The 144179-nt window shown below is 36.1% G+C and overlaps 5 protein-coding genes and 1 long non-coding RNA gene across 12 annotated transcripts; 2 read left to right on the forward strand and 4 right to left on the reverse strand.

Moving 5' to 3' along the window:
- The first annotated feature begins 10554 nt into the window (after positions 1-10554).
- LOC146735067 (cytochrome P450 2U1-like) lies at positions 10555-13689 on the forward strand. The gene is made up of 4 exons (XM_085506752.1): positions 10555-10821; positions 10979-11166; positions 11432-11550; positions 13010-13689. Exons 1-4 carry the CDS (start codon positions 10702-10704, stop codon positions 13192-13194), a joined length of 612 nt encoding a protein of 203 aa, XP_085362878.1. The 5' UTR covers positions 10555-10701; the 3' UTR covers positions 13195-13689.
- A 7420-nt stretch (positions 13690-21109) lies between these two features.
- Positions 21110-22848, reverse strand: LOC146735068 (cytochrome P450 2B11-like). Its single transcript, XM_085506753.1, has 3 exons — positions 22203-22848; positions 21862-22049; positions 21110-21242 (listed from the first exon to the last, which is right to left on the reverse strand). Exons 1-3 carry the CDS (start codon positions 22554-22556, stop codon positions 21224-21226), a joined length of 561 nt encoding a protein of 186 aa, XP_085362879.1. The 5' UTR covers positions 22557-22848; the 3' UTR covers positions 21110-21223.
- An 8154-nt stretch (positions 22849-31002) lies between these two features.
- LOC146735069 (cytochrome P450 2U1-like) lies at positions 31003-32233 on the reverse strand. Its single transcript, XM_085506817.1, has 4 exons — positions 32169-32233; positions 31828-32015; positions 31490-31608; positions 31003-31202 (listed from the first exon to the last, which is right to left on the reverse strand). Exons 1-4 carry the CDS (start codon positions 32217-32219, stop codon positions 31003-31005), a joined length of 558 nt encoding a protein of 185 aa, XP_085362943.1. The 5' UTR covers positions 32220-32233.
- A 10365-nt stretch (positions 32234-42598) lies between these two features.
- On the forward strand, positions 42599-50232 carry LOC100370645 (cytochrome P450 2U1-like). Its single transcript, XM_085506754.1, has 7 exons — positions 42599-42687; positions 45644-46018; positions 46116-46258; positions 46542-47045; positions 47203-47390; positions 47653-47771; positions 49556-50232. The coding sequence occupies exons 2-7, from the start codon at positions 45670-45672 to the stop codon at positions 49738-49740; spliced, it is 1488 nt and encodes a 495-aa protein (XP_085362880.1). The 5' UTR covers positions 42599-42687; positions 45644-45669; the 3' UTR covers positions 49741-50232.
- A 2971-nt stretch (positions 50233-53203) lies between these two features.
- On the reverse strand, positions 53204-53935 carry LOC144359606 (uncharacterized). The gene is made up of 2 exons (XR_013422049.2): positions 53893-53935; positions 53204-53396 (listed from the first exon to the last, which is right to left on the reverse strand). It is a non-coding gene; the product is annotated as an uncharacterized LOC144359606 (long non-coding RNA).
- Positions 53936-77077: 23142 nt separating this feature from the next.
- Positions 77078-113418, reverse strand: LOC100366695 (zinc finger protein 608-like). Of its 7 annotated transcripts, none has more exons than XM_085507042.1 (8): positions 113247-113418; positions 111742-111851; positions 94385-95152; positions 88273-88402; positions 85219-85306; positions 80746-84629; positions 79770-79823; positions 77078-78892 (listed from the first exon to the last, which is right to left on the reverse strand). In XM_085507042.1, exons 2-8 carry the CDS (start codon positions 111775-111777, stop codon positions 78840-78842), a joined length of 5013 nt encoding a protein of 1670 aa, XP_085363168.1. In that variant the 5' UTR covers positions 111778-111851; positions 113247-113418; the 3' UTR covers positions 77078-78839. The 7 variants fall into 7 exon arrangements, with proteins under 7 accessions (XP_085363168.1, XP_085363166.1, XP_085363167.1 ...); XM_085507040.1 differs by having other exon boundaries at positions 113196-113411; XM_085507041.1 differs by lacking the exon at positions 113247-113418 and adding an exon at positions 112755-113084.
- Between the last annotated feature and the right edge of the window lie 30761 nt (positions 113419-144179).

Here is a 144179-nt window from a genome sequence, read left to right on the forward strand (position 1 = left end):
ACATGGATTCCTCTTTGGATCACCCTTCCCATTTCCTCTAAAGCCTGTAGTGAACTTGTGAAGTGTCGTTGCAAAAGCCAGCGCGGTTGCAGTGGCAGGTGTGGATGCAAAAAGGCAAACTGGATGTGCACAAAACTTTGTCATTATAACTGCGAGATAAAGTACCTGATTACATAATACTGTCCAACATGCCATTAATAGGTCCCAGGTGAGATTCGACTATTTACTTTTCCACACAAAGAATGGTTGTACAATACAAACATCTGTATCTACATGACTAGCAAGAACATTAATTCACCTTTGAGTCACAGTACAAAATGGAATGTTAACATTTTGAAAGTAATATTTTAAGATATATATGGGTTACACAAATTGTGTAACTTGCTTGAGCGACCATTTTGTGAATAGAACTTCCTTTATAAGTACATAATATTGATCATTATTACGCCATTGACATGTTCATGCCATCAGAAGTATATTACCACCCTATAACACCCATCAATTATCATAAAATGACCTTTAGCTGTAATTTTAGTATTTTGGCGCGGTCACTAATTTTTGCTTGATAGGTGAATATTGATACAATATGTTTCTCATCACACTGACCACATATTGTTACATATACAGCACTAAAGTATCCATTTCAGACCAATTGTACGACTTTTTGATGTGTCGTAATGTATCAAGGGAGGTGATAGCCAGTGTCTGTGTGTCCGAATACATCTTTAGTACAGCTGGATATAATAATACACTGCACTAATGTGAATATATTACAGTAAACATATATGTGAAGTAATTTTCAACTGTTTTTAATTCATGTTTAGATTTATCCAGCTGTGGTTATTATGATGTAGGAGACATGTTATCCAAATACATGCCTTATTATGGTGATCATTTAGCAACTATTAAAGGGTGGTGGTTTTCTTGCAGCGCATGCTTGAATTCAATATAAATAAACAATGTATTTTAAGCTCGTTATGTATGTCGCCATGCGATCGATATCGAACAGGACGAAAGATGGTTGGCTTTGCAGCAGATGGGGCTAACGTTATGGCTTCAGATATGAATGGGGTAAGTGTTTTAATTCATCAGGACAACCCTTATTCTGTATGCATACATTGTGTATGTCATCGTTTACATCTAGCAGTCAGTCAAGCATGCCAAAATATCCCTGAAATGGTGCTACCTTATGGTACCTTATCTACACTGTATGTCTATCCAGGTTCTAGCCAGAATATAAAAAAAATCTGTAAAACAAAATTATGAAGTCCTACCGACGCCCGAACAAATTTCTGACACTTCCCAATGCCAACAATCCACCCTCAAAGCCTTTAGAAATTTCAGAACTGCTATTTTGCAAATAATAAATCTTTTGTCAATTGACGAATGACAACAATTAAAAAAATCAAATCAGTATATAAATGTATTTTATTGTTAAATTTGGACACTGTTAGTAATAGTAAAATTCAAAGAACTGAGCTGAATGGCATATCATATTTATATTCTTCTGACAACTTACCTGTTTATAGCACTCCTATAACACATTTTACACATTTCTTTTTATTTATTTTTGAAAATAGGCATGTTCAACCTGATGTTGCTGGTCTTGTGAATATTGGTTGGGAATGCAGAGGCAGAAAGGGTGTTTGGATCAGCTCATTCGTTTAAGCTATGAGGCAATACTTATTGAGGAATTCCCCTTTCAAAGGGCACTATTGTTGTTTGATGCCTAGCTTGATAACTAGGGGAGTGTCAGAAATTTGTTCGGTCCAAAAATTGCATAAAAAAACATCTGCAGCAGTGTTATATTCCCAAAGTGCCCATACCAAAAGAGGGGGACACTACTCTCCCTAGACCCACTTCCTTTGGCCTCGGGCGATGGGCGACGCATTTTGTCAACAACCAATCACAAGACTGGTTACGAACCAGTTGAGCAAGGCTAACTGAGCCGTGGCCTCTGATGAACAGGCCACGCCTCCAACTGTGCCGTGCGTTCGGGCAAACCGTTAGGAATTCGTAAATGGAGTCAATTTGTGTAGTTTTCTTGATTTATTCCGCAGATATCGGTAAAATGTAGCCAAGGCTTTGGCGAAATTTGAAGGAGCAACTAATATTATTCAACCTGGTATTTTTTTAGATTTTATTTTTCATTCTTTTCGTCTGTTTTTCCGAGTTTAAAAAATATGAGCTAGCTAAAGCCTTCATCCCTTGTCTATTTATTACACTAGATACCAGCCGATAAATCCCCCCCCCCCGCTGACAGGGAGTGCGTACAGTTGATCATAGTTCCTGGGCTCTCGTGCTTCAGTGCTTGGAAGTGTTGAGTGATATAATATTAACGGTTGACCCGAACGCACGGCACACTGGCCTATTCAGAATTTGTCAAGAACCAATCTCAAAACTGGTTACGAACCAGTTGAGCAAGGCTAACTGAGCCGTGGCCTCTGATGAACAGGCCACGCCTCCAACTGTGCCGTGCGTTCGGGCAAACCGTTAGGAATTCGTAAATGGAGTCAATTTGTGTAGTTTTCTTGATTTATTCCGCAGATATCGGTAAAATGTAGCCAAGGCTTTGGCGAAATTTGAAGGAGCAACTAATATTATTCAACCTGGTATTTTTTTAGATTTTATTTTTCATTCTTTTCGTCTGTTTTTCCGAGTTTAAAAAATATGAGCTAGCTAAAGCCTTCATCCCTTGTCTATTTATTACACTAGATACCAGCCGATAAATCCCCCCCCCCCGCTGACAGGGAGTGCGTACAGTTGATCATAGTTCCTGGGCTCTCGTGCTTCAGTGCTTGGAAGTGTTGAGTGATATAATATTAACGGTTGACCCGAACGCACGGCACACTGGCCTATTCAGAATTTGTCAAGAACCAATCTCAAAACTGGTTACGAACCAGTTGAGCGAGGCTAACCGAGTCGTAACCTCGGCGTGGTTCGTAACCAGTCTTATGATTGGGTGTTGACAAAGTCTGAACTGGCCACGCCTCCAACTGTGTCGTGCGTTCGGACCAACCGTTAATTATTCATAAATGGAGTCAATTTGTGTAGTTTTCTTGATTTATTCTGCAGACAAAGGTAAAATATAGGTAAGACTTTGGCGGAATTTGAAAGAGCAACTAATATTCTTCAACCTGGTATTTTTTATAGATTTTATTTTCATTCTGTTCGTTTTTCCAGTTTAAAAATATGAGCTGGCTGAAGCCTTCATCACTTGTCTATTTTTTACACTAGATACCAACCGATAGCCCCCCCCCCCCCCCCCGCTCATAGAAACCGTGTACATTTGATTAGGCCGGTCGGTCGGATTTTTTTTTTAACTTAATTTCAAATTTAATAGTTGATCCAGGTTTGGCACACAGCAAACGTGTTCGCCATGTTCGCTACCGCTGTACACATGGACGTACACACGATGACAAACCCGGAAGTGAGATTACAATTCCAGGCACTGATTTGACGCTGAAGTAGTGCTAGATGTTGATAACTTACTACAATAGGTTTCACACTTTGTTTTCAAATTTACAGAAGTTGTAACTAGAAATATAAACATCGGCTGCAAAACAGAGGAATGATTGACAGATATTGCCCACAATGTTTTCTATTTTTGATAAAAAGTTCGATGCCTTGTATTTTCGTGGACTGTCATTTCAAAGCAGACAGCTTATAATATCGTCAAACGGTTTGTTACCACCGAGAGTATCCTGCCAGGAAAGCGTAAGAGCGACAAATCCGCGACTAAAAAACTAAATGACAACGTTATAGACTACATGTATGTCGAATATTATAAAACATTGAGACCGCGCATTTACGGACGGGAATTTCGACAAAAAATACTTGAAAACGGTGTATGTACGGCGGCAACCCTCCCCGGACGTGTGACCGTGTGTTGCCATTGATAAGCTTTTTAAATTCCTCCTTATATAACATCCCATCATTCTATTTACTTACTTCTAATCGAAAAACAACCAAGGGAGGGAGGAGTATGTGGCACTGTATTTTCACAGCTATATGTTCACAGCCTTCTGCCTTTTACCACCATTAAAACAATTAATATTATGCACTGTGAATCGATCTTTGTGGAGACACTCATTAATAACAAAATTATTGCAGGCGTCATTTACCGTAAACCAACTACCCCTTCCAATGAATTCCTTGACAGTTTGGAGGAATGTCTTCACCTGTTGTCGGTCAAGGGCACCGAGTGTATTATTGTTGGCGACGTAAACATTGACACAACACAGAATATCCCCTCCCCCTTCGACACAGTACCAGCCCCGATTTAACACGTATGATTTTCTTCAAATAATCAACACTCCCACTGACGTTTATTGAGTCAGAAATCATCGAGCATTTTCCTGTATTTTGCACAATCAAAGGCCTTAAGCATATTTTATCGCCAAATAATATAAATAGAATTTACGACTTTAGTAAATATGATCTATGCGACATGGTCAATGAGTCATGGCAGTCGGTTTATGACTGCTCAGACCCAAATGAAGCTTATTCGGCATTCTACGACAAATATTACAAAATCCAAATTTCAATTCCACTCGTATTAAGTTTAAATTAAACGGAAAACCCTGGCTCACTAACGGTATATAAACTAAAAATTTACAAAACTACTCAAGTCGGCAAAGAAACGCTCATGAATTGTGATCAGTCCAAGGTAAAACTTGGAAAGTAATTAATGAAAATTTGAATAAAACATCTACTAACATAGACCTTTCCAGGCTTGACAGTATATTCCCTAACAAGTATAACTAGTGGATATATAGCTACCGAGTTTAACGAATCCTTTACTAGAATTGGTCCAAACTGGCATCAACAATTAAATCGAATCACAATGTTCATAAGTACCTACGTGATAGTTACAGTAACTCATTTTTTCTTCGTCCTGTGAGTGAACAGGATGTATTCATTGAAATCAAACACTTAGATATAAGCAAATCGTTTGAGCACGATAATATTCACCCTAAACTGGTTATACATTCGGCAAACATAATTAACATTCATAACATTTCTCGTCGTTTTGCCCACATTGTCAATTGTTCACTTAGTAAGGGTACTTTTTCCGCTTCACTTAAAATTACAAAAGTCCTCCTAATTTAAAAGGCTGTTGATACATTAAATCGTGACATATTATTATGTAAATTAAACCATTACGGTATCTGTGGGACTCAAAGGCTTTGGTTCAAAAAACTGTTTATCAAATCGCCAACGACATAGCCAACTCTTCTACTGCATTTGACTTTAGTCTTTTTTTGCAGACGTTACAAATTTGTTTAAATACTATAACACAAATTGTATTAATCTTCCCCTAATTAATAATAAACTTCATAGAGTCCGTGAATGGTGCAGTGCCAACAAAGCACCATAAATATGACAAAACAAACTATATGCTTATTACCACACCCCATAACTCATTGCGTATTCAGGGCAGGCTATGCATGGATGGTAAACAAATAGAGGTCGTACGTTCGTCTACTCACGTGGGAGTATCCATTGATCGTCATATGAACTGGAAGTCGCACATTGAAAAGGTTAAAAATCAGGTTGCCCCGAAAGTAGGTCTTATTTCGTCATTATGTCCCCCAGTATAATTATCCTTCTTCTATTGTACAATTCGTTATTATTACCACAAATTATCTATTGTATTGAAATCTGAGGACAATCACATTTTACTTCATTGAAACCTATCCTTTTATTGCAGAAAAAAGTTGTTCGCCTTGTCACTTTCTCTGACCACCATGCTCATTCTGCCCCTCTATTTAAACAACTCAGTCAATGATAATTTTAACATCCCACAACTTAACCTCTCATTATCCAAACACAGTTTCAAGTATGCTGCAACTAAACACTGGAATGCTCTTCCAATTGTATAAAAACTGTTAAAACTATCAAGGCTAATTTAAAGAAATACCTTCTTCAAAACTAATTATAATTTTATTTAGATTAGAATCTAATATTCTGAATTAACTTTTAATTTGAAATATTTATACATTTACTTCAGTTATTTATTTTGCATGTAAATCAATTACTCATTAGTTAATGCAATGCATTATGATGAAATACAGCTGTTATTATCTGTTATGCAGGTCATGCAAATTTATTCATTGTGGGGTCACAGACTCGATTAGTCCAACATGACTACAACTGTGATCCTCACCAAATTATTTTTTGAGAGTTTTTGCTTTCACTTTTTTTTCATTTTCTGTTTACTATTTTATTGTCATTTGAATTGTCTGTAGACATTTGTATTATTTGGTGAAATAAACAAACAAATTACAGACTCTGGCTAAAAGTATGACGCTATATTCAACAACTCATATTCTCTCGTTGTGTTCTATTAATAAACGTGCAGACAGAACGTCAGACAGAGTTTGTTGGTAAGAGGGCACTCGTGCGACAGAGCGCCGGCACACACTGTGACACAAACTAATCATTGCGTGCTGCAGCGATTGAGTGCAGTATAGGGTAGGTTGTTGTTTTATATTCTCTACATATTCTATGTTTTAGACATCAATAGACAAGTTTCCATTGAATTCTGAGTTAAATCCTGAAACATATAATATGTGGCATTCCATTTGTCTTGACATTAGAAAGCCTATTGCCACACTGGAATTGTTGCAGTAGTTTAGCTTACAATTGCATATGTAATTATGTACATGGTGGCTCACAATTAATAATAACAATACTAAATGTACATCGATATTGAATAGTGTTCACTGTATGTATATATCAACTAAATTCATGCGGGCAGGTTATGAACTATTTTTATACCACTAATGGCCAGATGGCCTATTGTTCTGTCAGGCACGTGTATTAATGAAACACAACAAGAAAGTGTTGGATGTCGGATATAACGTCATAATTTGAGTCAGAGTCTATAAACCGCACATTTCAACGTTGAGTAGTGTGCATTGAACTATTCATGAGAGAATTACAAAACGGGCATTGCATATTTTGTTTTGTATATACATTTTTATACGTTCAGCGCTGAGCACTGGTATTGCAACTGATTACTGAATCTTTCAATTTTATATTTTCACTCGCCTTACAGCATGAGTAAAATTGATTTGCAAAATAATTTTACGATAATTCGTTGTATAAATGTTTTATAGGTATACAATTTTTAACATTCGTTGTGTGTCTGGAATTTGTACTAATAATAGGCCAGCTTCTGTAGAATTTTGCGGGTATTTCTACGTTTCATAATGTGCTATACACATTTCATGATGGTCGCACTTCCCTCTGACAGCTCGGCATTTGGATATTGAACTCACAGTCAGCTGGCGCACACGTGATAATAAAATAAATACAATATTTACTACATGGGGCCGCCATCTTGAATGACGCATAAAACTAAATAAGAGACAAGTTGTGAAACGCGTTTTTCAGATTCCTACAAATCAGAACAAAAATACCAATCTTTCACAAAAATATGGTCCGTTGGGGTTATATTAGGCCAACCGAGAACAAAATTCGACCTAATTCGTCGTTTTTGTGTAGAAAAATCCCTTGCATACGAACACCTAATTACGCGAAGAACCTAGAACACTAAGCCGGGGTATTTGAAACCGAAATTGTCATCTAAGCGTTAGGCCGTCGCTGATTGGATGCTGAGCTGGAATGCAATTTTTTAGTTTTAAATACCCCAGGATTGAACTATAAAAATAGAAGTTTAAAATCAAATCATGCACCAGACGTTCGATCCGCGCCTTTCACACATCATGCCAGATCGCGCACCTATTCATTGTTGCATTCCAACGTTTAGTGTGTGCATTTCTCTTTTGAATTATAGTTTCGAGAATTATTTTATTTCGAGAATAGTTTGAATCTTAATTTTTTAAATCTGTTTATAATTTCCAATACTAAATTGTTCACCATATGTGTTATATTAACCAAATAATCATTGTGCTTCTCATCGGAGAACAATACTCGACACAATTTGACACTTATGCTGACAACAATAATATTACATGTGACATATTTGTTCGTACATACAATAATGTGGTCATAAACGTTCTTCCAGTTGCAATTATACACATGTGATATATTTGTACATGCATATAAGTAACTTATTAAACACCAAATCACATGGGTTGAATTGTAAAACAAACTTAAGTTGTATAGCAATTGTTTCTGTTATGTTATGTTTCTGTTTCAGTGGAGTTAATAATACTAATAACAACTTATTTACTGATATTGCGAATGTGACAGACACGCCCGATGCATGACAGAAGAATAGAATATTACAAAAACAGAAAATAATAATATACAGAAACAAGCACTAATACATTTTCAAAAATGAACAAATGGTTATTGAAATGGTTAAAATAGTTCGATACTGTTTTTGATAGCGTGTGGTAAGCCGTTCAATAAAACTAAACCAGTAACAGGAAACGCCCTACCACCACAAGCTACTAAATTAGATTTTGGTACAACACACTGGTTAGAGAAGCGTAACCAAGATGCCAGTGGCATGTATCATATCATCATGTCGCTTATATAGACTGAGGCCTTGTATCTTGAACTCTAATTTTAACCAATGTAGTTTAATAATGGTTAGAGTGATATGATCATATATTTCACTGCAAACGATAAGCCGAGAAGCAGATTCTGAGTCCTCTGCAATTTAGAAATCAGAACACTGAATAAATCAGGAAATTACAGTAGTCTATTCATGAACTGACAAGACCGTGTACAAACATTTCGATAGTTTTAATGGATAAACATTTCATAATTTGTGATATTCTTTGAATGTGATAAAATGATGTTTTACAGCTGTATACAATATGTATGGTTAGCACCATCTACCTGTTAAACATAACACCATGTGTCCGTACACTATTCGTCACGGAAACCAATGTACCATCAATGTCTACATAATCTATACTGTTTTTTGCTGTGGCTGTCCAATTAATACAAGTTGACAGCTTTTAATTTTGACATAAGTATGTATATACGGGACTTAATATCGTAAATTATCCTGGCCATTCATGGAATTGAGCTCAAACTTTATGTACCCAAAACGATTTTTCAAATCAAATCCAGCAAGTTTTGCGCTCACCCAAAATTTCTACAGGAACACTTTCAGTACTATAGAACCTCTTATTGGCTGACTATTGAATTCTTGCTAATATGAAAAAATGATATCCAGCCAAATCTATATTGCCTTATTCCTAATGTAAAAACAGTGGAGATAACATGATACAACTTTGACGACTGGTCCAGTTACTCAATAGCACCTGGCTCTAAAACCAAACCAAACCTGTGCAACTATTTGACGGGTCGTATATTATCCCCACGAACCACATCATCACTCAGTTCTAAGCATTTGTTTTCACGCCACACTCATACATAATCAATTGGACAATGATTGTGCAATTAAATTCACCGCCGTTTATCATCATCGTTTAATCTATATTGAGTATATATTTACAGACTATTCCGCATCAAGTTGTACCAAAATGATTTTTGTGCCAACTGATCTTGTATCACTACTGGTGTTGTTGATGACAATGCTCTTAGCATGGATAACTACCCAACACTACCTGGCACCTTGCAAGAACTTCCCACCCGGACCTTGGGGCTTACCTATCATTGTTAGCTTTATGTACTTCGGATCTGACATACACACAGACATGATGAAACTCTCAAAGAAATATGGTGATGTTTATAGTCTGAAGATGGGATCTCATACAGCCATTGTTGTCAGTGGAGTGAAGGCCATACAAGAATGTCTCGTGCAGAAAGGAAATGATTTCGCTGATAGACCTGATACGTGGACGATCGACCTCTTTAACCCAAGATGTGAAGGTACACATTTCTAGCAGTGGATTGTCAGTCGTTTCTCCAAATTTCAAATGATACAATGTTATGTAGTGTTATGGTATAAATGTATATCCTTCAACAGGTATTGTTCGTGGTCATTTCGACAATAAATGGCAACACCGTCGGCAATTCGCCCATGCAACGCTTAGAAGCTTCGGATTTGGTAAAACATGTATGGAGAGTAAAATATGTGAGGAGATCTTGTTTTTGTTAGACGAATTTCGGGTAAGACTATACTATAAACCCAAAATCTGATATAATTCACTCTATTTAATAACAAATTGCTATTATCGCTGACAAGCTTTCAGTTCATGTCAATGGAAGGTTATCATATATCCCATGATTTGATTTGCATGTTTCTGCATGGCTATTCTGTGGCTAGACTATTCACTTAGCATGTATAATACGTAGTACAATACCCTTTGTATAAACAATTTCTCCAAAATAAATTCAGTTCACGCAAAAACAAAAATATCCACTGTGTGATAATAATTTTATCTTATTTTAGGATATTCAAAATCAACCTATCAACGCAGGCAATATCATTAACAGGAGTGTTTCCAACATAATTTGTTCAATAACGTTTGGTAAACGATTCAAATATTCTGATCCAAATTTTATTTTCATTGTTGATATCTTGTGTATGTCTTGGATTTTCTACCATTTCTGAGACCATTTAACCAGTCAAATATAAAAACTTTCATTGCAACTCGTAAAGATGTTGAGAAGTTCTGCAAACAGCAGATTGATGAGCATCGTGAAGTATTTGATCCAAACCACATTGGAGACTACATCGATGCATGCTTGGCTGAGCGGACCAAACACAATAGCAAAGTAGATTTCACTGATGATCAGTTAAAATTTATGTTAGTGGATATCTTTGGCGCCGGCACTGAAACTGTAGTGACTACACTTATATGGGGATTACTGTTTATGGTTCTACATCCAGAGATACAGGAGAGAGTGTATAATGAATTAGATCAGGTATGTGAGGCATATATTTATATATCTATATGATTATATATGATTTTCGAATGATCTGCTCAAATTCAACAGCATTCATGTAAATGATTCTAGCAATTGTACGAATTGGATAAAGTCCCAACTGATGTAATCTTGGTTTTTTAAATCTTGAACAAAGGTTGTTGGAGCAAATCGCCTTCCGAGACTCGATGATCGTAAACACTTGCCTTATACGGAAGCCACTCTTTTGGAGATACAACGAAGTGGAAGTATTCTACCATTCGCACTACCACATCGTGCCTTGAGAGATACTACTCTTGGTGGATACAATATTCCCAGTGGAACTGCAGTCACTATATTACTTTGGTGAGTGATATCTGTACGTATTCAGTGAGCAGCTGGCCTAATTATATGCGTATTGTCGCCTGTGTACTATACATAATCACTATATATGAGCATAATATAATTAGAATAATTGGAAGAAATTGATCAACTGCATACAATGTACATTCAGGAATACTTGGTTAATAAATTAGTGTACAGTCGTACTCGAGATGTTATGAGGTGTATTATCTTTAAAAACATGGTGCCAATTTGCACTAATTCTTTTTTATAATAACCCTTGCAACAGGTCGATTCATAGAGATCCAAATACGTGGCCAGATCCAGACAAATTTGACCCTATGAGGTTTTACGATGAAAAGAACAATACAGTCAAGAAGTCGGAAAATTTCATGCCTTTTTCTGCAGGTGAATATGTTTTATTGTGAATGTTTTCTTGATTTGTGTTTACGTTAGGAGTTTTGTAATACGTAATGTCACAATCCGATGGGGGTATAAGGCTCCAATTCATTTTTTCTATATTTTATTGTAATTTTTGAATAGTTTTTGATTTACTTGACGTTGTTTTGTTTTGTATATGTCGTACCTCGGTCGCCTTAACTACATCTGACTCAATGCAATATCGTGCAAATCTAGCTTAAGAGTCAACCAATCAGAGCAGGGGTTACCAACTTCTGAAAATATAAAGAGGAGAAAAACAAAATACCACGTGTTTCTAAAATCCAACTAGTTTAAAATAGTTTTATTATTTTTATCTATGGTGAATACACCATGTAAAATAAATCTGTAAACTAAATCTTGCTAGGGAAGTAAATATTTATTCCATGTGATGAAAGATGTTCTGTATCTGTAACTTGTTCCCGAATAGTTGAAATAGGTCATTTTGCACTTGTGCATGTCTTTACCATGAAATATTAGATCAAAATACCAGTCCAATAAATGAATTGAAGATGATAAAGTATCACAAGTTCTGAACTGCAGAATTTCTCACTATAGCACCAGATTCCAAGCTTGTCCATTAAAAACAACCAGCTCAATTGCTCTGATACTTGGTATCAAATTGCGCTGGCAGTTTTCAAGAAGAATTCATTGCTCGACTTTGCTACCACAATGTTCTCATTGTAGTACAAATCACAGAAATCGACTCATGGCCTGATATGATCGACAGTTTGCCAAATATAACCAGAGATATGGGTGAATGCAAGTGTTGATGAAAACACAAGACCTGTGACACAACCCCACCGCCGTATTCTTTTCCATGTGAGAAAACAAGTTGAAGAAAACCTAAATTAGCTTGAAAAAGAGGACACCATCGAGTGCGCACAAGGTCACCTTGAGTTCACCCAATTCTAGTATCAGAACCCAACAGGCCCAACAAGATTAGAATATGCTCGTAGTTTAAAATTGTTTTAAACCACTAGAAATATGTGTGACGATATCTACATTGGTGGCATCGATAAAACAGATCACGACAAGCACCTAGAGCAAGTTTGCAGACAACTGCACGACAATGACTTCACAATCAACCAACATTTTTACATACAAATGGGTAAACTCGATACATTCCTCTACAAGCTAGCACCATAATTTGTCTGCTTTAAGCATGAACATGCTATTTACCGGACAACTGTTGAAGGAATGGAGGAATTAATCTGCCAGCAAGAAGCACAATGTGTTTCCATTGGAATGCCGATACTTTGTTAAAAATATATAATACTATATAGGTCACGTTTCACGATTTAACTGCACTTCTAATTAACGTTCGGAGAAGGTTGGAGGAAAATGCAATAGCCAGCTGGATTTAAGTCTCACGTCTTGATTGTGTTATGCATTTGTAGTTTTGTATTTCAATGTTGTATTTTTGTAGGTCGACGTGTCTGTATGGGTGAACAGTTGGCAAAACATGAATTATTTCTATACTTCTCAGCCATGATGCATCAGTTCAAGTTCACCTTGCCAGTCGGAACCAAGAAACCCTGCACTGAGGGTGTTCTGGGTATAACATTGGTCCCCAAACAATATGACGTTGTCATCAAAGAAAGACACACTTGATGTGTTTGTGTGATGTCATTATTTGTATTATATGGAACATGCACACACATGTGGATTTTGAATATTTTTACTAACATTAGTGTTGGATTTCAATAGAACATTGACATACAAAAGTATATATATATAACGTACATAACAAGGTAAAGACGTGTCATGTTTCAATGGGCACACATTAAAAACCATATAAAATAGTTTAGAACATTTTGGGATAATATAGGTTGGGAATTGCCATTGTACTATTATACAGTTAAGATGAATATTGTTTTAATCAAAAGGCGCCATTGCTGGCTATCACAAAATGCGTCAATATCGAAATAGGTTGGTTGTTTACTATATTATTTTATAGGAATTATATAATTTGAATATTTTTAGAAGCATAATATAAAGGCGCAAATATTCGAGACGACATTTCAAATACCCCCAAACTGAATTATTGGAACAAATATAATTTACTACACTATGTAATAAAGTAATAAATTTGATATTGTAGAGACACTCGTGAAATGTTTTCTATCTGTAACTCAAATTGGTTCCAACTGTCATTATTTTTATGTTTAGACTACATTTATGTTATGTAAATATCACTATATTGAAATAATGTATGCAGGAATAATAAAGGAAGTTGATATATTTATTGTGTGTTGTAAGACATGTGAAATGTTCTTATATGGAGGGGAAAATATACCTGTATGAAATATTCTGTATATAGTGATTTATTATAGAAAATAGCAAAAGCGCAGAGATAATATAAATTAACAATTATTTCAACTAATGGTATATATTTATCATGTCATGTTCTTTTCAGTACGTTGTTCGTGAAATTGTGTGGAACTGCTTTTTCCTATTGAGTTTGAATGAGTGTGAAAATCATGTGACGTTGTGCTATTTTAGCAATCAGGGTACCGCTCTTTACTGAGCATATAGTATTTGAAGTAATAACCATGCTCATTCAGGAATCCAAAGTTGTATTAATATGTTTATTTACAAAACGTGTAACGTACATAACAAAAACTATTATACATTTCAAAAGTTAAGATCAATAATACCTAGTTTCTGTTGCAATTAGGGGAAATGTTAGTCCTGCTAAAGATAAAGTAATGTGACCACAAAAGCAAGATTGTTGCATATCTGTTGTCTTTTATCTGATCACAAATTTCTACATATTAATATGCAATCAAATTGGATATTAACATCATTGGTCATGTGACCATGTAAATTGTTTCTGAATAAATTTGTAGTGTCTGGTCAGTAATTGGGAGTGAATAATATGTTAATATAATGTCAATACAAATCAGATTTTCAAAATTTGCAATCTAATATATGGTCACAAACTTATTTGCTATTTTTTGTATCCAAACTCAAGTAAGGTGCATGTCTTTAGTATCGTAATCGTGTGTTATGGTATTACACAATTAAACAAACACAAATTAAAACACTTTACAAATTTATGAGTACGAAGAATAAAACCAACACGAACGTGTAACAAGTGACTAACATACAATGTATGTTTGGGATTATACAACTTTGTGTCAGTTAAAGTTTACTCATCAGATCTATATTTGTGATCTGTTGTATAAGTTGATATGCATGTAGGGGGTAATCGAACCATTCATAAATATATTTGCAACCAGAAACGCACATATCATTAATCAAATCACTAACTGGACATGTATCAATTTGTTTTAAATATCAATGAAGAGGGTAAATGTGTGAAAAGATATAATAATATAGCAAAATATTAAGGAAATTGCTGTCAGTCGATCATATTTGATGCAATTGTGAAACTAGATGCCTTGACACATTTAATTGAAGAAAAAACATGTTACCGATACATTTTCTAAAAAAAAAGATGGCTGCCAGTCATCATGTATTATGTATGTACCAAATTTGAATGAGAACTGACAAAGCATTCCACATTTTCAAAAAAAAAATGTCTGCCAGTCGGCCACATTCGATTTGATTATGAAACCAACTGACGTAATTGTAATGTTGTTATCTGATATGTAAACATCGTATCTGTTCCTGCCATCTGGCGCATGAGTCATGGTCATTGCTATAAATAAATCACTTGTACTTTAGCATTGAAACGGGTTGTATCTAGTCTTACTTGCTCCCTATTACCCAGGCATTGATATACGGGGTTGTCAATACGTTACATTGGCGACGACGGATTCAGGAACTCATGGCGTCCGAAAGCATCCCTCACTATGAACCATTCCAAGTCCACGAGGAACCTAGCACCTCTGGAAAAAGGTGGGAGGAATGGTTGGAAGGATTTCAAATCCTGATGATCGCGTGTGACATCACGAGCACTAAGAGACAACGAGCTCTACTTATCCACTATGCGGAGAAAGAAGTACGACGTGAAATCAAAGCACTCCCAGACACCGGCGAAGAAGACGATGTCAAGAAACTCATCGAAGCTCTCAACAAACGTTTTGCTCCAAAACGAACGAAAGCGTACGAAAAACACGTGTTTCGTCAAGCAAAGCAAAAAGATGGTGAGTCGACGGTACCACGCCCGGTTACAACTTTGTGGCAAACTGCAATTATGCCAACCCTGACGAGGAAGTTTGCACACAAATCATTGAACACTGTACGTCGCAAAGACTAAGATGGCGAGCATTGAGGGAAGACATGAAGCTAGAAGACTTGTTAAACTTTGCCAGAACGATGGAAGTCTCTGAGTCTCAGGCTGCGGACATCGAGGGCAACCTGCATGCGTCAACAGTCAATGCAGTTAGCCGAGGCTTCAAGTCTAAACATAATAAACGTGGAAAACCAAAACGGGTAGCCGTCAATGAATCGCGATCAACCTCTCGATTATGCTACTTTTGTGGGGGCGATTATCCTCATGACGGACCGTGCCCGGCAAAAGGCAAGAAATGTAAATCATGCGGGAAAGATGGACATTTTGCCAAAGTTTGCAGATCCAAACCAAACAAGGAAAGAGACCGCAAACCAAAACGATCTATAAGGCGAGTGGACGCTGACACAGATTCGAGTAGTGAGTCCAGCCGAGACACCGACCAAGCGACATACGTATTCGGTATACGCACGGAAACTATTCCCGCAACCAAGGCAAAGTTTCCAACAGCTGACATCACAATTCACGGTAAGAAAATTAAATTCTTGATTGATACTGGTGCATCGATCAACATAATGGATGAAAGTGACTTTGAAAAACGGGAAAGTCAAGTTGAGACAGACTTATACAAAAGTATTTCCATACAAGAGTCAATATCCAATCGAAACCCTAGGCGAATTCCGGACAGACATCAAATGTAAAACGAATACTGGAAGAAAACCGCTATCGAATATATTAATTCATGTCGTCAAGCGCAACGGTAATTTCGGGGAATCGCTACTAAGTTTTCAGACAGCAGAAGATTTGGGACTCATACAAATAATTAAACAAGTCGGGAGACAGACCGCAACAGACAAACTAGTGAGCGAATACAATGATTTATTCACAGGCCTAGGCCGACGACTGATGAAATCATTCAAGATCTGAACAACTCCACAGTGTTTTCCAAACTTGATCTGAATCAAGGCTATCATCAACTCGAGCTAACACCGGCATCGAGGTACATTACTACATTTAGTACACACGTTGGTCTACGTCGTTATAAGCGACTCAATTTTGGAATATCATCGGCATCCGAAATATTCCAAAACGCTATTAGACAAGCAATCGAGGGTATACCAGGCGCAAAGAACATTAGCGATGATATACTCATACACGGCAAAATGCAGGAAGACCATCAAAACAGTCTGAAAGCTGTATTCCAACGACTATGCAAAAGAAAACTTACTCTAAACAAACGAAAATGTGAATTCAACAAATCAAATCTCATATTCTACTGTCATCGATTTTCAGCGGAAGGTATGTCACCAGACCCAGATAAAGTCGCGGCTGTCAAGAATGCTGAAGCCCCAACAAACGCAACTGAGGTGAGAAGTTTACTCGGTATGGTAACATATTTCTCACGATTTATACCCGACCTAGCGACTATTACGCAACCCCTTCGATTATTAACCGTAAAAGACACGGTATGGGAATGGTCGAGTACTCATCGTAATGCGCTCAACACGATCAAAGATCGATTAACATGCAATTCATTCATGGCATACTTTGATCTGAATAAAGAGACTGAAATTGTAGTAGACGCAAGCCCTGTTGGTCTAGGAGCAATGCTCACTCAGAAAAATGGTGATGAAGACGCACCACGAGTTCTGAGTTACGCGAGCAGATCACTTACTCCAGTCGAACAAAGATATTCTCAGACAGAACGCCAGGCGTTAGCTGTTGTATGGGCGTGTGAGCATTATCATTTATACGTATATGGCAAACCTGTAACCATAGTAACCGATCACAAACCGCTAGAGCGTCTCTACAACAACCCAAATGCTAAACCGCCAGCCAGAATCGAGAGATGGGCTCTACGGCTACAAGACTATTTATTCAAGATCGTGTATAGGCCGGGAAAAGACAATCCAGCTGATTAGATGTCGAGACACCCGAACACGAAAAGCACGCCAAACAGGAGACAAGAGAAAGTCACTAAAGAATATATCAACTTTATCGCTGGTCATGCAGCACCCACAGCGCTAACCTTGGATGAAATCAAAGAAGAAACAAAATCTGATCCCACACTGCAAGCCGTAAACATGGCGATTAAAACTGGTAGATGGTACGACCACACGAATTCTTCAGACATCGATTCTACAGACATCGACCGAATTTCTTTCGAAATGGTGCGAAAAGAAAGGGAATCTCTAACACTGGTGTCAACTCAAGATCTAATTTTACGCGGATCACGAATTATCATTCCGAAATCGTTACAAGAGCGGACAGTTAGTCTTGCCCACGAAGGACACCAGGGTGTAGTCAAAACGAAAAGATTACTGAGAGAAAAAGTTTATTTTCCCAACATTGACAAGCTGGTGGAAAATAAAATCAAAACCTGCTTAGCCTGTCAAGCCGCCACACCACAAAATAGGCGCGAACCGTTACAAATGACGTCACTTCCTGACTACGCATGGCAACACGTGTCGATGGACTTCTGTGGGCCGTTCCCCAGCGGAGATTATTTACTCGTGATAATAGATAACTATTCCAGATTTGTTGTTGTTGAAATAATACGATCTACTTCATCGCGAATCGTAATTCTGATACTCGACAAAGTATTCTCGGAATATGGTATCCCTGAAATCGCAACATCAGACAATGGGCCGCCGTTCCAGGGCCACGAGTTTAGAGACTTTGCAAGACATCTTGGTTTTAAACACCGTAAAGTTACTCCCCTATGGCCACAGGCAAACGGAGAGGCGGAACAAATGATGAGAACACTAGGAAAAGCCATCCGCACAGCGCAAGTTGAAGGGAAGTCGTGGAAACACGAAATGTACACATTTCTGAGAAATTATCGTGCGACACCACACAGCACTACTGGTCAGTCAAAATGTGGGTCTACGGGGTCGATAAGGCATCCCTGAGTCAGCAGTGTTATGTATGTTGGGAGCTCCACAGCTGATAACAGCTGGGACTGACAACACAGCTAGGACTGACAGTGATGGGGAACGCGTCCCCCTCCTTGTAGGAGACCATCACTGTGTTGTCTGTGTGGAGCAGAACTCTGTGGTCTCGAACTACAGGTAGAAAGTGTGGTAGTGCTAAGTGCACTGCTTTCAGTTCAAGCCAGTTGATATGGCAGTCCCAAAACTAATGCAGGGGCCATATACAATTTTCTTGATCGTCCAATTGATGCGCTCCCAACCCAAGGGAGGCATCTGTTACCAGAGTCATAGCTGTGGTGAGTGGGTCCAAGGGGACCTCCTGTCCGATGCTGGCAAGTGACGACAACCAGGGCAGGGCTTCCTTCGCTTGGTCCGAGATCAATACCCACCTGTCTAGTTCCCATAGGTGAGCTCGGTGTTGTAGCAATAAGCATTGTCCCCTTTCAGCCGCATTAGTTCTTGGAGGGACACTGAGGGAATGCTGACCAGGTGTTCGGCTAGGCTGCTTAGCACCAAGCAACATGCTTGAAATAGATATACCAAGCCTACCTATGTGTCAAACTCAATGCCCAGGAGCACCAACTGTTGCATTGGGTAGGAATGGAACTTGTCTGATTTACTAAAGAGCCCAACTGGTGAAGTCAATTCTGTGTAAGCCTTACTTGCTTGGCTAATAATCGCTTGTTTGAGTTATGTAATAACCAGTCGTCTAGGTACGGATTGATGTGTACCGACGTTTGGTGAAGCAGCAGCACCACCTGTCCCATCCATTCTGGTGAAACGAAGCGGGCTGTGCATAACCTGAAGGGGGCACCCGAGATTAAAATATATGGCCCAACTGGCCAACTCGAAGGAGATGGCAACTCGCCGGGTACATTGATATGTGCAGGTAGGCCCCGCTCAACTCTAGTGAGGCTAGCCAGTTGAAATGGTGGATGGAGAGAACGCTGAATGGCGTCTCCATGCAGAACCGATCGAGGAGCACATACTGATTCAGTCTGCATAGGTCCAGAACTGGATGCCCACCACCTGTAGATTTGGAACTACAAACACATTTGAGTAGAAGCCTTCACTCAATGCCGGCTGATCTACCTTGTGTATGGCGCTCTTTTCCAGCAAACAGTCTACTTCCTGTCTGATTGCCTCCACCTTGCGAGAGTCCCCTGGCAGTGCCCTCAATGGGGGAGACATTGACCGGGGAGATGGATAATTCAGCGGGATCCTGTAACCATATGTCACCACCTGTAAAATCCAGGGATCAGTCACCCGCCGCCTCCAAACTGGACTACACTGGTGAAATCTATGTGCGACAGGGATATGTGTCCATGGGTTCAGCAGTTGCGAGGTGTGGGTGCTCTCTTCTCCAAAGAGGTGGATTTCCCCAAGGCCTGCAGTAGTCACTAAGTTGTGACCTGGCTATTCGCCGAACACATGCCCCCTGTTGCAGAGGTAAGTGTAAAACATGCTTCCCTCGTTGCTGGAATGGACGATCGCCCATCAAGGATGATGAGCCACCACCTGGTTCCTTCTTCTCTGGGGGTGCACCTTTACTCTTCCCTCCCGCTGAAGGGTATGAGCCCTTGCCTCCTGGCTGACTCTGGCTAGCTGATGTTGCCTTAGGGCGTTGTGTTTTCTGTGCTTGGGGCGCCCTCCGTTTACCCTTGTCAGTGACAAACTGGCTAGCAGATTTGATCTGAACCATCTGGTTTGTTGCACTCTGAAGCTCTGAGACTGCACCCGCCATCTCCCCATCAAAGAGGGTGGAAGATGTCCAGTCTGTGTAACTGAGGTGGTGACGTACTCCCTGACTCAGTTCGCAAGACAAAAACTCACGCGTCTAAGACAGCATCTCCTGACCCGAAAGTCCTGCCCCAAAATCGGAGGCTTGGCTGCCAGTATTCCCATTGATATTCAGTGCCGGAGGTTCCAGAAGCGACCCAGTGCAACTAGCCTGAGCTTTTGCCTCACCCAAATCAGTGGACGAGTTACAGCTGAGAATGGGAGGTTCACCGGAAGAGACATGTTTTGAATGCGAGCAATGCTTTTGTGTTTCTTCCTGCTTGTCGGCCGAAGGGCCGCAGTGGAGACAGCTCACTCCGACTGCATCTGATCTACCCAGCCTGCCAGGGACGATTTTTCATGGCTCTGGAAAACATCCCAGGCTTCAGAACTCCAGTGAAAAACACACGCCTTCAAGGCAAAAATCCTGAACGCTGCATGCAGTCATGGCAAAAATAGCATTTCAAATGCGGGTTCTATGCTGGTAAATTCTGATTATAACCACTGCACAGTCGCCTCGAAAAACGAGGAGACAAAACTGCATAAAATGAACACGACATGCATGAGGGAAGTGAAATACAGTTGGAAAATACGCAGAAAAAAACTTACAACGTGGTTAACCTGTGTCGCCGGGTTTTAAATTCTTGTAAAAAATTATACACAAAAAACGACACGGTGGTAAAAAATAAGGTAGCAACTCAAGCCAGAAACCTGGACAGAAAACGGCAGCCTAGACTTCATCCCCATTGCTGTGGAGAAAAGAAAACAGTGAATGTCAAGGTGAGGTGGCGTAGCCACATTAACTCGGTCACGTGGTTCGTGACGTAAGGAAAAAATCTTAGGGTCATGGGGCTTCCCCTGACCTATATTGTATCTCTCCGTCATTTGCAGAATCGCTGATTAATGCCTACAGTTCAAAATAGTCATTTTGACTGACCGGTGTCTATGGTGGGTAATTAAACGTAGTGAATTATCGTGCTGAGCGAAGACAAGGAAATCACCGATTTCATCTTGATACCACAAAAGGCTGACTAGAAAGACCATGACATTTGCTGCCGGTAACTCATACACACATTCGTATTAGTGTAGGGAATTCCAGAGGCTGTAGTAGTATTAATTGTTATTATTATCGATTGTATTGTTTGGAGATAATTATTTATTGTACGTGGTAATTTTACCAATATTGTGTTTTCATTACATGCGAGTGCCGTTATAGTCTGCATCTGGTTATTTATCGAAAGTTAATTGACCGTTTTAATATTATCTAACTAAACATGTATATAGATTTATTTATTTATACAGACTACACAATTGTATATGTCCGTACAGCTACGGAAGTTCAGAGGAATACATATAGATGAAACCTACCATAGTAAAATAATTAGTTCCGTCCCCTTGGGAATAGTATATCCACCAAGTGAAGTGTCTTTCAACGCACAATGAGGTAGTGATAATGGTGCAATACTACCAAATCGCTGTATTTCCAAAAGCGTGGCTTCAGTATAAGACAAGTTTTTACGATCGTCAAGTCTCGGGAGACGGTTTGCACCAACAGCCTGGAATCATGAGAAACCGAATAGTGGTCGGGATTACAAACAATGTTCAACATAAGGACACTCAATAGTTTGAAGCAGATGTGGCTATTTCACAATTATGCGATTTAAGATACACCCTGCTTAATTTGCACATGCATGTTGTATAGTACGTACCTGATCAATTTCATTAAACACTCTGTCCTGTATTTCTGGATGAAGAACCATTAATAGTAACCCCCATTTAAGTGTTGTCGCTGTTGTTTCAGTTCCAGCAGCAAAAAGATCAGCTAATGTGTGTTTTAACTGGTCGTCTGTAAGATCTTTATTGCCGTCTTGTTTCATTGTCTCAGCTAAGCATGCATCGATGAAATCACCTATGTTGTCTGGGTCGAATACTTCACGGTGTTCATCAATTTGCTGCTTGCAGAATTTCCTCAGATCATCACCAAGTGTATTGTAGTTATGTATATTTGATTGATTAAATGGCCTTCGAAACGGTAGAAAATCAAGTTCATACATAGTGCCCATAGAATTTTTTAGAATTAGTGGTCTCAATCGTTGGTTGTTTTAATTAGTTAATTATTTTATTGATTACAGTTTAATTATTACCTTCATATCTTGGATTATATTGTTCAACTGTCCAAGAATGTGGTCTATCAGCAAAATCGGTTCCTTTTTTTACCAGACATTCTTTGATGGCATTCACTCCATTTACAACAACGGCTGTATGAGATCCCATCTTCAGACTATAAACATCACCATATTTCTTTGAGAGTTTCATCATGTCTTTGTGTATATCAGATCCGAAGTACATAAAGCTGCCAATAATAGGTAAGCCCCCAAGGTCCGGGTGGGAAGTTCTTACAAGGTACCAGGTAGTGTTGGGTGGTTATTCATGCTAACAACATTATCATCAACAACACCAGTAGTGATAACGGATCAGTTGGCACAGACACCATAACGTTACAACTGCATGAAAAACAGTCTGTAAACATATATTCAAATACGTAACGGAGATTAATCGATGATGACAGCCAATTTAATGGCACCATCATTGTTCAGTTATGTGGCACAAGTTTAGAACTAATACTTCAACGATGGTTATGACCATTCAAAAATATATGTGTATAGTAGGAATGATATACGACCTGTCAAATAGCTCCACGGGGTGGATTTTGGTTTCGGGCCAGGTGCTATCACAACATCAGGGAGAAAGTCATATAAATTTGGCCGCACTTCGTTGACTGGGACAGCAATAATGTCCACTTTGCGCTATAATAAAACTTAACGCACTGTACAAACAATTTTGTTTTGACTTTGGTGTGCCAGAAAGGTGTGCCAGAAATTGATCACAAATATTACAAATAAAATAAGTTGAGTAAATCGTGTCAAATGTAGCAGGACACGCTTTTCCTAAAAGGTTGGAAACCAAATGTAAAGTAAACTTACGGAGCAACAGAAGTAGATATATGGAATACCTAAATTATATTGAATACCTTAATTATCAATCTGATTTATACAACGAATCATTGTTAATAGTACTATAAAATATCATGCAAATACATTTTAGCCATGCTGTAAGGCAACTGAAAAATACAATGGAACGATTCAGTGATGAACGTATGCTATTTTATTTAAATACAGATATGTAATGTCTGCTTTGTAATTTGCCTGTGAATAATTCAATGCATACTACGACTATTCTAATACCTTTTCGCTTGTGTGATTTACTGGCTTAAATAATGACGTTATATTCGACAACCATCACTTTTTCGTTGTGTTCCATTATTGAACGTGCAGATAAAGCAATGGGTCATGTGACTAAAGGTGGTATAAAAATAGTATAAAACCAACCCGCCATTGGTTTATATATACATACAGTTAACACAATTCAACATTTATGTACAGATTTCATTAAATAACATCAGTATTATTATTATTAATTGAGAATCATTATTTCAATTTACATAATTACATAGGTTAAAATATTGTTGTAATTTACATATTCGACACTGTAGATTTTTGCCATTTTTAGATTTTTTTAAATTTGCTAATAGTGTTACACTGGTTCGTGACAATGGACTCTCTGTTGTCCAGAGAGATCAAATGCCACATATTACATTTTTCAGGAATAAACTCAATGAATTCAATGGAAACTCGTCTCTCAATGGGTAAAACAGGGAATATGTAGAAAATACTAAAAATCAACCTACCCTATGCTTTAATGATGGCTGAAATCACTCACTGCAGTCCACACAATGTTTAGTTTGTGCCACTGTGTGTGTTGGCGCTCTCTTGCATGACGCCCTCATACCAACAAGCTATCGTGATCCAGATAGGTTTTTAACACGTGTTACACATGTCGCATGGGACCCGTATCGAACTTGATGTAACGTGACGACCATCGTCTTTTAGACGTTTGCAAAGCGCTTATTTTTAGTAAATTCATATTTAGACTCAGCTGTCATGACTACATCCATCATTTAAACAGATTTATTCCAATGTACGCTATAATAATCAATATAATATTCCCAAGTGTGGTTTGAACTAGATAATTATCGCAATTTTTGTCAGTTACTGTGGAGCTCGACCACATGCTGTAAATACAGGATATTGTTTCTAAAGGAACTTGATGGAGGACGAGTCCCACTGAAATACTAGATGTGAACCAGGATTTATACTTTACATCGCGTATCAATATCAAATTTGTGACAACTGTCACAAAGCAAATACGATAAACAAAAAAGATAAACAGATAAATATTAAACATAAGTTTCTTCTGATAAATCTTTTCTTGAACATACGAATCATACTTTATTTTCACTGTACGAGCGAATATATTGTAGCTTAACTAAAAATGCGACAATGGAATTTATTGTTAATAATGATTTAATCTAGTTATATGAACAATGAGATTTATGTATTATTAGCAAAAACATGATAATGAAAATTGTCAATGTATATAACCATGTCCACAATGCACTAAACCATTATATTTAGCTGATTTTAATATGGAACTCACTGAACACATCATTATTTAAGTTGATAGACTATTGGTCTGTCAGCAAAATCATTTTCCTCTTCACTAGGCATGTGTATTGCATTCACTTCATTGACAACAAATATTTGAGAACCCATCACTATATTTATAGTTTCATCATGTCAGATAAACAAATAAATAACTAAAACTGCCAATGACTGATATAATATGGAATCAACAAAATCAATAAGTAGAATTACATCACTTTGTAACCATTTATAATATGAACACATATATATATAAATCAACATGCATTTGACACACAGAACAGAATGGCCATCGCAAATAAGTTTTCACCACCAAGTGATATAATTGTTTATACTAGATCTACAACACACTAAATCATGAAATGATGAGTGTTAATGTGTCTAGGTACACATTACTGCAGTTCTAAACCGTCACATTATGCACAAACAAACGCAATAACTCCACTTTTTCTTTCAACAAAGTTGATAACATTGTGTACGATGAGATATTAGTTAATAGTTAGTTGCCATATCACGAACATGGCAGTTTATATGGTTGTTGCCATGGCCGATTGCAAATGTTACAAAACTCACGTAGGTCTACTAAACATTTCTTTATTTCCATTTTTTAGCAAAAGTGGATGTAGGTGCAGACGAAGAATAAATGCATCCGCGGCAGCAATCACCTTTTTTAGCTCCGATCTTCAATGACAACAAAGCTAAATAAATAGATAATCCCATTTCAGTTGTATCACAGTTATATCTTCGACCTCAATAACACGAGCTACGTCTTTATAGACGGTATGTATGTGAGGAATATTGTGCATGTTGTAGATTCAACTCTGCTTGATATACATCTATGCTTCAAATATATTTCTCTTACAAAGATTTGATTGTTCAAATTGCGAGGTTGTCACCCTATTTTAACAGACCAAAACGTATAATACTCCATAAGTGGATCGATCTGTTTTTAGAAATAACACCTGGTATTTGAAACAAAATAAATATAATCAATATTATTCAAAATTTTTAATTTTTACTTTGAGTTATGTGGGAAAATCTGCTCTTTAAGTGCAAAAAGTGTAAGTAAATTTGAAAGTAACACCATTATTGCAGTGAGTCAAAGAGGTCACGAACTTATAACAATATAATGCCACGCTGACCTCTGGATGAGTGTGCATACATTCACAGTTGACATTCCGATTGATAAGTCCCACGTTTAAACCCTGAAAGACTTACAAAATCATTGAAAAATGACCCTTTCATGTTCAAATACACAAGCCACTGAGATAACGTAATGCGTCTTGGACGTCATATTAATTCCTGTGATTAATAAACAGTGACAATGCGTTATATGTTGACATGGTTATTGGATATGTATAATAAATTGAATCAAAGTAACGAAATCTATTTAGTCGCTGTGGCCTAATTATATCATGGCATTGTCGATATGTGTAGAATGTTATATAATATTGCTATTTCAGACGATATATATTAATAATTTGTTTCGGAAAATTTCGTCGGCTATTTTGGCAAATAAAAAAATGATTTAACATGTCAGGTATTCCGCGATCGTGGTGTAAGAATAAGACCACAATATTCTAAAAAAACACTTCACATGTAAATTACAGTAAATGCATCAATAACGAGATTTCGACTATAGGAGCTTTCTGGTAGTTTTAAATTAAAAAAAATATATTACGACTTCTATTTAAAGGCGTTATTCTCTTTCTCAAAACTGAACGGTTGGCGGTTTAGGTGAAATATACTTGTATACAATTTATACTGATGGGTAATCAGCGTGATCGAAATCACAATCGAGCGTTATAATATCCCGAATATGACTACAAATCACAAACCCGCATGAACTTTGAAGGCCGCCTACATTAAAAATACTTATGGGGTCTGAAGAGATCAGGGGGTACCTGATATTTATTTCAGTTGAGAGGGGGGATTGAAATAAACTGTACTGTTCAGAGGGACTTAAAGTTTGTGTAATATCATCTATGTACTTAAAATAATGTTAGTATCAACAACAAACTGCAGAAACTAACAATACTTTATTATTAAAGTATTACACCATATCTTAATACATGGCCTACATGGGTTGTATTTAGATGTTCACATTTTACAATGGGTAAAACAATACTTAACATGCCAAAACTGTAACATAAGTAATATACTGTGTTCGTCACAAACACCTGAGTAATAAATCAGATACTTGGAACAAAGAAATTCTGTATATAAAATGATTAATTTGAGCAAAAGTAACTTATTAAAACAATTAATAACAAACAAAAGTTGATCAAAAGCATTTTGGAATAATTTTGACCTTTTTTCTATTTAGTTAAAGTCCCACAATCTGCAACAATTTTCTTCAATTTTTGTTTTCACTGTATAATTGTTGCAACTGAGTATCAATTAATTACCAACACATATTTTATTTTTAACCAGTTATGGCTGAAAATATATTAAAACGGCTCACCCCCAAAAAGATGGTGGACAACAAAAGTTCATTGAACTAACATGTTCAATAACATAAATAAATTTGTTATAAAATTGGCTTTGGTTGCATAAACATGTTCAGTGAATTAATACAATGAAGGGAAGGGGTTTTTGTGATTTACCTGTGATCATTCTTAAGGAAATATCATATAAATATCAATTTACCAGTTTTAATATGTCAGTCATGGATTTCTGTTTTCATTGAAAATTTTACCAATTTGGCATTGTCATAAATCAGGCTAGGTTGCCGAAGCACGTCTTTTTGTTTCGCTATTTAATTCAATGTTGGTGACTAGCGGACATTTACTCGTTTTTCTGATACATTTTAAAAATTAGTTACATGAGTGAATGATAACCATGTTGGTTTAAACAAATCAAGTTTTAAAAAGCTTTAGATACTGGAGCTACTATATTCGGAACATGAATGAATCAAACAAAGCTAGATTGTCCATACACAAATCTGACATGTTAACCAAAATGACATGTCTAGTTTATGAAATTTTTGTGAACACAAGCGTTGTGTTCAGGGATCGGGGAACTTCGTCTCGCTTGGCTGATGTCACTTACACGTAGAGGTACCAGATTCGACCCTAATGAATACACATAAGTTCATTACAGGTAGTCCAGCTTTATTCACACAAGCAGTCAGCCGAGGTAACCCCTCGCTGCACCGTTCTCTCGTTCTCTCTCTCTCTCTCTTAACAAAGTTTACAAATTTTATATTATAAGTAAAATCTCTAAGGCGTGGCAAAGTAACTGTGCGACTAGCCAATCGCTGCAGTCGTTGGCACGATCACGTGATTACCATGGATGTGCCTCACGGTTAAAGACTTGCAAATTTGCCACTACTAAATACAATAAGTAAACAATCTATTAATAAAATTCCTGTAATATATGTTTAAATTCTCAACCCTAAACATGCAAGTTGTTTATTCTAAAAAATAGCCTAACGGCGTGTGAACCGTATGTGCAAACGTGAAGTCGCTATCATAACAAAATAAAAGGTACAATTGTGTTGATATTGTTACGAACGGGAATACGAGATAGTCTCCCGCGAACCTGGCCGCCAATATCTCGCACTCCAGAACGCAACACTAAAGGGTCAAACAAAGGCACACAGTCAGGATATGTCCAATAATACTAATTTAATAATACAATAAGCATAAACCAATAACAGGAGTGATATAAATCACAAACCGGTCAACAATATACATCACAATAAATATAACATTAATGATAATAGCCCAGCTCGGAATTGCCTACCCTACCTAAGTGCAGAACTCGTACTGCGTAGCTTCAGCGATAGTACAGTTAATCACAGCAACGTCGACGGCGATATCAGTTATACAGCTCCAAACTACGAGGTCTCGGGGAATGCAAATTACACGACACTGACCGTAATGTTACACGACCTCTATACCGTCCGTGCAGAGAAAAGACCAAGATCAGCAAACCACGCTTTCTGGCGAAAAACAGGTCTTTGAATAAGGCTGGTTTTACAGTGCAGAACCACAGAAGACTGTTTTGCATCTATTAGTCCCTCATGCCGAATTGGTCATGCATTATCTTGAGACATACGTTGGCTGCCACGTTGACACTGCACCGGAGTTGAGCTGAACTGCCCTGCACTGGTCGGGAGCTGGGTGACAACTTGACCAACTCGTGTTCACGTTCGTCTTGCACAAGCACGAACAAAAAAATATTAATTAGCAATGACAATACATGCTGTCTATTCTAATTCCGCAGCTGGGCAGGCCTCACTAGCTAACTGGGCATTATCAAAATACATTCATTTTACAGCAAAAATAGAATATCATAACAATAAGTAGAATTAACAATATATCAACAAATTAATTATTGATTTATGCTTTAATACACAATTATTATGCCCAACTATTTGACTTATATCACGTATCCACACTCTGACAAATTTATTCAGTTCAGAAGCAGTCAACTAATCGTGTAAATAGCCAGGGGCCGACGGGTAAATATAGGCTTGCTGGCGGTATATTTTTTCGCATTTGGAATGGTAGTTTTATTGCTCTGTACATAGTTGAGTGGATAAAATAAATGTTGGTGACATGGCGGTGAGATTTTTTTCTCGTTTGGGTTGGTATTTTTATTTTTATTCATGTAGTAGGCAGTTTACAATGAGCCACTAAACAACTCCCGAAGTTCATTTGGGCATATGTATTTTTATTTGTCAATATTTACGTGCGGTACAATACATACTCTTAGACCCCTCAGCGGGTAGGACATCCGTTCTTTTTACCATCGAACCGACCATTGTATCACTTCCCTTGATTGCAGAAGCTGTTTGACTAAAACGTTCAGTAGTAGGAGGGGGATGTATGTACCTCATGTTTTCTGAATGGAGTAGAGGGGAGGAACAACCGAGCAGCTTTTGGGGTATCATAACGTTCGTCAATAATATTCCAAATTGATAGAAATAATTACATAAGCATTACCAAATAATTTGAATAATCAACACAAGGAACCATTACCTAATGTATGTAGTTAACAATGGAAGTAATCTATTAGTTCATTTCACCCAGTGCTCGTATTGTGACAGTGACTATCATACGACCTCTTGATACGCCGCCAAAAATTGACAATCACGTACATTTGGTCAATTAGCGTCCTAACAAACGGCTCAAAGAATGACAAATGATAAGCCGGACTTATAAGTATGTATGTATATAATAAGGAAGCCCATGGTTGGCCAGTTGGAACATAACTTAGGAATGGATGTTCACTAAATATTTTCTTGTCCGATCTCCTTCATATTTGCAACAAAGCAATGATCATTATTATAAATGAGCATTAATAAACGGATTACACGTGAATTCCTTTACATAGATTAGAAAATCTTTAACACTACAAACTACACATGACAAATTATTCCGTTTTAACTGTACGATTTTGATCAGAGACACATAATACATATAGTTTTATAGATAATTTTCCGTTCACTCCGAGATCTCGCGTAATGCATACTATGAACTTGTTAGGCATGAAATAACCAACAGTTTTGCGTTTGTCGAATCCCACGTTGAAGTCACTGCGACACTATGACCTTTGTTTGTTCTGTTTTACGTTCGGTTTGTATATAACATACAAATCAATTTGAAAGCTATTCTGCAAATTAATGGACATATATCCTCATTTTCCTAACACGAAGACTCAAGTCAGTTACTATTTAAAAGATCTTTATGTATCATCAACAATATATAAAGATAGTAAGATAGACATTATGAAGTAATTACGAGAATAACTTTAAGTAAATACAGCAGGGCGTGTTCATATCACACAATCGTTTTATATTTGGAATTTACGCTTCCTAAAAGAGTAGGATATAAAAACCACAACATTACGATACTCACAAGTATAGAGATACTCTGATTGATGTATACTCCTATCATATATAGTAAGCAAGGTTTTTAGATTCTGGCATTTTGAATTGTTATACACAAACATCAAGTGCTTCTCTCTCTCTGATCACAACTTGATATGGTTCAGGAACCAATGTTAGCCCTAAAACACCATCAGTGCTGGGTTTCTTGGTTCCAACTGGCAAGCTGAACCTGAATTGGTTTATCATGGCTGAGAAGTATAGAAACAATTCATGTTTTGCCAACTGTTCACCCATACAGACACGTCGACCTATAAAAAGCAAAGCAATGAGTGGTACACACAGAAATTACTTACAAATATATTATAAGCAAGTTACTGGTTTTCAGTAAAGTGGTTACAGTGGTATAAGTAACAGTATCAAATACCTATGTATGCATGTATCAAATTGAAATCCCCTATGGCTAAATACTATCGAATAATAATTATCAACTGTATTCAATGTGGTTTGAAATACGCTTTATATCAGTATCTTGGAGATAGATTTGCTACAGTTTCTGAGTTAAGATTTGTAAACATAATAACATGCACTTAAACACCTGCAGAAAATGGCATGAAATTCTCAGACTTCTTGACTGCATTGTTCTTTTCATCATAAAATCTCATAGGGTCAAATTTGTCTGGATCTGGCCAAATAGTTGGCTCTTTGTGAATTGACCTGCGTTAAAATTGTAAAATAACGTTGGTGTTAGGAATAGTAAACTCTCAGATGTCGAATATTTTCTTATCAATATCGGAACACGTCTTGGAGTTCTATACTGTTTTACCGTATAAATATGTTGACAAAACATCAAAAATATATTTTTTCGCCAATTGACCGTTTTAACATTATCTAATTAAACATGTATATAGATGAATACGCATAGATGAAACCTACCACAGTAAAATAATTACTTCCGTTCCCTTAGGAATATTATATCCTCCAAGTGAAGTGTCTTTCAACGCACAATGAGGAAGTGTGAATGGTGCAATACTACCAAATCGCTGTATTTCCAAAAGCGTAGCTTCAGTATAAGACAAGTTTTTACGATCGTCAAGTCTCGGGAGACGGTTTGCACCAACAGCCTGGAATCATGAGAAACCGAATAGTGGTCGGGATTACAAACAACGTTCAACATAAGGACACTCAATAGTTTGAAGCAGATGTGGCTATTTCACAATTATGCGATTCAAGATACACCTGGCTTAATTTGCAAATGCATTTTGTATTGTACGTACCTGATCAATTTCATTACACACTCTGTCCTGTATTTCTGGATGAAGAACCATTAATAGTAACCCCCATTTAAGTGTTGTCGCTGTTGTTTCAGTTCCAGCACCAAAAAGGTCAACTAATGTATATTTTAACTAGTCGTCTGTAAGATCTTTATTGCCGTCTTGTTTCATTGTCTCAGCTAAGTATGCATCGATGAAATCACCTATGTTGTCTGGGTCGAATACTTCACGGTGTTCATCAATTTGCTGTTTGCAGAATTTCCTCAGATCATCACCAAGTGTATTGTAATTATTTATAATTGATTGATTTAACGGCCTTCGAAACGGTAGAAAACCAAGTTCATACATAGTGCCCATAAGCTCAAACAATTTGCCTATAGTGTCAATAATGAAACTAAATTTTGGGTCCGAATAGTTGAATCGTTTACCAAACATTATCGAGCAAATTACGTTGGAAACACTCCTGTTAAGGATGGCGCCTGTATCGATAGATTTATCTTGAATATCCTTGAAATATAACATAATATAATGGTTTCACATGTAATATCGAGCAATTTCAGAGACGATGTTCTAGCTAAGGATAAATCCATAATGTTGCTGACCATGTACAATGACTTTGCTACATAAACTTTTCTTCACAAATTAGATCAAGTCTTAGCTAATGCATGTAACAGGAGTTGTATGTAATGAATGGGCCTGTGTCGATCGAATTTTAATAGTGGTCCTTACCCTAAATTCATCCAGCAAGAAAGAGATGTCCTCACATATTTTACTTTCCATGCTGGTTTTACCAAATCCAAAGCTTCTAAGCGTTGTGTGGGCAAATTGTCGGCGACGTTGCCATTTCTCATCGAAGTGGGCATCAGTAATACCTGGTGATAGACTGGCAGTTATTACATGAAAAGAAACTATAGAGAATAAATGACGCTAATCTACCTTTTTTTAGAATTAGTGGTCCCAATCGTTGGCTGTTTTAATTAGTTAATTATTTTATTGATTACAGTTTAATTATTACCTTCATATCTTGGATTATCTAGTTCAACTATCCAAGAATATGGTCTATCAGCAAAATCGGTTCCTTTTTTTACCAGGCATTCTTTGATGGCATTCACTCCATTTACAACAACGGCTGTATGACATCCCATCTTCACCATATTTCTTTGAGAGTTTCATCATGCCTTTGTGTATATCAGATCCGAAGTACATAAAGCTGCCAATGATAGGTAATCCCCAAGGTCCGGGTGGGAAGTTCTTGCAAGGTGCCAGGTAGTGTTGGGTGGTTATCCATGCTAACAGCATTATCATCAACAACACCAGTAGTGATAACGGATCAGTTGGCACTGAGACCATAACGTTAGACCTGCGTGCAAAACAGTCTGTAAAGATACAGTCAAATACGTAACGGAGATTAAACGATGTTGATAGCTAGCGAATTTAATTCCACCATCATTGTCCAGTTATGTGGCACAAGTTTCGAACTCATACTTCAATGATGATTATGACCATTCAAAAATATACGTGCGTAGTAGGGATGATATACGACCTGTAAAATAGTTCCACGGGTTTGATTTTGGTTTTGGGTCAGGTGCTATCAGGAAGAAAGCCATATAGATTTGGCCACACTTCGTTGACTGGGACAACAATAATTTCAAATTTGCGCTATAATAAAACTTAACGCACTGTACAAACAATTTTGTTTTGACTCACAATTATTACCAATACAATAAGTTGAGTAAATCGTGTCAAATGTAGCAGGATACGCTTTTCCTAACAGGTTGGAAACCAAATGGGAAGTAAACCTACCGAACAACAGCAGTAGATATATGGAATACCTAAATTATATGGAATACCTAAATTATCTGATTTATACAACGAATCATTGTTAATAGTACTATAAAATATCATGCAAATACATTTTAGCCATGCTGTAAGGCAACTGAAAAAATAAAATGGAGTGATTCAGTGCTGAACATGTGCTAATTTATATAAATACAAATATGTAATGTCCGCTTTATAATTTGCCCGTGATTAATTCAATGCATACTACGACTATTCTAATACCTTTTCGCTTGTGTGATTTACAGACTCTGACTCAAATTATGACGTTATTTCCGACAACCATCACTTTTTTGTTGTGTTCCATTAATGAACGTGCAGATAAAGCAATGCGTCATGTGACCAAAGGTGGTATAAAAATAGTATAAAACCAACCTGCCATTGGTTTATCTATGCATACAGTTAACACAATTCAACATTTATGTACAGATTTTATTAAATAACATTCATTATTATTATTATTATTATTATTATTATTATTTCAATTTACATAATTATAAATATTGTGGTAATCTACATATTCGACACTGTAGATTTTTGCCATTTTTTTTTTTAATTTTCTATTAGTGTTACACTGGTTCGTGACAATATACTCTCCAGAGAAATCAAATGCCACATATTACATCTTTCAGGAATAAACTCAATGAATTCAATGGAAACTCGTCTCTCAATGGGTAAAACAGGGAATATGTAGAAAATACTAAAAAACAACCTACCCTTTAATGCTTTAATGATGGCTGAAATCACTCACTGCAGTCCACACAATGTTTAGTTTTGTCGCTGTGTGTTTGTTGGCGCTCTATTGCATGACGCCCTCATACCAACAAGCTATCATGATGCAGATAAATAACAAAAATTGTTAACACGTGTTATACATGTCGCATGCGACCCGCATCCTACTTGATGTAGCGTGACGACCATCGTCCTTTAGACGTTTTTCAAGCGCGGGCTGCGGCTATCTTGAATTCACAAATAGTCCCTCTAGAATTTCTGTGCTATGAGTATATTATTGCATGGTATGCTAGGTTGAAATACCGGCATCTCCGCTGTTCGTAATGTACCGATTTTGTCGTATATCCTTGCCGAGGTTGTTGTGGTTGTCGGCAAATAAAGACTCGATTGATGCAGAAAACTGATTCTGATTAAGTGCTCTAATTTAAAGTAATGCGATTAACAACTTGGTATATTACCGAGCATCATTCACTCCCCAGTTTTACTGTAACTAGCCCACTTATTTTTAGTAAATTCATACTTAGATCCAGCTTTCACAACTACATACATCGTTTAAACAGATTCGATCCAACGTACGCTATGATAATCAATATAATATTCCCAAGTATGTTTTGAACTAGATAATTACTGCAACTTTTGTCAGTTACTGTGGAGCTCAACCACATGCTGTAAATAAAGGATATTGTTTCTAAAGGAACTTGATGGAGGACGAGTCCCACTGAAATACTAGATGTGAACCAGGATTTATACTTTACATCGCGTATCAATATCAAATTTGTGACAACTGTCACAAAGCAAATACGACAAACAAAAAAGATAAACAGATAAATATTAAACACAAGTTTCTTCTGATATATCATTTCGTGAACATACCAATCTTACTTTATTTTCATTGTACGAGCAAATACATTGTAGCTTAACTGAACATGCCACAATGTAACTTATTGTTAATAATGATTTAATCTAGTTATATGAACAACGAGATTTTAAAGTATTATTCAGCAAAAACATGAACATATGTCGCCCTTTTTCCGTCTAACCTTATATTATAATGGAAATTGTCAATGCATATAATCATCTCCACAATGCACTAAACCATTATATCTAGCTGATTTTAATATACAACTCACTGAAACACATCATTATTTAAGTTGGTGTATTGCATTCACTTCATTGACAACAACAAATATTTGGAAACCCTCGCTATATTTATAGTTCGACCATGTCAGATAAATTAAACTGCCAATGATTAATAGACCAATATGGACTCATATAATATGAACACATATATACAAATCAACATGCAATTGACAGTATGGCCATGTCGCATACAACTTGTTTACCACTTCCGTGTGACTGAGAATGTTCTAGAACCGTACTGTGTCTGGGTGGAATGTTTAGTTGGTTGAATTGGTAATAGGACACTGTAGAAGGCAATAGAAGGTAATGGAACATTCTAGAAATTTGTAGTAAGTTCCAGACTCATTATGTATGCTGATGTAATGGTGTGGGTATATATAGGGGAGTTGTTCAGCACTGAGATGAGATCGGGGATCTCGTTGAATTGTATTGGAGTTTAAGTATCTAGTTATTGGAGTAGTGGAGTTTTACCGCGTTATTGTACTTGATGTTTGCAGAGTATAATAATACCAGTACCAGTTGAAACCTCATCTGTTGGCTCTGTGTTCGTATTTTATCATCGCCGCCAGGGAAGTCTTTTTGTTACTGTTGCCATTTTGGTATTTGAACCATCACACCTGTACTATACCAATTACAGTAACATTACGTTGCGTGTGACAGGCCATCACGAATACGTTTTTACCACCAAGTGATATAATTGTTTCCACCAGCTCCGCAACACACCACATTTTGAAATGATGGGAATTTGTCGAGGTGTGATATTTAGACAACCAGCGAATTGCACATGAAACACGTTCTTTTACCAGAGGGATGGGATAGACACACATGGATTCCTCTTTGGATTACCCTTTCCATTTCCTCTAAAGCCTGTAGTGAACTTGTGAAGTGTCGTTGCAAAAGCCAGCGTGGTTGCAGTGGCAGGTGTGGATGCAAAAGGGCAAACTGGATGTGCACAAAACTTTGTCATTATAACTGCGAGATAAAGTACCTGATTACATAATACTGTCCAACATGCCATTAATAGGTCCCAGGTGAGATTCGACTATTTACTTTTCCACACAAAGAATGGTTGTACAATACAAACATCTGTATCTACATGACTAGCAAGAACATTAATTCACCTTTGAGTCACAGTACAAAATGGAACGTTAACATTTTGAAAGTAATATTTCAAGATATGTATGGGTTACACAAATTGTGTAACTTGCTTGAGCGACCATTTTGTGAATAGAACTTCCTTTATAAGTACATAATATTGATCATTATTACGCCATTGACATGTTCATGCCATCAGAAGTATATTACCACCCTATAACACCCATCAATTATCATAAAATGACCTTTAGCTGTAATTTTAGTATTTTGGCGGTCACTAATTTTTGCTTGATAGGTGAATATTGATACAATATGTTTCTCATCACACTGACCACATATTGTTACATATACAGCACTAAAGTATCCATTTCAGACCAATTGTACGACTTTTTGATGTGTCGTAATGTATCAAGGGAGGTGATAGCCAGTGTCTGTGTGTCCGAATACATCTTTAGTACAGCTGGATATAATAATACACTGCACTAATGTGAATATATTACAGTAAACATATATGTGAAGTAATTTTCAACTGTTTTTAATTCATGTTTAGATTTATCCAGCTGTGGTTATTATGATGTAGGAGACATGTTATCCAAATACATGCCTTATTATGGTGATCATTTAGCAACTATTAAAGGGTGGTGGTTTTCTTGCAGCGCATGCTTGAATTCAATATAAATAAACAATGTATTTTAAGCTCGTTATGTATGTCGCCATGCGATCGATATCGAACAGGACGAAAGATGGTTGGCTTTGCAGCAGATGGGGCTAACGTTATGGCTTCAGATATGAATAGGGTAAGTGTTTTAATTCATCAGGACAACCCTTATTCTGTATGCATACATTGTGTATGTCATCGTTTACATCTAGCAGTCAGTCAAGCATGCCAAAATATCCCTGAAATGGTGCTACCTTATGGTACCTTATCTACACTGTATGTCTATCCAGGTTCTAGCCAGAATATAAAAAAATCTGTAAAAAAAAATTATGAAGTCCTACCGACGCCCGAACAAATTTCTGACACTTCCCAATGCCAACAATCCACCCTCAAAGCCTTTGAAAAATTCAGAACTGCTATTTTGCAAATAATAAATCTTTTGTCAATTGACGAATGACAACAATTAAAAAAAATCAAATCAGTATATAAATGTATTTTATTGTTAAATTTGTACACTGTTAGTAATAGTAAAATTCAAAGAACTGAGCTGAATGGCATATCATATTTATATTCTTCTGACAACTTACCTGTTTATAGCACTCCTATAACACATTTTACACATTTCTTTTTATTTATTTTTGAAAATAGGCATGTTCAACCTGATGTTGCTGGTCTTGTGAATATTGGTTGGGAATGCAGAGGCAGAAAGAGTGTTTGGATCAGCTCATTCGTTTAAGCTATGAGGCAATACTTATTGAGGAATTCCCCTTTCAAAGGGCACTATTGTTGTTTGATGCCTAGCTTGATAACTAGGGGAGTGTCAGAAATTTGTTCGGTCCAAAAATTGCATAAAAAAACATCTGCAGCAGTGTTATATTCCCAAAGTGCCCATACCAAAAGAGGGGGACACTACTCTCCCTAGACCCACTTCCTTTGGCCTCGGGCGATTGGCGACGCATTTTGTCAACAACCAATCACAAGACTGGTTACGAACCAGTTGAGCAAGGCTAACTGAGCCGTGGCCTCTGATGAACAGGCCACGCCTCCAACTGTGCCGTGCGTTCGGGCAAACCGTTAGGAATTCCTAAATGGAGTCAATTTGTGTAGTTTTCTTGATTTATTCCGCAGATATCGGTAAAATGTAGGCAAGGCTTTGGCGAAATTTGGAGGAGCAACTAATATTATTCAACCTGGTATTTTTTTAGATTTTATTTTTCATTCTTTTCGTCTGTTTTTCCGAGTTTAAAAAATATGAGCTAGCTAAAGCCTTCATCCCTTGTCTATTTATTACACTAGATACCAGCCGATACCCCCCCCCCCCCCGCTGACAGGGAGTGCGTGCAGTTGATCATAGTTCCTGGGCTCTCGTGCTTCAGTGCTTGGAAGTGTTGAGTGATATAATATTAACGGTTGACCCGAACGCATGGCACACTGGCCTATTCAGAATTTGTCAAGAACCAATCTCAAAACTGGTTACGAACCAGTTGAGCGAGGCTAACCGAGTCGTAACCTCGGCGTGGTTCGTAACCAGTCTTATGATTGGGTGTTGACAAAGTCTGAACTGGCCACGCCTCCAACTGTGTCGTGCGTTCGGACCAACCGTTAATTATTCATAAATGGAGTCAATTTGTGTAGTTTTCTTGATTTATTCTGCAGACAAAGGTAAAATATAGGTAAGACTTTGGCGGAATTTGAAAGAGCAACTAATATTCTTCAACCTGGTATTTTTTATAGATTTTATTTTCATTCTGTTCGTTTTTCCAGTTTAAAAATATGAGCTGGCTGAAGCCTTCATCACTTGTCTATTTTTTACACTAGATACCAACCGATAGCCCCCCCCCCCCCCCCCCCGCTCATAGAAACCGTGTACATTTGATTAGGCCGGTCGGTCGGATTTTTTTTTTTAACTTAATTTCAAATTTAATAGTTGATCCAGGTTTGGCACACAGCAAACGTGTTCGCCATGTTCGCTACCGCTGTACACATGGACGTACACACGATGACAAACCCGGAAGTGAGATTACAATTCCAGGCACTGATTTGACGCTGAAGTAGTGCTAGATGTTGATAACTTACTACAATAGGTTTCACACTTTGTTTTCAAATTTACAGAAGTTGTAACTAGAAATATAAACATCGGCTGCAAAACAGAGGAATGATTGACAGATATTGCCCACAATGTTTTCTATTTTTGATAAAAAGTTCGATGCCTTGTATTTTCGTGGACTGTCATTTCAAAGCAGACAGCTTATAATATCGTCAAACGGTTTGTTACCACCGAGAGTATCCTGCCAGGAAAGCGTAAGAGCGACAAATCCGCGACTAAAAAACTAAATGACAACGTTATAGACTACATGTATGTCGAATATTATAAAACATTGAGACCGCGCATTTACGGACGGGAATTTCGACAAAAAATACTTGAAAACGGTGTATGTACGGCGGCAACCCTCCCCGGACGTGTGACCGTGTGTTGCCATTGATAAGCTTTTTAAATTCCTCCTTATATAACATCCCATCATTCTATTTACTTACTTCTAATCGAAAAACAACCAAGGGAGGGAGGAGTATGTGGCACTGTATTTTCACAGCTATATGTTCACAGCCTTCTGCCTTTTACCACCATTAAAACAATTAATATTATGCACTGTGAATCGATCTTTGTGGAGACACTCATTAATAACAAAATTATTGCAGGCGTCATTTACCGTAAACCAACTACCCCTTCCAATGAATTCCTTGACAGTTTGGAGGAATGTCTTCACCTGTTGTCGGTCAAGGGCACCGAGTGTATTATTGTTGGCGACGTAAACATTGACACAACACAGAATATCCCCTCCCCCTTCGACACAGTACCAGCCCCGATTTAACACGTATGATTTTCTTCAAATAATCAACACTCCCACTGACGTTTATTGAGTCAGAAATCATCGAGCATTTTCCTGTATTTTGCACAATCAAAGGCCTTAAGCATATTTTATCGCCAAATAATATAAATAGAATTTACGACTTTAGTAAATATGATCTATGCGACATGGTCAATGAGTCATGGCAGTCGGTTTATGACTGCTCAGACCCAAATGAAGCTTATTCGGCATTCTACGACAAATATTACAAAATCCAAATTTCAATTCCACTCGTATTAAGTTTAAATTAAACGGAAAACCCTGGCTCACTAACGGTATATAAACTAAAAATTTACAAAACTACTCAAGTCGGCAAAGAAACGCTCATGAATTGTGATCAGTCCAAGGTAAAACTTGGAAAGTAATTAATGAAAATTTGAATAAAACATCTACTAACATAGACCTTTCCAGGCTTGACAGTATATTCCCTAACAAGTATAACTAGTGGATATATAGCTACCGAGTTTAACGAATCCTTTACTAGAATTGGTCCAAACTGGCATCAACAATTAAATCGAATCACAATGTTCATAAGTACCTACGTGGTAGTTACAGTAACTCATTTTTTCTTCGTCCTGTGAGTGAACAGGATGTATTCATTGAAATCAAACACTTGGATATAAGCAAATCGTTTGAGCACGATAATATTCACCCTAAACTGGTTATACATTCGGCAAACATAATTAACATTCATAACATTTCTCGTCGTTTTGCCCACATTGTCAATTGTTCACTTAGTAAGGGTACTTTTTCCGCTTCACTTAAAATTACAAAAGTCCTCCTAATTTAAAAGGCTGTTGATACATTAAATCGTGACATATTATTATGTAAATTAAACCATTACGGTATCTGTGGGACTCAAAGGCTTTGGTTCAAAAAACTGTTTATCAAATCGCCAACGACATAGCCAACTCTTCTACTGCATTTGACTTTAGTCTTTTTTTGCAGACGTTACAAATTTGTTTAAATACTATAACACAAATTGTATTAATCTTCCCCTAATTAATAATAAACTTCATAGAGTCCGTGAATGGTGCAGTGCCAACAAAGCACCATAAATATGACAAAACAAACTATATGCTTATTACCACACCCCATAACTCATTGCGTATTCAGGGCAGGCTATGCATGGATGGTAAACAAATAGAGGTCGTACGTTCGTCTACTCACGTGGGAGTATCCATTGATCGTCATATGAACTGGAAGTCGCACATTGAAAAGGTTAAAAATCAGGTTGCCCCGAAAGTAGGTCTTATTTCGTCATTATGTCCCCCAGTATAATTATCCTTCTTCTATTGTACAATTCGTTATTATTACCACAAATTATCTATTGTATTGAAATCTGAGGACAATCACATTTTACTTCATTGAAACCTATCCTTTTATTGCAGAAAAAAGTTGTTCGCCTTGTCACTTTCTCTGACCACCATGCTCATTCTGCCCCTCTATTTAAACAACTCAGTCAATGATAATTTTAACATCCCACAACTTAACCTCTCATTATCCAAACACAGTTTCAAGTATGCTGCAACTAAACACTGGAATGCTCTTCCAATTGTATAAAAACTGTTAAAACTATCAAGTATAATTTAAAGAAATACCTTCTTCAAAACTAATTATAATTTTATTTAGATTAGAATCTAATATTCTGAATTAACTTTTAATTTGAAATATTTATACATTTACTTCAGTTATTTATTTTGCATGTAAATCAATTACTCATTAGTTAATGCAATGCGTTATGATGAAATACAGCTGTTATTATCTGTTATGCAGGTCATGCAAATTTATTCATTGTGGGGTCACAGACTCGATTAGTCCAACATGACTACAACTGTGATCCTCACCAAATTATTTTTTGAGAGTTTTTGCTTTCACTTTTTTTTCATTTTCTGTTTACTATTTTATTGTCATTTGAATTGTCTGTAGACATTTGTATTATTTGGTGAAATAAACAAACAAATTACAGACTCTGGCTAAAAGTATGACGCTATATTCAACAACCCATATTCTCTCGTTGTGTTCTATTAATAAACGTGTAGACAGAACGTCAGACAGAGTTTGTTGGTAAGAGGGCACTCATGCGACAGAGCGCCGGCACACACTGTGACACAAACTAATCATTGCGTGCTGCAGCGATTGAGTGCAGTATAGGGTAGGTTGTTGTTTTATATTCTCTACATATTCTATGTTTTAGACATCAATAGACAAGTTTCCATTGAATTCTGAGTTAAATCCTGAAACATATAATATGTGGCATTCCATTTGTCTTGACATTAGAAAGCCTATTGCCACACTGGAATTGTTGCAGTAGTTTAGCTTACAATTGCATATGTAATTATGTACATGGTGGCTCACAATTAATAATAACAATACTAAATGTACATCGATATTGAATAGTGTTCACTGTATGTATATATCAACTAAATTCATGCGGGCAGGTTGTGAACTATTTTTATACCACTAATGGCCACATGGCCTATTGTTCTGTCAGGCACGTGTATTAATGAAACACAACAAGAAAGTGTTGGATGTCGGATATAACGTCATAATTTGAGTCAGAGTCTATAAACCGCACATTTCAACGTCGAGTAGTGTGCATTGAACTATTCATGAGAGAATTACAAAACGGGCATTGCATATTTTGTTTTGTATATACATTTTTATACGTTCAGCGCTGAGCACTGGTATTGCAACTGATTGCTGAATCTTTCAATTTTATATTTTCACTCGCCTTACAGCATGAGTAAAATTGATTTGCAAAATAATTTTACGATAATTCGTTGTATAAATGTTTTATAGGTATACAATTTTTAACATTCATTGTGTGTCTGGAATTTGTACTAATAATAGACCAGTTTCTGTTCACTGGAACATAGAAACAAGACAACTAAGGTCCTAGCGTCATCGTTATTTCTATACTTGATGACGCGTTTTTCAGATTCCTACAAACCAGGACAAGAATACCAATCTTTCACAAGAATACGGTCCGTTTGAGTCATATTAAGCCAACCGATAACAAAATTCGGCCTAATTCGTCGCGTAATTAGGTGTTCGTATGCAAGGGATTTTTCTACACAAAAACGACGAATTAGGTCGAATTTTGTTCTCGGTTGGCCTAATATAACCCCAACGGACCATATTTTTGTGAAAGATTGGTATTTTTGTCCTGATTTGTAGGAATCTGAAAAACGCGTTTCACAACTTGTCTCTTATTTAGTTTTATGCGTCATTCAAGATGGCGGCCCCATGTAGTAAATATTGTATTTATTTTATTATCACGTGTGCGCCAGCTGACTGTGATTGAACTATAAAAATAGAAGTTTAAAATCAAATCATGCACCAGATGTTCGATCCGCGCCTTTCACACATCATGCCAGATCTCGCACCTATTCATTGTTGCATTCCATGGTTTAGTGTGTGCATTTCACTTTTGAATTATAGTTTCGAGGATTGTTTTATTTCGAGAATAGTTTGAATCTTAATTTTTTTAAATCTGTTTTTAATTTCCAATACTAAATTGTTCACCATATGTGTTATATTAACCAAATAATCATTGTGCTTCCCATCGGAGAACAATACTCGACACAATTTGACACTTATGCTGACAACAATAATACTACATGTGACATATTTGTTCGTACATACAATAATGTGGTCATAAACGGTCCTCCAGTTGCAATTATACATATGTGATATATTTCTACATGCATATAAGTAACTTATTAAACACCAAATCACATGGGTTGAATTGTAAAACAAACTTAAGTTGTATAGCAATTGTTTCTGTTATGTTATGTTTCTGTTATAATACGGATTTCAGTGGAGTTAATAATACTAATAACAACTTATTTACTGATATTGCGAATGTGACAGACACGCCCGATGCATGACAGAAGAATAGAATATTACAAAAACAGAAAATAATAATATACAGAAACAAGCACTAATACATTTTCAAAAATGAACAAATGGTTATTGAAATGGTTAAAATAGTTCGATACTGTTTTTGATAGCGTGTGGTAAGCCGTTCAATAATACTAAACCAGTAACAGGAAACGCCCTACCACCACAAGCTACTAAATTAGATTTTGGTACAACACACTGGCTAGAGAAGCGTAACCAAGATGCCAGTGGCATGTATCATATCATCATGTCGCTTATATAGACTGAGGCCTTGTATCTTGAATTCTAATTTTAACCAATGTAGTTTAATAATGGTTGGAGTGATATGGTCATATATTTCACTGCAAACGATAAGTCGAGAAGCAGATTCTGAGTCCTCTGCAATTTAGAAATCATAACACTGAATAAATCAGGAAATTACAGTAGTCTATTCATGAACTGACAAGGCCGTGTACAAACATTTCGATAGTTTCAATGGATAAACATTTCATAATTTGTGATATTCTTTGAAGGTGATAAAATGACGTTTTACAGCTGTATACAATATGTATGGTTAGCACCATCTACCTGTTAAACATAACACCATGTGTCCGTACACTATTCGTCACGGAAACCAATGTACCATCAATGTTTACATAATTTATACTGTTTTTTGCTGTGGCTTTCCAATTAATACAAGTTGACAGCTTTTAATTTTGGCATAAGTATGTATATACGGGACTTAATATCGTAAATTATCCTGGCCATTCATGGAATTGAGTTCAAACTTTATGTACCCAAATCAAATCCAGCACTCTAAAAGAACTGAAATAATAAAGTTTTGCACTCGCCCAAAATTTCTACAAGAACACTTTTAGTACTATAGAACCTCTTATTGGCTGACTATTGAATTCTTTCTAATGTGAAAAAAATGATATCCAGCCAAATCTATATTGCCTTATTCCTAATGTAAAAACAGTGGAGATAACATGATACAACTTTGACGACTGGTCCAGTTAGTCAATAGCACCTGGCTCTAAAATGAAACCAAACCTGCGCAACTATTTGACGGGTCGTATATTATCCCCACGAACCACATCATCACTCAGTTCTAAGCATTTGTGTTCACGCCACTCTCATACATAATCAACTGCACAATGATGGTGCAATTAAATTCACCGCCGTTTATCATCATCGTTTAATCTATATTGAGTATATATTTACAGACTATTCCGCATCAAGTTGTACCAAAATGGTTTTTGTGCCAACTGATCCTGTATCACTACTGGTGTTGTTGATGACAATGCTCTTAGCATGGATAACCACCCAACACTACCTGGTACCTTGCAAGAACTTCCCACCCGGACCTTGGGGCTTACCTATCATTGGCAGCTTTATGTACTTCGGATCTGACATACACACAGACATGATGAAACTCTCGAAGAAATATGGTGATGTTTATAGTCTGAAGATGGGATCTCATACAGCCATTGTTGTCAGTGGAGTGAAGGCTATACAAGAATGTCTCGTGCAGAAAGGAAATGATTTCGCTGATAGACCTGATACGTGGACGATCGACCTCTTTAACCCAAGATATGAAGGTACACATTTCTAGCAGTGGATTGTCAGTCGTTTCTCCAAATTTCAAATGATACAATGTTATGTAGTGTTATGGTATAAATGTATATCCTTCAACAGGTATTGTTCGTGGTCATTTCGACAATAAATGGCAACACCGTAGGCAATTCGCCCATGCAACGCTTAGAAGCTTCGGATTTGGTAAAACAAGTATGGAAAGTAAAATATGTGAGGAGATCTTGTTTTTGTTAGACGAATTTCGGGTAAGACTATACTATAAACCCAAAATCTAATATAATTCACTCTATTTAATAACAAATTGCTATTATCGCTGACAAGCTTTCAGTTCATGTCAATGGAAGGTTATCATATATCCCATGATTTGATTTGCATGTTTCTGCATGGCTATTCTGTGGCTAGACTATTCACTTAGCATGTATAATACGTAGTACAATACCCTTTGTATAAACAATTTCTCCAAAATAAATTCAGTTCACGCAAAAACAAAAATATCCACTGTGTGATAATAATTTTATCTTATTTTAGGATATTCAAAATCAACCTATCAACGCAGGCAATATCATTAACAGGAGTGTTTCCAACATAATTTGTTCAATAACGTTTGGTAAACGATTCAAATATTCTGATCCAAATTTTGTTTTTATTGTTGATATCTTGGGGAAATTATTTGAGAGCCACGGTAAAGTGTACGTCTTGGATTTTCTACCATTTCTGAGACCATTTAACCAGTCAAATATAAAAACTTTCATTGCAACTCGTAAAGATGTTGGGAAGTTCTGCAAACAGCAGATTGATGAGCATCGTGAAGTATTTGATCCAAACCACATTGGAGACTTCATCGATGCATGCTTGGCTGAGCGGACCAAACACAATAGCAAAGTAGATTTCACTGACGATCAGTTAAAATTTATGTTAGTGGATATCTTTGGCGCCGGCACTGAAACTGTAGTGACTACACTTACATGGGGATTACTGTTTATGGTTCTACATCCAGAGATACAGGAGAGAGTGTATAATGAATTAGATCAGGTATGTGAGGTATATAATTATATATCTATATGATTATATATGATTTTCGAATGACCTGCTCAAATTCAACAGCATTCATGTAAATGATTCTAGCAATTGTACAAATTGGATAAAGTCCCAACTGATGTAATCTTGGTTTTTTAAATCTTGAACAAAGGTTGTTGGAGCAAATCGCCTTCCGAGACTCGATGATCGTAAACACTTGCCTTATACGAAAGCCACTCTTTTGGAGATACAACGAATTGGAAGTATTCTACCATTCGCACTACCACATCGTGCCTTGAGAGATACTGCTCTTGGTGGATACAATATTCCCAGTGGAACTGCAGTCACTATATTACTTTGGTGAGTGATATCTGTACGTATTCAGTGAGCAGCTGGTCTAATTATATGCGTATTATCGCCTGTGTATTATACATAATCACTATATATGAGCATAATATAATTAGAATAATTAGAAGAAATTGATCAACTGCATACAATGTACATTCAGGAATACTTGGTTAATAAATTAGTGTACAGTCGTACTCGAGATGTTATGAGGTGTATTATCTTTAACATGGTGCCAATTTGCACTAATTCTTTTTTATAATAACCCTTGCAACAGGTCGATTCATAGAGATCCAAATACGTGGCCAGATCCAGACAAATTTGACCCTATGAGGTTTTACGATGAAAAGAACAATACAGTCAAGAAGTCGGAAAATTTCATGCCTTTTTCTGCAGGTGAATAAGTTTTATTGTAAATGTTTTCTTGGTTGGTGTTTACGTTAGGAGTTTTGTAATACGTAATGTCACAATCCGATGGGGGTATAAGGCTCCAATTCATTTTTTATATATTTTATTGTAATTTATGAATAGTTTTTGATTTACTTGACGTTGTTTTGTTTTGTATATGTCGTACCTCGGTCGCCTTAACTACATCTGACTCAATGCAATATCGTGCAAATCTAGCTTAAGAGTCAACCTATCAGAGCAGGGGTTACCAACTTCTGAAAATATAAAGAGGAGAAAAACAAAATACCACGTGTTTCTAAAATCCAACTAGTTTAAAATAGTTTTATTATTTTTATCTATGGTGAATACACCATGTAAAATAAATCTGTAAACTAAATCTTGCTAGGGAAGTAAATATTTATTCCATGTGATGAAAGATGTTCTGTATCTGTAACTTGTTCCCGAATAGTTGAAATAGGTCATTTTGCACTTGTGCATGTCTTTACCATGAAATATTAGATCAAAATACCAGTCCAATAAATGAATTGAAGATGATAAAGTATCACAAGTTCTGAACTGCAGAATTTCTCACTATAGCACCAGATTCCAAGCTTGTCCATTAAAAACAACCAGCTCAATTGCTCTGATACTTGGTATCAAATTGCGCTGGCAGTTTTCAAGAAGAATTCATTGCTCGACTTTGCTACCACAATGTTCTCATTGTAGTACAAATCACAGAAATCGACTCATGGCCTGATATGATCGACAGTTTGCCAAATATAACCACAGATATGGGTGAATGCAAGTGTTGATGAAAACACAAGACCTGTGAAACAACCCCACCGCCGTATTCTTTTCCATGTGAGAAAACAAGTTGAAGAAAACCTAAATTAGCTTGAAAAAGAGGACACCATCGAGTGCGCACAAGGTCACCTTGAGTTCACCCAATTCTAGTATCAGAACCCAACAGGCCCAACAAGATTTGATTTATGATTTATGAATTATTTCCCCAATAATAATAACAATTCTAGTAATCTTATAATAATAATAATAATAAAAATTTCTTGGTGTGGACCACAGAGGTAGTTCATCCGAACTAATCTAGTCTGTGGCCCAATCCTAACCAATATACATTTCTATGCAGGCTATATATATACACATACACACACACATATACATATATATATACATACACACACATATACATACACATATACACACACACACACACATACATATATATACATATATATACGCATACACACGTGCACACACATACATATATACACATACAAACAAAAAAGATTAGAATATGCTCGTAGTTTAAAATTGTTTTAAACCACTAGAAATATGTGTGACGACATCTACATTGGTGGCATCGATAAAACAGATCACGACAAGCACCTAGAGCAAGTTTGCAGACAACTGTACGACAATGACTTCACAATCAACCAACATTTTTTGCATACAAATGGGTAAACTCGATACATTCCTATACAAGCTAGCACCATAATTTGTCTGCTTTAAGCATGAACATTCTATTTACCGGACAACTGTTGAAGGAATGGAGGAATTAATCTGCCAGCAAGAAGCACAATGTGTTTCAATTGGAATGCCGATACTTTGTTAAAAATATATAATACTATATAGGTCACGTTTCACGATTTAACTGCACTTCTAATTAACGTTCGGAGAAGGTTAGAGGAAAATGCAATAGCCAGCTGGATTTAAGTCTCACGTCTTGATTGTGTTATGCATTTGTAGTTTTGTATTTCAATGTTGTATTTTTGTAGGTCGACGTGTCTGTATGGGTGAACAGTTGGCAAAACATGAATTATTTCTATACTTCTCAGCCATGGTGCATCAGTTCAAGTTCACCTTGCCAGTCGGAACCAAGAAACCCTGCACTGAGGGTGTTCTGGGTATAACATTGGTCCCCAAACAATATGACGTTGTCATCAAAGAAAGACACACTTGATGTGTTTGTATGATGTCATTATTTGTATTATATAGAACATGCACACACATGTGGATTTTGAATATTTTTACTAACATTAGTGTTGGATTTCAATAGAACATTGACATACAAAAGTATATATATATATATATAACAAGGTAAAGACGTGTCATGTTTCAATGGGCACACATTAAAAACCATATAAAATAGTTTAGAACATTTTGGGATAATATAGGTTGGGAATTGCCATTGTACTATTATACAGTTAAGATGAATATTGTTTTAATCAAAAGGCGCCATTGCTGGCTATCACAAAATGCGTCAATATCGAAATAGGTTGGTTGTTTACTATATTATTTTATAGGAATTATATAATTTGAATATTTTTAGAAGCATAATATAAAGGCGCAAATATTCGAGACGACATTTCAAATACCCCCAAACTGAATTATTGGAACAAATATAATTTACTACACTATGTAATAAAGTAATAAATTTGATATTGTAGAGACACTCGTGAAATGTTTTCTATCTGTAACTCAAATTGGTTCCAACTGTCATTATTTTTATGTTTAGACTACATTTATGTTATGTAAATATCACTATATTGAAATAATGTATGCAGGAATAATAAAGGAAGTTCATATATTTATTGTGTGTTGTAAGACATGTGAAATGTTCTTATATGGAGGGGAAAATATACCTGTATGAAATATTCTGTATATAGTGATTTATTATAGAAAATAGCAAAAGCGCAGAGATAATATAAATTAACAATTATTTCAACTAATGGTATATATTTATCATGTCATGTTCTTTTCAGTACGTTGTTCGTGAAATTGTGTGGAACTGCTTTTTCCTATTGAGTTTGAATGAGTGTGAAAATCATGTGACGTTGTGCTATTTTAGCAATCAGGGTACCGCTCTTTACTGAGCATATATTATTTGAAGTAATAACCATGCTCATTCAGGAATCCAAAGTTGTATTAATATGTTTATTTACAAAACGTGTAACGTACATAACAAAAACTATTATACATTTCAAAAGTTAAGATCAATAATACCTAGTTTCTGTTGCAATTAGGGGAAATGTTAGTCCTGCTAAAGATAAAGTAATGTGACCACAAAAGCAAGATTGTTGCATATCTGTTGTCTTTTATCTGATCACAAATTTCTACATATTAATATGCAATCAAATTGGATATTAACATCATTGGTCATGTGACCATGTAAATTGTTTCTGAATAAATTTGTAGTGTCTGGTCAGTAATTGGGAGTGAATAATATGTTAATATAATGTCAATACAAATCAGATTTTCAAAATTTGCAATCTAATATATGGTCACAAACTTATTTGCTATTTTTTGTATCCAAACTCAAGTAAGGTGCATGTCTTTAGTATCGTAATCGTGTGTTATGGTATTACACAATTAAACAAACACAAATTAAAACACTTTACAAATTTATGAGTACGAAGAATAAAACCAACACGAACGTGTAACAAGTGACTAACATACAATGTATGTTTGGGATTATACAACTTTGTGTCAGTTAAAGTTTACTCAGATCTATATTTGTGATCTGTTGTATAAGTTGATATGCATGTAGGGGTAATCGAACCATTCATAAATATATTTGCAACCAGAAACGCACATATCATTAATCAAATCACTAACTGGACATGTATCAATTTGTTTTAAATATCAATGAAGAGGGTAAATGTGTGAAAAGATATAATAATATAGCAAAATATTAAGGAAATTGCTGTCAGTCGATCATATTTGATGCAATTGTGAAACTAGATGCCTTGACACATTTAATTGAAGAAAAAACATGTTACCGATACATTTTCTAAAAAAAAGATGGCTGCCAGTCATCATGTATTAAGTATGTACCAAATTTGAATGAGAACTGACAAAGCATTCCACATTTTCAAAAAAAAAGATGTCTGCCAGTCGGCCACCTTCGATTTGATTATGAAACCAACTGACGTAATCATGTATTCCAACATCTATGATGTATACGACAAATATAGATGTAAATGGTCCATAAGTCTTGGAAAGCAAATAAATTGTCACGAACATGTATCCCAAGATGTATAATGTATGTACCAATACTACATTTTCAAAAAAGCAAGTTGACTGCCAGTCTTTGGTCTGATCGCGAAACGGTATCATCACGGATACGTATCTTAATATGTAAAATGTATGTACCAAAATTGAACAAAAACTGACAAAGCATTCCAAGATACCACATTTTCAAAAAACTAAATGACTGCCAGTCTTGGATCACTAAACCGTACATATATCTCTAGTAAAGTACATGCAAATAATAAAATGAGTCAGTCTAGCGGGTTTTAATATATCTTCAAACGGAAAGACAGACAGGAATTTCGTTCGAACGAGAACTAATAAATGATAAACATGAAACATTGTTATTATTATTTTTCATATGTTCATTGAAGACGCATTTCTATGCAACCTACGTTGGATAATACTTTTCTCATTCAATGTTGGGGACATAATGTATTGAGGAATAGCAGAACATGACGTTTGGTGAGTATAAGATAGATCCCTGGTCTCCCTGGCATTCACTGATTGTATGTTCATGATCGGATTTTGAAAATTGAACTTAATCTCCTGTCTGTCCTCCTAAACATTCCTGTCTGGTGGTCATGACTTCCTATCTTGTGCTCGCCACATACCCAACATCTCATTATTTATTGACTGTCATTACAAACACAGACAGGAACATGGAATAGCCTTCCATGTTTCATTTTAGCATCATGTCACAGCAATGGTATTAGTGTGAAGTATTTAAAACGTCTTTGTCGCACGAATAGAACTGTTGATGATGTGATGACTGTAGTAAATCAGAGTTGCTACTGTGCACATGCGTAATATAGAGTGAAGTTTCACATGGCATTCATCTTGCATTCAGATGTCTTTGTTACTGCCGTAGTTTGAGTGCAATACATCACATTTGGTGACGATGGGGGGGGCATAACATTAGGACACAGACACGAAATTGACGAAATTCCCAGAGACTGGTGTTACTCAGATGTGTCTTTGATGTTTTGAGTGCTACTTCGAATGCCTAGAGCAATTCTATGTAACCAATGGGGTCACTGATGAAGACAACAAACGGGCGGTCTTACTCAGTTGTCTTGGAGGTAAGAATTATAGTCAATCTGATTAAAATCTGATGTAGTGTACGGGCTTTAATTATTTTGGCTATAAACTTATTTTAATTTTATTTTTTATTACTGCCTTTTTATTTTATCATTTATCATTTTACTTTGATTTTGATTTTTTTTAATTCCGCCCTACATACATCTGATCCGACGCCTAAGCAAGTCCCGTTCAAATCTCGCGTAAGTAACAGCCCCCCTTTTATACAGGCTGTCGGTTGCTTACTTGTTAGTGTAGCGATACTCTAGGGGCAATGTTTCTGTACATTATATTTTGCCCACTTTAATAAACCATTAATAGAAAATTGCTAGTATATTTTTATTTACAAAAGAAATTCCACAGCATTTTACAATTTTTGTCATTACGTATACATTGAATAATTTTTTCACTTCCAACAAATGTGTACACTTGTGTACATCTTCGCCAGCCAAGGTTCGTTTATTCAGTCATCGATTCAATTTTACATCAAACACTGAGCATACTTATCTAGAATGAAAGCAAAAACAACGTAAATCGTAATGATTAGAACACTGTAAACAGCTATAGTAAACAATGCAAACTGATTTTAAATTGTATAACAGTCACCAGCCCACGGCATCGACGCAGAAAATTGGAGCAAAAAAAATATTTCCTGATCAATTGCGATGTGTTCCAAATAAAAAATATTTCATTCCAGTCCAAATCAGCTCAATTACTTCAATAAAGAGTTATTGTATAATGTACAAAATGTTGATACATTTTGATGAATATTTACAGCTACGGCTTCAATACCGTAGATGATTTTGACCCGGTCGTCAACAAAACATCACCCGTCTCCAGGGCAAGCGACTGGAAAAAGACACCGGTGTTCGGTCGAACCGGTGTAAACAAAATCGAAACTCCCAGAATAACTACGCAAAATAACGATCTAAACTCGAACCATTCGAGCCACAATATAAACATAAAAAATGACTTTCGGTGCATTTGACAATGATAAACTTACCGAAAGCCGTGATTTTCTTGGTCGCTAACGTCGGTATAATCCGCCATTTTATTTGAGTGTGTTTGCCAATTGACTCTGCATGGTGACGTCACCACGTGCGCTATAGAAGGAGGTCTGTGATTCGTTGACTAAAATCATCGATAGTGGGTCTCGTTGAAATCTCGTTACATCAGATTTTAATTAGATTGGAGTTATAGTATACTCAGGAATTTTGTAGCTCCGATGAAACACGGTGAGAAAAAGTATGCACGGCTTACTTACGGAGACGTTAAAGGGATATTTTGAACCACTGATAATCGCCGAGCGATTCGAGTTTCAAAAACGTGAACAGAAGGCGGGTGAGTCTATTTCCGATTATGTGGTGGCCTTGAAGCAGTTGAGTTGCAAATGTCACTTTGGTGATTTCCCCAAATCAGCCCTCCGAGATCGATTAGTTTGTAGTCTTAACAGTAACCAGGGGGGGCAAGGGTTATTTTCGTTCAACGTAATTGCAATATTTTTTTGTTCGTACAACGTAAATTGAAAAAATAAATTCCGTAATTCTGTAATCAATCAAATATTTTTTCGTACACTGTAAAAATGTGTCATTTTTCTCGGTACGTACAAGAATTTTCTAGGTTTTCTTTCTTAATCTTCCGTAAAATGTAAAATAACCTTTATTTTCTCTGTAAACTGTAAACATTCAATTTTCACTGTAAACTGTAAAAACCTCTTTTTTTCCTTGTAAATTGTAAAATGCCTTTTTTATTTCCCGTAAATTTCCCGTAAAACTGTACCAGCTACCCCCCTTGCCGTCCCTCTAACCAACAAAGAAGGCATTGACTTTCAAACTGGAATGTGAGATTACTGTTGCCGCCAATAGCGATTCCAGACAGTTTCTAGGGGACCTAGACAGTAGTGTAAACAAAGTGGTCGGTAGAAAGAAATACAGACTCAGAAATCGTGAAAGGGGAAAACTAAGACATGGTGGGTTCAAAAAGAGTCAACCTACACAGGTCAAAGGTCATCCCAGCATAATTTTACCCATAAACCATGTTTGAGATGTGGATTTACTAATCACGACGCAAATTAGTGTGAATTTATGAATTCCCAGTCTTTCTGGTGTTTGCAAATTGGGCATACTAAGACAAGCGGGTAGGCTGGTTGGCGATCCCTCCATTAAAAAAAACATGTTAGGCTATTACTATGGTAGGACATGAACAGGAAGCTAGCGTCGGTTTATAACTAAACCCGGGCCCCGTGGTCATTTCGAAGTTCGCCAAAACATTCTAATCCTAGAATTGTAGGGTGAGATACATTTAGCGCAAAGGTATTCAAAAAAATAGTTGGTTGGCTGTTGCCATCGCAACGGTGGATCGGAAATGTTTTTAAGATTTTACTCACTAATTAGATTGAAGGTGTGACCTGCTTGCCAAATTTGAGCCAGGCCAAGACAATCACAGAAGAGTTAATACATGAAAACACTGGAGATCACACACAACAATGATTTTAAAAGCAATTCTAGCGGAACGGATCGCCAAAAATGTGCCATTCAGAGAAACGTGTCCATGAAGTGAGCTGTACTACAAGTGACAGAGACGGAACAAGTTCTGATGATGGAATTTAGGAATTTCTGATTAGGAATTTATACTGTATATACAGTTTGTAAGGGAAATGAGTTGACACTGGATCCAATCCAATAAAGGAATTAGGGAAATTGTTTATTTACAGTAAACTTGAAAAAGGGCACTAAACCTAATTTTTAAAGCACGACCCATTCCCATTCATGCATTGAAGGACAATTAGATCACTTAGAGATAGAAAGCAAAATATACATTGAGTCAGTTCTACTGTAATGGTTCTGTTAGAATTTGTGGTGATTATAAAGTGTCTGTAAATAGAGAACTAGAGGTAGATCAGTACCCACTTACTTCACTGGCAGATTGTTTTTCACAATTGTCAAGTGGGAGAATATTAACTAAATTAGATTTGGAACAAGCCTATACACAATTAGAGCTAGAATTTTAAACCATAAATACTCAACTCGGTTTATACCGTTATAAGAAACTGAATTATGGAATCGCAATTGCACCAGCCATTTTCAGAAAAATATGGATAACATTCTAAGTGGCATTCCTTATGTTGTTTGTTGCATAGATGATATTATAATTTCCACACGTGATGATCAGGAAATTATATCAAGTACTCCAACATAATGTAAGTTTGAATGTGGCCAAGTGCAAGTACTGTGTGAGTTTAACTTTCCTTGGACATCAGCAGGATAAAGAAGGTATTAAGCCACCTGATGAAAATCTAGAAGCCATCGTGGAAGCACCAAGCCCTACAAAGTTACGTTTCCATGGCATTTTATCATCCATGTTGAATCATTAAATACAAATCGTTACAGAAAGTGGTTGCATGAAATTAGAGTGAAAGCTGTGAAACAGCCATGATTAAATATAAGGAAGCCTTACTCAGTTCTGATGTTTATTATGATCCAAAGTTACCAGTTAAGTTATATAGTGATGCATCACCCCATGGAGTTGGGTCAATCATTGTCCATGGGATGGAGGATGGTTGTGAGAGGCCAATTGCCTATGCTTCACAAACATTGTCTGTGAGTGAAAGAAATTATGTTCAAATCGAAAACGTTTTACAAATACTTATACAAACAGAAGTTTACCAGATACCAGTTTACTGCTGACAACAATTCTTGTTTCAAAATCAGGCATTCCACCAATTGCAGCCGCTCAAATGCAACGTTGGGCTGTGCTTTTGTCTGGTTACCATTATGATATTGAGTACAATCGATCAGCAGATTACGGCAATGCAGATGCCTTATCACATCTACCCCAATGAAACATGATTATGAAGATAGCAGAATTTATAAAAATGTCCTGTATAAATGATTTAACTTTGAGATCAAGGGATGTAGTCAAGGCCACTATGAAATACCTAATCCACATCTCGCCATGATTTCATAATACATGGATGACCTGATAAAGAGGATGGAATGATCAATCCATAAATCGTCGTAAAGAACTGTCGATTGATCAGAAAATTGTCCTATGGGGAATGCAAGTGATGACTTTTGAATAAACTGCAAGGGAAATATTTGGGAATTGTCCGATCCAAAACCTTTGCTAGAAGCTATTTCTGGTGGCCTAGACTAGGTAAAATCCTGTGATGTATGTATGGCAGTACAAAATAATCCACCAAAAGCACCCTTATAAACTTGGTAGCAGGCCAGTCGGCCATGGCAATGCATTCATATTGACTTTGCCGAGAAAATGGTATATATCTACTAATTGCATATGATTCGTATTCCAAGTGGATCGATGCAATACCAATGACAACTAATACCAATGCAACTACACGTAGGGTTTGCTTATTTCGAGCTCACAGAGAAAATAACGGCCCTTGGTTGATGAATTTGAAACATTTATGAGAAACAATGTTATTGAACACCATTTGGTACATGTTTACCATCCTGCATCCAATGGAGCAGCTGAGAAAAGTGTACAAACCATGAAATATAACTTCACAAAAAAGTGTTAGACCCATCAAATAGCCTCATTTCTTTTATACATGTAGATATAGGTCCAGACCTCATCAAGTTACTGATCAAACTCAAGCCCCTTTATTCTTGAAAAGGCAAATTCGAAACCGGTTTACCCTCTTAAAACCCGATCTCGAACAGACCGTTATTAAAAACAGGATAAACAAGTTCAATATCATGTCAGGAGTAAAAATGCGTCAATTTAAGTTGGGGAAGAATTATGTAAAGAAATAGTGATAGAAAATAGGTTCCTGGTACTTTTGTTGAGCGTACTGGCACCTTATAAGGTAGATATTAATGGTATCACGAAGTTGATCAAGGTGGGACATATTCTAGTATGTACCCAAAACGTAAATACTGCGGAATGTGGTGTCACATCATCTAACCATCCACAACCTGTGCCAGATTATTAAGTGGATCAACTAGGTGGATCAACTTCATGAATATAGCTGGATGCATCTATATTGCATTTACAATAGAATCTATACAACCCAGAGAGGCTACTTCCATAGAATTCAATACGGATATGTGCCGCCCGACTGGGGTGTCATTTCACGTTTTTTTTGTTTAGAGTAATTTATCAATGTTTTGGTTTAGAAGTGTGTAGCATTTATTTATTTTTTCACAGGTTGTCAGAATGTAAGGCCTGCGTATTGCTGTTGAGAGGGGCACCCACATAACTCACACAGGGGGTTATTTCACTGCTAGAATGGAGTAGACAAGACAATAGTACTGGAAACAAAATGGCCAATGGCCTCTGCAATACAACAACGAAGAAATACATGAGTCTTTCTGGCAGAAGAACACTGGTATTCTGGAGGGCACCGTTGAAAGCAGGATATCGCAGAGCAGTTCATACAAGTCTCACAGAACAATGATTGAAGCCTGTATCACTTTTCTCACAAATGATGGGCCAAACTGGCCTCAGTCTGTCCATTTTATAGGCCTAAATGGCCCAGATTCAGGGACACCACCTGAATTTCCACATGAGTGGATGAATTTGAAACATTTAGAATGTTAGCCAATCACAATGTTATCTTCCTAGCAGCTGTCTCCCGCAGGCAAGTCAGTAGACTATAAACATCCTTTGTTATGGAAATCACAAGCACACCTGGTAGATTCAAGTTGTCCTTCCAGAGTGGTAAACAAGTATGACCTGTCAATCACCTTTATGACAGTTATCACACAGCAATGCACAGTTTCTTCCCATGATTCCATGCACACTTCTTTTTACAGAGTTTGAGGTAATATGACAAAAACATAGAATAAAGGATGTTGACACAGGTCCTCATCAGTTATCCAACCCCCTCCCGCAGCTGACATAGTGTATGTGGTATGAGTTAAGCCATGTGGGTCGCTGAAAACACTTGTGTTTAGAAGTGGGTAAATAAATTTTAAAAAATGGTTTAAAGTGAGTATGCTTTATGAGAGGTTACCCCTATCCACATAAGGTGAAAGTCTGGGCTATACAATTCGCGAGACTGTAAGACGCATTATTACAGACTTGAACCCCGAATGCTTAGCATTGCATTCAATACATCTACTATGTAGATGAACATATCGTTCATTTATGCCAAATTTAGATTTCGTCCGGCTACAGCAAGCTAAAATCATACGGATTTACATAAATGTTGCAATCGATGGATACTCTCGTAAAATAATGTGGTTCAAAGCATTTAAGGTAGCGGAATAGTTTTTTGGGCACTTTTCACATTTTTTTTTGAAAATCACAAGCATAGCTCCATAAGGCATGCCACATACATTAGTGTATTTATTTTATTGAAAAAATAATATCTTGTACAAGTAAACTGTTTTTTTTCTTGTGTGCAAACAAATACCCAAGTTTTTTGTTTATCCAGTGTACACCCCATGAGTGCTTCTCATTAATATTCATGGTTAACAAACATAACTGAACTGGGGCTAAGCTATTTACAAACAACTGATAAGATATCTGTTTGTAGTTTACACACAGCTGATAAGATGTGTGCACTGCTTCGTTTCAAGAAGAGGAAGCTGTACAGCAAAAACAAAAACAAAAAACACTTTCGAAACACAACAAATTTTGTATAAACAAAATAGTACATGAGTGTATCACATGTTACCGGATTTTGCCATAAATTCGCCCGGGCCGTTTAACGGCAGTTTGGTATTTTTTAAGATTTTTTTAAAAATATTTTGGGAAGACAAATTTATGTTCTAAATGTTATTTTAATAAATCTGTTGTCAAAATAAAAGTACAATGTCACAGTTGGAGATTTTTTATTTTTTTTTATTTCTGTTTGATACATTATATGCTTTTTAGGATCAGATCAGGGGGCCTTGACCCTTACCGAGTTCCGTGTTGATTGACATTCAACGAGATCCGAATTTTTAATTTGATGGCTGGTTTGAATATATCCACTTTTACAGTGATCAATATAAGCGTTTGGAAATAGCATAATTATATTGCGTGAGTGAAAGAAGCCAGTGAAACAGCGTGTTCTATTTATTTCTAACGCGCGTGGTCGGCGTCTTTGATTGCGATTGTTTTGTATTTTTGTCTTCGAAATGTATCACTCGCTGCGTTTTTTTTGGGGGGTCACGTCTCGCAACTGAAAGTCCAAGCTGACTTTGTTTTGGCTGTAAAACTAAAAGCCCCCAACGTCGGATTCGTCAGCGTCATTCACAAATACTTGAAGGGCATCTGTGATATCTTCACCTTCAAACTGTCTTCGTCTAAAAAGTCAAATTCGTCATCTTCTTCTCCACAGTTAGCTTCCCCAGCTAACACCTCTTGAAGTTTGCTGTTCAGTAATTTACTTTCATTGACTCCACCGTCATTCACAGCAGTTTTCGTTTCCTCAACGGCGGTACTCACAATGGTAAAGGATGTTTCCCAAGATAGTACGACGTATTCAATGCGTAAGTGTGAATTATAAACAGACCAGAAAAGTCCGGTTAAAGCAACAAAAAGACGACAAAAAGACACTTTGAAGCCCCGTCATAGCCATAACAAGAAACCACGTGGGGTTGTTTAGTGTCTGTCAATATTTTAGAACACTGCATTTTCATTGGTCGAATTACGTTGAAAGAGTCGTCAAGAGTCTGTTGACAGTGATTGATCACTGTTATCATCATGAGAAAAAAAGAGTTATCCGCAATATACTTGCTGTTGGGGAGCCACACTACGGTAGCTTCCTTTGCCGAGATCGCCAGAATCTTCACGATAAAGTGGCAAGTTTAAAACTTGATGCAGCACAATTATTTGCGAACATAATGGACTTGAATTTAGCTGATGGTGGTTGTTACTATCTTAAAATAAAATCAAACCAAAGTCCGACGTACCTGCAAAAAGAGTGCATGTAAATGTGCTGTAAGACGAACACTTTGGTAAGGAGGGGCAGAGTTTCCTTCGAATTCGTCTAAAAATCGCTTTAGGCTTATTCAGGTAAAATGAAAACTAAACTTGCACGAACATTACAAAAGGTCCCTCCCGAAAATAACAAGTCCAACAAAAACGGTCTCGTCGGATAATGATTTACAATATTTTCGTGTTGAAAATTTACTCTGCATTTCTTCCAATTCCACACATAAAAAAACTTACCCCACAGCCGTCATTCCATTTTCTTATTCTACCGTAATCTGCGCAAGTTTGCTCGCGGGAGTCTGATAATTATTGTCGGAAAGTGTTCTTGTGTCTCTAAAAGACTTTGAAACTTGTGGAATACTCAAGAAAATAAGTTTGCAAATAAAACGGCCCAAACATAAATACGCTATGTTGACAAACACTTCAACTGCCCAGTGTAGTATTTGTGTTGTTTGCTACCTGCAAACAGAACCGCCCACTTTGCATAATCCCAGCTGTAATGAATGACGTCACCGTTCGTTATCCGCACAGACCGTGTCAAAACTCCATAGCGTGAAAGAAAACGGTAAAAATACAGTTTTTTCACAGACATAAATGTCGAATCATGATTTTTTCTGAAAACAACCTTCAAGGTAATTTATTTACTGCCAACCTATATAATTGTTGCTGCTAAAACGGGAGTTAACCTTGATTGAAGTTTAAAATCATAAAAGTGCCGATTTCTCGGTGTTCGATTTCTGGCAATTGCCGTTGACCTAATTTTAAATGGCGTTTCAGTGAGTAGCGCTACGATGTCGCCGTTTGGCTTTCCGTACTCTCGAATATGTTGGCTTCGTATCCGTATTTACATTTTTGCGAAATTCTATCGCGTATTTTCACAAACCTCGCGCAAACCACCGGTATACACTAACTTCAACACCAAAAAACGTGCTTGAAATTTTCCATTTTCGGATAGGAAAAAAAAACTTAATTTAAAAAATAGAAATACGGATTTAAACTTCATGACCTTTGCTTCAAAACAGTGTAAAGTTTTTGGCCGCATGCATGACCGTAGAGCTGACATTTAAAAATGTATTCACGTTAGTTAATTATCAGCCGCGCCGATTTTCAGAATCACGTGACGCTAAAACAAACACAGTGTTCACAAAATATTAATAATAGAAAAGTACAAGTCAAGGGCTTTCCAAACATATATAGATTGTATAGGTTCTTGTAAAATTTACTCCGATTATAGATGTTTACATTTTCCATGCCAAAAAACTATCTCGCTACCTTAAGCTAATGCCAATAGTACATTACAGCAGGCAAAAATAACCAAGATGCCTAAGATCGTGAGAGGAGATTTCTGGACCGATAACGGCCACGTAGAACAGTTCCTGAAGTTTCTAGAATTCACTTCCATTGCCAGCCTTTTTATATAGAACAGGTCTAACTAATCAGAAAATTGAATCCTGGTGGGGAGAATATTGGTGGAGTCAATTTTGCAAAAATATTTTTCAGAGAATTAATGATGATGGTGGCAATTTCGATAGAACTGTGTCAGATGAAAAATTTGATGCGCTCCTGTTTTACTGCAATTATTCAGGTACGAATATTGAATGGAGGGTTATAAAATAAAACTACAGTAGCCACGAAAATAATGTAATTTAATTTTGGAACTGCCAAATCCCGCATTTTATGTTGATTTTTAAACCAAAGTGCTTTGTCATTTTAATAAGTTAGCTAATATTATGTGTGACAACTTGAGAAGAAAAGCATTTAAATCTCCATTTCAAAACCATGCCAAATTGTATCGAGCGCGAATATAAAAGCAGTTTACTATGCAAGTGTGAACACAAGTTCTAATGCTTAATTTGAATGACTATATCTTAACTATACTATCTTTAACTATAACTTAACTATATTCGAAGAAAGATTGGAAGAGGTAGTTTCAGTATAGAAATCATGTCATCATCTATGGTATCAACCTCAAAATCATTTAGGTCAACTTCAAAAATCATTCCTCTTTTTTAAAAACCATAAGAAAAGAAGATCCCTAACCCTAATTGTAATCGTTTAGCTTGTTTACTGTTCTTTCCGACAAACATATTTTTGTACCACCACCTTCGTTCATGTAAACTGGTATGATTACTTGCATCTATTCGATACATGTTTCTACAAACGTTAAAGGGGGCGGTCGTCGCAACGCGTCCTGTTCGATATCGATCGCATGGCAACATACATAACATGCTTAAAATACATTGTTTATTTATATTGAATTCAAGCATGTGCTGCAAGAAAACCACCATCTTTTAATAGTTGCTAAATGATCACCATAAGAAGAAATGTATTTTGATAACATGTCTCCTACATCATAATAACCACAGCTGAATAAATCTAAACATGAATTGAAAATAGTTGAAAATTACTTCACATATATGTTTACTGTAATATATTCACATTGGTGCAATGCATTATTATATCCAGCTGTACTAAAAATGTATTCGGATACACAGACACTGGCTATCACCTCTCTTGATACATTACGACACATCAAAAAGTCGTACAATTGGTCTGAAATGGATACTTTAGTGCTGTATATGTAACACTATGTGGTTAGTGTGATGAGAAACATATTGTATCAATATTCATCTATCAAGCGAAAATTAGTGACTGCCAAAAAACCACAAAATGACCTTTAGCTGTGAAAACAACATTATTTTAGTAATTGATGGGTGTTATAGGGTGGTAATATATTTCTGATAGCATGAACATGTCAATGGCTTAATAATGATCAATATTATGTACTTATAAAGGAAGTTCTATTCCCAAAATGGTCGCTCAAGTGAGTTACACAATTTGTGTAACCCATAAATATCTTAAAATATTACTTTCAAAATGTTAACGTTCTATTTTGTACTGTGACTCAAAGGTGAATTAATGTTCTTGCTAGTCATGTTGAAAGCACTAGATACAAATGTTTGTATTGTACAACCATTCTTTGTGTGGAAAAGTCAATAGTCGAATCTCACCTGGGACCTAAGAATGGCATGTTGGACAGTATTATGTAATCAGTTATTTTATCTCGCAGTTACAATTACAAAGTTCTGTGCACTTTTTGTTTGCCTTGTTGCATCCACACCTGCCACTGCAATCATGCTGGCTTTTGCAACTGCACTTCACAAGTTCACTGCAGGCTTTAGAGGAAATGGGAAGGGTGATCCAAATAGGAATCCATGATGGGAGTATCTGGAGTGTCTTCTTCCTGCATCCATTCCCATCCCTCTGGTGAAAGAACGTGTTGCTTGTGCAATTCGCTGGTTGTCCAAATACCAGCCTGGTATGCAGCACGTTTTGTGTGATGCAACAGAGCGTCCTGTGTAGGTGGAATGCCATTCATGGACCTGTTCATGTGGCAGAATAACTCTTTTCTTGACTCATTGACTGATTCAAAGTTACTGGAATTATCATATAGCACAACCACATAGCGTTCCAGAAGCTTATAGGAGATTTTAGATGTACAAAAGCAAAGGAATTGAGTGCCATCCAGGTGAAAGCTTGAGTCACATTGGGGAAGGAATTCCAGGTGTCCCATGCTAATGTCTTTCCTTTTTAGAAAAAGAATGATGTAGTGTCACACCCAGTGAAAGTGCGGAATACAGGAAATGCTAGAGATCTGTCTTTACCAAGAGCTGTGCAGTTGGCGTTAACATGGAAGTATCTAAAATGTTTCTTACTACCAAAAGCACCCCATATGTCTGCAGCTGAATGTAGATGTTGCAATTTGCCAATGAGAATCACCAGTACATCAGTATCCACAGTGCGTACTTGGCATGTAGTGTATCCATTTTGTAATGCATCCAAGAGATGAATAAGTAGATATGTGTCTACTGACCTGCCATATGTAATGAAGATCTCTCCTCCTTTTGGACATTTTGTCATTGAAACTTTGTTAGAGAGGAAAGGAAAGAGTTCTTCCTTGTTTTTAGAGTCATGCAAAAAGGTTTTATTCCAACCTTCCACTTTTCAACGAATCTCTGTACCATGCTTTCCTCAAGTTGACTCTGTAATGCTGCTATCAACATAGGTATCCAATACCACATCCACTCTGTCTGTATTCGCTGAATGTTGCAGGATGTATGGTACAAATACATTATCAGCATATCCGTCAAATGTGGGAACATTATCCGTGGAAATACCACTGCAGTACCATCCAGTACTTTAACTTCAAAGTTAGTAGGCAGGTCTTTCTGATTCTTCAGCTCCATCTTCTTGAGAAGGTCAGCCTTGATGGAAAACCGCATTTTGCTCCCGATAGATAATGAGGGAGGGTAAGAGTGATTCTCATGCTGGAAGAATATACTCATATCACCTTCTGTATGCTGCATTATGATGAGAAGTCCTGAAAAAGAGCAACATCGTCCTTTAGCATTTTCTCTGTTTGCTTTGGTGACTTTTTGCGGGATGGGCACTTGAAGAGGGGGAGACAGTTTTTCTTAATTGGGTCATGAATCAATTGCGTTCGGTCTACGATGACACTCTTGTGATAATTATTGTATTGCTCCTTGCCTGATACTTCAATACAGTGAACTTTCTCAACTACTGGGAGTCCATGACAAGCAGTTCCAGAGCATTATCTAAGAATGGATTACTCATGTCACTAATAGTGTAGACCAAAGCCTCTGTTTGCTCTTTGAATGTTTCTTGTGCTACAAACCCTTACTCATGGTGTAACAGCTTCTATTCAGTTGAATATATGTATTCACTTTCAAATTCTGAAAGAAGTCTTGCCTGTTCTGGACCAGCTACCATCCACTTCCTGAAAGCAAATGGGTTTTGTGTTGTGCCCAACTGCACCATAAGCAGCCTTAACGAGCAGATTGCTTTGTTCATGTGCCTGATCTATTGGCATTGCAAAACGTCTGTTCAATGTCTTCTGTACAGTCCAGTGGCCATGGTCTTCCAATTCAGATCGAATAGGTGGTGGAAGGGTCGCCATGTCACGGATATGTATTGGTAACCATCAAGCATAATTCTGATGATCAAAGAACCATGGAACAATACATTTAAGGACTTCTACGTAGAGAGGAAAGTTCTGTTTCAGATGAGCTCTAACACAAATAAGACCCATTATCTCCATATTGAGGATGGTGTGCTGATTATTTCTTGTCTCCATGCTATCATATCATTATCGCCATGCGAACCTTCGGTCTTCAAGATTGCATCCGTCTGTAGCTTAGCTAAGGCCAACTCACTGAGTTGATGGGCGCATCTAGTTCGTGTAAGGTTGGAAGCCTTGAGGAATGAGTCAACTGTACCTGATGAAGCAACACCTGCATTTGTAAGTGCTATTGTCCACCCAGAACCATCTAAGAAGTCACCGAATGTTTCCCACATGGTCATCTCAATATGGAGACCTCCTGATTGCGTAGTTAACATTATTATTAACATTATAAACATTATTAACATGACAGTGTAAATGTCTTCACTATGGGTATTGGGCCAGTGCCACTGAACAAACTTGCCAAGGGCAAAAAGAGGGACATCCATTGCGACAACAGGATTGAGATATTATGTAGCTTCATGAAGCACATTCATTCCATGTTTGATCATGGCTACTGTAGCTGCCTTCTCACAAAATAGCCGCAAGAGTTGAGTGAAGCCTCCTCTCTTTCTGAGTAGTTTTTTTTAGTATAAGTATTACAAAGCAAAAAAGCCATTGGCCCAATAAGCAAATACAGTTTCACTTAACAATTGTAACAATAGAGAAAACAAAAAATCATTTAAGTTCTGCTTTTCATGGCGAAATAAACATAACTCACTAACTGATTTAAAATTACATCGTTTCTTGAACTCATGAGCGAGATAAATTTGTTGTAAGTGGGGTTGGTGCGGAACCATACAGGCAAAAATTCTGCTCTAATACGTTGATAACGATGGCAAATAGCTATAAAATGATATTCGTCTTCAACATAAAGTTGATTTCGTTCAACACAGTATTCACACAATCTATTATCGAGGGGGCATTTCCATGTCTTCCCTTTTCAATACGCGAATTGTGAGAAGAACAACGTAACCTTGACAATACAGCTCTGAATTTGAAAACATGGATGCAAGACAAATATTTTACTTGCTCAAGTGACGACTTAAAATCGAGATAGGAACGGAGTTTGGGGGAAGAAGCAGTGTCGTCGTGCCATACTTGTTGCACACAATCTTTAAGTCTTTGTGTGAACTGTGAAAGAAACACACTTTTCGAGCCTACACCTTGGTTCAGCCATACATGACCGAATCCAAAGCGAAATAGCAAAATGTTTACATTAAAAGCCCAATTTACCGACGTTATAACACGTTGGTCGGATAATCTTTTTAACATTAAATAACATTTATGAGGATATCTATTACCGTCCATTTGTAATAATCTCAGCCAGTAGCTAATGCATCTTTTAAAGTAAATAACATAGAGAGGAAAACGACCACATTCGCCAACAGCTGATAAATCGCGTGAGTTATTACTCACACCGAGTAGAAATTTACAAAATTGATTCTGAACTTGTTCAATTTGAGGAGCGTTCCCGTAACCCCAGATTGGCACAATGATGGAATCAAATAATTTGAATGAATCAGATGTGGTCATACCACCAAGTTTTCGAATCAATACTTTAAGTTGAAACATAGCTTTTTTACCCTGGGCTGATTGGTTTAATTTGGTCGGATTCCAACTTAATCTGGAGGAAAATAATACACCAAGATACTTGTACTGAGGGACGATTTTAATTTCATGATCGCGATAGAACCATTTTTCACCTTGTTTTAGAAAACCACCCCTGCGAAAAACAATTATCTGTGTTTTGTTTAGGTTTAGAGTTAGACCCCAGTGAGAACAAAATTGGTGTACGTTATTTATTTGTCGTTGAGTATGTATTGGCATATCACAACCCACGGCTACGTCATCCGCGTACATCAATATATTAAGGTTGTGAAGATCGTTGTCAATGCAAACACCCTCACATCCAACAGTACTAGTGTATGAAACGAGATCCTTGATAAAAATAGTAAATAATATAGGGCTAAGCATACAACCTTGACGTGTCCCGATAGTGCATTTAAAATATTCAGTGAGACTACCAGATGAAATCACACAAGATTGCAACTTACTGTACATTGAGAGAGTAACCGACAAGAATTTTCCATGAATCCCATAATTGATTAGTTTCGACCACAGAAAATCATGTTGAATCGAGTCAAACGCCTTAGCGAAATCAATAAAAATACAATAAAAGCGCCCTTTTTTCTTCATTAAATATTTTGCTGCCATGGCTTGGAGTGTAAAAATATTGTCACTTGTACTGTAGCCTCGCCGAAAACCACATTGCACTTCAGATAATATACAATTCTTACGACACCAGTGGTCCAGACGTGAATTTAGGATTTTTGTTAGAATCTTGCTTGTTACTGATATAAGAGAGATACCCCTGTAATTGTTGACATCAGAGCGATCACCTTTTTTGTGTAGTGGCGAGATAATGGCTTTACACCAGGTTAATGGAAAGTTGCAGCTGGAGAGTATGTTATTGAATAGAAGCAATAAGACAGGACTAATGTGAATCCAGCTATGTTTAAATAGTTCTATTACAAGGCCATCGTGACCCGGAGCCTTGTTATTTGCCAAACTTCTAATCGCTTTCTCAATTTCTAACATAGTTATATTTGCATTTAAATCAAGTGGCACATTATCATCACACTGGTCACAATGCTCATCGTGTAGTTCTAGGTTCCTAATTACAGCTTTTGTGAATTCATTTGCAGGTGAGATTGGTTTGTTTAACAGGCCATGAAAATAATTGTACCAACAGTCCGCTTTAATTTCATTGGTTAGGGGCGCATTACATTTAATATTTCGCAAAGTAGCCCAGAATTTCACAGAATCTTGTTTTGCTTCTAAAAGTTTGTATTTTTGTTTGTCTATAGATAACCGATTCTTATTTCTACATATTGCTTTGAAATTATTTTTAGCAACTCTATAAGTGGTCAAGTCACTATTGATATTTGAGAGTCTGAATTTGTTTAGGGCTTTATATTTTTCTATTTTAGTATGAGGCTGTAAAGAGGCATGAAATGCTGCCCAAGTCACAGTGTCGCCTTTGTCTAGTTGTTGCTTTGCTACTTGATGTAAAGCGTGCTGTAACCAGTGTTCCTCCTTGATCCGTGCTTCTTGTAGATGGCCCTCTACCTTCTTAATGTTGCGTGGAGCTTCAGGAACACACACCTTGAACAGCTGTGTATTTGTCAGGCAGAACAGGTTTTTCTGTATACCATTCGAAGAGATGGAGATAGCTTTTGGCTTGATCCAAGATTGGTCTTAGATGGAGACTGAAATGAGCTAATAGCAGTATTATGGAAAGAATATTTGGCTGTAGTACTTGAGTGGTTGTGGTCAATGTTGTCTAAGGCACCAACAGTGAAAAGACTGTGACGCAACTGAGAAGGGGACTCAACACCCTGTTCCTCAAACTGATTGCAGACAGCTGTCACCAGTTTGGATTCAAGCTGAAGAACCCGATCATAACTCACACATAGGCTCAATTTATACAGTTGAGGTGAGCGTGTGAATATTATTCTTTATATACAAAGGAAGCGATGGCTCATAGTCTGTGGAATGGTGTGACACTTCTGTAGACGATGGTCTTTGTTTGCAGTTGAAAATGATCAGCTGTGCTATAGAGAGATATGCCTGTGAATCTACTACTTGTTGATCCTTTAAATTGGTTCCAATTAACAGCATGGAGACAAGAAACTTTAGGTTTACAGCTGTTGATTTATTTAAAATTGTACTTGTTTTAAAGTTTACTCTGAATTTCTAAACTCTGAATCTGATTGGCATTTTCTGTATGAATCTATTTAGTGCAACATAACTCAGAATTCGTTATTTATTTTGTCTGTCGTTTTTTTCTTGTAAGCCACAGACATGTTAATAACCCTCGAAAACTGCTCAATGCTTCAAAATCTCCTTGATAAAAACTCAAAAGTTGCCATTTTACCCGCTATTATGTGGTTTTCCTAGATTTTGGTGGTCATTTTTAATAACGCCCTCTATCTGGCCACCAAATCATTAGATATTTTGGCACCCCTTCAAGATTTGATGCTAAGGGCCTAAGGAAGCCCCACAGAAAATTTGACGCTTTTGTCCGGCGTGTCCACATAACTGACTAAATTGAATGGCAGTCGTTAAAAGTTAAACTCGGTATACAACCTCAATAAATTCTAAAACAGGGTCTAACAGTGTTCCATAGTAATTTTTCCTAAATCAAGCTTGGTTAACTTTGGTCATTAACATAACATACACTTCACACAGTACCCAATCATATTTAAAAAAATTAAAAAGTACCCTATTGTGCTCAAATTCAGTTGTGATGGCGTAGTTAATCAAACAGCTACATTCTTATTTCCCAGCTGAATTGTTCGTAGTACAAAATCATGTATCAATTATTAGGTACCTATTTGCAGCATAAATTTATCAACACAAATCAATATAAACAACACTGCGCATATCCAGTGCCATTGCCTCTGTATCCCACACCCGGGAATGGATACTCTATTTTTGTGTGGAAGTGCTCTTCAGGGTGTTTTTTGGCTTGTTTGTCCCCCAAAATGTCCCAAAGTTTAGTGCAGCATAACCAAAGTTCGTTAAAACAGCAATATTAAGGGGGCATAAGATTGGCTCAACCGTGAAAATGAGAGGATGAAAAAAGCAGCACATACCCGCAGACGTCAATAATAGGAGTACCCCAGGATCTCACAGTGTGGGGTACAAATAACATACAACATATCTACAAATACACATACTGTAGGTGAAAGCTGCATCTTAATACTCGACTGGCCGACTAAAGACGAAAAGTTAAAACGTATTTTGTTGTGTATGTCTATTTGACTGTAAAGCTTAAGTGACTTTTCCGATCCCGTACCTCAAGCAGACGTGTATAGAGACACGACGAGAAATTCCCTCATGACAGTAGCTTGTAAAGCAATTGATGTTTTTATTGCCATAGTTTCACGTGTCTGATGTTTTCAGTGATCTTTTACTAAATATAATGACTTTTTTTTAGATAAATTGATTTCTAGTTTTCATTTATGTTTCCATGCATGTGTGTAGTATGTTGATTTCATCCGTAATCCAGACGGTGTTTGAGACATTAGGGCCAAGTTATCTGCATAGAGACAAGAATTAATTGATTGCTTGTCTAAAACAGCTGGATTTAATGGTTCTTTACTAGAATCTAACAAGGTCATTAATATACAAGTTAAACAATGAAACCCATAACTCGCGCATGCGTTGCGCGACGACCACCGCCCTTTAACTGTCGTAGTTTGATTTGTTTTTAGTAATATGTCGGTAGCGTAATGTTTCGGTGTAATGGCTTCGCCAAAAAAAAACATCTAAACATGCAGACTAAAAGGCTTACCGCAATAGCGAATTATTCGAGCAGGAAACACACACTCAATATTTCACCTTACCCGCGCGTTGTTTTACTCCGCTGACAATAAATAGCGTGTAGTTCCTTCCAATCACTTAATTGTAAGGTAAGCCAAGGTAAACTTGGTGTTAATTCTAGAAACAAAATATGAACTTTGAAGTATCGCGTAATCTACAGATTAGCGGTATGGTATGATTTAGTTACGCCCACTTGGTGGCGCTATACTCGTTGACGCGCATTCCAATTATTCTTGTCCGGTATCAGTGAAAATGTTCGAAGGCGAACCGCATTGACCAACATGTAAGATAATGGTGTTATTGTCCAAATGTAACTACTGTGTGTATTTCCAAAAGCCAAATATTTGTTTTTTCTCGTACTGTAGAATACTTTATTTTTGCTTGGAATTTATTTTCGCTATTTTCGCTGAAGGGATGATTCCGTGAAAATAAAATCCAGCGAATATACTTTTTTTCCTAAAAAGCCTTTTTTCCCCAAAAAGCCTTTTCAGCGAAAATTAATTCCAGCAAAAATAAAGTATTCCACAGTATTTGAAACTATGTTACAACTGAGGCAAAAGAGGTTTAGCTTCTTATCTTCAAGAAAATTTAAACTCAAGTTTTCTGTGCGTTGATTTTTCCTTGTTTTTCTTTTCAAGTAAACTAGTATTCGATACATCAGCTGCAAGGTCTTTATTCAACATTGAACATGTATTATTCATCTTTAAAAAGCTATGGTTCCTCCCACAAGATGTATTAATATTACAAGGTCGTTCGCGATTATCAGAACTGATATTCACATTTCAATATTTTTTGCAGTATGGTTTTGTTGTAAGTTGTTGTTACAAAATGTTGTTCACTTATGGTCACGGGACCACTTATGCGTGAAATGGCGATTTTTGAGCCATTCAACATTGTTTCCCGTAGGGAACAGTCTCGCCATATCTGAAAACACCATTCTAACAGTATTTTGTTATAAGATAGGGAATTATGGGTATCAGGCCCGTAGTTTGGGAGGGTTCGGGGGGCTCAGTCGAACCCCCTAAATTTTGGAAGTGAATAGATTTATGATCGTAGATTAGAACATAATAAAACAAACAGTATTAATTAAAATAATTATCATCGTTTAAATAACTTGACTCAGTGAGGTAACTATCAGACTCGGTCGAAATTGCATAGTAATGAACATTTAGGTGACAACGAGCTTTAAATGTCAATCGTGAAGTTACGCCGTCTCAGTTCAACAGCTGCCAATCAAAACAGGTTGTTATAAATGGGCAAGCTTTTATTCGGTGATTCCGCGATGGTGTAATGAAGATCGCGTTCAAGCAGCTGATGTGAAATATTAAAGCAACATTGAAACAATAATGTAATGGTAGTCACTCTCTGAAGGATGTGGTGGTCCTGAATAGGTTCGTTTGTCTTGTGCTAGTGTTCGCTCAGTTAGTAAAGTGTGGGGTTCGAACGGGATTGAGACGACAACACGACACTGTACTTTCATAGTGGTTCATTAGTTTTGTATTCTTCAAGTTAATGATGGCATATATACTGTTTTGTTCTAAGTGTATCAGCCAAATGTAGTCAACTTATTGTATTAGTACGTGTAGCCTGTGTTATTGGACATAGTGTACAGCTAAGAATTGAAAACATCATTAAAAAAATGACGAAGATTTATCATCACGAGTTGAAGGTTGGTTGAAGAGCTTCTTGCAGCCAAAAAGTTATCCCACAGTGTTGCTTCAGCACTGAAACTATGCGATAAATCATATTTTTCAAACATATTTTTTTACACGTTTTTTTTATGTCTTAGAAAATTTTCTATATTTTTAGTGGGTTCATAAAAAGGAGAAGTTTATTGAGACCGCTGCTAAACTGCTACTATATGCATATTATTTTACCGCCCTCTAAAATCAGATTTACAGTAAACCAACAAATTTACGTACTGCAAGAAACTTGGTAGTATGCCATTGGTTAGTGCATTTAATTTGTTTGATGCAATCACCGTGCCAACTATTTCTTATGGTAGTGATATGGGGGTACCAAAATTCGGAAATCGAGAGGGTACAGATAACATTTTGCAGATATCTACCCGGTACTTAACATTAATAGTTGTAAAAACAATGTAGCGATGTTGGACGAATGTAGAAGGCTTCCATTATGCTGTGGTTATTTCAAGTGTTGTATCTTATATTGGTTAAAATTAAATAATAAATAGCTGGAACCCCAAAACATGTTATATCATGGGAGACTTACTTGGGATACCCACATAAAAATCGCCTGTTCAAATATGGTTTCGGCATTGCCTGGTTTGGAAAACAAGTTGCAGATACTGCAAATTTCTTAGAGATATTTACTCAAAGAATAACAAAAATTGTTGTCAGCAAGAATGGCATGCCTCAATTTCACAATCATCCAGGCTGTGTACTTTCGAAAAAATCGATGTAATATTATAACCTGGGAGATTTATTGGCAAGCAATTATAGACTAAAATTTATACCGACGAGTTTTCGCTGTTTTGGCCATAAACATAATGTTGAATTAGACAGGCACACAAAAATACAATTAGATCAATAAATTTTTAGTTTTTGCAGTGATACGTTTGAATTTAGCATGATAGAAAATGAAATTCACTTTGTTTTTATATGTTCATTTTATAATGATCTAAGGGCTAATCTTTTGTCAATAATTTTATGCAATTATGCAAATACTGACAGTCTGGGCTTACTTCGTCGCTACACAAACTGCCACACCATATATCAACTAGCTCTGTATCTTATAAAAGTTTTCAAGCGACGAGATAAATATGAATCCAGCTTAACTTAGTACCATATGTTTACATGAATGTTGTATTGTTTTTAAAACGTGATATGCACTTTTCTACCCATTACATCTTGTACGATGTGGTGAGGCCCTGTACAGAAATAAAATTACATAATTGACTAATACTAAAATGAATAATTGTAGGCAGATTTCGACATGAAATTGTGTCACTTGTATGTGCGCTAACATCTGTGAAGAGCGAAAAAGTTCGTGAGTAGCATTCTACCTTAAAATGCTCGGACAATAATGCTAAGATACGTACAGTCTTGTTTTTTTGTGTACAACATTTTGCCGTAATGAATTAAGGGTGTGTGTTTGTGGGTGGGGAATGGCCTAGGACCCCTTCTCTAAAATGGTAAAATAGTTCAAAAATGTTATGTGGAACAACTTACCAACGTAACACAAAGTAAACCAATTGAATTTAAAATCGAGAATTTAAAAATGTATGTAACAGAGCTCAAACACACTTTTTGAATATTATAAAATTCACACGTTTCACATCAAATATATCATTTATTGTTGTTTTCGAACCCCCTATTCAAAAGTGCTGGCTACGGGCCTGGGTATCACGAAATATTATGAGATTCTGAGGGAATACTGTATTTTCCATATAATAAATGCCTTTACATGGATTCCCCTGGAATTTTTCCAAGAATGCCCAACGCGATTTTCTCTAATACTATGATTTGTACTGGGTAAAAAACACTCAGAGGTCTATGGCATACATCCAGATCTATAATTAAGTAGCACTTTTGAATAAGTCGAATAAATCGAATTTTAATAGGTCGAAATATTCGCGTATCCACACAGTGCACTTGCACCAGTCGACGTATGCACAACAAGCATTTTCTAATTCGACCACGTGTGGCGCACTTCAATGCTACACGAAATCTAAACAAAAAAAAGAAATTGCGAAGCGAAGGTTTTCCACTGACACGCATGAGAAGTCTAATGACAGTTGGTCCTGTAAATCCTGGATCTCCCTTGAGCTTAGTTATATTAAATTCACAAAATGTGTCTATATATCCCAGAGTGAATAATTATCTAATTAAATCCCATTCTCCCCAATTCCTCGGACAATACTGAATCATCGTAATTCAGCTTCAATAATATTTGTTCAGTTCACAGGAATCGAATCAAAGTACTAAAAACCTTTTCTTTCTGTTGCGTATACTAGTAATAAACTGATACTTGGTTTACATATTTGTATTCAGATTTAATTAGGTCCATTGGTATGATAGTATTGGGAGTAACAATTTGTAGACTTTCGACAAGTCGTGGATGGGTCAACACACCTATCAAGGTTACAAATAAAATTTGTACAACTACATTGTACCTATACGTTTTTCTGATTGAATTTGTTAACCAATGGCATTGTACCTTACTGTGAAAAAGTTTGTAACACAAGTTACTATTGGTTGTTGTTCTTGCGAGACAATGGCATGAATTAAAGCGCAGGAATTAAGGCGACTGAAGGCTCTACTTTCATCAAATTGTGATCATACTACAACACATCGTACTTTTCACTGTATATCACGTACATGACACATAAAAGTTTCACCTCGGGCCGGTAGATAAGCATGTTATTTATATTTCATTTACACAATCTCAAATCTCGAATCTCGAAACAGAATACAAGTTTATCAATTCTTATCAAATATTTGTGAACAGAACACCTATTGAAAATGAATGATAAAAATGGTGTCATATCAGGTAATACATTATCTAAAGAATATTTCAACTGAATCAGACAATATATTAGAGAGGAATCTGCCTGGTAAAGAATAAAAACACGGCTGCCACTCGGCCAGTATTGTATGCACCTGTAACACAAAATGCATGATACAAAATTTGAATGAACTTGCCCTGATCGTCTCTGAGGAGCAGGAATGTTTAAGAATCAGAATTGGTAATTTTGATGACCTAAATGGCCGCCAGTCAGCCATACTTAATCAAATGGTAATGAAAAATAAGTCATCATACCGGTATATGGTCTATGGTGTTAAGCTTAAAAGTGATTGGTAAAAGCAGGTCTGAAAAATTGATGAAAGGACAAATTAATGAACAATTGTCAATAACAAGTCCCTGTCAAAATTAGTGACAACTAATTACATGTATTTACATTCATGTGACAGACATGATACAAAGAGAAGCCAGTTTATTTGTGCGATTCCTTTCTTTATTCTGCCAATGACATTCATAATGCATTTCCAGCATGAAAATTACGACTAGCTATCTTGAATCGTATTTTGAAAAAGATGTATGTGCAGATGTGTTACAAGATGTACCGGAATGTGTAAAATTTTAACATGATCAGTCTAGCCACGTTGGCGATATGGCTTTGAAAACAGCATTTGTTAAAAACAAAATGGCCATCAGTCAGCCATTTAGAATCAAATTTGAGTTAAAACTGTTGTGCATCAAGGTCCCATTATGTTCAATGGACATATGAAGTTTGAATGAAATATGTTCATGTACGTAGCCAGTGACTTGTGTGGTGAATTACATGTACGTAGACATGGTGAGCAATCTGCAGCTCTATGGCCGCAACGTAATGTCAGAATATCCTAAGCGGCCAATAAAAGCAGCTAAACTGCAGCAAATTTTACCTGTTCATTTGGCACCATAAATAGAATTTTGGTAGATTTTTACATGGATTAAAAGTTGTGTGACAAATTGGCAAAAATAAAGCTTATGTCCCTACGACCATCGTAAAAAAATTTCTTTTCTTTTTTAATTTACTGTGAAGTGAGTTAACACATAATGTCTTGTTCCAGACTAGACATACGAGTTAGGCTATAGCATCCCAAGTAGTCCACATATGCTGCAATATATAGTATGGAATTAAAGACAGCATACTTTAAAGTAAGAGGCAAAATACTAAGTGGGATCATGACGAGAAATCAATTCTGTAGTAATGTCCAGACATTTTTTTTCACTGAGATTTGGTGGTGAACGCACATCCATACAAGTGAATGCATAGTGCAATCACAGAGCCATGAAACATAAAAGAATACCAACATGAAAGATATTTTCATTATAAAACAAATTCAACTCTGTTTTTTATTGGTAAAACATCATGGATAGGAAAATGTAACAAGAAACTTGAAAAGGACAATCATTTTTACACTTATTTTAAAATTACATGGGGGTGATAAAAATGCCTAACTTTGTAACTATCCTACCTAACTTTGCAATTAAATCCAAAAAGGCACAGCTATAAAAGTTAGGTTAACTTGAGGAAACAAGTACTCTTTCTATTTACAAAAAAACAAGCAAACAAACCACAAGTATAGATGAGTGGTTACACCCCTGAAATTAATGGTAGCTCCCATCTAGTTAAGGCAAATTATTATTCAAAGGACTGAACAAAGGAGTGAACAAAGACAACAGCACCAAAATTTAAGTTTTAAATCAAGGCTGCACAAGTCTTAAAAAATGAAATTTGTTGTCCTGTAATTTCATTGATTGCACCCTAAGACAGCAAATAACATGTTTAAACACAAATCCACACCAACTGAATACTGACAATTATCCTAGTGTCATCGTGCCAGGTGAATCCGCCATGATGAACTTTGACCCACTCCTGGAATCCAGCCAATCACATGGCTTTAATCAGTAAAAAATTCATCATAGGTCAATATCCTGGATACCAAAATTAAAATGACCAACTGCAGTAATCCACTAAAAATTGATAATACTTTTAATAAGTTTTTAATACTAATACATTGTAGAAATGACAATTTCTTTATCTTAACTTGATCTGTCAGAATGTCTGTATCAGGCAATGACGAAAGGCCTTTTATTTGGTGTTTTCACCAGTGAGGCGTTGCTAATCAACCTAAGAAAAGCTTAACAACAATTGAAGTGAAGACATTTATTTCAAAATTTGTATTTCAGTTAAACATTTGTCAAATCGTAAATATTGATACAAAGTACCTCTTTTCTCCAATCCAAACTGGAACATTGAAATTTGTGCTGTATTTTCCACTACACTATGTGAAAATTGGGGACAGTAACCCAATGTGAAATTGTTTCATGCAAAAGTTTATGTCAAGAAATATTGCATGAACAACTTGTAAACAGACTAAAACAACCAGCAAGGGTCGGCTGCAGTTTGTTGTTTCATCCATTTTTGTTAGCGAACACGCACCTAACTTCTAATGGTTATACAAAATAAACAAACATTGTTGTGTAATGATCTAGCACCAAGTAGCGATAAAACAAATGTCACACAAACATGTAGAATTTGACAATGCGACAACAAATGTACCAATCAATGTTGATTTGATAAATGTATCGACTCGTGCAATTTACAATCACATGCGAAAAGGGTAGGAGATGAAACTTGATGTTGTATAATACTACTTCCTAGTTTATAATCTGTACTTAGGATTGGAGGAAGTCATTTTGAATATTCAATACAATTATGCAGAGGTTGTGATTCCTGATGTGGTATCCACAGCAAATGTATCCGAGTCAGAGAACGCTGGCGATGATAATCGAAAAGATATTTATTACGAAGATTCACATTCACAAAATGTAGTTTCCTTTTTGATGAACACATGTCATACTACAGCTGTTTAATTCCAATTTGTTGTATGGCTAGCAGTAGCGTAAATAGTCCTGGAGATATGCACACACATGCTATGGCAGATATTCCTCTTGTCAATTAGATACACGCACTGATTACTCATGTATAAGTCCACACAAAATAGATCACCAGGGTGACGACAGAAGTTCCAGCACCAAATTGTTATATGATGTGATGCAAGTCGCAAAAGATCCACAAGTTAACTATGACACATAAAATTGTCCTTACACTGCTTAAACCTTTGTTCATTTTCTGAAATTAAAAAAAAAAAAGATTTCAGACATTTTAGTTTCATGGTATTTAACTTTAGTAATTATTGTTTTTAACAAATGCTGTTTTCAAAGCCATATCGCCAACGTGGCTAGACTGATCATGTTAAAATTTTACACATTCCGGTACATCTTGTAACACATCTGCACATACATCTTTTTCAAAATACGATTCAAGATAGCTAGTCGTAATTTTCATGCTGGAAATGCATTATGAATGTCATTGGCAGAATAAAGAAAGGAATCGCACAAATAAACTGGCTTCTCTTTGTATCATGTCTGTCACATGAATGTAAATACATATCCAACAATGTGAACAGTTTTTCTCTGATCATCAATGAAAAATGATTTGTAAATACTACAGTGGAACACTGACACATTGCTGTTAGCTTGACGTACTTTATTGGAGATGTGCTTCAAATAGAGTAATAACAGCAACATTGCAATGCACAAAATAATCTAAACTATATTTTAAATGCATGTGGAATAAGGGGATTCAATACATGAATATTTCCTTCAGAATTCTGAAAATCTGTTCGTGGCTAGATAGGAGATTTTTGTTTATTGTTACTGATTAAATATTTGCTGTCATATGAATATCGCTATAGTTACATAACAATTCATTTGTAATTTCGACAATTTGTGTATTTGCGCCTTTTCTATCACAAACAAATATTCAATGATTTATACAATAAGCTACGATCTATGACAGATAAATTCTGATGAAGGTCACATTCCTGAGACATGTCAATCAAACTCATTTCTAGCCAATGGCATTACAATGCTTGAAAAAATTACAAAATAAAGAAGATTATCGCTGTATTCATAATACACTCATCGCAAAAATTACTGTAACTCACCTCCAGAATGTATAGAGGGCGGCATTCCAGCTTGTTGGTTGGCCATAACAGCAGCTAAATGAAAAAAGGAAATTCTGTGTTAATAAACAGATACAAGACTAAACTAGATGGATAAATACCAATATTTATATGTCACAGGGGAAAACAATTATGTAAATATGAATAATCACAGGATTATAATTTTAAAGATTTGTATTATCAAAAGTGAAACTGCACCCAAAGTACAATGCATTTCATGAACGCAAGAATTAGTTGAATATAAACATTTATAAATCATAATTTTCAAGCTACTAGACTAATCAGTAAGCTTTTAAGATTCATGGTTGTAAATTGGCCAGTGAGTGAAGATATTCTAAATGGACTTGTTGGCAATGGGCATTACCAAATGCCTTCTAGAGACAACAGAAACATCCTCTTTGACTATGAATGTCCATAAAATAAATTCAAGCCTTTATAAAATGTACGCAAACACAAAACAAAATGTTCTTTTTTTTTTTTTTTAATTCCAGTGATGACAAAAACAATATGTTTTCAATTTTTAGTTTTAGTTGAGAAAGCCAGGACACTTAAAAACATGCAGAATAAAAGGGAGCCTTCAGATTTAATTGGATCCAAAATTGAGAGCCAAATACAAATCTCTTTTAGCAGCATTTTCAACTTTTGGCATCATTTACAAAATGATTATGTATATTCTGCTCCTCCCCACATGAAATGGTAATAAAAATTAACAAACTTTTTATCAAAAACTAAAAGCAATATCTGAAACTGTATGTTTCAAAATGATGAGTTTTGTTTCAATGCCTCACACATTTTTTTGTCAATTTTGCATACTAGTAAAGTGCAGCACATAAAAAAAAAAAAATTTCTGTTTCTGAGGACGTTGATCTAAATAAACCTTTAATGCATTTATTCGAAAAGCATTATTGAATAAATATCTAGTATATTATGTGAGTTTATTACTCTATTGTGTACATACCATATGGGTCATAAGGTGGAGCCATTAGTGGATATCCAACACCAACATGGGTATGATGATGAGTATGTAGGTGTCGCAGCATAGGACCAGACAATTCATGATGAATTCCAGGTTCAAATCTGGCAGCATTCTCTTCTTTCTCCGGTGCATTTTCGGCGCCATGTGTTTTATGTCCAGCCGGTGACCGTGATGTTGGTCTTGCTGGAGAGACTGTTTTATTACGTTCCTCTGATGGCTGTCTTGGTTCCCCTTTGTGTGAACTGTAGTACTGAGAGGCATGTTGCTGCAGCAGCTCCAGTGCCTTGGTTGGTCGTTCAGGAGAAGAATGCTGAGATACCCCCGTATGCGGTGATTTGGATACAACAGAGTCTCTTTCTCTTTCTTGCTCCGGATTTTTCTCATCCGGCATGTGCACCTTCCACTGCGGATTGCCCATGTTTGGTGGTCCCGGATATCTGAACTCAGGTGGCAAATATGGTGAACCATGAAACCCAGCATGGGAAATTCCCATCATGGGATTCACCGGCCTATATGCTGGATGATTTGGATCAAATGGTACGGGTCCAAAATGTGGTGACTGTACATATGGATGCTGCATATAAGGAGGATAGCCTTCAGCAAACTTAGGAGATTCATGATGACCTTTTGGATCTAAACTGGGATGCATTTTTTCTTCAACACGACTACGTGGCCTCTCATCTTTTTTTTCTTCTATTTGTTTTGTCATATTCCCAGCTTCTTTCTCTGGTTTCCCATGCAACTCCTTCGCAGATCTTTCCCTCTTGTGGCCCTCATTTGTATTATCAATCTCTTTCATTTCCATTGACTCTCGCTCTCTTTTTTCCTTCTTTTCTTGATGCCTCCTCTGTTCCTCCTCAAATCTCTGATGGGCAAGAACTTTTTGTTGATACATATAGTGATGCTGCTGCTGTTGTCGGATGTCCTCTTGATGTCGCTGATCGTACAACACCCTTGGGTCATATATTTGTTCCCGGGTCACTGGTTGCGTGACTTGTGATTTCAATTCTATACTTTCAGCCATTATCTGGTGATTCTCACGCTGCTTCTCTTTCATTTTGTCCTTCATTCTGTCCTCAACGCATGGCCAGTTTTCGCTTTCACCAGCTTTACGTTCCTCATTTTTTAACACTGTTACATGTTCTGTTTTTATTTTAATCTCTTTCTCTGTCACTTTAACAGTCTTTTCCTGTGTTTTTTCTCGTTTTTCCACCCCCATACGCTCTTGTTCCATCCTATGTCTTCCCTGTTCTTCTAAAAACTTTTCATGTTGCTGCCTGTAATGAGGATCAGTCGCCATAAGATGCATATGATAAGTTCTGTTGTCAATACTATTAGCATAGCCCATGTAACCGGGCATATAGGGATACTGAGTATAAATCTGAGGTGGAATCATTTTTGGAGAATGAGTTGGTTGCTCTGGAAACGAGCCAGCAGCTGATGAAGATGACTGTCCTTCATCTTTTCGTGCTTTTTTATTTTCATTTGCATCATCAACTGAATCTTTTCTATGATGTTTTTCATTTTCCTTCCGCAGATATTTCAAACTATCGTCTGAAGTCCGTTTCTTACTCTCTGACACAGGAGAGTGCATTTTGGCAGTTAAATTGCTACTGTATGGAGCATACACATTAACAGAAACGTCATCTCGTTCTTTCCTCATTTCGTTATGCACGCTATGGTGCGTTTTGACTGCAGGTGGCTGTGTATCATCATTAAATTGATACGGATCATCACACTGTTTTGGGTTCTCCACCGTTGTGTCATCGTTCGCATCGGAAATATCAGAATAAGCCGGACTTTGGGCATCCTGATTGCTTCCAGCAGCGGCAGTGGACGTGATGACGTGAAGTGGCTCGGTTGGAGTATGAGAGTTAGGCGCTACAGCAGCTGTATTTGCACTGAGCGATGTTGGTCCCAAGCGATCATGTCTACGTACTCCCTCAATTTCTAATGACTTTGGGGTGCTAGTTATAACATGGGTGGCAGCAGACTTAGGAACGCTATCACTCGGAATGAGTTTAGGAATCTCTGGCCTAGTTGGTGCAACAACAGCTTTTGGAGGTTCGTTAACAACCGGATGTGCTGTGTATGATGATGACGATGGTATCGACTCACTAGTTTGCACAGGGGATGGACCTTTCTCATCATGACCCAGACTCATGATTCCAGACTCTGTCAAAGCTCGTTCCAATATATTAGTTACCTGCGATTTGTTTTTTTCGGTCTCTTGTTTTGAACGTTTTTCCTTAGTCTCTTTATCCTTCTCCTTAGAATGGCCAGAACGGTCAAGTTTATCTTCCCTGTCTTTAGATTTTTTCTTACGCTTCTTTTCTTTTAATGATGACATGGAAGGATTGACCATGGGTTCCCCCATGACAGTAGGTTTGGGTTGGATAGGGATTAACGGAGGACTTATAGGGGTAGCATGCTGGTTTGTAGTAACTGGTGTGATGGTAACAGTTCCTCCCGTCGTACTTGACGTGGCAAATCCGGTTGGGATGGCAATGAGCTGGGGAACAGGAGGGGCAGGAGCAATCGGCCGAGCACTTTTCAGTTTTGGTATAGTCTTTTCAACTTTGTTGCTTTTCTTTTGTTTTTCTTTTTCACTCGATTTGTGTTTTTCTTTTTCTCTTTTCTTCTGTCCCTCAGACTCACTAACTTCACCTATCCTAGTCTCCTCCCGAGGAGCACGAGACATTTTGTCCACGGCAATATTCGCAGGTAGCTGTACGCTACAAGGCTCAGGATCTTTCAACCCCGGTTCAGTCTTTATAGTTTGAATGACACTAGTGATGGTGGCAGCATGACTTGTAGGAACGGCCGCAGCTGGAGTGACAGTGCCAGACACGGTCACAACGTCTTTCCGAATATTTGATTCCTGAACTGCGCTTGCAACACTCGGTGATGACAGTGCATTCTCTACCATAGCCTGAAATTGCAATGTGTTGTCTTCCCCTGAAGTACTGACATGTTTCTTTATTTTTGTTTTGTGCGAACTTTGCAACTGCAGTAATGGTTCCTTTGACTTCAGTTTCTCACTGTGCTTATGTAATTTCACAGGAACTTTATCTAATTTGGACTTGAGATTTTTTGCACATGATCCCTTCTCAGTTTGTTTCTCTGTCGATTTGACAGGACTGTCCTCTTTGTCACTGTCTTTCTCTTGTTTAATAACAACAGTTGCAGCATTCTGTTGTTTATTTTCAGCACCTTTTGACGAGTGTCCCTTAACTGTGGTATTTTTTGAATTAGAATCAGAGAAATCGTATTCACTCTGTGATGTGATTTTATGCTTAACGTTGACCAACACCATGGCAGTGCTTTCCTCGGATGAGGAAGATTTTGACTCAGTGTCAAGTTCATCTCCACAAACTTCACTTTTAACAGTCACAGAATTAAGATGTGCATGAGTCTGATGATAACGAAGTCCATTTATATGTTTATATTTCTTTCCACAGTTTGGTTCTGGGCACTCGATAAGCTGAGGCGAAGGAGGCATTTCATTATTCACTGCCTCACTCGGTGTTTGAGGTGTCGTGGGCGTGCCACGAGAGTTAGATCGCATGCGTTTAGTAACAGATCTTATGTCATCATAACTAGAATTCAAATCTAAATCCAAAGGCTTGCTTTTCCGTTTTCCTGGTCTTTCCATTCCATTTGTTGGTGTTCTAGAACCAGAGGCACACCCTCTTCTCCCCTTTCCATTTGAGTTGCGTAATTTGCTGTGTATTGACGATCGAGTCTCAGTATAGTTGCTTAAATCACTCGTACCAGGAGTATTCGATGAAGAACGTCCTCGTTTTCCCCGACCACCACCTTTTGGAGTTCTGGTTTCTATATCACTAGTGGGAGAATCACAGAACCTATGTAGAAAATAACAAAAAATGTCATTAGTATAATAACATTATGAGACAAAATTCTACCTCTGAAATATTCTGCCACTTAAATTTAAGATAAATAAATAAACACTAAAAAATATATGAAATAAAAAGCAACTGTAACTGTAAAATTCATTTTTTTGTATCATACCGCCCCCTAGTGATCAATTATGGAAATGTTTCTATCATGGCACGAGTTCTTTTTACTCTAGGCCTTCTCGGCAGGCATTTTCAGTAAAAGGGATGCACTTTAATGAACTGGAATGTTCCATAAAAGCTTTACTTACAGTGGTTTCAAAGTGACATTAACAGAGTGTATTATTATACATATATGCTATTCACATGTTGTAAATTGCAGCTAAATTTTAAGTGTTGGGTTGTTTTTATTCCTGGCAAATCACATAAAATTTTGTTACATATTCAAAATTCAGTTGGGTGTTTATATTTGCATGAACCAAATTGGTTTGACAAGGTGTTTTGATAGCTCAATTATTCAGACTTCAAATAGCTTTGTTTTTGTCAACCAGTGGAGAGGGTCGGGGGTTGCAGATTGGGGGGGTCGTTGTATAATTACCTTGGTGGTGCCCAGTCGTGTCTACTGCAATCGAGCAACGTTCCCACGTAGGTTTTGTTACGCCATGTTACGTTCACAACAAGCACTCCTACAAATCAAAAATAGAACAAAACCTTTAAGTTTGTTTATGTTTTAAAACATAAATTGAAAGAAAAAAAGAAAAACACCGAAAATGAAAACATAAAACAAAATAAAAAAAACTGACAAATAAAACGACTGCAGAATGTATTCCAGGATGTCACTGTATAAGGAAGCCATTAATGTGAGGAGAGATACACACATGATTATTAAAAATATTTCAAATTAATGTGTACTACCGGTAATTTACTAATTAATTACAATGCTAATTATATCTGTATAGAACAAAGAATTAGACCCCAAACAAAAGCAGATTAATAACTGCTATCTAAAAATTGTAAATCAGTGGCTGTAGAAACATAATATTTTATGAGTTGGCCTAAGGAATATTACTCATCATAAAGTATCAATGAGTGTGTCTGACAAAAGGAGCTGTGAATAAGATGAAGAGGTATATAAAATATTGAAGCTTTCATATCCATTCATCTTCTGATTCACCTGCATTGTTCATGTCTCGAGTCTTTTTTTTGCGGGGATAGAGAACAGGAGGGAGGGGAAGGGGGAAAGGCACCTGGAGAGGGAAGAAGAGAGGGATGGAATAGGGCGAGTGGAGTGAAAGCGATGGAAGGGCAGATTGGATTGTTTAAATTTTATCAGTGGATATTGATGGATGACATAGTATGATACGTTTATACCATTTACAGTTGAAAATAATTATTTAAAGAAAAATGAGGAAACACAATTAATTTTCTAAATATCTGGATTAGGAATTTAATGAAAATATTCATGGAGTGCATCAATTAAATCGAAAGAACAGCCAGTAAGGTTTGGATTTCCACTCAAATCACCTCCCATTGTGGTCTTAGTCGTAGTACAATAATAACAGAAATCTGTGGAGTAGGAGAACCCAACTACCGAGAAATGCAATACGTTATGTTATCATTCCTCATCCTAATATTTAATTTATAGCTTGGAACCACTATGATATTCTAATTATTTCTAGAATATAAAAATCATTCGTACATTTTTATCCAGCTTAGAGAATATTAAATTGCCTTGGGGAGTTGGTTACACTGCTGTTCTGTCTCATTTTCATTCTCTTCTTGTATTTCCCCCCGCATTCACAAATTTAAGAATTCGCATCCTTGCAATCCTGAGAATTTAGTAGCAATTTAACGAGAAAAAATGTAACTTAAAAATTTGAGTCAAAAAAAGAAGTTATCAGACATAATATATATAAACATTGCTACTCATAAAGTCAGCAAAGTGCGGGAGTGCATATAAAATATTTGTTTTCACTAGTAAATGCTGCAGAAATTATATTACCATGCAGCTGCAAATTTAAATTGAGTTGAGGGGGGGCTGCCGTGCTGCAAGTTCAAATATAAATTATCCGCATGTAATTAAAAATGTCGATATAAAAGTAGCTTGGCAAATACTGACAGTTATTAATAATATCATGATATCCGCTTTCTCAAAGACCTTTGATTTTCTTTGTTAGAGCTCGACAAAGAATATGATAAAAGTGTTCCAGCTGCTACACAGCGTGTGCTGCAACAATGATGAAACCGTAAATGGACGATGGCGAAGTGAAAGAACAAAAACAAAAAACTTATCTCGCTTATAACCATCAACATCTTATCTTATTATAACATTTTTGAAAATCAATTAATATATCTCCTTATTTATGAAATTAAACGTTTGATAATTACTTCTTTAGTACACGTACACGCCCAACCCACGGAAATAAATACAAGATATATAAAGTAATATGTACACAATACCGAATAAAACCTGGACAACTCGATAATGACACAAAATATATTTTTAGAATCAATTCAACATATGGCAAATTAGTATGATGGTACTATCGTCTAAATTTTGACAGTCTTATGGCGATTGTCAAAAACCCAAGCTATAAACTGTTTTCAACCTAATATGGCGATTGTACCTACTGTGGGCACAGCAGTGACGCTATTGTCAGTGTCTATAGACAAAATTGAGTGCTTCAAGCGAGGAAATACACCATGCCAATCGGTCATTTACATAGCAATGTAGACTATAAATACACAACATTACGGTGGCGTCAAACTGTTGCAAACATCATTTACAAACTCATGCAAATTAACGATGTGTTGAAAGTCAGCAAGCTATTGCGGGAAAATTTTCAGATAAACAGCAATTTTAGTTATGCTATTATGACTGATTTATGTTTGGGCTGAAGGTTATTTTTTTCTGTAAACATCAACTTTAATATCTTAACACACCACAATATGAGCAAAATAAAGCCATTTGTAGGAATAGATTTTCTCATTCACTTTACAGAGATCTAAAATCAAAAATATATATTATTTTAACATCCAAAGACACATATCAAAGTATAGGTTTATAAAATGAACAAGAATTTGCAATTTTCTATTTTTAAGGTGGTTGAGCTCGCTGACAAAAAAAGCTTTAATTCCAATCAATTACCACTATAGCACATTCCGTTTAGTTCTATTAATTCTATATCTATTTATCAACTAAATACAACCGCATTATGACACATGCGATTGTCAGATGGTTTCAGTGGGATCTGGCGAAAGGATTCTGCTCTCGTCATGCAAACAACCGACAGTTGATGTACATCTGCACCAAATACTGTGAAATACTTTATTTTAGCTGGAAATAATTTTCGCTGAAAAGACTTTTTCGGTGTTTTGTATGGAATTTATTTTCACTGATTTTTGAAGAGTTGAATGTAAAAAATATGAAAAAAGGTATATTCGCTAGATTTTATTTTCACTTAATCATTCCTTTAGCAAAAATAGCGAAAATAAAGTGTTTTACAATAGGCTGAAAGCGTACACTAATGGAAAAGGGGGTGACTAGTGAGATTAATTTTTAAAAAAAAATACAATAAATGAGAAATAAGATATTAATCACAAGACATAAACAGTTTTAAAACAAATAATACTAAATTGAAAATCTCATCACCTCGCTTACCTCGCTCCGTTTCATGCCAAACAATTCCTTCAAGATTGACACTAGTACCCGGTTCGCAAGGTGCCAGACACTCTGGCTCCGTGATGGTTCCCATGTCGCTGGTTCCCACTGCAATATTCACCTGAAACAAAACAAACCAATGTTTGTTTGTTTATTTCTTAAAATTGAAAACCTAGCATTTGAAGATGAAGAACAATTTTCATTAAATTTTTTTTATTTCATTTAATAAATAAATCATTTTATAAATCCTATAATAAAGAAAAAAATAATAACTATGTAAAAACTACATGAAGCTTCAATAATATCAGCTATTTTTTCGAGAAAAAAAAACAAATAACAGACAAAATCATTTCCTTAAAAATTCAGTTAAAAAAAATACAAAAAATGGCGCTGGAGCACAACTCAATCATACAACAACAACAAATATTTTAAAATATAGTATAATTGACTATATCTCACATAAAGTAACACCAGAGAATTAAACTATTGATATGCCTATTTAGAAAAATGCAATTTTCTTAAGGCAATATTATAAAATGAGCCCATGATATTCTTAGCACAAAGAGAATTAAGTTTTCTATATAGCCTGCATCATTAAGTTCCCGCTGAAACCCTCCCCCCCCAGAGAAAGGCTTTTTTATAATCAAAGATAGCCATCCTAGCATAGTTAATGGCTATAGAGAAAGACTGATCAATGTTCTAACAGTATCATTACATTACATTCACAATAGATTACCTCAGATCGGTCAGTGTATATCGTTGCTGAAAACCAAGCCTGAACATCGCCATTATTGAAATTACAGCATATTTTAGCGATCTGAACCAGATAAAATATTAAAATATACAAGTGAAACAATTTTTTCAAGTCAACTATAAAATGGATAATTTTTATTTTTTTAATTTGCTTTTATTTAAAGGGGAACCGCTCAATCCCATGGATTGCACCAAAGAATCATGGGACACTATTGTTTATGTTGTTTACAATGTTAATCTACTTTTCGTTACCCATTGTTATTTTAATCCAGAAAGTAAACTTGCTGTGAGATTAGGCTTAACTGGAAGGTGCCCCTTTAAAGATAAATTTAAAATGTTATAAAACAGGTTAATAAGGCCAAAAACACAACTTATGTTGTCCTTAAGTCGGAAAATTGAAAAATTGGGTCGGTCAGATGGATTTTTTTTTTTTTTTTTTTTTAAAACTCGTGAAAACTAAGGGAATCGTAAATAGCGGAGGTATATGGGACAAAAAAAACGCGACCCGATATTTCATATTTTTCAGTTGGTCGCTGAGGACAACAAAACAATTTTTTTTTTGGCCTAAGCTAAGCACTTCATAGAAAGTTTTAATTTCATTAAAAATAATATGAATATTTTTTATTGAAATTAAAAAAAAAAAAGAATTCACATTATAGCCAATTTTCCATTTCAAAATACAGTTTATATAGACATTTAATGCATCAAACAATCAACACAAAGAAATTAAATATTGGTTAATGATTTTATAGCACCCTGCATTTTACAATAGTACACGGCTCTCTAGGGTACTGGTAATATTTGAAATTGTTAAAAAAGACTAGCAAAAAAATAAACACAAGACAACACTGACACAGAGTGGAAGTGATTGATAAAAACAAAAACAGCATTGTAAGATCAGCACTTCTACAGCTAACCAACACCAAACAACGACCTTATTAGGTCACAATCAAACAGTATCACTGGAGCAGAGAAAATCTCGCCTACCTAATTTTTTTTTTAAAAAAACTAATCACTCCTAAAAAAAATTTATCACCATAGGATCAAAGTGCACTTAAAAAAAAAAAGAAAAAAAAAAAAAAAAAAGAGGAAAAAAAAAAAAAAAAACCAACACAATACAGTAATATCATTTTATTGCTTTGTGGTAATTATGTTCAAATGAATGCTCAACTCCAACCATTTACTTAGTATGTTAATGTCAAAGAAAAGCTGCATCCAAGTCTGTACTCAAGTTCAAGGCTATAATGGTGCACCCTACATTCAAATTATGAAAGAAATATTGAATACATTTAATGCCATACACAATGGCAGTTTGTTGAGCCACCAAGCCTTTGTTGTCTCCAGTGTAGCCCTGCTGTCAGCATGTTCAAGTCATGTCTTTAATAAACAACGCTATGAATGTATTTTATGTCTTTATTTTCATCGAAGAGACCTGTTTAGACTACACAGTAAACTATATGTGCATGTTAAATAAAACATAGCGCTATATTTTATTTGAGAAAATCCAATATGGTGGCATCTCTTGTATACTCGGTATAGGGAGGTAAATCATGCCATGAATGGTTCTGCTCTCCCAGCTAGAATAAACTTACAGTTAGAATATTCGGGAGGGGTTAAAGGAAAGAAGTAAAAAGGAACACTGCAGTGCAAAGCAATGACTAGGCTTATAACCTGGAGCAATGGCACACTAGCAGGATGACCATGGTAAGCACATTGCCAATCAAACTGATCATCATAAATCACTTTGTCACCTCCCTGCAATTTAAATCCTATTATCCAAATTATTGAATTTGGGACATTCAACTATGTTATCAGGATGGAACATACCACATAATTATCAAGGGTGTGCAGGTTAGAATAATATGGGGCCACATTTGGCATGAGCGGTACTGGCAACATTCTATGAGTATTTGTTTCTGCTCAGAGGACACACTGGTCATATACTCTACTATACTATGTAGACATTGTGTATTCAGTGCTCTCTGCCTCCTCAGTCTACAGTCATAGAGTGGTGTGTCTGTAAACCAAGAGGGACTTTTTTTAATGTGTTTTATTGATTCTTGATATGACCTGTTTGAAGAGAAGGTCTAAAAGGTCAGACTGTTCAACGGGGATAGGTCAGGTGTATAGAAAGATGCATCTTAGCGATGGCATTTTAAAGTGAAGTAAAACCCAGACATCTACTTTATTCTGTACTAGATGTCAGAGATTGGACAGAGCTGTGAGACAAAATCATCTTGCTCAGGAGAAAGAGTTGTTTTTGTCTGTGCCCTGTGGCAAATTTTTTTCATAGAAAATAAAAAAGAAAAGTAAAGTCAATTTTCATAGTTTCTCTCAAACAGATTGCATGATGATAATGATCCATTTATTTTCTAAGACAAATAATTTTTCAAATATTTTTATTTTTTATTATTTAACTTCTTGAGTTTATTTATTAACAAAAACAATATGCTAATTATATGCAAATTAGGTCGTTTTTGACATTCGCATGTCAGGAAAATTATCAAAAATGTTTTAAAACAATCACTTTATTCAGTTGAGTCAAGCGTTGGTGTCGATGAAGCATAAAAACAAGGTAATAAAAAATAAAATTGAGTTGCCACAATTGCTAGACAAACACATTGAAACAGTAGTTAGTTTATCACAGGGGCTTGCTGGCGTGTCTACACTGACTGCTAAACAGCATACTATGCTTCAGAATGCCATTAATCAAAGTCAGTTCTGGCAAAATGGATTGAGTGGCTGTTTTATTTATGAGTGCAGTGAAGAATTGTAGCTTTGTTGAATTACTTAAAGTCTATGGAAACAGACTTGATTCCTGTGAATTGAAGACATTTCCTCCTAGCCGAGGAAGACTTGAAATTAATAATTCTGCACAGAATTGAGTGCAAAAATTGTACATGCCATAGTCAATATTTCTACTAAAGTCATAACACAATGCGATGATGGATTCAAGGACTATGGTTCATTGGGAAAAAAAGGAAAGCCTAACAAAAGAAACGCTGAAGTGCTTTTATAATCCCATCCAACTGACAAAATTTAAATGAAATTGACATGAAATGTAGTGATCTAACAGCGAATACGAAGAGCGCTGTCACGGTGATTGGACATAATGATGATGTAATTGGAACATTAAGTGATACAGATGATTTTATATCTTTAAAAAAAAAATAATAATTTTGTTATCCCTTCAGTATGTATTCATTGACCTAATATATCTGCATCAGTACATCAAAGCAGATGATTGAATATATCATCTCAAAACCGTCCTTCAATCTTTGCATCCGTTTAATTCAATTCAATTGAAACGTGCGACTATACATCAAGGAGTTATGCAGTAGAAATGACGGGTCCTCATGAAAAATATTTTTCAGAACAATTTTGTTAAAAATTCTGAAATAATTTTTTTTCCTGAATAAGAAAAGAGAAAATTTCCAAAATGTCTGGCATTTCTACTTAAACTCTTTCTATTAATTATGAAGAAGATTTTTTTTTACTTTCACCCATTACAACGTCGATGTATTTTATTCTTCTATGCACGCTTAGAAAGTATTGCATGAACTTTCAGTGCTCTAATCACATCATCTAATCCAAATCCAAATCTGATGCGACCCTGTACATCTCTCCGGATTGTAAAGATTTTTCGAAGAATTAAAATGCTACAGACTGCAACTTTCCACTTCATTCCACTACAATGGCATTTTCCTATGATTTTAAAGCGAGTTGACGTGAATGATACAACATTTTCGCTCACTTTGTAAAAAAGCTTATTTTTGTGTATATCACCATGCATTGGCATAATGAGATTAAAAACAACAGGCTTGGTGACCTTTGCACTTTCAGCAGATACCACATTAATTAGCCGTCAGTCAATGATATGGTGTTAATAACAAGCAGAAATAACCCAATACATGTTATTACATTGAAAGCATGTATGCAGAAGAGAGGCAAGGCACACACTGCTTCTACAGAGTGAAATCCAATACATAAATCAATCCCCCATGCAGACTGTTATCGCCAGTCATTAGAAAGAATGAATCATTTGAAAAATGTTTGTACGAAATTCATGGTTGCAAAGAGAGAGTTCTGGGAGGTTGTAATTTATGCGTCCAAATTACTATCCATAGGGTAAATTAACAGCAAAACCTATAGTATATGAACAGAATTTATTTGAAAACATGATCTGTTTTGATAGGACTATTAATGCTACCAAGGCTTTTACAAACACTCAACCCACTCCCTACCCTTAAATGTACATGTATGCATCGATGCTATTACAATCACCCAATTCACTCCCTCCTTCACTTTGCAAAACAGATACTACTGAGTAGAAAGTGTGAGTGTGCAATTTTCTGATTTTCTTTGTTTAAGGTAATTTTTTGTTTTTTTATATGAATTTTTAAATTTACTTTATATTGCTGCACTCTAGATAACTGATAACACCCAACTGATTCTTTCTTTTATTTAAAAATTACAGTCGGTGTAGTGACAACAATATCCTTCTACGATCAGGACTGGTGTAGTTGCCACGGCAAACAACAACCCATACTGAATGCCAACAACACCATTTAGAGAAAATTATTTGCAAAATTTGTTTTCAAAAATTTGTTTATCAAGACCAATAGGAAATGTCTATTTGGTCTGAAATTAACATGGAAAAATAATTACAAATGAGCAAAAAAAAATAGAGAAAATAGATGTGTTCAAAGGGTTAATTACGAAAAGCAGTATCGTAACAATTTAGTTGAGAATCGTTTACAGTTGTGTAGTCTAGAAGTAAATGAGACCAGACAATACATACAACAAGATATCATGTTGACGTGGCCTTCATTGAATGATCTCTACCTACTCTTAACAAGGAAACCTAACTCGGAGAAAGAAGGAGTTCTTTGTGAAGACCTTACTGAGATATTATCCCACTTAATACTCTAATTGCTCTGACAAATATTGGCCCCAACCATCCTTAAAGTAAATGAAAATAATTAGTATCAAAACGAAACATCTACATCTTCTTTTTAAATCTATATACATCACATTCATGGAGCAATAATCACTATATTTTGAGTTGTTCAATTATTGGTTCATTTCCTCAAGATTTCGAGATAGTGTTAAATCAGCCAAGAGACTAAAAATTGTGGCGTCACATACATCTCAGAGATTAGAAGTCTGAACTTTTGCTTATCTTCACCAAGAACTAATTCCAATTAAAACTTTCATATTATCTGAATGATTTATCAGGTATTTCTGCTCCATTTATCTGTTTAGCTCTATATCCATGGTAACAACTTAGAAAAGCTATATAGAAACTAGTTCAAGCGTTTCCCAAAACATAAATACAGTTTTTACCCACCTTTTCAGTTTTAGATTTTTTCCCCTTCTGTTTACTGTTTTTGTTTCCCTCGTTTTTGTTAGCATCATCCTCTTCATTATCGTCATCATCGTCATCATGGTTATCACGATCTCTATTGTCCTTATCACGATCACGATTGTTATCATTCATATCTCGGCCTGAACCACCACTTCCATCATTGCCATGGTGACTGTCACCTCCAGAGCTGGATCCACTGCTTTGTCCACTATCACTACCCCTGTTACTACTATTTCCACTGTTTTTTTCATGGCGATTACTGTCTCTTTTGTGTCCGCCACTTCTTCCCGATTTGCCACCTTTATCCTCCGGTGCATGCTTTGCACTTTTATCTGCCGATACTCCATTGATATGTTCGTGACCAGCCTGAGGTAGAGCCTGCGGTAGATCCTGCTCCAATGCTGGCGCTGGGGTCACTATTTCCTCTTTTTTCTGCGTTATTTCATACTTCACAGAATCACTTTTCACACTACTAGTTTTACGTTTAATTTTCATTTTCCCAACTTTGAGAGGACTGGATTCGGGAGTACCCATCCTGTCGACAATGGTATGTTGCTTTTCTTTTTCTAGATCAGCGTCCAGATCGATTATAAGATCTCCGAGTCCAATTTCCCATTCATCGCCGCTATCATAAGGAACACAGTTTTCCTCCTGTACTTGCAACACTGTTGCCATCTTTCCCTGGGGAGACAACTTCTTCTGCTCGTTGCCCACACCGCTCACTTTGGGAAATGAACAATTTATATTCTCCTGATAACAGAAAAAAAAAAGGATAAGTACAGATAAAATAAAGGAAGATGAGAAATCCACACCCAGCATTAAAGATTCCACAAGAAAGAACAGCTGCGAATATGTTACCACTTCACCTGCTTGAGCCTACTGTATATTCTTACGTCAAAGCATTGGTGTCTTTTTCTCTAATTTTGATGCCATATTGCTTACTGGTTTCGATCAAAAGTCAACTGAAACCGGACACAGACAATCAGACAACAGACCAAAACTATACTCCATGAAAGGTGACATAGGTTAAAAAGGGTGGTGAAAGAACTGAAGCCTAAAACCATCTTTGCAACTCCATGGACCCCAGGGGTACAAGGAATTGTATGTGATTAACTAAAACAGAAAAAAAAAATGCTCTCAATACAGTACAAGCTTTAATTTTTGCTAGTATTTAATTTCACTATATTGGTATTCCATCAAATTCACTAGGTTAAAAAAACTCGTGCATTTTCTTGTAAAACAATAAAGTTTATTTTAATCTTTCATGGATTTAATCAAGCCAGCTTTCATTAATAGTGAAAATAGTGAAATTAAAACGCAATAAATAATAAATGTGTTCACAGAAATAGACATAAACCAACACCAAGGCCAAAAGACAGATGGGATGAACATAAACTAAATAATATCACTTAAAATACAAAAAAGCAAACAAATTCCATTCAAAAGTCCCACCCCTTACTCATTCTACTCATTGTACTGTTGTCTGATTGTTTTTTGTTTTTTTTCTAACAAAATACAGTACAATTACAATCCCTATAATTCATCGGCAAGCTCTTAAATAGAAAACCAACCATAAAATTGAATTCATTGAGTTTTAAATTGTGTCAGGAAGCTCAGATTACATGTTGAAGGAAGCCAGAAAACTAATAAACAACCTCAGGTGAAGTTGGGGCTCGCATATAACATCTCTCGCTTAGTGTCATCGACTAGACCAGTGTGTTTACCCACAATTCACCTCTACAACTCCCGAGAGAAAGAAAGGTTTACTTCAACTTATTTCTGACTGTCAACAAAATTGCCAAGTCAGCCTTGAAACATTTGGTTAGATCAGACACGCTTTACAGCAGATCTGCTAGGCCAGACACTGTGCAATTAAAAACGACTGAAATTTGCACACAGAATATTAACCACAGACTAAAATGCCCACAACTTCAGAAGTGAAGTTAACAACTTCGGAATTAGTTCTCCAATACAACATTGATATTTTAACCATCACTGCGTTTATAAAACGCATAAGGTTCGGTTTTATTCAATTAGATATTAATTTTCAATAATTCTATTTCTAAAAATGTATTAATTTACATGCAAGAATAATTGTCAGAATTTTATTCACCATATCCAAACAGTCCAAAATTTATTAATAATGATTAATTAACATTTTAAAAGCAGATAATAAATCATTAACCATATTAACCAGACTGGGTCAGACAGGGACAATGAGAATAATGATATTCATACTAAACCAAGCCGAGCTTATGGTCAATGTAATGAGTGGAACTCCTGTAAAAATTTATTTTCTCCCCAACTTAAAATATGTGAGCTTACTATGGTAAATCACATGGCATTGACACATGGTACTAACCCCATTTCAACAGCAGGGGCCCACCTATTCAATGTACAAACAAAAAAAATAACAAAAGAGTAGTTATTTTCAGTATACATGTACAAATTTGCCATCGCTTAGGCTACCAACGCCGACGCCGACACCAATCCAAGATGACATGTCTCGTTTGCGATAGCAAGGTTCAGGAACTGAGATTGGACATGAATGAGTCACGCTGCGACATGCCAGGTTAAGAAACAAACAACAAACTGACATGTTTAGAAGCTAATATTTGTAACCCTACACACATGGTTGGCATTAAACATGAACTACTCTCTGGCTGTTAACTGCTTAGTAACCTCGCTATGGTAACATAAAAATCCGAGATACAGAAGTGATAAATAAATAGAGTCAGGTAAAAAAAAAAAAATGTAACTCTTTAACAGGTGTGGGATCAAGGACATAGAGATTAATAGTCGGCAAATGACAAAAGCTCACCCTGTTCTCTAGGGTCCTGGTGGCAATTTAATGTTAATCTCACAGACAAAGACATGTACCCAGTTATCAATGATAGCCATTATTCCTGTTTAGACCCCCCCCCCCCCAATATACTGTAGAATGCTTTATTTTCGCTTGGAATTTATTTTCGCTATTTTCGCTGAAGGGATGATTCCATAAAAAATAATATCCAGCGAATATACTTTTTTTCTTATATTTCACATTAAACTTATCAAAATCAGTGAAAATAAATTTCACACAAAAAGCCTTTTCAGCGAAAATAAAGTATTCCACAGTATATGTATATATATATATTCATCACACTTGATCTTATTTTACAGGAGGAAGTGACACTCTATTGCAAATATTAGCACTAGACAATCTACTGACAACAGCCAACATATTGCTCTTATCTTGTTTATTTAATTTAACACAACTCTGAAAAAGATTTTTTTTTTTTTTAAATGAAAAACAGGAATTGTCAAAAAAAAAAGTGTCTTTGCGAAGAGATATCCTGTTGGTCTGAACATGGAATCAAGATAACCTTGAGCTGTACTAGTAGAAGGATAAATAATGAAACATAGTACAGGTGGAGATAAGCCTATTTGGATTAAAATAATATTTAATATATAATATGTATATATAATACCGATTCACTATCATTCATCGCATTCTATCCTCATGGCAGCAGAAATACCATATTAAATATTTAAATTATTGAAAATAAGAAAGATAAAGTTTAACAACAAAAAATCAGAAATATATTCCACGACTTGAAGTCATTTTGTTTCAAATTTATAATATAGATGCGAGTAGCCTTGACAGATGACTTGGATTGCAGATTACTTCAATAATGGTTATTGTCTGTACAGTAAAATGATAAATTACTTGTAATGTACAACACTCCTAGGGTGAAATGTCAAAGGTCAGACATTAACATTAAAGATTTAACGCTATCATATTTCATAGAGGCAGGCTGAAGAGTGGTACAACATACAAGACCATTATGATTGAAAGTTAATTCAACTCGCTCGATCGGTGTTTTGTAAAGCGACAAATTTATTTCTCGCAGATTTTTTGTGAGGATTTTACACAAAATTTGCCAAAAAATAAATAGCTCATAGTTTGACAGGTTAATAAAAATTCTGTAAAACCAAATAATGCTCCGACAAGTTTTTGTCAATTTCAATAACACATTGTATTTATTTATATTTTTAAAATTGAACTTTAATGTTTACTAAATTTCTAACAATAAATTTTGTAAAAGTACTGTATTTTACTTTCACTGCCATTACAGCGGACACTACCTGCGTACCATGCTTGTAAAATACATCATTTGTATATGAATTTGTGTTATAATTAACTTTTTATTAATACCATATCAAATAACAATAATTGTTCATGAGAATTCAATCCTTTTAAGTATTTCAGTAAAAAAAAAATGCAAAGAACGGACAAAGAAATTGTCAGACTCGTAATAACCATCGACAATACGGATATTTACAAGGAGTAAATTATGTGGCAACTAAATTTCTATAAATTTAAAATAACTTAGGAAGCAGATACCAGTCTTAAAAAATTTGTATAAATAGGATTTTTCTCGAAAACCCGCAATTAAAAATTGATAGTTGCTTTAGAACAACAAAAGCATTTGCTAACTGCAGGCATGAAAAGCATGGATGATATTGTCACTTTTTTTTTTTCATTTTCCCTGAATAGCTTAACATATTATAATATTCAGTCCTATGAGATCTTACTTTCATACCTTGACCTTGCCAGTAGATTATTTTCAATTAATAATGAAGTCATGTCTGAATGATATTTCTAATAAACATTTAATATGGCAGCCATTTTTAAAAATGAACTATTTTTAGGTAATCGTTTATTATACCAAAAAGTCAACTTTTGTTGAGAATGTTGCCTAAGATCTGTAGAAAATCAGAAATGATTACTATTTGGTCCAAAAATTACTGGGGGAAAAAATGTTGCACAAGAAATTTTGGCGGGAAGTTAAACCCTACCCATAATACACCTGCCTGGTAAATATACAAATGAATTGTTGCATTGCTATTACATACAAGGCCCCCAGATATGCACGATATACTCTACCAATTTAGTACCAATAAACCAGATTTGGCATGCTTGAAAGGGGAGCTGATGAGAAATAGTTAATAACAATTTTTATGAAATATTAGAAGTGAATGAACAACCAGCTTTACTTTGTAAGAAGAATGATATGTTATAATTACTCGGATCTATGAACATAAGGGCAACTATTATTTTTGAATATTTTGCGAAAAATTACAGGTTGACGCATGCTTTCTATTTCTGATGTGTGTTTTTTTTTTACATCATATAAAAATAAATTGCAGCAAATAAATTATACTGTGATATTATCATGATAGCACTGTTGTATTTTTCAATGTGGGTCTGAAATAAAAGAAGACCTCCTGTAAATGAAAAATGCATGATATTAAAAATAATTCAACTGGATACATAGTAAGTGGAATATAAGATCTACTTTGAGTTTATCTAAGTCTTTTTTTTTCCCCAACAATTGGAATTGTCATGAATAAACGTCTTATTTTTAAAGAGTAGATAAAAAGCTAGACGATTTGGTGCCCTGTGTGTCTAGGTTTGAGTCATGCACATGAGTGGTTACAATAATAAACAGTGTTTTTTTATAGTCCTTTATTTTTATAGACAAAATGTAGCTATTTTGTGATTCGGTACATTACAATTATTTATGATTATAGCCATCGACTGACATCGATTAATAATAATATTACAATATTCAAAGAAAATTTGTTGGACACTAAAAAAATAAAATATCAAAACAAAAGATTTCTTTGTTCGTAATTATCATTTTAATGATCCCATTAGTAATATTTTTATTATACACAGATTAATACAATAATTTTCTCTGTGAATACGCAATTTAATAAACTATGACATCTTGAGTACTATGAGTAGATATAGAATTGACAATTATCACGACTCAACCGCGTCAAAAACGTGTGAATTATTGCAACTATTGATTTGGTTGTATAAAAAACAGAAGATCCATTTCATGCACAAGACTGTTATTGGCTTCATCATCCTTGTAGTTTTATAACCCCTTATAACATTCAACATTGATTAATTAGCTCGTTAAATAATAATCTGGTGCACATTAAAATGTGAGAGAGAAAATGTTAACAGTAAAATCTAGTCGCATTATCCTATCTGGTGATAAATTTAAGCACAATTTTCTCATTTTTTTTTTTAAATAAAGAATAACAAAAGCTTAAATGAAATTTCTAGCAGTTTGAAAGACAAACGAAACACTGTTATGATGTAGAGGTTAATTACATATAGACTGAAACCAGCTAAGAAGCAGCAAAATTAAAGCTGTTGGAAAATGTGTTCTCCCAGGGAAAACAACTTAATTTACATATGGTATCCCCTGGGCTTGGAGCTTTCATTATGTAGTCATCATGGCTGTCTCTATCAGAAAGATCACAGGATATTGTGTCAAATGGAATTTCCATACTTAGCAGCATTTTTTTCTACCACTCACAGAGCAGACAGCATAATCGGGATATTTCAGACGAATGATTTATTTTTTCCTTAGTAATTAAAACAAAGACCAGTAATAGAAGTGTAATTTTGATTTTTTTAATAAATTCATGAAAAAATGTTCCCAATCTCAACAATTTTTTTTTATAATCAGGAACTAATTGCGATTATTTAATGGAATCGTAAAAAATGCTAATACACTTGGTCTTACTAGCTTTTTTTGCATATTTAGTTTGAAAGTTGGTTTATCTATATCTATCTGACTGAACATGCCCCCTCCCCCCATTTTTTTTATCGGTAAACCAGCTACTGGCTAGCATGAGTGGTTGCCTATAATCCATCACATCGCATTCAAACAACTCTGCCCCAACTACTCATACTCCGCAAGTATTCGATCAATGCGACATCTGCCGACTTTACCTTCGGTGACATATTCAAATCAAACTGCAAACACAGTACAGTCATTTTTTTATGTTCAATAAAAAACAGTTGTGTCCATCAAGAATGCTTCTGAATCACTACTTATTATCAGTTATTCCTGGATTTTTTATTAGAACCAACATGGTTTCGTAACTAAATGTATTTAAAAAACCTTACCTTCAATATCAGTTTGACTTCTAACTCATTTTAAATTGCGAGGATAAAACAGAGTCCTGTTACTTACTGCTTTGCAATAAAAATATAAGCCAAAGATAGGAAGGATAAAAGCGCTGTCAATCTTCATTGAGACCAACCGGACAAGTATTTGAATTCAGTACCAATAATAAAAAATATGTACTCCTGTGTATATTTTAAAATCAATTTCAGGTTTTTTTTACTTAGCAGTTTATCTTTGATACAGAAAAGTAATAATGATGATTTAGTCAGCGTAATGAAGAATTACGCAATGCGAACCATCGCCCATCGATGACGGTAGTATTTGTTATTTCTCTGGAGAAATGGAATGAAATTTATATTACTTAAGCAAAGTGCTTCATTTGGTTCCCATATAATTAGGAAACATCATACTACATGCCAGGGTGTTAATTTTCTTCAAGATAAGTGGCCCTGCCTGATATTAATTCTCCACTGCATGCTATTGATAGACTCAAACTCAAACCAGCTGTAGGCAATGTTAACTCAAATGGTCGGGTTTGGGGGGAAGGATATTATGAGTAGAGAAAGGGTGTTTTAGATAACGTCAGTCTCAGTTTATGAATCCTGTGGAAAAGCTCCACAAATAGAACAGCTAGATAAAAACTTCATGGGAAAAAAAAATAATAATTTAAAATCTTGTACAGAAAAAAAATTTTGAAACGTATAAAAAACAAAAACAATTACAAGCATCTGGGAATGTAAAAAAAATATATTCGTTTTTAAAAAAATACAAGAAAATTATTGTAAATTAATTATTGATGCAAAGACAAAAAAAACAGTGTATATTAGTAGCCGCACTACAGCAATGAATGGTCTGAACACGCTTCAAAAGGAAAACCAATTAGCAGGGAAATTAATTTACACCACACCCGTCGCTTCCCTTCCCAGCTGTTGATAAAAAAAAATACCCTCATTCTTTTCCGTATTTTGCTTACCTTCTGTGAACACCCCAGCTTCAACCAGACTGCCGTCATGTTTTATCACTGATAGACAAAAACCCATACACAGAACTATACAGCAATCCTTGTTACAAGCTTCAATTTCAACATTCTCAACACTATTTTCCCATGATGCTCTGTGACAGCAGCCAGCTACTACTAGCTTTGGATTCAGCCAGCCCCGACTGATTTATTCTCTCAATTGCATATGCTGCTCTCGGTCAGCATGCCGGGCGATTTTTTTTTTTTTACCATTCCACGCACTGAACGAACGAACAGCATAGAGCTTTAACTACTTTTACTTATCAACCTGACCCCCAGTAAGCTTTATTTCATCTCTGGCAAGCTGTCATCTTAATCTCCGAACCAATTACAAAGCATGAGCAATTCTCCACTAGGGCTAACATAACCAATAAGTTCAACACAGCAGGCAAAAAAAAATGAACTCTGACTTGCATTAAGGTAAATCAATACAAATGATCACAGACTGTGTTCGGATTATGCCAACTGATTACATACTCAAATTTTAAAAATAAGGAAACGCAAGGAATCTAAAAAAAAAAAAAAAACCTTTATTATTCTATATTTATGTCAGTGAATGTTGTTTCACTTATTACAACGCTCAGTGGAATCTTAAATTTAAAAAGCAAATATTTTTTTTTTTATATCCTAGAATTTTTTTTTTAATAACAAAAAAAAAACACCAAGTGTGATTTTTATCAACTGACAAAAAATATCTTATTTTATGATTAAATTTTTCACCTACATGAACAACATATAAAAGAAATGATTAGTAAAATCCAAACTACATAATAAGCCAACTACTTCTATTTCACAGACTGAACCATTCTAAAAATGTAGGAGGGGAAGGGTACTATATAAAGGTGAGCAAGTCATAGTCAGATAAATCTTTTTGCGAAACGTGTATTAAGAGCCTTTCTTCATATCAAATTGTGATACAGTATATTTTTATTACGACACAAAGACGCGAGAAGCATGATATGTTCAGAGCAGCATTCTGCGTGTCATCATTACTCAGAAAGCTGGATACACATAAAGTGGCAATAAACTCTCAATGTAACTGTACAATACAACATAATATTCAATAAAAATCACCTGTTTTTATGTGTATTACTGCGAAAGGCAACAATTAAAATATAAACCTTCATCAACAACTCTAATGTAAAAATAGGATTATAAGCTTCTTTTTGATTTATTTTCACCATTATTTTAACCGTTTTATATCAATTTCACAAATGATTAATTAGAACTAATTCAGCAAACAGGGGAAATATGACAAGGTTTTGTGCAGGAGTGAAAAATTTCATTTGTGTTCTTTCAGATAAAGAGGAGAGACTGGCATAAAATGTAATCACAAATTACTATTAAGTTGCAACAATTTCAAAAAGGGAAAATTTAACATATTTTATACATGTTTAAACTACAACATTATGTAAAAAAAATTTTCCTGCTAAAATTTGTGTGTAACATTTTACACTTTTTTTTATATATATATTTCTACAATTTCTTTGTTAATTTTGGACCAGTTAGATATCATTTCCCTTCAACTACAAGTTTTGATCAAATCTTTAGACAAATTGTATGAATGGTGACAAAGACGACTTTGGTGGCTTGCAGGTTAATCAAATTCTAGGAATCTCTTGAAAATTATTTAGGGGAGGGGGATTTGGGAGGTAGTATTCATTAGAACTATATGCAACGCACAAAAACAGAAAAGCTGACAAGGCACCTGGAGCTACAGTGTGTAATGATGGGGGGCAATACACTCCAACACAAAAGATACAAACATAAATTGCAATTGCCTGGAACAAAGGCATTAAAACTCTCAATGGAACGATGTGTAAAGTTGTCCTTTGTTCTATTTCTAAAAGCCTGTTAACAATAGGTGCCATCTGACTAACGATGGCCCCAAAAAAAAAAAAAAATCTGCTTAGAGCACTTTCCATATATCCTTGTACATTGTGAAAACCTGATATGAAAAACTGCGATGATGAACTTAAAGTAGAGGGATGAAAACAGTTATATTTTTATACTCTCAGATTTTAAACCTTACATTACTTTCACCTAACAAAATTTATCCACCAGTTTCCTTTATAAGACCTTTTGTGCAAAAGAATAAATGGAAAGGAAACTAGCAATTATGAATATTCTTTCAAAAAAGACGTTTGTTTTTGGTTTTTATGAAAAAGCTGCAAGCGATTAATAAAAAATTATTTTTCACAATTTATCTGACAAAATTGTACGTGCGAGACCTAACCAGTATCAAATTCCTCTCTACCGGTAGAAGAACGATCTGTCAGTACTCGCGAGATCCAATGAAGCCAAAATGAAGCCAAAATGAAATGAGATGTGAAAGGGAGAACTACTCTCTTACTAGAGCCAACAACTCCCACATCATTCCCTCAGGCGATCTAAAGACACAGAGCGTGTAGACGAGAAGACCTATATTAAATTTTATATATATTGAAGAGACGCCACGTACTTATCCTCATACACGCTATTTACTCTGGCAGGCAATTCGATCACTATTGCAACAACTGAATTAGACAAACTGTCTGTTTTAAAAAATAACTACCAGCAATTTTCTTCATTAACTGATATTTCATGCGCAGTTGATTGGCGAATCATCGAGTCTCTGACATTAGTAGACATACAGACATAGCTGCTTGTCCAACTACTTATACTAAGACCAGGAGTGTAACAATATTACTAGGGGATTGATGAAATGAACCAGGAGTGGAGCTACACTCAGAGAAATAGCTGAAGGGAAACAGGAGTTGGGCTCCAGGTAGCCGGCATTTCGACAGTCACCGTGCATTCTAATTCAGGGGAGCCGAAAAGACACAGTATCTCTGCAAGTACCGTAGGAGATGTTTGGCAACAGCACATGTAGTGGGCAGACAGCACACCAAAATAAAACACATCAATCAATGCACTGTACGTGTTATTAATGTAAAATATTAACAAGTCCACCAGGGATGCTACAGCATAGTCGACTAGAGAGACAGCTGCACTGACATTTAATAGATAAAATTCCCCAGCAACTGGAAACTCGTTCTGGCATTTTATTTCAATGTATTTGCTTACAAGTGTATACTGCATAAAGAGAGCTATACAGAACTGAGAAGCAAAACGTTCAAGATACTTCAGAGGGTAAAACATGTAGAAATGCATTTTTAAATTACAGTCTGAAAGTCATACCCAAGCAAAATACAAATTTCTATCTAATCTAATCTGTCACAAAGCCTGTACTGGCATTTGAAATTTCCACTTACAATTTTTTGAGTGTGAACAGTGTCAGTTAACATGGTTTAATATTGTACCCGAGAATGATTGACAATTCTTTGGGAATAATTTTTATATTTTATTAACATTATATTGTAAAATGATTGCATTAATTGTTTTGTTTTAGAAAGAAAAATTCTAAATTAATAACATTAAATGATTTGAAAAAAAACAACACTATTTATAGACATGATAACGCAGATGCAATGTTATTTTTTCCTTGGTATATAGACAGTAAATAAAGATAGAATAACTTCAGACCTAGGGGGTCATATTAGGGGGTCATTCTTTTTTGAGGTGTCAAAATAGGTTGACTGATAATCTTACAAAACTAAGATAAGAATCCTGTATCATCCGAGAAAAGATGATCAATCCAATCATAAATAAAACGCAATTCATAATAAAACAAAGCCTAATCCTATTTGACCAATGATCAATCACAAAACCATAACACAGATTGTTCAAGCACATCAAATTTTTTATTACAGTCAAATGAATGTTGAAGCTTTTTTTAATTTGGACTAAGCCCTCCCCATTTTCAATTTACTTTATGTAAATGTGCATTATATTTTATTCGCTACTTCAGTGTAATAAACTTTCTTAATAGAAAACAGCAGACTTTTTTTGAGAAACACTACCAACTGTAAACAAATTATATTTGCACAAATCGAATATTAACATTTACTGCTAATATTAAATAAACAACATGACTGTATTTATTGACATTGGGTTTTATTTATTGAGGAAGAGAGACAGGTGAACGAAAAAAATCCACTCAGGCTGATAAAAGGTGAATAGATGACGCGATATATTTTATAGTCAATTCCGCTCCACTAGCTATGTTTAAAATTTAAAAGGCTGGTCAATACGAGAACGGTGAGGCAGACAAAGAATCTCGATTGCACTTTGTAGTTGAATCAGCAAACAGCGCTAGATTAAACTCAGCTGCTCAGGGAAAGGGCTTTCTTACGAGTAACCTTCAGTCGCTCTGACTCCCAGGACTAAGTAGTTTGAAAAGAGCGAGACCCTTGTTTATGTTGAATATTTTTTAAAAGGAGTGAGATAATATCACCACTGCAGTCTTACAGGAGTGATTTAAGATTACAGACTTTTTTTTTAAAACCACACTGTTGACATTTCCCCATTAACACAATGGACTAGTTCTGTATGCTGTGGCAGCCACCACAAACATCACACAACATACACAATAAAAACTAAAAAAACTTGATAAACACTGGTAAGGAGCATATAAGCAAAAATACAGATTTCAGGTGATGATAAATCTCCAATTCTCTGTTAACTGGCACATAAAGGAAACAGAAGTCTGTTTGATGTACCAAAGCAGTACAAAAAAACACTGCTATCCATTGTCTAAGACATCAGCGAATCAAAACACAGCATTGGGAGTTGGATAAGCCAATCAGCAGCCTGATATTAAAAGCCCTCACACAAGGTCAAAAGATTGACTGTATCAATGGAACACAAAGTATTCAGAAACATAATGAGGCGGACAAATGAAAAAAAAAAACCTTACTCTGTGAAGAGACTTTTTTTAAATTAGAAATTTGAAAAGACTAAAACATAAAATGGTCAGATGTGCTGAATTAAAGAGGCCATCTTTAACCAAAGCCAGAAGATAACACCTTTTTATATTCACAGCTAAAGCAATAAAAACTGACAGATTTAGAAGGCAGTTTGTTGATGGTATTTGTCAAGGTCCACCACACACAAGTTTTAAAGTAGATACATAAATGGAATAATATTTCAAAAGATTCACAATCAATGAAAAACATGATTCATAATAAGTGTTTTAAAATTGGGGGGGGGGGCAGAAATGACACAAAGTGACAGTCGTAATAAAGCACTTTCCACACTGAGCAGGACTCACCAACTGTTTACAAAAAAAAACACAGGAAGCCTTATTAGTTTACCTTTGTTTCATTGAAGCGACTCCACGACTCCCTCATTGGGAAAACCTTCGTAGCATAGTCCAACAGCAGGTACGGAAGAGGGTGGAACAAATCCTTTAAAAGTCACACACACTACTATGAAGTAACACAAGTAATAGTTCCGAGCGCTGGCCTGTCAAAGTTTCAGACATACTGAGTTATACGCTATTGAGCTTGACTGCGTGCCCTCGTGCATGATTTGGGGCATTTCCTTTCTATTGAAATGAACAGGCATACATAGTACATTATTCATATCCAATCTGCCTGCCTGTCTGTCTGTCTGTCCTCTCACTCTCCCTCTGCCTTTGAGTATTAAATAACAGACCAGTAACACACACCCTTGGTAATCAATTGAGTCTCCACTTATCACTTTGGCAGGTAAACATCCCTAATTTACACCTATCAAAGAGCCATAGCACCTGCTTGCCAAATAAGGTAGTGGGACAATCCACTGATTTTCAGCAAGAGGGGAGGCCGAGGGGGCTAGCTTCAAACCTAGTGACTGTCTAGACCCTTAGTTGGCACAGTTCCAAGTGATAGACTATAAGGAGTGGATGTATTATGTGTCGGTGATAAAGTACACAGTAATGGGATAAAATTACAGCTGACAGAGTTTACACACACACACAAATACAACTGACAATCCACATATCCAGCCCCTTCACTGACCACCACCACCCAACACCCACATAACTCCCTGTGAATTAAAAAGTTTACACAGTGAGACATGCCTATCATTTCCATAGCTAGTCAAAAGGAAACACATTTCAACAAGCACCAGATTTGTTATTGTCCCCACTAACAGTACATCCAGTGTGTGTGTGTCCTGTTTTTTTTACTGATCTCCATGGCTCTTTGACAGCCCTTGGCTGTGAAATCTAAAGGCCATTCCAAAAGATATGCACAGCAGGAGAGTGTAAAACTTGCACAAACATAATTAAAGGGCCGCTCTACAGGACATTTCACCAACTCAGGGAAAACACAAATAACCCCAAGGTAGAATTATTTTTAATTTAGTTACAAATAGTCAAATGAATCGTGAAGGGTGGAATTTTTGAAAAGTACCGCGCGAGTGTTTTTATTCACCCCAACCTGGAGATTAAAAAGATTTTTTTTTTCTTTTTACCTACTTGCCCCAGAAAGATAAGCATTAGTATGAAACACATTATATTTCGGGTTTAAATATATTTCACTAATTTTTGATAAAACTTTGTTGGAATTGAAACCATATAAAAATGACGAAAACAAATCTATGGTTTTAAAAAAGTTAAGAATAATATGCTCTCAAAATATTATTGTTCAGAAGGATGAAATTAAAACAAAAATGACAATAAACATGTTTGTTTTTTTTCACTCGTTTGTAATGAAATAAACCATTAAGAACTAAGCAGACAAAAATAAAAACAAAGAAATTTTGGTGAGTTACAAGCAACAAGCCAACCACAGAATTTTGTTGATCATATTTCAAGAGTAAAGCTTGAAAACTCCCACTGATAGAACTAGTGATTAATCCTACCCAAGCACTAGGTGTCAAATTGCTTATAAATGATCACAGACAAATCAGATTACAAGCTCTTCCTTTTACTGAACACCCTCCCTGCCAGTCATTTAATGCCCATTCCACGTTTTAACCTTGGGTCATTTTGGCAAAGGACAATCGCTACAACAAAAATACATTGAAATCTAATCAGACCCAGTATTAAACGAGAATACATACAAAATGGAATCCGTTCCTTCAGCAAAAAGCAGAAAAGCAACAAGATTGAAAGGCTGAATGTGTGAGGTTGCCACAGTGCTGGGGCTACTAACAAAAGGCAAGTGGGGTAGATAGGCAATTAATTGTTGACATAAGTATTTTTAAATGTAACAGCCAATTGGAGGCTTCAATTGGCTGGGGGCTTTAAAAAGCTGTGTGTATAGTTACTATAGCTTCACAACAGTTTACCTAATTTGATTGATGGTAGCAGTTGACAAAAAAAAAAAAAAACACCCCTGTACTGATGAATCTGCACACAGTTACTAAAAAAGAGCCTATTTACGAATATCCCCAAAATGCTGCCATCGAAAACATTAGTGGGAAAACAATAGTACTGATTTTTCTTTTTTACTTTGTAAGGGATATTTTTAAACAACAGTGAGTCTTATTTCTAAGGCTAATTCCAGGGGGCTAATTCTTTTAAGTCTCCTAAACAAAGTGTGAACGCTTTCTGAATGAGACAACAGAAATATCTGGATAATTCAATCTCCTTGGACACATGCAGGTACTAAAATGGCAGCTTGATTTAATCATGGAGCAGTTCTTTTAGTTATCTGACAGCACATCTCATTAACTAAATAAAAGTACAATGAGAAAATAAAACAGAAAAAAAAAATGATAAGCATTGTAAACACAGCATAAACAATGGTACCCTTCAATTTCATGGTACATTCACTCCCTGGGACTTACAGCTTCCCCTTTACCATTGACATTGTGTTAACGACATCTCGAAAGGTTAAACTAAGCATGAAAAACAAGAAGGGGTAGAAGAGGAAGTGGAAGTCTCTGTGAAACTGCCACTAGTTAAAAAAAACATTGATCTAAATTTTAAGTGTACATAAAACTCAAAATAATGTCTTAAGTAGTATGTTGTTGAGTAAATCAATATATATAGCTGCGACTATTGGTAGTTAACAGGAACATGTCAGTAAAATAAAATCTTACACAAAAACAGGAGTAGGTTAATGCATGCTTTTTTACTTCCATGGTTAATGTAAATGGGAGTGAAACGCAAAAATACCATGACATGGAATTTTTTTTTATCATGAAGCTGGAGTACCAGTATATTGCTTTGGTAAGACAATGAAGGTCATGCCAATACTGATCTCAACAAATAATGAGTAATAGTTTGTTAACTGTCAAATGTTTTGACTGTTTGCCTAGGTTTATTATATATATATAGTAGAGCCCATCCAACAACAAAATCAACACCAACAATATAAAAGACCTACAAAGCCAGCAAAGAACAAAAAAATGGGAAATTGAAATATAGATTTTAACATGTCAACAGGGGAGCAATTTTTCTTCTTCTAGGTGAAAGGATACTACTGTATGTTTCAAGGAATGGTTGAAGGAAAGATCGCTTCACTGGGTAGTAAAAATAGTAAATTACAAAGTGCATAAAGTCATATATTGGGCAAATACATGTGTGTTGGTATACTGGACAGTTCTCTATTCATAACCATTGTCAGCTTGAACTCTCATACCAGGGATGAGACGTTGCCATGGCAACAACAGACATGTCAGGTTTTGATGAAAGAACAGTATTTTTTTACTTTATTCGTGGGAGTGTGAATGACAAATTCTACTTTAAGGAGGACAGCAACCAAAAAAGACCTGGTCATTTGGCAAAGTCGTTCCCTATTGTGTTCAATTCTAACTGTATTCTCTTGTGAACTCAGGGGGGTGACAGTGGATCAGACTGACATATTACATTGAAAGCCCCTATGTTCTCACACATAATGAATGCAAATTAAAAAAAAAAATGTCACTGCATTTCCAAACAACATTCCAAGGCAGAAGGAGTTTTATTCTTTTTTGACCACAAGGCTGTCTGTAGCAGATAACTTGAGAGTTTTCTTTTCTTTATTCCGCTCTAGGCTATTTTCTAACACCCACATTTGGAGAGGCAGTCTCATAAACATTGACCAATCAACTCAGAGGACATTTATTGTACATTGCTCATAAGTTAGCATGGCTTATTTGCTTGGTAAGCATGTACAGTACATACCAACCACTAAGTCATGGTGAACTGCCCTGCATGCAATTTGCAAAGTTTTTTTTTTGTTTCCTCAGTACCGTAATGTGTTTACACTTCCGCCGGTTTATGATACAGCAATGCCGTATCAGAGTTTTTCATCCACTTCCTTTTCATTACTAACACTACCCAGTCTGCCTTTTTTTTTTTTTTTTTTTTTTTTTTTTACAATTCTACAAATAAAATTTTCCAGTTGACCCCTGCAGACAGCAGTAATGTGTGACTGTACACAAATGAACATTACAAACATAAAAAAATGTCTGTCTCTTTGTTAACTTTTTTTTTTCTAACAAAAGCATCTCAGTACACCTACATAAAAAATAAGCATTATCGTTACCTTGTTTCTTTTGGCTAGATAGGATGGCATATCCATGAGAATTCCACAGGCTGCCTGAGTGGATACGCATGTATTTAATCAACAAACATTATTTCAAATTCAGGTCACAGCTGCAAAAGGGCAAAAGAGGGTAAAAATAATTATTATATTTATGGATATTTGGATTGTAATACCACAGTGTACATCATATATGATTAACAAGCATGCAAAATATTTGGGGGATATTGAGCTTTTAATAGAGGGGAAACAACAATGAGGGGTTCATTTAACTCGTTTAAGGCTGGATGACTTCAACTTTTAATATTTGGGAGCTGATTTCTCGTCTCCTGTTTCTGGTGTGTGTGTGTGTGTGTTTTTTTATCAGCTAGTCCAGCCTTTGCAGCGCTGGGTCTATTTAAGTTAACAACCTAGGCACGCACGTATTTATAAATCGATGGTCTTTGTGTCGTTCTGCCTATACCACTAAAGGCCGCCTGGCATAATCGTATACCTATGAATGGGGCAAATCTCCTAGGGGTTCTGAGGCGTCACAAGTGAATTATCCTTCAGCGCTGTGTTGTAATTCATGATGTCGCCGTGGCCGTGTATGTAAAAGGTCCACTTACAGAAAATAAAACTCGTTCGCAATTTTCAATTCAAAAAGATCTGTCTACACTTTCAGTGCTGGCTGTTATAATATATCCAGACAGGATTACCGAAACTTTGGTTGTGTATGTAGCGATTGATTTACAGTTACACAGTTTCCACTACTACAAGTACAACCAAAAGTGAAAAACAGACGAGTGAAAAACGAGAAGGATATATGGTGGTTTGTATGAATCGCCCCCACATTCTATTGTAATCTGACACATCGCCACGGTCATGTTTTCAAGTAGGCTAGCCCCTGATTGCAAAATACGAAAAAGCCTCAACCGGTCGGTCGGTCAGTCGGTCGTACCACCGCCAGACTGGCTGATAAAACACGACAGAAACTTGTAAAACGGCCTCAATGTGTTGATAAAAACGGTACATACACGTTCCCGGAGACAACATGCACATTCCCACGACCATTAACAGCACGATTCCATAGAAAATCCGACCGAAATTGCCATAAATTTGAAGAGAAACGAACCGGTACTGTACCCTTTGTGCGACGATCAACTCCAACCCATACTCGAGCCAATCAGATATGAGAAGGCGACCGAGACAGGTCCTTTTTCTCGAATACACAACACACCCCAATATAAAGATAGCGTATTGCTATTTTGAATACGATAGCGCTGATGTCGTCGTATCGCCACAGGGGCTTATAAGCCCGAGTTTAAAACCGATAGAAACAGCTGCTCTGTTAGGGTGTTTCGTACGGTGAAAAAAAAAAAATTAAACGGAACATATCAGTCATAAATAAAAGAGCTCGCTATTAAAACTGTCCAAGGTCACCGCAAGAATGATACAAGCACAACATGTTCACTCACGGTCGGTTTTCTTTTAGCGATCTCTCACGAAATGTACAGGAAAATACTTGCTTGAGTACGCCAGATGACCAGAGGAACAGACAAATAAGCAGTCGCACCGTACTAATTAACTGACCAACTTTTCGTGTCCACCCGAGCACATATTTGTTTCGCCAAAGCGACCTCCAAATGAGTGTGATTGCTATATGACAGGCAGCTATGCTATGCTTTGCTGTTCAAGAGGTTTGACCGCACCGAGAACCTTGGCTCATACAGTCCTTATTAAAACACACATAGAAAAACGTGCCTTTCTTGGAAAATTCGCACGGTTTTTGATAGATAAAGATTGAAAGATGTTTTAATGGCTTTATTGATGTCTCATATATACAATTTTCAATGCAGAAATCTCATAAATAGGGACATTTTCGAGGATTGTGTAAGGTAAATGACAAAGAGGTTATAGCAGCAGTGGAGCTGTCAGCCAATCAAAAGGGTTAAAATCCCAAAAGACGCGATGTGATTGGTTAAAAAATCGGCTGGTATGTAGGAAGGGGGAGATTTGCATATGGCAACTAAACACAACAGCGTCAAACGCTTGAGTGCTAAGCAGTGTAGAGATTCAATTCTGTATTGCGTGTACTGATGTATTTCCGCACCGTTTGTTCTTTTGTGTGTACGTTCCTTTGGCGTGAATGAGATCAAATTTTCGTGTTTGCACACAGGCAAGAAGTATACAGTTTGCGGAGGGGGTAATGTTTTTTCAAGCGGCAACCAAATTTGTTTTGGTTCGAAATGTCTCAAGTCATCAATCAAGGTCGAGTCATGTCAGAAACAAAACATTTTGCAAATTTTATTCTCAATATATAGTAAACATTTCGTATTCCGTACAAAATTACCAGTATACTATAGGTGTTTTGGCCAAATATCCGACAAATACATTGTATGTATCTTCTATTACAAATAAAAACCAGCTACATTCACAAGGAAAATAAAATTGAACCGCCTCGAGAAAGCACGTCGGCCTAAAATAAAACATCGGTCTATTTCATTTGAAGCGGAGAAAGAGAGCTTTGAGACGGACAGCAAACTGACAAAACGGAGAGGTATTTTTACACGCTTGAATCGACATGTTTTATGCTACCAAGCCTTTGGGCAAATTTTTTTCCTTCGAGAACCAACAAACTGCCAGGCTGCAAACTGTCACAGTGAGTGTACTACCCCCCTACGCGTTATGATTATTGATGCAAATTGGAATTTTCTATTTAAAATTAAAGCGTATTTTGAGTCAACTAGATTGGAAGCGTATTTTAATACACTAATCCCTGTCAGTTAGAGTAAGGATGTACGTCCATGGTTAGAAGGGAGAGAGAGCGAGATGGGGGGTGAAGCCAGCACGGAGATAATCAATCGTCTCAACATTGAAACCGGAATTGTGTCTCCATGCAAACTGCTACACCTACCCACACACCCAACACAAAGCCATTCGCAGTTCAATCACATACACACACGGAACGTGAAGTGAATAGGATTACAGACTGTACAGTTGTTGTGCCGTGCCACTGTTTGTATAGCGCACATACATATTCAATATTAATAATATTCCGTATTACCATGCAGCCTTACAAGTCGAGTTATCCTTTATGTGTTACGCGAGAAGTTAAATACACCACCAGCAACGTTTTAAGATACTATAAACAAGCCGTCCAGTATTTTTTTACTTGAAAAGGAATGATCGAACTCCAATTTCTGTGCATTCGAGTCACGTGATCACTTAAGGGAGTCAGTTTCATGTAGTGTATTTGAGGTAATTTAGCAGTGCCTATTACTAGTGATTAGATTCGACTAGTAACTAATTTTTCTACATTGCCCTGTCGGATTAAGTCGCTGTCACTTCGGCGCTCACGTCCATATTCGATTTAAAGTAATATATCAGCGCGTTGATCACCGGGGCCGACCGACTCACATCTCTGCTAGACCCGGCAGTCGAATGTTCAGTCACTCGTGGATGAATTATTGAACGCGTTCTTCAAGCTTCAACCCATTAGTGATACTAATATCTCTTGTCCGCCGCGATGTCAATTTCGTCAGTGGCTGCCTTATCTTTTGTGTGATATCATTCGATAGGAGGATTATATAATATTCAATTTCGACGCTGCAGTATTATATCTCGTATCTTTATTTATTTTTCATTTTCGATAGAAAAAGAATACTGAATGAATGATGAATAGGGATGTGTCACACTCCCGTTGATATTCTAAACGATATAGGAAATCGGTTAGCCACACAAGGTCACATGTTCTATCAAAATAAACGTCACTTTTCATGGAGGAAGGTTTCCGACAATACCATACACTTCCATATGCCTTCAGCTTCTGCTGAACATTGTCAATTTCTTGGCCTTTAATAAAATCTGCACAATATTGTTGTTATTGTGTGATTTTCATTATCTGACCCCAACCATGAGCAAACCGAATTTAGTGGCATTGCATATTAATTACAGCGAGAGAGAAATCGTCGACATTAGTCATCGGTGTACGCTGGGCCATGCGTAAATTGTTACAGTTGAAGAATTCAAATTTAGTGATTTTTGTTAAATCTTGTGTGAAGTGTAAATTAAGCGAACTCATCACTCCATTATATTGGTTCGTATTTTCACGATATACTAGTAATTTAAAACAAATATCTATATAGTTCCAGAACCTAATTTACGTAATTTCATTATTCCCTATTGTCAATTATCCAACAGCTTAGAAAATTACTAAATAAATGGGAAAATCTTATGTGATTTAAAGTCAATTTGTTTTTTAATGATGTAGTTTGATGTTAAAAATCACCAACACATTTGAGAGAGGAAGGCAAATAATTACAACAAAAATCTAGCCCGAAATGAAATGATGAAGAAAACAAAAATAATATGCACAGTTTTACTATCATCTTCCCATTCAGATTTTTTAATGCCTAATCCCTTAGCAAACCATCCGTGGTTGTATGTTTCACGTTACCACGCCCTGCGCGTATGACACGCCAACGGGTGTTTTATTTGTTCTTGTTAAAGACATCGACACTTTCCAAGATGACGTCACGATGACAGAGTCCGTGTATACTTAGTTCCATATAAGTATATACAGTTATGAACTGAGAGAATAACTCATCCCCACGAGCATCGTGAATTTATTGAATTTATGAATTGCCGAACACTTATGTTTTACGTTTTACGTTACATCCTTTTAAGAAAAGGAAAGAGCTAATGATTCATTGTTTACACGATGTGGTCATCTACTAATGGTGATATAAGAAGTCTCGTGCTCTCATCATTCTTTCAACTGATACATGGATACATAATACATCTGAATCGTGTCAGTTCCCTCGTTGTATTTGTACAGTATTCGCCATCATGTTTCCTCAAACAAAATCTAGCCTGTTATCGTTTTGAATATAATTTAATTTTAATTAGTCATTTGACCGAAGTTAGTTTAAACATTCTTGTTCACATACATATGATTTCCAGTTCAAGCATTCTTCTCAATTCTGTGTATATAATGTCTCTGTTTTGTCTATTTTAAACTGAAGTCCGCCAACTTGAAAGAAAGAGATGATATTCTTTGATTTCCCTGACGTATCAGAGTTGCGCTCTATCACACATAAAGCAGTACTTGAATGTGTTTTTCGATGTTTCAACCCTATTCTACGTACATAATCTATTCATTATCTCGGTGTATTTTTTAATTTCTGAAAAAAAAAATGTTGTTTTACAGAATGTCAATATACTTGACCTACCTATACTTAACATAATTAATCGTAATTAATCGTATTTTATCAAAGCTTGCGTTTTTAAAATCATTATTGCATATCACAAAAAAATAAATATCATGTAGGCAGCAATCGCAATTAACCCTAACACGAATTGAAATTTAATAGTACCCAACATTTTATTGATGAGTCAGATTCGTTCTCGCCATTCGTTCAGTACGTGATGGCAACCGATGTAGACGAGAGACACAACTTAACAAGGTCTATATAGGTCTTCATTCTATACATTTCCTCCATGGGGAGTACGTTCGATATCGAATGGATGGTTAAGATCTTCTCAACGCTAATTTCCTTTACTGTCTACACTACGGTGTCATTTTCGCCAAGGCCAATACATTCAATCAATTATATACACACAAGAAATGAAAACATGTACTAGTAGTAATTCTTTATTTTATTCCTTTTTTTCGGATGCGATAACATGGGGTGTTTTGAAATAGAGCAATAATCAGCTGTTAACAAACTATTGGGATCATTTGAATACTTATTTTTTTTATAATTTTTAGTCTAAGAAGTCAAAATTGTCAAATTTATATATTCGAAGGACACGAGAGTTGTGTATAAACAGGCTCAAGTGACGAATTGTTTAACACAAATTGTCAGTACTGTTTCGTGTTCCCTATCTGCTCCTAATCGCTCGCAAACAATTATTTTGGCACGTCATATACCGTTGAAATTAATGGTAATGACATTGAATTATCAAAAGATGCAACTGAACATGAAGACGTCGAGAATAAAATCACATTATCCATATCACACCTATTCTAATATAACTGGGAACATCTGCGTGGAGAAAAGTGATATCCCTGAAAGGTCGAAGGTGACATCATTTGGCGACGATCATGATGTCACGCACAAGCAGCGAATCCAGATTTTAATCAAGAGTTTTGTTTATTTTCGTCTATTCCAGCCATCGAGTATTAAGCGAGGTATTGTGTGTCTCGACTAGGTCTATGAGGAGAGAATCGGCGATCGTGTATTATGTGTTTCATCGCCGTAATTGAAATGGGGTGACTCACTCTCATCAGTTCAATGTGGTTGGGAGAGGGTTCCAAGGACGGTGTGTGTTTCACTTTGTGGTGTGCATTTCAAATCAACGCCATGTCCTACATTCTGGAACAGTAAAAAACAATACCAGTATGCAAATCACGTATTAGCTATATTCGAGCGCGTGCGATGTTGAACCTTCTCCTCTTTTTGATATTGTTTGGAAGCCATTAAGCCCAACCCCACCCAAGGCGCATAGATACGCCATTTTGCCGTAGGTGATTTGTCCAATATTTCATTTGTGACATTGTATCGCCATTCATGTCCGCGTTAAAATTGGAAGAGGTTTGAGGATTGTTTGGCATATACTAGTATATTGTATTATTTTACAATTCACTGGCACAATGCCTGAAATTTTACATCGTGCACATTTTTATTTTATTTCTCTTATCACTACATTTTTTTCACGAAACCTCCAACTTTCCTGATTCCCCAGTTTTTTTTTTTAATCTCGCCCGGAGAATCATTCGTATGAGTGAGGATGCAGCGTGATTGACGTGGGTCTCTTATCGTCTCTTTACCATATAGTCCACGGTTTATAAAACCACGTTACGGGGAACAATGTTATCAGTAAATGTCATTTAAGATGGAAGAGAATATATTTTTAGCCCGGTCATTAAAAATGATATCCCGGCAAAACATGATATCATTCACGTGCATCAATAGGTCAAACTCGAAACCTCAAATAAATAAACAACAGACGAGGTGAATGCCAAATTAATCGTTTAAGAATATTGCGAATGTGAATATATTATATTTTTATTTTCAAGCCACGCGTCAAATACATTATGATGAAAACGTTATGATAATGGGCGTACCCTTGATTGTGACTATTTTCGAGGCTGCCTCTATGCTAGCAAGGGATTTTTAATCAGTACACGTACCATTGACAGCAATTAAATATATGCACCATTGATAATAATTTAGACTACTGTAAAATGACTAATTTTCACTGGGTTTAAATTTCACTGATTTACCATTTCAGGCATATTCATTGGGTTTTATATTCACGGTTTTATCATTTATATAATTTGTTCTATGCTAAATTTTACATATTCACTGGGTTTGAATTTAGCGCATTTTCCAGTCAGCGAAATAAGCTAAATTAAAACCCAGTGAATAATGAACCATTTTACATTATGCAGTAAGAATTCGGTGAATATTGATTGTTAGCACTGTTGAGGGACTGTGAAGGACTGTGATTGGACGACTAAACAAAGCCTCAAAGTCAGCGTGCCGGAAATGACGCGATTGCAGTCAAAAAAGTTTGACAAAACAATGTAATACAATTGAACAATTAAAAATACAATGGCAACTAGTTTTCGTATTTGAAGGTCTTGTTTTCTTGTTTGATGCATGCATCAACAATATCACTGTCGTATTGTAGAAATCGCAGCGTTAGCAATATTGCCGTCGAAGTGTTGATGTTTCAGCGTTGAGTTACAGTATTTATTTATTACACCCACTCGGCCACAAGGACTTGAAGCGTTCACTGGGCGGGACGACATACTTACCCTATCCACTGCTTAGTAACCTTGCTATGCGAAGGTAAATCATGGGGCCAACAGAATGTTTGTAAAAAATAAATAAATGGGGTATTCAAGTAGGGCAAATGTGAGCGTCAGTTTTCGTAACGTTGGACAATGTCACCTAATGGACTACGGGTAGCTATTCCATTCACATGCCTAACACGCTGCATTTTTTAAATAAATAGCAACAATCGATTATATACTGCCATAGTAGCATGTGATAAAGAGCAGGTTTCATCACGTGACCAAACACGACTTTATAGCCACATAGTCATGTTATTGTATGCAGTGACGTGTATTCTGCATTCCGTGGAGATTACTCTGTTCGCTAAATAACTGTTTAAAATCACGGATGGTCCCAATAAATTATAGCATGGGACCAATATTTATAGGATGTTGGTTATAATAATTTCAATATGTTGCACATATCCACATTATGTTTGACTACAACAATGTGAACATGTTGCACATACTTATATGCCAATGTACACATGTTGCACATATCCATATTGTGTTTCACTATATCAATGTGAGCATGTTGAACATATCCATATTATGTTTCACTATATCAATGTGAGCATGTTGAACATATTCATATTATGTTTGACTATTATAACAATGTGAACATGTTGCACATACTTCTATGCCAATGTGAATATGTTGCACATATCCATATTATGTTTGACTATAACAATGTGAGCATGTTGAACATATTCATATTATGTTTTGCTATTATAACAATGTGAATATGTTGCACATACTTATATTCCAATGTGCACACGTTGCACATATCCATATTATGTTTGACTATTATAACAATGTGTACATGTTGCACATACTTCTAAGCCAATATGCACATGTTGCACATATCCATATTATGTTTGACTATTATAACAATGTGAACATGTTGCAAATACTTCTATGCCAATGTGCACATATTGCACATAATTATATTATGTTTGGCCATTATAACATGTTGCACATATCTCTAAGCCAATGTGCACATATTCATATTATGTTTGACTGTTATAACAATGTGAACATGTTGCACACACTTCTATGCGAATGTGCACATGTTGCACATATCCATATTATCTTTTGCTATTATAATAATGTGAACATGTTGCACATACTTCTATGTCAATGTGCAGATGTTGCACATAATCATACTAAGTTTGGCTATTATGACAATATGAACATGTTGCACATACTTATATGCCAATGTGCACACGTTGCACATATCCATATCATGTTTTGCTATTATAACAATGTGCATATGTTGCACATACTTCTATGCCAATGTGCACATGTTGCACATATCCATATTATGTTTGACTATTATAACAATGTGAACAAGTTGCACATACTTCTATGCCAATGTGCACATGTTGCACATACTTATATGCCAATATGCACACGTTGCACATATCCATATTATGTTTTGCTATTATAACAATGTGAACGTGTGGCACATACTTCTAAGCCAATGTGCATATGTTGCACATACTTCTATGCCAATGTGCACATATTGCCCATATTCATAATATATTTGAGTATTATAACAATGTGAGCATGTTGCACACACTTCTATGCGAATGTGCACATGTTGCACATATCCATATTATCTTTTGCTATTATAATAATGTGAACATGTTGCACATACTTCTATGTCAATGTGCACATGTTGCACATATTCATACTAAGTTTGGCTATTATGACAATGTGAACATGTTGCACATACTTATATGCCAATGTGCACACGTTGCACATATCCATATTATGTTTTGCTATTAGAACAATGTGCATATGTTGCACATACTTCTATGCCAATGTGCACATGTTGCACATATCCATATTATCTTTTGCTATTATAATAATGTGAACATGTTGTACATACTTCTATGTCACTGTGCACATGTTGCGCATACTTATATGCCAATGTGCACACGTTGCACATATCCATATTATGTTTAGCTATTATAACAATGTGAACATGTGGCACATACTTCTATGCGAATGTGCACATGTTGCACATATCCATATTATCTTTTGCTATTATAATAATGTGAACATGTTGCACATACTTCTATGTCAATGTGAACATGTTGCACATACTTATATGCCAATGTGCACACGTTGCACATATCCATATTATGTTTTGCTATTATAACAATGTGAACATGTGGCACATACTTCTAAGCCAATGTGCACATGTTGCACATATCCATATTATGTTTGACTATTATAACAATGTGAACAAGTTGCACATACTTCTATGCCAATGTGCACATGTTGAACAAATCCATATTATGTTTTACTATTATAGCAATGTGCACATGTTGCACATATTCATATTGTGTATGGCTATTATAACAATGTGAATGTGTTGCACATACTGCTACACTAATATGAACATGTTACACACATCATATTAACTATAACAATGTGAATTCGTTGCACTTATGTCAGCAGAAAATGTCAGAGAAATGAACGATGTAATTAAACAGTAACGATGAATTTCAGTAGAAATAAACATTTTTTTTTTCAAAAACAGCGTGAATAAGTCCGATAAGTTCTTTGTCACTGCTGTTGATGTGAGTGTGAATTTTCTTTCATCAGTCATCATGTATTTATTTTAAAAATGTGATGGAACCTTACCAATTACGAGACAATCTCAACGCCGCGCAATAGCATTCCTTTCATCTTTATAAATATATATAAATGTAAGTGGCAGTTGAATCCGACCAGCCAATCAACGGACACAGTGCGCAATAACGTCCTTTCAAAACGTTCCAACGTTATTGAATCGGCCAATAGAAAACTCGTCTTTCTCTTTTGTGAAATTGATAAATATTTATAAAAAAAAAAGGAAGGTTTTGTTACGATGAGAGTACGTTACAGTGATGAAAACACGCGACTGGCCACTTTATAACGACACGTTGTCGCCACCGGCAGCAAATCTATTCTTCAATGTGTGTTTATATGATTGACTATGTCAAGTTAGACCTCAATGGGATTTAAGTCGAATCTCAATCCACTGATTCACTTTTGAAAACCTGATAAAGTTGTGTATAAAAATTTCTTCAAACTGACATTGTTGTTTTGTTAGCGAATATTGGATTTCAATTATTTACACTGCCAACGGTGAAACAAAAAATGCAATTCACCGTCAAACTGCGATGACCATTGATATCAACTTAACGATAACACTGTCGTAGTGTCAATTCATCGCAGTCTTTAAGTTGTCATGGCGACGAGAGCAAGTAAAGAGATAACGCAAACTCGGACTGAACGAAGGCCAGGTGTAGACTTTATCACGTGTTAACCTGAATGCTCGAGTGTACGGGGCACATGGTCCAATAGACGCTATTTACTACCCCAACGAAACTTCTCCCCATAAATCAGGTATCAACAAAACCAGCAGGACATTCCAATTTATGATATGCACCTAAAACTTATTAAAACGTATTTACAGTTGGCAGAATGAATCGGTGGCAGACAACGGCTTTGCGACACACGTATCAATGAAACATGGCCGTGTTCTAGACGACTCTCAATATCATATCTGCTGGCAAACCTATTAGATATTTCATTTCAGTATAGTTCCGGGGTATGCCCATAACGTAGGTGTGGGTTGACATACAAATGAAAATAAAAGCCCCCCCCCCCGTCAAGTTGAGAATGTATGGAACAGGGATTTCATTGGGTGATTTGTAACGGCCACTTTCCGTCAACAGATGTTAGCCTCTGTGTCGTTCCTTGGCTATACGTGTCATTGGATTATGGGCGATCCCGTAAGATAAAGAAGCACGTGACTATCCCATTCTGAGGCTGTGGCTCTGTGTAATCAATATAGACTTCCCATCTCAGTTTGTTTGTTCACTAAAACAACACGGTGTGGCTTTCCCAGCGTATGCATCGCAGTATTATTAGAGTCCGATTACGTGTTTTTAAAGAAAGACAGAGAATTGTTAAAAAACTTTGAGGTACGACAGGCAAGTGGCCTGTTCACTCACTTTACTCTCGTCACAGAAAGACAGACCTTGTAGTATATATTGTGTTACATGTTGGTATGTGGTGACTTTAAGTGTCTGCCTTGATAACCGTGGTTTTTTTATTCTAACAAAAGAATGGTTATGAGTCTTACACACAGATCCAACATAATCCGCCTTTGATAGTGTGCTACTCGACGAAACATTATTCAGAAGACATCGATCAATGCTTAACACCCACTCTGGAATAGATGAAGACCTACTTAAACGTTTCGAGTAAGTCCTTCTTTTAGTTTCCCTTTACGCCCCTCTGTGTAGAATCATCGTGATCAGAAACATGTCCGCCAAACTACATTACACTCATCGAAAGCCAAAATCCACATGTGTTAACTTTGCATAATACGACCCGCATAATGTAATTCCATTTCTGTTCAACAAGACCATAATCAACAAAAGAATTAAAGCAAAACATTTTCGCGGGAAATATGGCGTTTAAAGGGTTAACACAATGGTCGCATCCGTGAGTTAATTAAAGTGTTATTTTAGGCTGGTTTCCACAATGACCAGTAAGTAAATATAATGCGAAAGCGGTTGAATTGTAGATGATTTGATGTGAAATAAGTAAAAATAAATACACGAAAGTCATAATTTTGTTTGCAGATTTCCAAGAGTTGTCATATCCATGTGAAGATTACTAGTATCATGAATACTGTTATTTTGATGCCATGGACTCATTGAAATGCATGGGCTGTAGAAAGTAAGAAGACTTCGCTCTTTATTTACAGATCGACGCCTATTCACGTCTCTTTGTGTACCGAGGGTCTCACTGAATGAGTGAAGCTTTTAAAAACTTCGATCATGACAGTTGGCACCGTTAATTGGTATAACAATAGTAATGGTGTATTGTGATACAGGTACCTGTCTAACCAAAGCCCTGCATAAATCAGTAACCTGTCTAAACTGACCCATGTGTGAACAAATAACCTGTCTATACTGACCAATGTGTTAAATCAGTAACCTGTCTAATCTAAACCTTGTGAAAACTACAAACCTGTCTAATCTGAACCCTGTGAAAACTACAAACCTGTCTAATCTGAACCCTGTGAAACCTACAAACCTGTCTAATCTGAACCCTGTGAAAACTACAAACCTGTCTAATCTGAACCCTGTGAAAACTACAAACCTGTCTGATCTAAACCCTGTGAAAACTACAAACCTGTCTAATCTGAACCCTGTGAAAACTACAAACCTGTCTAATCTGAACCCTGTGAAAACTACAAACCTGTCTAATCTGAACCCTGTGAAACCTACAAACCTGTCTAATCTGAACCCTGTGAAAACTACAAACCTGTCTAATCTGAACCCTGTGAAAACTACAAACCTGTCTAATCTGAACCCTGTGAAAACTACAAACCTGTCTAACCTGAACCCTGTGAAAACTACAAACCTGTCTAATCTGAACCCTGTGAAAACTACAAACCTGTCTAATCTGAACCCTGTGAAAACTACAAACCTGTCTAACCTGAACCCTGTGAAAACTACAAACCTGTCTAATCTGAACCCTGTGAAAACTACAAACCTGTCTAATCTGAACCCTGTGAAACCTACAAACCTGTCTAATCTGAACCCTGTGAAAACTACACACCTGTCTAATCTGAACCCTGTGAAAACTACAAACCTGTCTAATCTGAACCCTGTGAAAACTACAAACCTGTCTAATCTGAACCCTGTGAAAACTACACACCTGTCTAATCTGAACCCTATGGAAACTACAAACCTGAATCATGTATAAACCAGTCCCCTGTCTTATTTTAACTCTGAGTAAATCAGTAATCAGTCTAAAATGAATTCTGTGTATACCAGTAACTTGTCTAATCTGACCGGTCACTGGTAGCATAGTGGTTCTCGCATCAGACCCAAGTTTAAATCCACCAAAAGGGTTGACCCCCTACCCTGGGTGAGTGTGCCCCAGACTCGATGGAAAGGCCAATTCCACTGGCCGAGATTCTTTCACTAACGAATGCAGCTTTGGGGGAACCTTGGTTAAGGTCCGCAGGTGCTTGTGTTCGACCGAGCCTTGTTGACGCCAAGATAGCGCATTCAACTGCCCTTTTGATAGGAAGATGGCCGCACAGTCCTGTCATGTAGTCCCAAACATGAATATGAGTTCTGTGGCAAAATGCACTATGTGTCAGCACTAGCACTTGCAATTTGCACATACAAAAAATAGTCAGGAGAGACAACAGTGATATTCAATGTCCGGAACTGTCGCCTGGCACAAAAAAAAAAAAAAAAAAAAAAAACTTGTCTAATCTGGATCTAATATAAACCAGTAACCTGTCTAAACTGTATAAAGTGAATGTGTAATATCATTGTCCAAACTGAACCCAACATAATCTCAAAACACATCTAAACCGAATCATGACTAAACTGAAGATCTATCGAATCCCATGTAAACTGAAAACCTGCCTGATCCGAACACCGTTACTGCAAACCTGTCTAAACTATCTATGGAAACTGGAAACCCGTTTGACAAACTGAACACAATTCCATGCAATAAAGGACTTCTCCATAAATCGACTGTTGTTCATTTTGGAGCTCATCATTTTTTATGCACGCATCTATTTTTATATCTGTTTATAGTGGAATTTTTTAAATATTTAAATTCAGTTTGGAAAATAGACTATATTGTAACATGTATTGGTACCCGCCCTAACCATATGCTACAGCGACATTTGGAGTACAATAATAGAGGGTTTGTAAAGAGAAGTTATGAGAAAAGATTGTATGTGTACAATATGGTATAACCAGACATAATTATTGTCGTTACGTGCACTCACTGGAGGAAAGTAACAACAACTATTTATCTGGGAAACCTCATATAAGCTATTATGCTAGAAACATTATAGATGAGAAAGTTTGTTTTTATATCCAGTCCTGGAGTATCATTTTTAAATTCTATTGAAAAACCTGAACGCATTTAAATTTAACCAAATTTCAGAATTTCTGCTGTTATTGATTGGATTGGCTCATTACATGGTCGTTAGAAGATAGCCGTTGTTATATTTGTAACAACTTTGTATCACTGTAGACAATCTGGAGGTGAAAACAATACGGAATCATCGGAAAAAGTTTTACAGCGAACCATATTTACGAAAAAAACAACATGATGTTATATCCATCATTCTTTTATAATCGTTTTTTTTTTGTATAATGTGTTATTATCTGCACATGCATTCTACCTGTGTCTGTGTCAGCATATGCAGTGTCTTATTCCGTCCATACAGACAAATACAGAAGGCGGGAATCACTATACTTACACAATGAAATGCAAACACATACAATATATGGCGTCTAATGGTAAAATACCCGACACTCAACTACTATTTGGCGCCTGTTTGGGCTTCCGCTATTAAAGCCGTCTTTGTGCGTACCTTCAATTTTCTTCATACCCGGCAATCATTCAAGATAAACTGTACTGGACAAGAAATCACCTCTTTCGTCAAACGAGACACGTTTGATTAATCTGTGCTCTTGTTCAATCTTCTTTTAATGATGAATGCCGCGCTGCTTTATCTCTTTCCCGCGTAAAATTTCAGTAATTTGTAGTTTGCTTTAATTATCCCCGCACTGCTCTATTTTGGCGCGTCTGTTATTACTTCCCGTTTATCGCTGAAAAAACGTTCTCATTTGGTTGCTAATTAACCATTTTAGAAAAAAAACACTTACGACAACGATTACACTTAATATTTGTGAGTAATTGTTTGTTTTTTGGTGGGAGGGGGCAATATATTATTTCACAACATTTCTGTCTGATATACATGTATTTATCGTCTGCCTGCCAGTGATTTTGGCGGGATTTTCAGGTGCGCGTGACAGATGGTTCCGACCAAACATATAGAAGCAGGTTTTGAAAGGAACCAAATTGGATTAGAATGTGTGAAAGGAACTTGTCACACGAATTAAGCTAAATGAGCTTCTGTAGACTACCGCAGAGCTCCACAAAACAACAAGCAGACAATTGATGAGTCACAAAACGGTAAATACATAATAATTTACAGTTAATAATAAACAATTAAGCAACAACGTCTTATATAATTAGACCATTCAGGGCAGTGACGTGAAAAATTAAGAGGTTACATCGCCAAGGCCGTGTTCAATAAAGAAATACATTATGGAGTGTTCATATCACCATTCCACTGGGGGAAGGCGTTTTAACACCAGTGAAATTGGACGTCATTTGTTTTCTTAGAATTGTTACAGATTTCTGCATTGCATTTCTGTTAGTTTTATAAGATGAAAATTGGTTTCGTTGGTCGACGCTTTCATTTCTGTGCACAAATAAAAAAAGAAGTGGGAACTATTTCAATAAACACAGTGAAACAAAACACAGATTAAAGCTAGTGTTTACCCCGTGTGTATATCGTGACATCTGCTAAGCTGATATAAATGTGACATGGATTTTCTGAACGTTTTGTTATGGTTTTATCAAAGTACATTCACGCGCGGCGTTTTTTTTTTGGGGGGGGGGTGTGATTGCTATGGAAATACGAAAGGATCTGATTTACACTGAGAGCCAGTCTCATTTACGCAATGGCAATACCGATTATAATACAAAACAAAACAGGTTTCTTCGTATTTTACTTCGGGTACAACATCACTGTCGTTCTCGGGGAAAAGGAAAATGTGACATTCCAGCGCGACTTCGCGACTAACACACTAAATGAAATGTCATAATTTCATCTTTTACTTTAAAATAGTGAATTGTTAGTAAATATATAATTTCGAATCCCGGGAAGGGGGTAACGAAATCGATGAACTACTTTCAATGCATTGTGTCATCTGGGTATTCGTTTACACGTATACACTGATACACGTATAAACAGATTCGTCGATTGTATCTGAGTCGTCTGACATGTAATCCCCCAATGGCGACCGACTGCAGATACAAAATCGACCGGCATCTGTTCTCATCTGTGCACGCGATTGAATGCTTTAAATTTAAAGCTTCGGGGCCGATTACTTGGTTTGATGGCTGTTATTACATTTAAAACTCGATTCGGGCATGCATCGCCCGCGGCAGGGCAATAGAAAGCTTTGTACCATGCAAACTCTCACACACGCGGCAAGGATGAATGGAACGAAATGTGCGTATACGAGCTGCAAGCTGTCGAGGTCAAATCGCCGGTTGTTTCCCAGCTCTCTCGAACGGAATAAAACACACCACTTTATTGAATTTCTCCTTTTATTTTGGAATATACAGTTTTCAGCGTGTGAGCGACACACGGACCAGCACTTCGCCGATAAGGGAGTGCGGGCAAGACTGTGGGAATAATTAAGAATGGAATATGCGGGTAGGTCAGTCACATCATACAGCCAACAATGAAGACAGTGGAAACTATGAATTTTCAGCTGTTTGCGTACGTGTATAGATCGGTTGCTTAGAATAAATATGTATTGTTTTTGTTTTTTTCTGGCTCATAACAATTTATTCGTCACCTAGGTTACAATCAACACGCGGTGGTATAAATAAATAGGAATATTGAAGTAGGGGTAAAAGTCACGAATGTAATTCGCATTTTAATGTTCTTCTTATCTATCTTGAACAACATTCTGCTTTTGAATGTTTAGAAACTTAACGAAATTGTATACATACATTGGAAAGAAATATCAAGGTTGTATTAAACATCCACCTTTTAACAATTAGTTAACACGAAGCCATCAAATGTTGTGAGATATATGCAAATTAGCAATATCGCCGAGGCCGAATGTCGAACATTGACAACACATGGGGAGTCGATCGTGATTGCATGTTGCATAGTGTATCGTGATGTCCTAATTGCTGAAATATCGTCAGGCAATAACAGGCGATTTTACGTTGCCATGGCGACGGAGTGGATTATATTGATATCCTTTTTTGTATCTATCATTGATAACTTTAATACGTTCTGTGTTTGATTAGCATTCGAGTCGATTCTTGGCAAAATGGCATTACAAAGCAAGGCGTTAATGGAGTGACTCGATTCGTCTATATTCGAGTACCCCCCCCCCCCCAACAAAAAAAAAGTCGCACAACAATGATCACCCCTATGCATCATTTAAGGTCATGAAATTACTAGTGGCTTTGTATATAGAGGATGAAAGTACAAAAATAACTCTATAGTATCTACAAAATAATTTTCGCCATTTTCATTAAATCACAATATTACACATACTGTATAGGGCTTAGTTATTATCCGGGTATTATTTTCGCCTATTGCGCTAACAGCAAAATGCGCTAAATTAAAACCCAGTGAATATGCAAAGTTAACCACAGAATGTATAATTTCCTTTATAGACCAGTGAATTTAAAACCTAGTGAATATCCCTGCAACATGAAATCCGCTAAAATTAGTGATTTTTTTCCTTTCTACAGTGTAAGACAAATTCGGCTGTCCCACCCATTGAAAGGTACGCTGAAGGGAATTCCCCATTTGAAAACTGGGAGTGAATGGGTCGAAGAATTTTGCGAAAGCAGATGTGGGTAAAGATAAATAAAATAATAAAATAAACCAATTGTCGTATGGCATATACTATAAATAAATATTGCCTGGGAAGCAGCTTCCTCAGTCAAACCATTATTCAAATGGTAACTCCTACCTTTATCTCAAGATTCAATACGCATGCTGTATAAAATTTAGATTCACCGAACTCGTTATCATTTTGGAGACGGTGGTAATGTAAATGTAAAAGCCTTCCTTTAATTCTTAGTCCGTCTCCCCTCAAAATAGAAAGTTTTAGGTTTATCCCTAGAGTCTCGTTTGTATTGTGTGTACGGGAGCAGAAAGAACAACACGGTATTCCGAAAAGCGTGCGAGAGCAGGGGCTGTACAAGGAACAACGGGCTTGGCCGTTAATGAGCCCTTTGTTGCACCCTATCGCCACACTCGCTAATCTCAATAGTGTAGAATACCATACGGGGTGCCCTTCCGAATCAAATCTATTGTCCCCATATTGAAACCGGCCACGTGATCCCATCGCAAAAGTAATCATTCTCAAAAGCGCGAAATAGCAAAAATTAACCCACGCTGCGAAAACGAATAAATATGATTGCTAGCCATATGTACTCGAAAAAAACACCTTCGCGTATAAAGAAAAACATGTACAGGGCCAGCTGACGCAGATAGAGGGTTATTAGGGCTGCTCTACGATTAAACAGGGATTGGGAGAAACTACAAAACATATTTTCACTGTGTGTGCGTACGATATTTGGACGTTCGCATTTATTTTCCACAAAGAAAGCAGGATTGGTGATACTATAATTACGCAGAGACTGTGACTAAGAATACTACTGAATGAGTTGCCACTTTCAAGTAAAGCGCATAATTTCCATTTATCAGCGGAGTGGAATGTTGGGACAAATACAAGTACCATGCTACGTAGGAATAAATGCACAGTAATGTGTAGTTATCGCAAACGCCAATCTAGACGAAACTTAGAAATTACATCATGCCCAATGCAGTCACTAAACACAAATGTAAGTCCGAAATTTGAAAATTTCCACTAAATACGCGGAATTATTAGACTTCTGCTTCTGCTGTAGTAATCACAATGTACATGTTGTGTACTTACTACTAGAATGTAGTGTGAGTGATACTAGGATTAAATGTTATGAGATTATTACTGATTACATGTGTGGTTATCACTAGATTATATATGATATAAGTATTACTAGGATTACATGTTATGAGGTTATTACTGATTACATGTGTGGTTATCACTAGATTACATATGATATGAGTATTACTAGGATTACATGTTATGAGGTTATTACTGATTACATGTGTGGTTATCACTAGATTACATATGGTACGAGTATTACTAGGATTAAATGTTATGAGGTTATTACTGATTACATGTGTGGTTATCACTAGATTACATATGATATGAGTATTACTAGGATTACATGTTATGAGGTTATTACTGATTACATGTGTGGTTATCACTAGATTACATATGGTATGAGTATTACTAGGATTACATGTTATGAAGTTATTACTGATTACATGTGTGATTATCACTAGATTACATATGGTATGAGTATTACTGGGATTAAATGTTATGAGGTTATTACTGATTACATGTGTGGTTATCACTAGATTACATATGGTATGAGTATTACTAGGATTAAAAGTTATGAGGTTATTACTGATTACATGTGTGGTTATCACTAGATTACATATGGTATGAGTATTACTAGGATTAAATGTTATGAGGTTATTACTGATTACATGTGTGGTTATCACTAGATTACATATGGTATGAGTATTACTAGGATTAAATGTTATGAGGTTATTACAGATTACATGTGTGGTTATCACTAGATTACATATGGTATGAGTATTACTAGGATTAAATGTTATGAGGTTATTACTGATTACATGTGTGGTTATCACTAGATTACATATGGTATGAGTGATACTAGGATTACATGTTATGAGGTTATTACTGATTACATGTGTGGTTATCACTAGATTACATATGGTATGAGTATTACTAGGATTAAATGTTATGAGGTTATTACTGATTACATGTGTGGTTATCACTAGATTACATATGGTATGAGCATTACTAGGATTAAATGTTATGAGGTTATTACTGATTACATGTGTGGTTATCACTAGATTACATATGGTATGAGTATTACTAGGATTAAATGTTATGAGGTTATTACTGATTACATGTGTGGTTATCACTAGATTACATATGGTATGAGTATTACTAGGATTACATGTTATGAGGTTATTACTGATTACATGTGTGGTTATCACTAGATTACATATGGTATGAGTATTACTAGGATTAAATGTTATGAGGTTATTACTGATTACATGTGTGGTTATCACTAGATTACATATGGTATGAGTATTACTAGGATTAAATGTTATGAGGTTATTACTGATTACATGTGTGGTTATCACTAGATTACATATGGTATGAGTATTACTAGGATTAAATGTTATGAGGTTATTACTGATTACATGTGTGGTTATCACTAGATTACATATGGTATGAGTATTACTAGGATTAAATGTTATGAGGTTATTACTGATTACATGTGTGGTTATCACTAGATTACATATGGTATGAGCATTACTAGGATTAAATGTTATGAGGTTATTACTGATTACATGTGTGGTTATCACTAGATTACATATGGTATGAGTATTACTAGGATTAAATGTTATGAGGTTATTACTGATTACATGTGTGGTTATCACTAGATTACATATGGTATGAGTATTACTAGGATTAAATGTTATGAGGTTATTACTGATTACATGTGTGGTTATCACTAGATTACATATGGTATGAGTATTACTAGGATTAAATGTTATGAGGTTATTACTGATTACATGTGTGGTTATCACTAGATTACATATGGTATGAGTATTACTAGGATTAAATGTTATGAGGTTATTACTGATTACATGTGTGGTTATCACTAGATTACATATGGTATGAGTATTACTAGGATTAAATGTTATGAGGTTATTACTGATTACATGTGTGGTTATCACTAGATTACATATGGTATGAGTATTACTAGGATTACATGTTATGAGGTTATTACTGATTACATGTGTGGTTATCACTAGATTACATATGGTATGAGTATTACTAGGATTAAATGTTATGAAGTTATTACTGATTACATGTGTGGTTATCACTAGATTACATATGGTATGAGTATCACTAGGATTAAATGTTATGAGGTTATTACTGATTACATGTGTGGTTATCACTAGATTACATATGGTATGAGTATCACTAGGATTAAATGTTATGAGGTTATTACTGATTACATGTGTGGTTATCACTAGATTACATATGGTATGAGTATTACTAGGATTACATGTTATGAAGTTATTACTGATTACATGTGTGGTTATCACTAGATTACATATGGTATGAGTATCACTAGGATTAAATGTTATGAGGTTATTACTGATTACATGTGTGGTTATCACTAGATTACATATGGTATGAGTATTACTAGGATTACATGTTATGAAGTTATTACTGATTACATGTGTGGTTATCACTAGATTACATATGGTATGAGTATTACTAGGATTAAATGTTATGAGGTTATTACTGATTACATGTGTGGTTATCACTAGATTACATATGGTATGAGTATTACTAGGATTACATGTTATGAAGTTATTACTGATTACATGTGTGGTTATCACTAGATTACATATGGTATGAGTATTACTAGGATTACATGTTATGAAGTTATTACTGATTACATGTGTGGTTATCACTAGATTACATATGGTATGAGTATTACTAGGATTAAATGTTATGAGGTTATTACTGATTACATGTGTGGTTATCACTAGATTACATATGGTATGAGTATTACTAGGATTACATGTTATGAAGTTATTACTGATTACATGTGTGGTTATCACTATATTACATATGGTATGAGTATTACTAGGATTAAATGTTATGAGCTTATTACTGATTACATGTGTGGTTATCACTAGATTACATATGATATGAGTATTACTAGGATTACATGTTATGAGGTTATTACTGATTACATGTGTGGTTATCACTAGATTACATATGGTATGAGTATTACTAGGATTACATGTTATGAGGTTATTACTGATTACATGTGTGGTTATCACTAGATTACATATGGTATGAGTATTACTAGGATTACATGTCATGAGGTTATTACTGATTACATGTGTACGGTTATCACTAGATTACATATGGTATGAGTATTACTAGGATTACGTGTTAACAATGTTGACACTAGCAACAAACTGGGGGGAAAATCAAGATGAGTAGAAAGGGCACAAACACCTATCTATAATAACAATAGAAACAATATTACCATTAAAACAAAATTGTTTGAGACTACACAAATACCAATATTAACATATTATAAGTATATTCGAACAAAAACTGGGACAAGACAGAAACTGAAAAAGTCCACCTCAGATTCTGTAGGCACATTCTAAATGTGAATAAAAGAACAAGCAACATTGCAGTACGAATGGATACAGGTAGATTACCATTGTTACGCATACTACACTATAATGCAAATCAATATGAATATTACAAAACAAAATGGCACAAAATGAAAGGATTACATGTTGTATGAGTATTACTAGGATTACATGTTGTATGAGTATTACTAGGATTACATGTTGTATGAGTATTACTAGGATTACATGTTGTGGAGGTGTTACTTGTATTACATGTGTGGGTATTACTAGGATAACGTGTGTGGTTATTACTATGGATACATTTTGTGTGGTTATTACTAGGATCACGTGTGTGGTTATTACTATGGATACATTTTGTGTGGTTATTACTAGGATCACGTGTGTGGTTATTACTATGGATACATTTTGTGTAGTTATTACTAGGATCACGTGTGTGGTTATTACTATGGATACATGCTGTGTGGATATTACTAGGATAACGTGTTTGGTTATTACTAGGATTACATGTTGTGTGGTTATTACTAGGATTACATGTTGTGTGGGTATTACTAGAATAACATGTGTGGTTATTACTTTAATTACATGTTGTGTTGTGTTGTGTATAGTAGTTACTGTGGGTCATTTGTAAGAAGTCTGTAATTCTTGTTGTGGTGATGAATGCAGGTGTCATTTACTTTTTTTAGTGGTTATTATAAGTGTGTTTTCAGTTCCTTCAGTATGGTGACACCATTTTCTACAAGTATGCGGCAATGTTCAGGATTCAGTAATATATATCAAATTACTCGGCGTATGAAGGCGACAATGTTGATAACTTTGAGTATTTCTAAGCATGTTTCATATTGTATCTTGATAAACAACTTCTTAAACTAGGAAAAAGTGCGTGTGCGGCACGCATGCGCATTTTCGATTTTTAATATTACTATGTTTGCTGCCAAAATAACGTTTTAACTTTATATAATACAGTATATCATTCTATATCGCCCTATCAAAATATCCAGATTATATCTACATATGAAACGTAGGATATCGTTGAATAGTTGTTATATATATTTATTTGTTTTTATATATATTTATTTGTTTTTATGTATATTTATTTGTTGTTTTCCAGATACGTTGAATTGCAGATCAGAATTGAAATTCACGACATTTAACTTCTACCTTCGAATGTTTTAGTGTCTTAGACTATACCAGTCGCCTTGCATCTCGGGTTCCGTGGCATCAACGTTCGAATCACGTACGTCAAAGATCAGTACACACGGAATACACCTAATTTGACTGAATTCCATGAGGCCATAGATGGGCGCCCTGAGAGATTAGACACACGGACTTAGATAATGAACCGCCACGTAGAGTAAAAGACGTGCGATTAGAAAATCTGTGACATGAGTGAGCTGTATTACTCAAAATGATTTAACGGGTTTTGGTTTAGACATGTTGGTGAGCTTGTCTTCAAAATTGTTTTGTTTTTTATTTGACTAACATTCGTTTAATTTTTGAAAGCTCTAAATTGCTTTAATGTTAATAAGGGAACTGGAAACAAGTGCTTATTTTTTTATTGAATGTCGAAAAGCAACCTCAATCAACAAAACCTTGTTACATAGCCCACCAATTGTTGTTTACTCTGTTGCGAATACACTGAAATAATAAGCGTCTCAATTTCTAGTATTATTCTAATTTTAGAATTGCTGGTTTGTATAATTATTTTGTTATGCATAATGGGTCATATCCACAATACAATTACTACTAAATAAGTATGTGTTAGACAGCAACTGGAGAAGACTGTCGCTTTCTGTCTAATATACCATTAATAATTCACCACATGAAAATTGAAGCCCATTTGTACCAATATATGTGCGCATTTGAGTGTCGCCAAGCAGATCGTCTAATAATTAATGTGCTGGCAACACTGTAATGTAGATGCAAGAAAATGTAAAATAAATGTTGTTTTGTTTTGGCTTTTTATGGAATAAGTTTCAGTATATTTAATATAAAAAAACACATTTTCTAACTCCGTAAAATGTGGTGAGATGTTTTCTGCGATATTAAATATGACTGTATTTTTTTCTGAGCCATCAATAACATTGCATGTAATGTACGAATTTGAAAGTAAGAAAAAGATGTGACGTGATTTCTGTCATATCATAAATACATTGTAATATGTTATAAAGTGCAATAACTTCTGTATCACCCATAAATGTAATAATAAACCCTACTCGCAATGACGATAAACCTTATTTTTAATACCAACCCTATTGTAATATACAAACAATACCTATACGAATAGGGTTGATTATTACATTTAAAGGTTGACACAACATCTCGGCTGCGTAGTTAAATATAATTGGAGCTCATGAGGTGATAACTTGTGATATTTTGGTCAACCGACTATACTAGTAGTTTTGAAGTTTAAAGAAACGTGAATGCTTAGTTCATGTTTGTTTTTGGTTATTTATTCGTATATGTCCATTTACTGCCCCCGTTAGGAAGGGGTATCAGTGGCAGTGGAACTGGAGTGACAATATCATCCACAGCAAGTACATGTCCGTACTGGGATCATGCGGCTATATTGACATTCAGTGCCAAGGTTGAGCGTATCACAACTGTTATCGTCACATAGGTGCTTATAATATTTGCATTTTTCTAGGTTTGGATGAATGCTGATAAACTTGTTATGACTATTTTTATCAACTTTTGCTTACAGCGTTGTATATAATTATATTGAGGAAGCACACCATTTGTATGTTATTAGGGATAGAGGTAAATGTTGTATATGACAGAGTATGCGATGAAAAAGACATAAGTATACTAAGTATTCTAGTTCACCCCTAGACATTACAGGAAATTCCAAAATCATTAGCCATGCATAGCCGGTCAAGTGTCCTGCTTCATTGCAATTATTTCAACCGTATTTAATTTTCCCTTTCTGTATTTATAGTATTGTTTGCTAAGCTTATAAATCAGAGTAGGAGAACAACAAATGGTAGTTTTCGCGTTTTAACCGCCATTGACACCAACTTGAAAGGTATTTTGTGTTGCATTTAACACCAAGTATAGCCTAATGAAAATTTGCATATTTTACCAAAAAGTGAATCAAGATCTGTTAGTAGATATTAAGTCCACAACTAAGAACAACAAAAATATAGAAACAATTGCAATATTTGGCGGGAAGTAGGACCTTCAAAAGTTAACAACCAGAGCACATGTAATTTATTTAAAAGGAAGCATTAACTGAGAATATATATGAAGAGGAGTTGACATGTTATCAAAATGTAGAATCAGAGCGAGATGCCCTGAAGTAAAGTTTAAAGGGCGGTAGTCGTCGCGCCACGCATGCGCGAGATACATGGTCTCATATAAACAAAAATGGCGACTTTGTAACTGAGACGTTAAAGCTTTAAATTAGGAATTTTTAGGTGATTGGAAGGTATCGAAGAAATCACCTGCTGTAATTAGTGCAAGACGCGCCCAGGTCGAACCCCATACTTGTGATATACATTAGAAGAGCGCATTGGATTGTTGGAAAATCAATGTTTATCAACACAAATGTCGCACATGCGCAGCGCGACGACTACCGCCCTTTAAAGTTTAAAGGTCACGTCACGGACAGTGGAATACAAATAATGATCAAAAAAAATATACAAACGTGGATTGTAATACATGTATGTTGTTTATTTTTAATGGGTTGAGTATTTCGATATTCACTGGGTCAGTTTGAGTGTTTTGTCAATCTGTAGTCTGTAGTCTGTTTTGATTATTTACGCACGATCCGATGGTGAAATGAATTATTCATGGAATAATAGTCACATATACTGATAGCGCTGTTTTGCGCGGTTGGGAATCTATTTAATATACAAATATGCTCTCCAATACAATATTGTTTCAGTGTTTTATGTTTAGTTTTTTTCTTCTTCATTCTATTCAAGCTTTTTCTCCTCAATAATCTCATTTATTGTGATCACTCATTTTCATCCAAAATGGCACATCACAAAAAATACTACAGAGAGTTGACGGAGCAACACATACACGCAATTAATGGTGGAATGATTAGAAGATATATTATACGAAGGGAAAGAATTAAAATGGTATTTCAATAAATTCGGGAGTCTGAACCAATCACCATTCCATTATGTTTGGTGCGTGTATCACAGCACGGCATCATGGGGGTATATTGTGTTCGCGTATCACAAGAATAACACAACGCACGTAAATTTCACCGTGCATAATCAATGTTTACTTTCACTTACCTGCTTTGCGTGATACGGGAATTACCAACACAATTTGAAATTTGCCGAGAAAACAGTTTTTAGAGTAGTACCATGCATTGCGTTAACTCGCTCACACGCACACTAGCATTTGCACGAAAATAATGTATTGAATACCATGCATAGAAGTGTCCAAACGCATTTTACAACGAGAAAACAATCTGAAAACCAATTAGAGACATTTATTTCCGACAAAGCCCGTATCCGGGCAGTTTCATTGTAACCTCAAATGGATACGTATTTATTCATTGTTCCTAAAAATAAGCGAACATTAGTGGCATGTTGGTGATTCGAGACAGCAGTTGAGTTTCTCAAGCCGTAGTTTACTACACAACATCAGAATCGACATGCTTCAAAAATACTTCACCTTCATACTTACAAGGACATTGTCTCAATATTATATTCCGCATTTGGTGTAATTTATTGCAATTTTAACCATCTGTTACGCGATCTAATAGCTAGCTACTTAATAGCTCTTTTCGTATAAAAGAATAATATGGTCAAGGTTGCTATAGTATTTTTATGTTATTTTCTGGTTTGGTTTGACCATCTTGAACTTGCCCGTTAACCGCGATTACCAACTATTTTTCTGACTAAATAACTTGGTTCTGACGAAATTCTATTATAATCACGTTATAACAAATGTAAAACATTTGATAAAAATCTATCAGCAACCACATATTATGTCCGTTTAATTCAAAATTAACACTGAATGAGGGAAAAAGCTACAATAAAATCTCTTCACCAAAATTTTAGCGGGGTAAAAAAATTTCTGTTACATTTTGCTCACGTTCGCGTGCACGTAATGTTTATTTATCCTTTATACCTAACTATACGGAGACAGCGTTTGAGTGTAATTAGAGTGGCTGCCACGTTACAAAACATACACGCCAAATTATTTTGCAATATTTTATCAAAAATTAGGGCTCACGTTACGAATGTTAATGCATACATTTCTCCGTGTCAATTTCATAATGCCTAGCTTCTGTTGGATTCTGTTGACTTTCGGATTTAATTCGAAAGATCTGCGTAAACTGCGTAAATATTTTAATATCCAAAATGTGTTCCTTCTACCATCCAATCCAATATTTCATTTTCACGTCATAAAATCGCGGAAAAATTCCATGGCAACGACACTGCCAGTATAAACATTAAACTTAATTGTTTAAAAGTCTATTATTACACATTTTCCCCCGACGAAACGAATAAATTGCAGATAGTGCAAGAGATATGAATCTGGTCGCGCGAGCGTACATATGGCACCCTCACTTTCAGGTTTTCTTTTTTTCCATTGTCGTCTCCATCTCCAATAATACATTGATTCCACATTCAAACTGAAAGCAACAACCATATTTTTAAGAGCTCATGATGAATTTAAGCCGGACAATTATCTCACTATCGACAGGAAATTGCAGAAAGATTGATCTGAATTTGGATAAATATGATGGTTGTCCCGCGGATGCCTTATTTCCGACGGAGACATGCATTGGTTGGCCCGGGTCACGTGACAATTAATAAAGAGCGGGTGCTGACAAAGACAGTGCATTGGGCTGGCATCGACGCACAGTGGGTACTCCGTAAGGTTTCAGCTTCAAAGATAATTTCCCCTGAGTACAATATCCACTCATTCACATGTACAAGCAGTTGACTGCTCATCTAGCGAACTACCGGGATTTCTACGCGTAAGTTATTCGGCGGCTTACTCCGGGCGTGAGGACTGAACTCAATAATTATTTTGTCATCTTCCCTGAAAATCTTTGCATTTTATTTTATTAGTTTATGAAATGGATTCTCGGATATGTATTATTTTGGTACATTCCAAAATTGATATTTAAAGGGCGGCAGTCGTCTCGCCGCGTCCTGTTCGATATGGGACTCATAGCGACGTATACAACGCGTGTAAAATACATTGTTTATTTACATGAAATTCGAACACGCGCTACGCAACGACCACCGCGCTTTAATCGAGTACATTTCAGAAAATGAGCTCAGCAGTCGAAAACTTCTACGTACATTTAAATCTGCAGCTCACCGATCATATATTTTATATATACAATTTAGTTTTCGTGTTCAGCCTTGGACGCCAATTTGAAAGACAACTTGCATTGCCTTTAACACAAAATATAACAGGATGACAATTTGCATATTTTACCAAAAGTGGATCAAGACATGTTAGTAGTCAATTGCATAGCTATTTAGAAACGACCAAGCGTGTACGTTTCTCGGTGCACACAGCCATTTAGAGCTGCAGCTCTTCGACCAGAGCGTAATATGTTTATTTCTCGATGTGCATAGCCATTTAGAGCTGCAACTCACCAACCAGAGCGTACTAGTATATGTATATTTCTCAGTGTATGTAGTCATATTTCATTCAAGTCGTCAATTACACAGGTCATTTAATAAACTCTACGCAAAACATTCAACATAATTTGATCAAACAAAAAGAGACGATGATGGTTTTAATCACACTCGCTTCCACATTGGTGATTTTAGGGACGGACCAATAGAAGGACTGTGCCTTTCCCATTCATGAGTGATTGGAATACATAATTCGTTGGAATAGATGGAACATGCTTCTTGTTCGTTGATATCTGTACATCAATTGAACACCTAAATCACTGTTGTGCATACAGTTCAGAAAATTAATATACTTTTACAATTGCATCCACATACTTCTATGAAGTTTGTAATTTACAATATTGTTCACACCTCATTTGAACAGTATTAATAGCTATCAATCCATGTATTGTGAAGAGGTCTGGGCAAAATATTTTCCCACTTTATTATGCGAAGTCAACTAGTATTTCGCCTGACAGCAATGAAATACCCATTCTCTAGAAAATATTTCACATATGCTTTTGTCTACCAAGAAATTTGTGATTTTTAGTCTGCATGAATATATATATATCGTTTTGTACAAGAAAGAGGATCAAGCTTGCGCCCCTCCCCCCCAAAAAAACAAACACATAAATAGTTACTCAAAAATCTTGAATACATTGCACAGAGTAGTTCACGTTGCATGCCTTATTGCTTCGCTGCATCTGTTCTTTAGTATTGATACGAGACAGAATTGACCCATGTTTGACTTGATAGGTTAATTGCTGGGATGCATCAACTGTCATTAACTGCTGAACACTATACCGGTTGTAGGTTATATATTTCCTAAAGCTTAATGCCTTACACAACTTGCGTAGTATTAAATGCCTACATCTCGATAGCAGGTTACATGACAACTCCATGTGCTTCAAGAATATAGAATCACGCGACAACTTACGAAAACAGTGAAATCAATACCCGAATAGCGTTTCTAGTCACGTGGTTCATGACCATGTGGAATGCCCCAAACTCAATGTATGATCCATTAGTGTTGGCTATCCACAGAATTCCAATCTTCGGATTTCAGACATGTCAATGACGTACGTACGCTCGTAACATCATGGTACAAGTCAATAAGTTATATTACAACGACACGACATTGATCAAGTCTTGTTTACTTTGAATGACCCTTGATTTTTCTTCAGGTGACCTCAGGCTGTATTCATATCAGAGAAATTTCATATTTATTTGTTTGTATCGTGCTTGGGTAAACAAACGTTGTCATTCAGATGACAATTGCTCTTTGTGATGTTGGCGTTTGTATGATCAGTTCCAGAACTTCATCGTTTATTACAGGCATTTTGCATCACAGCTACTAGTAGTATAATGTTTAATAGATCCTAGATGTAAATGGACGCCGAGATCTTGTTCAGAATGAGAGAACCACGAGAATAAATTGTTTTTGTCTCATAAATTGTGGACGCGATGAAATGAAAGACGGCAACACTGTTTCTCGCTCTAATATCAGACTAGTAATACAAGTCTGAGCTCTGATGTATATTCACTGAGCTGGGACGCGAATATGCTGTGACCATACGGAAGTTGTAGATGTTAATTACACAACCGGGTTACAAATAACTGATTAGTTGGTTTAATGAATATTTATAATTAGTGAAATATTCAATAGAGCGGGAACACCGTCGGAATTCGATTACGGGTCTTGTGTCCCGTAAGGCACTTGTGCATTTGTGCGCCGAATTTCTGTCACAACATCTGAATTCACCATTATTTAATAAATTTGTTTAGTCATTTTTAGAGTTACTAGAAGAAGTGCACATTGCTGAAACAGTTATTTACTGTCGAAACGACATCGTGGTGTGGATGCATTCAGAATGAAATCAAAAATGATCGACGAAATTGACACAACAGAGCAACACGCATGTGCCGATGCATTTCGTATTTGTGATTATTAAAGAGCGGTAGTCGTCGCGCCACGCATGCGCGAGATACTAGTATATGGGTCTCATATAAACAAAGATGGCGACTTTGACTGTTGTGCAGATCAACGTGTACAAACATTTCCAAGCTATAATTAAATAATTTTTAGTTGATTGGAAGGTATCGAAAGAGTCACCGGCGGTATTCAGTGTCGCGCCCAGGACAAACCTCATACTTGTGAATTCCATTTAAAGAGCGCATTGGATTGTGGGAATATCAATGTTCATCAAAACAAATGTCGCACATGCGCAGCGCGACGACCACCGCGCTTTAAGCTGGTCACAGGCTGGTACGATAAGTTGGCAGGCGGTTACTTTTTTTAGCAACCGTGGTGTACAGAATGTAGATGTAGTAATCTTCACTGATAAAACATCCAGACAATGGTCGCATTATGGGTTAGACACAAACGGAGCCAAGATCTCGTGGGAAGTAAGAAAACCACAGAACCATTTTTAGCCCTCAAAAAGTATCTCTCAGGGGAACAGGGTCACTGTTTTAGAAGCAAAAAGTATCGTGACGCTCTAACTCTCGCGATATATCGGCAGCCAGTTGCGTCCTAGCAATCATGTGACGATCCTTTATCAATGAAATCTACAAAATTGTATATTAATGGAGGGAAAAATATATGTTCGGTTGAAGAAATGAACACCCCTCGTCCTGGCCAATGACGTGTACCACGGGGGGGGGGGGAGGCACAAAGTATCGAGGGCTGGATAACTGTGTTTTCTATTATTGACAGCATGATGTTTGTTTCACACATTTTGTAACAGCTGATTTATTTTGAAAAGTCAGTTCGATTTCAACAAATACAGTTAGAAATCAGCTCAACTCAAGCCTCTCTAAGGTCTGCTAGTATGCGGGAAAACTAAACTCAATGTTTCCATGGAAACGCATCCGGTTACGTTCCTGTCATCGCCATCCCACCTTGCCTTTGGTGTTAACGCCCTTTCATTGGCTAACAGAGAAGTTGATGCTCAAGTGGATGGGAGGGGGGGGCGATCGTGGAATGAACACGCATTGTAAATTAACTAAATATGAT

This window comes from Saccoglossus kowalevskii, chromosome 13, assembly GCF_978046115.1.
Source record: "Saccoglossus kowalevskii chromosome 13, keSacKowa6.1, whole genome shotgun sequence".
Taxonomy (NCBI): Eukaryota; Metazoa; Hemichordata; class Enteropneusta; family Harrimaniidae; genus Saccoglossus; species Saccoglossus kowalevskii.

Coding starts and splice junctions, on each gene's coding strand:
- LOC146735067 (XM_085506752.1), top strand. CDS start 10,702: ATGTTAGTGGATATCTTTGGCGCCGGCACTGAAACTGTAGTGACTACA. Junction 11,167..11,431: donor GCAGTCACTATATTACTTTG/GTGAGTGATATC, acceptor CCCTTGCAACAG/GTCGATTCATAGAGATCCAA. Junction 11,551..13,009: donor TTTCATGCCTTTTTCTGCAG/GTGAATATGTTT, acceptor GTATTTTTGTAG/GTCGACGTGTCTGTATGGGT.
- LOC146735068 (XM_085506753.1), bottom strand. CDS start 22,556: ATGGGCACTATGTATGAACTTGATTTTCTACCGTTTCGAAGGCCATTT. Junction 22,050..22,202: donor TGTTTAATGAAATTGATCAG/GTACGTACTATA, acceptor TCATGATTCCAG/GCTGTTGGTGCAAACCGTCT.
- LOC146735069 (XM_085506817.1), bottom strand. CDS start 32,219: ATGGTTCTTCATCCAGAAATACAGGACAGAGTGTGTAATGAAATTGAT. Junction 31,609..31,827: donor GAAGTAATTATTTTACTGTG/GTAGGTTTCATC, acceptor ATTTTAACGCAG/GTCAATTCACAAAGAGCCAA. Junction 31,203..31,489: donor TTTCATGCCATTTTCTGCAG/GTGTTTAAGTGC, acceptor TGCTTTTTATAG/GTCGACGTGTCTGTATGGGT.
- LOC100370645 (XM_085506754.1), top strand. CDS start 45,670: ATGGTTTTTGTGCCAACTGATCCTGTATCACTACTGGTGTTGTTGATG. Junction 46,019..46,115: donor CTTTAACCCAAGATATGAAG/GTACACATTTCT, acceptor ATCCTTCAACAG/GTATTGTTCGTGGTCATTTC. Junction 47,772..49,555: donor TTTCATGCCTTTTTCTGCAG/GTGAATAAGTTT, acceptor GTATTTTTGTAG/GTCGACGTGTCTGTATGGGT.
- LOC100366695 (XM_085507039.1), bottom strand. CDS start 102,391: ATGACGGCAGTCTGGTTGAAGCTGGGGTGTTCACAGAAG. Junction 88,403..94,384: donor AAAAATCTAAAACTGAAAAG/GTGGGTAAAAAC, acceptor GTTTTGTTTCAG/GTGAATATTGCAGTGGGAAC. Junction 85,307..88,272: donor AACGGAGCGAGGTAAGCGAG/GTGATGAGATTT, acceptor TTTGATTTGTAG/GAGTGCTTGTTGTGAACGTA.